The 119,124-nt window shown below is 39.3% G+C and overlaps 2 protein-coding genes, 1 long non-coding RNA gene and 2 pseudogenes across 6 annotated transcripts; 2 read left to right on the top strand and 3 right to left on the bottom strand.

The window, feature by feature from the left end:
• Positions 1 to 2,194: 2,194 nt before the first annotated feature.
• MOB4 (MOB family member 4, phocein) lies at positions 2,195 to 18,296 on the bottom strand. Its single transcript, XM_037522129.2, has 5 exons — positions 18,180 to 18,296; positions 14,728 to 14,790; positions 7,060 to 7,160; positions 2,459 to 2,501; positions 2,195 to 2,269 (listed from the first exon to the last, which is right to left on the bottom strand). Exons 1-5 carry the CDS (start codon positions 18,237 to 18,239, stop codon positions 2,195 to 2,197), a joined length of 342 nt encoding a protein of 113 aa, XP_037378026.1. The 5' UTR covers positions 18,240 to 18,296.
• An 11,855-nt stretch (positions 18,297 to 30,151) lies between these two features.
• Positions 30,152 to 40,952, top strand: LOC119256065 (60 kDa heat shock protein, mitochondrial-like; annotated as a pseudogene).
• Positions 40,953 to 45,781: 4,829 nt separating this feature from the next.
• LOC119256064 (coenzyme Q-binding protein COQ10 homolog B, mitochondrial-like) lies at positions 45,782 to 63,502 on the bottom strand (annotated as a pseudogene).
• A 264-nt stretch (positions 63,503 to 63,766) lies between these two features.
• SF3B1 (splicing factor 3b subunit 1) lies at positions 63,767 to 107,065 on the top strand. Of its 4 annotated transcripts, XM_037523760.2 has the most exons (26): positions 63,768 to 63,902; positions 72,766 to 72,941; positions 84,056 to 84,222; positions 85,512 to 85,616; positions 86,525 to 86,639; positions 88,459 to 88,538; positions 90,562 to 90,732; positions 92,539 to 92,776; positions 94,321 to 94,533; positions 94,749 to 94,870; positions 96,581 to 96,778; positions 96,869 to 96,970; positions 97,484 to 97,663; positions 98,621 to 98,707; positions 98,824 to 99,094; positions 99,379 to 99,524; positions 99,628 to 99,774; positions 99,905 to 100,030; positions 100,458 to 100,679; positions 100,954 to 101,136; positions 101,223 to 101,334; positions 102,736 to 102,856; positions 103,144 to 103,275; positions 104,643 to 104,915; positions 106,102 to 106,318; positions 106,580 to 107,065. In XM_037523760.2, the coding sequence occupies exons 2-26, from the start codon at positions 72,914 to 72,916 to the stop codon at positions 106,736 to 106,738; spliced, it is 3,915 nt and encodes a 1,304-aa protein (XP_037379657.1). In that variant the 5' UTR covers positions 63,768 to 63,902; positions 72,766 to 72,913; the 3' UTR covers positions 106,739 to 107,065. The 4 variants fall into 4 exon arrangements, with proteins under 4 accessions (XP_054555941.1, XP_054555942.1, XP_037379657.1 ...); XM_054699966.1 differs by lacking the exons at positions 103,144 to 103,275; positions 104,643 to 104,915; positions 106,102 to 106,318; positions 106,580 to 107,065 and adding an exon at positions 102,265 to 102,334 and having other exon boundaries at positions 63,767 to 63,902; positions 102,736 to 102,778; XM_037523761.2 differs by lacking the exons at positions 63,768 to 63,902; positions 72,766 to 72,941; positions 84,056 to 84,222; positions 85,512 to 85,616; positions 86,525 to 86,639 and adding an exon at positions 88,115 to 88,153.
• LOC129146650 (uncharacterized) lies at positions 66,267 to 68,289 on the bottom strand. The gene is made up of 3 exons (XR_008553626.1): positions 68,205 to 68,289; positions 67,507 to 67,555; positions 66,267 to 66,497 (listed from the first exon to the last, which is right to left on the bottom strand). It is a non-coding gene; the product is annotated as an uncharacterized LOC129146650 (long non-coding RNA).
• Positions 107,066 to 119,124: the final 12,059 nt, after the last annotated feature.

Here is a 119,124-nt window from a genome sequence, read left to right as displayed (position 1 = left end):
GAAAAGGAGAGGCTTGGAGAACAGCAAACAGCAGCCAGCACTACACTTGACTGAACTGACCTGTGTACTTTGGGAGCCAACTTCTGTTACTTTTAATCTAACTAACCTAATTTCAAAACCTGCGTAAGTTCTGAACAAGCCAAATATAAAACAGCTAAAAAAACAGAAAAGTTTAAAGAATATAAAGCATTAACCAGAATATTCTTACATTAAATCCTAAAAGTTTTAAGACCTGTTTAAGAGTTTTGTTTACCTGCTGGGAAAATATTTATTGCTATCAGAAACATGCAGCACCATCAAGTGTGGTCTAGTATAGTCTATAGCAGGACACTATAAAAGAAAGGATAAAAAAATGCATCAACAAAGAGCTCCTCTTAGATTAGCCTATTTAATATACAGGTACCTTCCACCCCCATCCAAAAAGCAGACTGTCCTTTGCATGATATCCTAGTTTTTTGGGTCTGACAAACTAACAAGTACTTAGAAGAAAACCTTTTGAAAAAGACGGGAAAAACCAAATACCTAAATCTAACCAATAAAATGAAGAACCAAAACTACAACAAAAAAAAAAGGAAGGAACTGAGGATAGTCAGTTTGCAGGAGTATGGCTTCTTCCCAGATCTTAAAATGCTGCAAAGATAAGAAAATTCTTCAAATACAAGCAGTCCAACTTAGGAATGTCTGCTCTTTTAGCCATGCTGTCTAAGAGGAGTCTGGTTCTATCACAGAGATTCAGGCAAGATGGTATAATTCAAGTGAAATAATGCAGCATCTTTACTATTTACCCAAATGAAACTAGCCTTCCTAATTCAGTTTCCTAGTTGCAGTTATCATTGTATTCACAATACCATAACAGCCAGTTTTAGCAAATTATGAAATTGCCACATGGATTTTTCCCCAGATATAAAACAATACACAATCTTAATATTACTTCTATTTATTAACACAAAAAGTAACACCCTGAATGAAGTCTTCCTTCCAAATAAGTACTAACTGAGAGTACTTTGGAGAATTACCCTTTTTAAACAAAAGAACAATATTGATTTTGTGGCCAGAGTCACTTGTCTTTAAGCCATAGTATCCCCAACTCAATATATACACAATATGAATGTCTCTTAATTCTATAGAACTGGCATAACCAATTATTTTCAACAAAGCAGTGGCAAGGGAAAGTAATTACTACAGATTAAAAAGAAAATGCAACACACAGTTTGAACAGTTATAAAGGAAACTTTTGAGATAACTAAAAAAAACTCAGTATGTACTGGTACCAGATAATATGAAGGAATTATTTTAAAAAAAAAAAAATTCTAAAACATTTGCCACTCTCTTTTTCTTTTCTTTTTTTTTTAAAGATTTATTTACAAACAGCTGGGGTGTAGACCAGAGGTCAAGGGTGTGAGAGATTCACCAGAGACAGAGTGGGGAGAACAGGTGGATTGACTGAAATGCACAGCTGAGGGGAGCAGCAGGTGGGACAGGAGAGGTCTGCTGTGCCATGTGGATTAGCCCTGACTGACGATCGAACTCATGCTGCAGTGCTACCAATAGCTTCATAGTGCTGAGACTTAATCCCACCAAAGAGGCCCAACATTTGCTACTTTCTATACATTTACTTATTCTGAACAAAAACTAAATACTAAATAATGAGAAAAATAAATAACTTTAAATTTGGACCAATTATGGAAAGGAAAATCGTTATGATGCATTTATAAGATAGTAATGAAATGTAAAGAAAAATATTCACCTATAAACTTTAAAAGCTCAAAAGTAAACATTTCTACTTAAGACCAAAACATCAGCTAGTAATCACCAACAGTTATTCCGATCAAAAGAAGTAAGGGAATCAAACTTAAACAGGTATAATCAAACTTAAACAGGTATAAACAAACTTAAACAGCTCATCAATCTACATTAAGTATCAGGACAATGGTGACATGTTATTTGTGATAGTCAGTGAACCGTAAAGCAAATTCTAGTCCATACAACCACCCAATAATGAAAAATGACTCTAATCTAAGGAATCCTAAATAATAGTACTATGAAAATAAACTTGCTGCAGTATCTATAAACCAAATAGCAAAAATAACAATGAACTAAAAACCCTAAAAATGTCTACTATTGTCTTGGAAAGATTTAGGTTATGATGATTTTATTAGTCATTCTATTTGTGAATTCTCACCTCTTTTGGAGTTTATGAGCTGCACAAAAGAAAAATCCATTGTTCAGTTGCTGTCATCTGAGTGCATGTATCTGGATGGCATTCACTCTGTTAAAAAGTAGTATTTTTAATAAGTAAGGTAATAATGAAAAAAGCTCATCATTTGGTTGGAACATTTCCATGCAACAAACACTAGCAGAAAATACACATTTTAGATAGTCTTTAAAAAACACATTAAGTTACAAAAAATGGGGGAAAAAAATCAGAAGTTTACACTGTAACTAAAGAAAACATTACCTGAAGTTTAACAGCAAGTCCATTTAGTTCAAGACAGAATTGCCTGAAAATAGATATATAAATGAAAAGTGTTATCGCAGTCTATTTTAGAATATTAACTATAAAGGGAATCTCACCACCACCACCACCCTTCCTTCCTCATTCACATTATCAACACCAAATTGTATTGATACAGCACTTCTTGCAAAGACCTATATGTCAAAACACAAAACCAAAAACTAACAATTCTAATAATATGCATTATCAGAATTATTAAGTTGATTACTCTTATATGCTGGAATTGGTACAATTTTTCTGGGAAGTAATTTGAAATATTCCCCAAGAAGCTTAGGAAATATAATATTTAAAATAAGTCATTTCCTGATGCGCAGCAGTTGAGCCCTGGGTTGCGAAGCTGCTCGCAGCCTCTGCAGTGCCAGTTCGATCCTCGCCACAGGGCAAGGGTCCCACATGGGCGCAGACCTCTCCTGCCCTGCTGCTCCCTCAACAGTGTACTTCGTTGTACCGCTCCTCTCAGCAGTGTATTTCTGGTAAATTCTTTCACCCTCCTGGAGGAGGTACTGACTGTACCCAGTACTTATATAAATAAATCTTTAAAAAAAAAAAAGTAATTGTCCTAAGAATATATTCTAACAAAATAATCAGAACTGCATGCAGACATGTAAAGATGGTCACAAAAAACAAGATATACATACAAGAAATTTTTGAAGCATTCTAAATGATTAATAATTTAGAGTAGTAAAATGTTGGTTAAACATAAAAAAATACAAGCATATGCCTATATTCACTGTAAGATTCTAGTTATGTAAAAAAAAAGTATATATTTATCTATATCCAAACAGTACACAGAAAAAAAGACTAGATGTTTATACATTTCCAGGTATTGTTCTGATTAAAACAATATGCTCCTCATAAAAATTTCAAAAAAACAAGTATAAAAATGTATAAGACAAAAATCCTCCATAATCCCACCACCTCCTTCTAAAAGGTAATTACCATTTACATGAAATTTTGATTTTCTATGGACAGCTTAAAATATATTGGGATCATATCATACATAATTTTCTGACTTGCTTTTGTCCCTTAACAGAGCTTGAGTATTTTAACTCAGTCCTCACCCTCTCCCTCCACACACACTGTTTATTTTTTGTTTATTTTTTTATTTATTTATGCATACAAGAACTGGGGTACAGGCAAGAGGTGTCGGGGTAAGAGATTCAGCCAAACAGACTTGGGAAATAGAGCGGCAGACTGAAACACACAGCTGAGGGGAACAGCGTGAGTCAGGAGAGGTCTGCTGAGCTATGTGGGTAGCTCCCTGCAAGGGATCGAACTTATGCGGCAGCGGCTGATTGCTTCATAGGTTGCATCTTACCCCTTGCACCACCAGGAGGCCCTATTTATTTATTTTTGTGAAGAACTGGGTGTAGGTCAGAGGTGTGGTGGTGAGAGGATTCCCCAGAGACAGAGTGGAGAGCAGAACAGGAAGATTTACTGAAATACACTGCTAAGGGGAACAGCAGGCGAGATAGGAGAGTTCTGCTGCACAATACGTCAGTTAGCTCCCTGGCCAGGGATCAAACTCAGGCCTGATCAGTGATAGTGCTGAGACGTAACCCCTAGGCCACGAGGGAGGCACCCTGTTGAGCATTTTTTTCATGATATACTTCCCTTCTAAAATTGCCAGACTGAGAATTATAAAACCTAGAACATGGGGCCTCCCCGTGGCGCAGCGGTTGAGCGCTGGGTTGCGAAGCTGCCCGCGGCCTCTGCGGCACAGGTTCGATCCCCGGCTGCTCCCCAGCCACCAGAGGAGGGTCCCACATGGCGCGCAGACCTCTCCTGCCGCCGGCTGCTCCCCTCAGCAGTGTGCTTCGGTCCTTCTGCCTGCTCTGCTCCCCGCTCTGGCTCTGGTGAATTCTCTCACCCTCCCGCGTTTCTGACTGTACCCAGTGCATGTATAAACAAAACAAATAAATAAATAAATATAATACGTGCCTCTTAAAAAAAAAAAAAAAAAAAAAAAAACCTAGAACAATGCCTGGAACATAGTAAAATTCAATAAATGTTCTTTAGGAAAAAAAAAAAGGAATGGATGAAATTACATGAAATTCTGATCATATTTAGACAGACCTGTTATTGACATGCAAAAGCAATTAATTCCCTATGTCACAAAGATATTTATTCTACAGCTGTCAAAATACTAAATGTGGTCTCTAAAAATCTTATCAAGTAGAAGATCACTACTATACTTATCCACTGAACAAATAAAAACACTTTAGCTCCCTAAAAATACAAAGGTAAAACCTACATAACAAAAGTAAGAGCCCAATGAGGGGGAGGGGGACCACATGTATACATTTGAAACAAAATAGGTATAAAAAAACTGTATTTACTTAAAGTTCATTATGATAGAGAAAGCAAATAAAAAGGGTTAATTTTCAGTTGTCTGTATTTCCTGTCCAGATGACTAATAATGGCTGTTCTTAGGTTACAAAACTAAGACTATTTCTAAATCACATCCCCCTCTACTGCTCCATATCACACTGTATGCTGTGTATTTTTGAGTTGTTTCCCAGGAAGTGATGATAAGCAAGTCTGTCCTCTAATCCAACTTGCTCTTGGCTAACAGCAAAATTAAGCTGATTTGGGAGTGTTATGGGTACAATCTATAATAGTGCTAATGCAACAGCTTTAAGTTAATTCAATATAGGGCTAACAACACAAGTGTGCAACTGAAGAGATTAGCCAGAGCTGAAACCCAGCCTATACCAAACCATGTATCCTGACATGGAATTGCATCCACTGAAGAGGGGCATCTTTTCCCAATCACAAATGTTCAGTATGGGCTAATAGGAGATTTGACTTTAATCAGGATCCAATTTGCATTAAAATCATAATATTATCAGTTATATTAACCTATAACAACAGCAATTATTTAGTAACATCATAAGAACAAAGGTAAATTTAGATGGAAAATACTCAGTACACTGAAAATACTACATGAATCAGTTACTTTTCTGTTTTAGTTAATTAATAAGATCTGTTATTGGAAAGCCAGCCTCTTCTTTATGGTCTGTTATCATACCAAGCCCCTCTCCCTTAAACAACACCCAAAGAGAGACTTCTTTTTGTTTTCTCACAAAATTCACAGAAGTAATTAGGGAAGAAATAAGGAAACATTTATTGACCATCTACTGTGGTCCAAAGTCTGTGCCAGGATCTTTACATCCACCAATTCACTGATATTATTAGAACCATATCTGATTTATGGAAGAGAAACAGAAGGATCAGAAAGATTGGTGATGAGCTCAATGACACACAGTAGAGTGTAGCACAGCTGGAGTGCAAACCCAGGGTTGATCTGACTCTAAAGGCATATATAGGGCTCCCTGGTGGTGCAAGGAGTTAGAACGCAGCTCTATGAAGCTACCCATATCCACTGCAGCATGAGTTTGATCCCCGACCAGAGAGGTGACACACATGACGCAGCAGATTTCTCCTGACTCGCCCGCTGCTCCCCTCAGCAGTGTATTTCAGTCAGTCTGCCTGTTCTGTTCCCCATTCTGTCTCTGGTGAATCCTCTAACCACCCACACCTCTGGCCTGTACCCCAGTTCTTGTATGCATAAATATTTTTTTTTAAAAAATGAATCTTTAAAAAGTTATAAAAAAATAAAAATGCAAGCGGAGAGGGGAAAAAAAATAAAATAAAAAGGGGAAAATATCCTCATACTTTCCATTATCATATATTAACATATATTTTTAAAAAATTCAAACAAGTGTTAAGTGACTTCAAAGAAACTCCTAGAATACAAAGAAGTCTTAGTATCCTGAAAGAGCTGAAATGTTATGACATTATGTCTTAGGAATATATAGACAGGCCCGCAGCACCAAAAAAAAAAAGTGCTTTGTTTAAAAGTTGAGGAAGTCATCACAGGAAATGTGATCTAATTTATTCAGGAAAAGCCATTATTCTACTCCACTTACTACTGAAAAAGCAACGTAAAAGCCAACAACATATATCTCATACTGCATTTGCTATTATGTAATCTATCAACTCATCAGTTCCCATTTACATTAAAAAATTTGTACCTTCAAGAAACATCTAGTAGCTTCAGGATATATTTGCTTCTAAAGTTAACTCTATGTACTAGTCATCAATTTCTCATTCAAAAGATACTATGAAGAGCTCCAAAATCCCTTATTTCAGGATTATAATCTCTATTTACCAAAGGGAAGAGTGGAAGCTCACGATAGTTAATGGGTAACTAACTCATCACCTACCAGGGCTACATTGGGACCTGGTGTTGATCCTCTCTAACAATATAGCTATTCATGAGTGGGTAAATGGAAATAATACATTAATGATTAAGGATTAAAGAAAACTCTTCTTTAAAAGTAACAAAGCCCAAATTCATAAAGGTAGAAAACAATCAATAAAGAACAAAATTGAAAATTTTTTTAAGTTAAAAAGACAAAAGCTTTAGATTTGGCTCTTTGGTCTGTGGTTACAAATTTTATTTATGATTCATAATTGTTTATTAACATATAGGCTATTTTTAACAGAAGTACTATTACAATTTTGATATAAGGACCTACCTCAAATGTTCATACTTCCATACACCTTCATCCTGGCCTTCAGGTGGTTCAAGAATTTTGTCAATATTGGAACAATCTGCTCTTATGTTCTGTTGAATATACTATAAACAAAGACAATATAATAACTCCTAAGGTTCAACTTCAAGGTTACACACAAAATAGGAAACGAAGTATAGAATCATAATCAGTAACTCAGAAGAAAGGGGGTAATCCTTAGCTATTCTTCTCCAATTCAACTTTTCTGGGATAGTCTACTACAATAATGCACATAAAGTATTTACCAGGATTAGACCTGAGAGAGATACTATAAATCATTAGTTTCATATCAACATAAAATAGTGTAAATAAAATGATTATGTAGAACATATGAACACATTAATATGAATCAGCTAGAGCAATCAGAATAAAACAATAACAATTCTTTAATAAAGCTATATAACATGCTTAACAAGTGAACTTATATAATTAATAATTTGTTACAAGTGGAGTGAGAAATTACCAATATTTAACTAATCTAGATTCTTTTCTAATGACAGTTAATAAAACACATAAAAAAAAAAAATGGCCTCCCTGGTGGCACAAGTGTTTAAGCACCACACTAGGAAGCAATCCGCAGCCTCTGTAGCACAAGTTCAATCCCTGGCAGGCCAGGGAGCAACCCACATGGCGAGGCAGACCTCTCCTGTCTCGCCTGCAGCTCCCCTCAGCAGTGTATTTCAGTCAGTCTGCCTGTTCTGTACCCCACTCTGTCTTTGCTGAATCCTTTCATGCCCTGCATCTCTGACCTGAACCCCAGCTCTTGTGTGCTTTTTTAAGATAAATAAATCTTAAAAAATAAAAAATTAAAAAAAAAACAGCAATCCTTAACTTAGAAGTAAATCAATGTCATTTTGGTTTCTGAACTGTGTCTACCATATAACATTTCAGGGTATCTATCTATCTATCTATCTATCTATCTATTTTTTTAAATTTTTTTTACATCATTGTTCATTTTATACAAGACCTGGTGTGTAGGCCAAAGATGTAGGGAGTGAGAGGATTCACCAGAGAGAGTGGGGAGCAGAACAGGCAGATCTAATGAAATACACTGCTGAGGGGAGCAGTGGGTAAGACAGGAGAGGTCTGCTGGGCCACGTGGGCCACCTCCCTGGCCGGGGATTGAACTTGTGCTGCAGTGGCTGCTGCTAGCTTGATAGTGCTGAGACTTAAGCCCTTGTGCCACCAGGGAGGCCGCCCATTTCAGGGTTTCTAGCAGTATATACTCACTTCCCAGACCTTTCAAATCTCCTTAACACAAGAATATATTATGCCAGATTTTAGATTATGTCAAAAGAAACCATGAAATTTTGTCTTTTTAAAAAAAAGATTTTATTTATTTATTTTTGCATAGAAGAACTGGGATGTAGGCCAGAGGTATAGTGGGTGAAAGGATTCACTAGAGACAGAGTGGGGAGCAGAGCAGGTTGATTTACTGAAACACACTGCTAAGGGGAGCAGCGGGCAAGACAGAAGTGGTCTGCTGCGCCATATGTGGGTTAGCTCCCTGGCCGAGGATCAAACTCAGGCTATGGCAGCGGGCTGGAGTAGTACTGGCACTGAGAATTAACTCTTAGGCCACCAGGGAGGCCCAAAATGTTGTCTTTTTTTCATGAAAAAGGCAGAAATATCTTTCTAGTAATTTATTCCTGTGTGCTATAATTATTAATAATTATGATGATCTAGTACAGAAAAAAATGACTTTTCCTAATGTCATTTTTAGAAAACATTTGAAATAACTACATAGCAATAGGTCATCATGCAAAAGCAATTTACTGTGTCCAATTTCATGCAGCAAATAAACATCAGTTTTTCTCTCCCAAACAAAACTATAAAACCTGGACAGGGGCCTCCCTGGTGGGGTGAGGGTTAAGCACAACAGCACTATGACGCTATCCACAGTCTCTGCATCACAAGTTCAATCCCCGGCCAGGGAGCTACCCACATGGTGCAGCAGACCTCCCCTGACTCGCCTGCTGCTCCCCTCAGCAGTGTATTTCAGTCAGTCTGTCTGTTCTGTTCCTCACTCTGTCCCTGGTGAAACCTCTCACCCCCCCACCTCTGGCCTGTACCCCAGTTCTTACATTCATAAATAAATAAATCTTTTAAAAAATAAATAAATAAAACCTGGACAGACTGCATTGTGCAGCTACTTCAGTATTTAAAAAGTAAATATCAGAAGGATGACCAGGAAAGATCACTGAGTTCAAAGTACGACTGAACTGACAATGAGTTTGCTGTATTTCTTTTCCTGTCTGGAATCCCTTGGCCTGAATTCAGTACAGGATGAAACCAAGAAATGAACACCACTGGTGTCAATATACATATCCAGGAGAAACAACTTAGTTTTAGTTCAAGGAGTGGAAAAGGAACTCCTCAAGCTCAAAGTAAACAGAGAAATTTCCTAGTTTTATTTTCTCTCCTCTCCTCCATTCTTTCACAACCTAAGTCTGAGACAATTCCACAGTGGCAGCAAAATCAGCTAGGAAGATAAAAATACAGGAGCAAAAATGCTAACGAATTCCTTCCTCTCTACTTGGTGGTGGACTCAAACCTTGTTTCTTTTTCTCTCATTGCCTTCCAAAAACTGTGGCACAATTCTTGTAAGTGGTTTCTGGCCAGAGGACCAAAGAGGTGGGTCCCAGGGAACCAGAAACCAGAGAGAGAGAACAAGAATTCAGGAAAGTGACCCATAAAGCTACTGATGAACTCTTGGGCTCAACCCTAATTTATGCATGCATGCATGGAATTGATCCTAATTAGGACACTGCTAGTTAGCACCCTACTTAGTACACTGTTAATTAGCACCCTAATTAGTGCTTTTGAGACAGGAGCTAATGGACATTACTCCCCCTTGGCTGACCACAGGTTGGTACATACACAACAGAGTCAAGTACTAGTGCAAAGGCTTTGAAAACTGAACCAACATTGCAATCACAAGTCAGTTGGGATGCACAGTCTGTCACCAACCAAGTGAAATGCCTGTTAAAACAAAGTATCAGGATCTCCCTGGTGGCACAGGGGTTAAAGTTTCAGCACTATCAAATATTGCCAGCCACTGCAGCATGAGTTCGATCCCCAGACAGGGAGCTAACCCACATGGCGCAGCAGACCTCTCCTGTGTTGTCTGCTGCTCCCCTCAGCAGTGTATTTCAGTAGATCCACCTGTTCTGCTCTCCACTCTGTCTCTGGTGAATCCTCTCACCCCCGGCATCTCTGACTTATACCCCAGTTCTTATATGTATAAAAATAATTTAAAAAAAAAAAAAAAAAAAACAACATTCACCATAGGTTTAAACAAGAACAGTTCTAACATCATCAAAACATCCAGGGTACAATTCCAAATCACCTGGTATACAAGTACATGAAAATCTCAATTCTCATGGGAAAACACAAACAAGACCCCAATAACAAAATGTCACAGATGTTGAAATTATCTGATGACATCAAAGCAGCTATTATAAAATTTTTTTAAAAACTTTTAAAATAGTAATAGTCTCAGAACCAATAATAAAGGTTTTAAAGTCATGTCACCAGAAAAACAGAAAGGAAAAAAAAAGAATGTGATACTAAAAAATATATCTGAATAAACAAATGACCAAAAAGCTGCCATGTTTGAGAAAAATCTAAATCTACAACTTCAAGAAGCTGAGTGAGTTGGGGTAGAGGGATAATAAAGAGTTATCATCGTTTAATGGATACAGAATTTCATTTGGGGAAGATGAAAAGATCCAAAGATAGAAGTAATGATGGCTGGGCCTCCACTGGTGGTGCAGTGGTTGAGCGCTGGGTTGCGAGGCTGCCCGCAGCCTCTGCAGCACCAGTGCGATCCCCACCACTGGTGAGGGTCCCACCAAAAAAAAAAAAAAAAAAAAGTAATGATGGTTGTACAACAATATGAATGTATTTAATGCTACAGAAGGTACATTCAAAAGTGGTAAAGTTGGGCCTCCCCGGTGGCGCAGCGGTTGAGCGCTGGGTTGCGAAGCTGCCCGCAGCCCCTGCAGCGCCGGTTCGATCCCTGGCTGCTCCCCAGCCACGGGAGGAGGGTCCCACATGGCGCGCAGACCTCTCCTGCCGCCCGCTGCTCCCCTCAGCAGTGTACTTCGTCCTTCTGCCTGCTCTGCTCCCCGCTCTGGCTAATTCTCTCACCCTCCCATGCTTCTGACTGTACCCCTTGCTTGTATAAATAAATAAATAAATGGATGAATAAACAAATAAATAAAAATCTTTAAAAAAAAAAAGTGGTAAAGTTTATGTTATGTAATATGCGGGGTAAATAATCAGGCTTTTCTGCCCTCCCGCCATTAGGATTGATGATGGAACCCTGTGTCCTGAATGCATGCCTGATGGCGGGCACCTGGAATAGGGTGTGGGCATACATACATAGGTGGGTTCACCTGGGCTGAGAGGGCAGCGTCAAGGGGACGCCAGCAGAGAGAAAGAGAAGCAGAGGCCACCAGAGAACGCTGGAGAGCCCAGAAAGAGTGAAGATTCACAGGGGGCTGGGAGACCTGCCAGTCTGCCGTGTACCTGGTAAATCCCAATAAAAGCTTGCAAAAGCCACAGAGGGCTCCAGGACTCACTCATCCTTTGCGCCATCTGCTCCAATCATAGACAACCTGCTCTGCCCATTCCTACCGCTACAGTATATTTCACCACAGTAAGAAAAACAAGGTAAGTGAACAAGTAGGAATATCAAATAAATCCATGTCCAGAAACATAGTCAAACTGCCAAAATTAAAGAAACAACCAGAAAAAAAAGACACATAGAATAAGGATTCAAATGACTTCTAATTTTTCAATAGAAAGCAGAGGAGGAGAAAATGGCACATTTACAAAGAGACGAACCTAGAATTTTTTATCTTAATAAAAAAGTTCATCAAGAATGAAGATAAAGGGCCTCCCTGGTGGCGCAGGCGGTTGAGCACTGCACTGTGAAGCTGTCTGCAGAGGTTTGATCCCGGCTGGCCGGGAGAATCCCACATGGTGTGGCAGACCTCTCCTGTCTCGCCCGCTGCTCCCCTCAGCAGTGTACTTCGTCAGTCTGCCTGTTCTGTTCCCCACTCTGTCTCTGGTGAATCCTCTCACCCTCCCACACATCTGGTCTGTACCCCGGATCTTGTATAAATAAATAAATCATTTAAAAAAAATGAAGATAAAGACATTTCTAGATAAAAGAAAACTAAACAGGATTCCTAGCCAAGTGGCACTTTCTGAAGAATCAAGGAAATGGCTGAAGAAAAGCAAGAAAAGAAGCAGATCTGCAAGTGACCTAAGGTCACCTGGAACCACTGCTAGACATGTACAAATAGCTGATGCTGCTGAAAAGTGCCTGCAAAATGGTGGTTGAACAGGGGTCTGTGGTGGAAGAACCATTCTCTGCTGAAGTGCCTGCACAAGATCAAGAAGGGGGTTCAGCCCACAGAGAAGCCAAAGGTGGTAGAGATGTACCTGCAGTATATGTTCATCCTGCCTAAGATGAGTAGCAGCATGGTAGACATCTACCACTGCAATCAGGTGGAAATCAAGTCTAAGGTGATTGGCCACTAATTGGGGCAAGTTCTCTATCACCTACAAACCAGTAAAACACAGCAGACACCGCATAGGGGACACCCTCTCCTCCTGCTCCATCACCCTTAAGTGGCCTGCACAGCAGTAAAGGCACAGACATTAAAAAATATAATAATAAAAAAATAAAAAGAAATGCTGAAGTTCTTTAAACAAAAGGAAAAAATAATGACTGAAGGAAACTTAAGAGCATCAGAAATGAGGAACATCTGGAGTTAACAGACCATTCTCATATTGAGTAACTGAAAATATTTGGCAGATAAAGGCAAAACATACAATACTGCATGATGGGATTTTCTTTAAGATTTATTTTATTTCTTTATGCATACAAGAACTGGAGTGTAGGCCAGAGGTGTGGGGAATGAGAGGATTCACCAAAGACAGAGTGGAGAGCAGAACAGGTGGATCTACTGAAATACACTGCTGTGGGGAGCAGTGGGCGAGACAAGAAAGGTCTGCCATGCCATGTGGGTAGCTCCCTCACTAGGACTCGAATGAATTCATGCTGCAGTGGCTGGTGATAGCTTAACAGTCAGTCTGCCTGTTCTGTTTCCCACTCTGTCTCTGGTGAATACTCTCATTCCCCCCCCCCCACCCCCACGCCAATCTCTGGCCTGTACTCCAGCTCTTGCATGCATAAATAAACAAATCTTTCAAAAAAAAAAAAAAGTATGAGTCAGGGCCTCCCTGGTGGCGCAGTGGGTTGAGTGCAGCGCCGTGAACCTGTCCGCCAGGCTCTGTAGCACCAGCTCAATTCCCAGCCGGCCAGGGAGAATCCCGCATGGCGAGGCAGATCTCTCCTGTCTTGCCCGCTGCTCCCCTCAGCAGTGCTTTCGGTCTGTCTGCCTGTTCTGCTCCCTGCTCTGACTCTGGCGAATCCTCTCACCCTCCCGCTATGCTGGCCTGTACCCCAGCTCTTGTATAAATAAAATAAATCTTTTTAAAAAGAAAGTATGAATGACCTAAGAATATGTAACAATCTTCTTAAAAGAATCTCCTGCCAGGGCCTCCCTGATGGCACAAGGGGTTAAGCTCCGCACTATGAAGCAATCCGCACCCCGGCTGGCTGGCGAGGGTCCCACATGGCGTGGCAGACCTCTCCTGTCATGCCCATTGCTCCCCTCAGCAGTGTATTTCGTCAGTCTGCCTGTTCTGTCCCCCGCTCTGTCTCTGGTGAGTCCTCTCACCCTCCCGCATGTCTGACCTGTACCCCGGTTCTTGTATAAATAAATAAATCAATCTTTTTTAAAAAATCTAAAAAAAAATTATGCACAGAAAACCTATATAGTTGTGTAAATTAATGTTACCTTAATAAAAAGGAAAAAAATCACTAACAGAAAGTCAAAAAATAAAGACAAAAAAAAAAAAAAACCCTAACTAAAGACACTAAACTTAGATACATCTTATCAAGTGTTCAGTCACTAAATGAGTACTCTGTTTATTTTTATTTAATTATCTGTTATTCTAATTTAGCATTCAACTTGTTTATTTATTTATGCATAGAATAACTAGGGTGTGGGGGGGTTGGGAAGTCCGGGTGAGAGAGAGAGAGAGAGAGAGAGAGAGAGAGAGAGAGAGAGAGAGAGAGAGAGAGACAGAGAGAGAGAGAGAGAGAGAGGATTCACCAGAGATAGAGTGGAGAGCAGAACGGGCAGATCCACTGAAATACACTGCTGAGGGGAGCAGCGGGTGAGACAGGAGAGGTCTGCCATGCCATGTGGGTTAGCTACCTGAATGGGGATATAACTTATCCCTAAGTGGCTGGTGATAGCTTGATAGTGCTAAGACTTTAACCGCTGTACCACCAGGAAGGCCCCCCCATTCAATTAAATTTTAATTAAAGTAACTGTAAAATAAAATTGGGCACTCTACTATGGCATATATTAATAGATGTTAAATCTGATTATAGTTTAATATCTCAAAAAGAGGGTTGAATTTTAATGGGAATTCCACTAATTCCATGGTTTCTGGTTTGTGCTAAAAGATACAGGAATCCTTCCTATTCAAGGGAGGTAAAATGCTTAGGTTATTGGGAGGTGCAAAAGAAACTACTGTTATTACCTGCTGCACAGCTAGCGTACTGTCCATTTCATCAAAGGATTCATCAGGCCAATTATAGAAATCCTATAAAAAAAACTCATTGTTAAAGCACGCATAAAGGAACTAAGAGATTCAAAGTTATTATGATTAACTTCAATTCTTAAAAAAGATCCAATGTTACACTAGAAGAAAAGGTATCATATTGTAAATGATGTGATTATCAATAAAATAACTTAAAGGCAATTTACTGTTTTTAAATGTCACTAAAAATTCATTTAACTGAATTATATTTTGGTTTTTTAACCACAAATCCCTCAAATGACTCCCATTAAGTCTTTCAAGCATCAATTGGGCAGATAAGTCAGTCATTTTTCTGTTCATAGTGGTTAAATCTTACTTAAAGAATTATACTTAAAAAATAAAAAAAAAAACAGGCACAAAAATTACTGAATATACTTACCCAAAGAGACCAGCTAGTATTAGTAATTAATTTACTCCTCAATTATTATTTTAGACAGGTTATAAATTATTATTCTAATGCCAAAAGGCGCTCTAAATTTTTAAAGCCAAATATAAATTTCATCAAAAAGAACAGAACCAAACAGAACAACCTTCTTTTAAAAAGAACATTTTTGTGGGTCTTCTTGAACTGATTTTGAATTCCTTTCTACAGTCCAGTTCACAGATATTCCCCTATGTGATTAAGAACCTTCCCAATTTGAATAATTTTTCAGCAAAGTTTATCTACATATCTTTAGTAGGCAGCACGTTGCCTGACAATGAATGTCTCCAGGGTAAAACTGTGAGGAAAAAGCATAAGTAAACTAATGTTCAATAAACCTGTATCAATCAATACAGGCACGTCTCCAAATACTTTGGGGGGAAAAAAAGTGAATTGGAGAATTCAGTTTATGAGTTCATTATATGATAGCATGTTATATGATAGATGTTAATGTGATAGCACATGAACAAATGTTTAAGTAAGTACAAAAGCATACTTAGAATATAATGAATATGTAGTAAAAGTATAAAGAAAATAAATAATAACCAAGCATTACTAAAGTAAGTAGAGGATAAAAGTGTGATATAGAGGGACTCAACTATGTTTGTAACATCTTAGCTCTGAAGGTAGGTAGACATTTCATATCTTTTTTTATAGTTACCCTATAGGAATGAGATAAACTAATTTTAGAGGTGACAAGACAATGGAAACAGAGACTGCAATGACACACTTGGAAATGGAGGAAATCTCCACAAGCCAACGAATAAAGGCAATCACTAAAAGTTCAAAGCCTCCAGAAGGGAGTAACTCTGCCAACTTTAGCTTTAACTGTAGCCCAGTGAAACTATTTTCTGATTTTGGACTCCTGACTTCCAGAACTGTAAGAAAATACGTTTGTGTTGTTTTAAGTCACTAAATTGGTAGTAATTTTACAGCAGTCACAGGAAACAAATGCAGGTGTATATACACTAAAAGAGATCATGATATATTATCAAGTGAAACAAAATTTTGCAGAGCGGAGAAACAAAGAAGGGATGTGGGGGGAGAAACAGACATCAAGAACTACTTTATTAAACATGAAAAAAAAAGAGAGGAAAAAACTTTCTGGAAATTGTTCCAGGATGCCTCTTCCTAAACATGAACTAAACATTATTAAAGAGTAGTTCAAAAATTCGTCCTATATGACTTATACTTAAAAATGTTTCTATCAATCTGTTTTACCTTTCTTTTTTTTTAAAAAAGGAAAATTTGCAGAATATTTTATTTTTAAAATACTAGAAAACAGATACTCTAGAAATACATAGAAAAGACAAAAAGTTCAATGGAAACTAAAATTTTGCCTCATCATAACTGGAATACATTTAAAACATTTATAAAAGGAACAAAAAAATCTGGCTTAATGAACACTCTCAGGTAATTCAGACAACACTAACTGAAAACAAACTATGTACCTATATCCCGATTTAACCAATTAAAGAACGTTAGGAAGATATGCCACCTAGTCTAATTCTAAATAAACCATTTTAGAATAGACCCATTTCACTGAGGAAATTAGACAAAGGTGAGAACAGACTACTGCATAACAATTTTTCAAATTATTTAAATTTGAAATATCATTTAACAAACTTTTCTGCTCATATTATTTAACAAATTCAAATCTACAACAATGTGGAAAAAAGCAAGGAACTTTCTTATGTGTGACTTACTCATAACAACACAGAGCACACAGTAGTGCTGCAATACTGACTTAAAGTATTTTTCAAACCTTTCAAAAACAGGAAATTTGGGGTCAATAAACACGGATAATTCTCAGACTGTGAATCTAAAGATCCATTTCTGAATGTATTTTTGGGTAAGATTACATTTTAACACCTCTTTTCTTTAGAGCACCTACTCATTAAGCCATTTCAGTTGGGCTATTAATCAGATCAAGTCTAAAAGCCTCTTCGATTATGTGAAAAATGTGAGTCCAGCCTGGTGGCGCAGCGGTTGAACGCTGGGTTGCAAAGCTGCCCGCAGCCTCTGCAGCGCCGGTTCAATCCCCGGCAGGGCGAGGGTCCCACATGGCGCTCAGACCTCTCCTCCCGCGCCCGCTGCTCCCCTCAGCAGTGTACTTCGTCAGTCTGCCTGTTCTGCTCCCCGCTCTGGCTCCAGTGAATTCTCTCACCCTCCCGCACTTCTGACTGTACCCAGTGCTTGTATAAATAAATAAATAGAGCTTAAAATAAAATAAAAAACTAAAAAAAAAAGACTGAGGCTTTGCAAATTCCAAGAACCAATGCCTACAAACATGCACCAACTCACTCTCAAATAGTGCCTAGCTAAAGTTAACAAAATTATAAACAGTCCGTTCCTTGCCTGTGCCTACACGGAAATTCACAAGAAATGACATGTAACAAGTCGCAACTTGATGATGAAAACTTGCTGGACCAGGGAACAGCTGCAGCGATCCGTGGGCAAAAGCAAACAGCAGGAAGAGGATAAAGTAAATTATCGCCACCGGATCCGGTTAGACAAGCTGGACGGCAGAAGCCGGGCGGGCACGGCCCAGTCAGGTAGGCACCGGAACCCCGGACGAGGCGGCCGGCACCTGCACCCCCTCACCCGGCAGTCCCGACCCTCGAGAAGCCCCTGGGGTCGCCGCCTGACAGGCCGCGGCCGCCGCCCGCCGGTCGGCTGGGACTCAGCGGCGGGCGAAGAACCAGCAGTCCCCGGTGACAGGCTGTCAGGCCTAGGCGTCTGCCGCCGCGGCCCCCACCGGTCTCCTCACGCCCACCCTCGGTCCGGGCTCCGTAGGCCTCGCGGGCCGCCGCCTCAACCAGGCTCAGGAGCGGCTCCGGAAGAACAGGCCGGACGTCAGTGTCGGCCGCCCAGGGCCGGCCCAACCGCCTCTCGGGGGCAACAAGCTTCCAGGCGCGGTGCGACGTGGCACCGAGAACCCCCCCCCCCACGTAAAGCGAAGAGACAGTACCTGTGCCTTGGTACCCGGCCTGTTCCGCCTCAACACTGCCGTCCCCTCCGCCATGACCATAGTGCCAGAGTCCGAACGGCTGGGGTCGGTACCCGGATGTAGGGGATGGCTGCCGGCGCGGGGCGGGCGGAGCTGCGCGCTTCGTGCGCGCGCCGGGGAGTGGCTTGTTTGACGAAACAGCAGGCGGCCGCGCAGAGCATGGCGGGAGAATAGGGGGGAGTCCGGAAGAGGAACCTAGGGAGGGAGGGAGGCGGGCGGGGAAACAGCGGGCGGCGCTGTGCAGGCTGTGGACGCCTAGACGTTTGGGAACCGGAGTGGCTTCGCTAGAGTCCGTAGCTGCAAAGGTGTGTAAGAGCTGCGTAACACGTTAGTGCATTTCCTTGGGTTTGTGTCGGTCACGCTGGAAGGACAGGTCTTTAACGATGGCAAGCGTTTCAATAAATCCTTGTGCAAGCACGTACCCAGAAAAGCATAATTCTGACCCTAAATACGCTTGCAAAGTAGAAAACATAATCAGCTCTCTGGGAAAATACCACGGACGTGGCGTGAAATCAACCCAACTTCAAATCAGAGTGGGGCTGTCCGTTATCGAGTTTTTAATAGGTGCAGGTGACTATTATCTCAGATGGAGAGATTTTTTGGTTTTGTGCCTTAGATCGTAATTTTTCCAAGTCAGAAGCAGGAGGACAAAATAAATGTCTCCTGGGAATTTTACGACATACGGAATTACAAGTTTTTGCAAGTTTTCAATATTCTTTTAAATTATGACTCATGGCCGTTTGAGCCAAGTTGTGTTTTTTATTTTTTTTTCCAGCTTAGACACCTTAAATCCTACCTGGAGGCACAAGGGGTTAAGCCCAAGCACTATGAAGCTACCCTCAAGGCTCTGCAGCACAAATTCCATCCCTGCTGGCCAGGGAGCTACCCACATGGTGCAGCAGACCTCTCCTGACTTGACCGCTTCTCCCCTCAGCAGTGTATTTCAGTCTGTATGCCTGTTCTGTTCCTCACTCTGATTTTGGTGAATCCAGTCTGCCCCCTCACCTCTGGCTTGTACCCCAGTTCTTATATGCATAAATAAATATTTTTTTTAAAAAAAGAAACCTTAAATCTGATTTACAATGAGAGAGACTTTAGGTTATCAGAAGGGAAGATAGTTCAAAGGGTAATGAGTGTATACAGTAGGATGATTTCCAAAAGAAGAAAACCTTCAGGTGTCCCTAAATGAAGATTGTATTGAGAATGCTGAGATTAGAGTCATGTTGAAAACAGCATCCAAGGAAGAGAGGCCTAAAGGAGAGGTTGGTGAGATTAAGTGGGTCTGAAGCTAAGTAATTGTCTAGGAACTTTGTTCAAGGGGGTTTGTCAGCTGAGTGTTGGTTTGCCTTTAAGTAAGAGTCCATATTTCTTTTTTTAAAAAATTAAAAATTATTTATTTATGCACACAAGAGCTGGGGTATAGGCCAGAGATGCGGGGAGGAAGGAGTGGGGGTAGTGAGGAGTGTGAGAAGATTCAACGGGGGCAGAGTGGGGAGTGGGAGCAGAACGGGCAGATTGACTGAAATACACTGCTGAGGGGAGCAATGGTCCAGACTGGAGAGGTCTGCTGTGCCATGTGGGTAGCTCACTGGCAGGGGATCCAATTCATACTGCAGTGACTATGGATAGCTTCATAGTACTGAGAATTAACCCCTTGCACCACCAGGGAGGCCCCATAAGAGTCCTTATTTCAAGAAAAGATATGGACTACTAATTTTTCAAGAGCGAAGTCTTAATTCTTTACCACTAACTCCTAGATGCCAAAAGAGTATTCATTCAACAAATGCATATTAAGCTCTGCTATGCATTAGACATTGAAGCACAGGTATGAAAAGGTCCAACCTTTAACCATAAAGCACTTAGCATCTAGCAAGCAGATGTGCAGACTAAATTCAGATGTGCGAGCTCAATGAACATGGTCATGTGGAGAACAGAGACCTACATTACCTCAAAGGATTAAATTAAAACTGAGGGCAATCGGGCACCCCGATGTTACGTCTTTAAGAGAATGAACATGGGTGGTCATGTGGAGAACAGAGACCTACATTGACCACCTCAAAGGATTAAATTAAAATTTTCCAGATTGTGTGGTAGTTTCCCTGTATTGTAAATAGCAGTTACGTATAGTTGAAGGGGTAACTTTAGTTAATTAAGTACGATTAGTATAATTACAAGGACATAATGTTCTCTTAATTTCAGATATACTGTTTTCAGTCCAGCTGAAAAGACCAAGAGAAAAAAATGAACAAATAGATATTAAATTTGGAAACAAAATACACATTCATCTCTTTGAAAGGTCTAATAAAATTGCATTGTGACGCCAACTCTAGCCTTGTTTGCAGGAAGAACCTTGTACTTTAGGGTTGAAATGTTTCTAGCTCATAACCTTCACATTTTATTTCCTATCAGTCTGCAGATTATGACTTCCAGACAAAAACAATTTTATAATGGGGTGGGGGGGAGAAGGAATCATGATCAGTAATAATATTTACATGTAAAAATGAGTTATTTGAATATTTTGGTTAACAAAGGAGTAGTTTTTTTTTAAGGCAATATGAACAAATGTAAATAGCTCTGGACTGGGATTCAGAAAAAATATATATTATCTTAACTGTTGACTGTTAGACTTCGATATTGCACAGCAATTCTTCCCCTCTAGCTCCTAGAATATCAAAGTAAGTATAAAATTAAGTGTTCATGGATTCTCTTAGTGTTTTAGAAGCAAATATTTTATAAATCCAAAGTATAAATAATTTCATAAACATTTATTTTGAAATTCTCTTTGGGGAATTTTAAAATCCAAGTTAAATAGTGAATGTCTATAAACATGCAAGATACTGGGCAAGTGCTGATAAGCTTGAAGATGTATAAGCTGTATAGGCTCATTTTTTCCAAGAACTTAAAAATGATGAGAAAAAGGGATTTATAGATTACTACAAAACAAAATGTCTAAGAGCTGAAGCAACTCCTTTTGTTTGCATATTTGCTTTCTATTCCCCTTCCAGTATGCTCTTTGCAAACAGAATCATCTTGCTCAGTATCCTATCTCTTCCCCTATGTGATCAAGAAAAAGTAAACCCACTTCTAGTTTGAAGGGTAAAACTCTTCTGACCTGGGCTACTGTTTAAATGATAAACATGTATGCCCATTTTAGTCTAAATTGGTGTAAAGGGTAGTCTCATTAGCTGTTTGGAAATATTTTCTTGTTCTTGAGGAGATTACCAAAAGAAATGGTCCCTTTTTTCTGCCACTGAACAATGTCTGTGACTGCATCAGCCATCTTGGCTTGAAGAAAGCCAGCCTAAGAGCAAAACTGACACACTGTGAATGGTGCATGAAGTAGTTGAAATGTGCCTTAAAGCATGAACTATCAGTTTATATGTGGTGATGCAGGATATTTCATTCCAGATTTTATTCAAGCAGTTAAAGTAGCAGGGAAGCATGGAAATGTATGTTTACAAATTAGTATCTGTATATGGTTTTATAGACTTTTAACATGTAAAATTATTTTGTTTTTAAAAAAGAAAATTATTTTCTCTTCATAAAAATTGTACACAACATTTTTGGGATTTATAGAGTTCAAACTTAGACAACTTTGCTTAACTCAGATCAGTACAATACTGAACTCCCATAGTGCTTTATTTTTCTCTCTGGAATTCTAGACAATTTGACCAAAGTGGTAGTTGTGGTAGTCAGCCACCAAGATAGTCCTGAATCATTATTATCTCCTGGTATTTACACCTTTGTGTGGTTATCTCTTACACTGAATAAGATTGACCTGTGTAAACTAGGTTATTATGAAAATGATGGTGAGTATCTTCTAATGTTAAGTTATAAAAGATAGCATGGCTTCTCCTTTGCTCTCTTAAGTTGTATCACTTACCCTGTGTGAGAAAGCTGCCATGTATGAGGACATTCAAGCAGCTTTAGAAGGATTCCACAGTGAGAAATAGGCTTCTGTCAAAAGCAAGCATCAAGTTGACATCATATGAGTGAACCATGTTGGACATATATCCTCTGGCCCCAGTGGAACGTTTGGATGATGGCAGCTTCTTGAGAGATCCCAAACTGGGACCACCAAATAAGCTGCTCCCCAAAATCTGACCTACAGATACTGTATGAGATATTTAAGCCACTAAACCCCGGTGTGGGGGGGTGTGTGTGATTTGTTAAACAACAATTAGATACACTTTTCCTGAACTTTCAGAAAGGGAAGAAAAGTAACAATAATATATTATTTCCTCTTTATGACGGGGCACTTAATAACTTATTAAGTTGTAGTATTTTCTATTTTCTTGATGACACTGATCTCTTCTAAAGTTACTCTGTTATCTACTCTTTTCCTCCCCCATCTATTCATTCTTGTATCTCCAGTGCCTAGAACAGTGCCAACACATGTTGAACAAATGAATGATTTTAAAAATACTCAAACAATAGCCTTTTGAACGGACAGTGAATACAGGTTAGTAACTAACCCATTGTTGTTTTTCTAAATCAAGTCACAAGGCTAAATGAGATTGAAAGAGAATTTTGCAAGTCTTGGGCTAAATTTTAACATGTCTTAAAGAACTGGGCAGGCTTAATCTGTAAGAGAGAAGGGGTATTACATTCATTCTTTATCTCTTATAACAGAAGAATCTCCAGATGAAGCCCAAATTGAATTTTTTTTTAAATTTATTTTTATTTATTTATGCATACAAGAATTGGGAGAACTGGGGTGTAGGCCAGAGGTGCAGGGGTAGGAGGTGAGAGGATTCACCAGAGACAGAGTGGGAAGCAGAACAGGCAGATCTACTGAAATACACTGCTGAGGGGAGCAGCAGGTGACAGGAGAGGTCTGCTGTGCCATTTGGGTTAGCTCCCTGACTGGGGATCGAACTCATGCTCGAGTGTGATAACTTGATAGTGCTGAGACTTAACCCCTTGCACCACCAGGGAGGCCCTGAAATATTTTTGTAAAAATACTGAAATACTTGAAGCAGCTATGGAAAAACTTTAAGTATTGGAGAAGACATTTCAGTTTGATGTAATGCCCTAGCGTTATAATGGAAAACATTATTCAACTACATCAAAATTCCTGCAAGGTCAAAGCATAAAAAGCAAAGTCAAAATGACAAAGTAAAGGAAAAAACTTCTCACAAAAAATTAGTTTCCCTAATAAATATATCACACAAATCATAAAAGTCCAGTCACCAGTAGAAAAATGGGCAGAAGATATTAAGTCAGTAGGGTACAGTAAAAGAAATAGAGATGGCTCTCAAACACAAGATGTTTACCCTCACATATATTAATAAATTAAAATGATCAAATTGGCATAGTAAAACCTTTATAACATCTTGTGTTATGGAGGATAGGAAGAAATCAGCACTCTCATACACTGCTAATAGGATTGATAACATTTCTACAGGGACAACTTGAAAATACATGTGTACATGTGTATGTATATGTGTGATTAAAGTCCACATGCCCATTGACATAATAATTATACATCTAGGAATTTATCTTACAGATATACTTGTTCACAAGTGCAAGATAATTTATGCAAAAATTTATTCATTGTAGAAGTGATTTAGGAGCATAAGATTGGAACTTCAGTATCTATCACTGGACATACTTAAATTATGAGTCATGCCTATAATGGAACATTATATTACTAGAGGATGAAAAAGATCTTTATGCACTTTGTAGATTAATTTGAGACAAATTGTTTAAAAAAGCAAGGGGTGAAATGGTGTTATGGGATGTTTTTCATAAGAAAAAATACGTATTATTTCCTATAATTGTGTACACACACACACAAATACATAAAAATATATAGAACACATCTGAAAAAGGAAGAATATAAACTCTTATGTTAGTTATAGGAATAGAACTGTGTGGCCAGGAGACAGAGATGGGAAGGATTCTTTTCAGTGTCTTTTATTTTTATTATTTTTTAAAGATTTATTTATTTATGCATACAAGAGCTGGGGTAGAGGCCAGAGATGGTGGGGGGAGGGGGGCCGCGGGGCAGGGCGAGGATTCACCAGAGACAGTGGGGAACAGAATAGATAGAGTGAGTGAAATACACTGCTGAGGGGTGCAGCGGGCAAGACAGGAGAGGTCTGCTGTGCCATGTGTGTTGCTCCCTGGCCGGCTAGGGATTGAACTCATACTGCAGAGGATTCGGATTGTTTCATAGTGCGGTGCTTAACCCCTTGCGCCATCAAGGAGGCCCTAACTTGTACTCTTAATAACATACGTAAGGGGCCTTCCCTGTGGCGCAGCTGTTGAGAGCCGCGCTGCGAAGCTGTCCGCGGCCTTTGCAGCGCTGGTTTGATTCCCCGCAGGCCAGGGAAAACCCCACATCGAGCAGCCGACCTCGCAAGCCTCGTCAGCTGCTCCCCTCAGCAGTGTCTTCGGTCCCTCTGCCTGCTCTGCTCCTCTGCTCCCGACTCTGGCTCTGGTGAATTCTCTCACCCTCCCTCACTTCTGACCTGTGCCCCAGTTCTTGCATAAAATAAATCTTTAAAAAAAAAAAATATGTAAAACCTTGTAATTTAGGGCCTCCCTGGTGGCTCAAGGGGTTAAGTCTCAGCACTATGAAGCTATCTGAAGCTATCTGCAGCCAGCCATGAGTTCAATCTCTGGCCAGGGAGCTGAACCACATGGTGCAGCAGACCTCTCCTGACTCAGGCGCTGCTCCCCTCAGCAGTGTATTTCAGTCAGTCTGCCTGTTCTGCTCCCCACTCTGTCTCTGGTGAATCCTCTCAACCCCCCTCCACCTCTGGCCTGTACTCCACTTCTTGTATCATGAATAAATCTTTAAAAAAAAAAAAAACTTTATAATTCATGTTGGCTGAGAATGAAAAAATAACATGCCCCTTAAGGACAAATGTATGGCAATTCCTGAAAAAAAAAAAAAAAAATTACAACTATCATAGTTCTATCCAGCAATCCCATTCTGGAAGACAGGTAAAATTCTAACTGGAATTTTCATGGCATTACCATTTTTGAGTGCCGCTTTGAGGAACTATTCTAAGCACTTTAACATATAATCTTATTTGTGTATGCTCATACCAATCTGTGAGACTAATTCTTTGCCTCATAAGTGAAAGATGCTAGAATAATTGTGTCAGGGTGACAAATTGAAGTCAGGTTTGGAAGTGAACTCAGATTTGTCCAACTTCAAAGTGTGCTTTCTACTACACACAAAACACAAGTAAAATTATCAGAGCAGTTTCTACTAAACAATTACCACCATTTTTAAGAGGCTTTCCCCACCTTATTTCCTAATGTAAATGGCCTTACTGTTCTGAAACAAGTGATTCCATACTCCACATGCCCTTGTCTTTGGTATGAATTTCTCATACCAAAATCTTTTCCTGTTTATGCAATATAGTATGAGCCTATTATTTCTTTATAAGTTCTGCTAGAAAAGCATTACAGGAGTCCTGTAATGCTATGGTATGAAAGTATTCTCTTGTCCTTCTCATTTAGTAACCCTGAAATCTTGAATACACCAAATAATTCTAAGGATGAACCAGGTTGGACAGTTTCCATTTTTGCTTGGTTCTTTAGGAAATTGCATCAGGGAATAATGGGAAAGCCATGTTTTTTTTTTTCCTTCTTTGAAGATTTATTTATGCATACAAGAACTGCGGTACAGGCCAGAGGTGTGGGGGATGAGAAGTTTCACCAGAACCAAGTGGGGAACGGAACAGGCAGACTGAAAATACACTAAGGGGGGAAGCAGGGCAAGACAGGTGAGGTATGCTGTGCCAGGTGGGTAGCTCCCTGGCAGGCTGGGAATGGAACTGGTGTTGCAGAGGCTGCAGGTAGCTTCACAGTGCAGTGCATTACCCCTTGAGGCCCCAGGGAGGCCCAGTGCTTTTGGATTGGATTCCTAACCAACTTACCAGCCACATGGCTTTGAATGTTTCATTTAGTCAGTTTTCTCATTGATAAAATAAAATCTGTACATAAAATTATCTAGCTGTGGCTAGAACACATAGGAAATTGAGAAAAGTACCACACATTCCCATACCACAGTAACTATTGCCAGCATTAATGGAGTTTTCTGACAAAGTAGCAGAGGCCATAAAAGTTTCAGACAGCAACATCCGGAGATGGACTACTTATGTACAATGAACACAACCAATATTAACTATTATACCTTGCCTTGGGTTTTTTTTGCCAATTATGTAACTGCATTGTTTCAAAAAATCAAATGTTTTTTCTAAATAGAAGACTTTAATGTGTAAAGCAAATACACATATATTTTTTAAATTAATTTTTGTGTAGAACTGGGTTTGTAGGTCAGAGGTTAGGGGGAGGGGTAAGAGGATTTACCAGAGTGGGGAGCAGAAAAGGTGAATCTGGGATTGATCTCAGGCCATCTTGGTACACCATAGTAGTGGAAGCGCTGACACTTAACCCCTATGCCACCAGAAAGGCCCTCAATAAATACATGTCAATATAAGCACTGTTATGTATGAAGTTAGAATGTTGCTACTCAACTTTCTTAAAATTAAGTAGAAATTCATTACTGTATCAGCATCAATTATTTATGTATTAAGGCTAATTTCAATGTGAAAATGGAAAGCTTTCTCAGAATCTGCTGCAGGTTATTTGTAAAAAAAAAAAAAAAAACAAAACTAGAGAACCCTAAAGCCACCTTCAATCACTAAATAAAGATTTACCATTCATTTATATGCTTTTATTTGGAAATGTTTATGTAAGTACAGTGAAACTAAATTTTAGAGACACTGGATGTCATCACAGTTTGGATAGCATTAGTTTATTATAAAAGAGACACAGAAATTATTTACATGATGAAAGATTTCAGAACTTGAGTGGAATGGGCTGCTTCACATGATGCCATTTCAATCTTGGTTTCAGTCTACATACTTTCCAAGAATATCACCATCTCTAAATAAGAAATAATCCTACAAACAGAAAAAAGCCTATTAGTTAAGAAAATTAATAGCAAGTACTTAACTTCTTTTTAAAATTATTATGCTTACACACCTTGTCATCTAGAACTACTTTGGTGCCTCCATATTCTGGGAGAAGAACTTTATCTCCAACTTTCACACTAACTGGTTGAATCTCTCCACCCTTAAGAAAATGAGAATGTTATTAGCAAAGATAACTAGTTCAACAGATATTTACATTTAATTTTCATTAATCAAATATTCTCACTCGAATCGAACATTAGACTTTGTTGCCAAGTGATATAATTCATGTTACAATTAAGAGTACTTGAAAAAATATCATTGTAGAATTACACTTTGAAATGTGCACAAGGTGGCCTAAAGTAAAACTTGATTTCAGAGTAAGTGTTCAAGTAATTATACTGGGAAAGCTGACTTTAACTATATCTAACTTTTTAATCATTAAATATTAACCTATGGGTTATTTGAAACAAACCTGTCTTGAAAACTATATACACGAAGGTCATGTTTGATTTCTTTCAACATACAAAAATTTAACAGAAGTTTCTCAAATCTGTAACATATACTTCAATTTTGGTTTCTCCAAAATACAGATTTGGGGAGAGGGGCTGAAGTACACTGTAAGCCGCCGTGTTTTGTGTGGTTTTTTTTTTAAAGATTTATTTTTTTATGCATACAAAGCTGGGGTGCAGGCCAGAGGTGCGGGGGTTGAGAGGATTCACCAGAGATAGAGTGGGGAGCAGAACAGGAGGATCTACTGAAATACACTGCTGAGGGGAGCAGGTGAGACAGGAGAGGTCTGCTGAGTCATATGCATCAGCTCCCTAGCAGGGGATCCAACTGCTGCTGATGGTGGCTGCAGATAGCTTCACAGTGCTGAGTCTTAATCCCTTGCCCCACCAGGGAGGCCCAGCCTTCCTTTTCTTAACTCACAGGTTAGTTTCAATGCTAGAACTAATTTTCCTAGAGACAACAGAGACAATCAACACATTCGATCCCAAGGGCATTTACCTGACTTTACTTAACTGGAGAAGTCAAGGAAGGATAGTTCAACCTGTTCCTTTCATAGATAGGCCAACTAAGGCTTCAAGAAGTTAAAAGATTAAGGCAACTGGGGGGCCTCCCTGGTGCACAAGAGGTTAAGCACCACACTATGGAGCAGTCCCACAGCCTCTGCAGCATGATTTTCGATCCCTGAGTTTAATCCCCTGCTGGACTGTGAGCAACACACATGGCGAAGCAGATCTCTCCTGTCTTGCCCGCTGCTCCCCTCAGCAGTGTATTTCAGTCTACCTGAGTTTCCCGCTGTCTCTGGTGAATCCTCTCACCCTCCGCATCTCTGGCCTGTACCCCAGCTCTTGTATGCATAAATAAATAAATCTTTTACAAAAAAAAAGATTAAGGCAATTTCAGTGTATTAGATGTGATACCAAGAGTCAAATTCCCCTCAATTCCCAAAAATTCCCACCTCCAGATTTTTAACCGTAATTTTTTGCTTTGTCAATAATTTAGAATTTGAAGAAAATGCTGGTTGTACTGTTACTGGTTTTTATACTCTGGAACTCTCCCTCATATAAAGTAATTTTATTTCGCAATCATTTCCCTTAGGGTGGCAGATAATTTAAAAGGTTACTTTTAATACAGGGATTCTTTTTTCCTCTACACTTAACATAAAACAGCTCATTTTAGACACCATTTACCTTTCCTTTAGAGCCTGATCCAACAGCTACTACTGTTGCTTGCAACACTTTTCCTTGAGATTTTTCTGGAAGCATAATGCCTCCTTTGGTTACAGTTTCAGCTGCACTCCTTTCGACTAATACTCGGTCGAAGAGGGGAAGAAACTTTCTAAATGCCTGTCCTGCCTGTTGGGAGATAAACGTTAGATATGAAACAAGAAACAAGTTGTAACTACATTATAACAAGCAAGACCATCGTGTTACATAGCAAGCACCCCCGTGAAGCTTCCCACGATAACACCAAATCTCAGCTTATTCCTTCTGAAAAAAGGTTAATGTTTTGCTCTAAATCACGCGTTAATTTCTTTCCCTGTGTGTTAGGGATCGCTGCTCCTCTGGTCAGCAGTGCAGTCAGCCGTAAGGGCAACCGTAATTTTTCCCAAGGTCAAGCATTTTCCTCCCTCAGGTCTCTCTGGGTTTGTTCAGCAAACGCTGAGGTCAATTCCTCTGCCTGGGGCTACGCTTCCAAGCCCCCACACACTCGCCGGCCGTCGCGCGCGCGCCCGCGTTCCCGCCTCCTGACCCCACACGCCGGCCGCACACGCGTGTGCAGAGTCCGGGCGAGAGAAAGGGTCGGGGAGGCCTCGCGTCTTGTGGCTTCGCGCACGCGCCGGGCACGGAATGACCCCTAACCTCCCGGCTAGGACTAAAAAGAACTGTCCCGCCGCCTTAGGCCCCCTGGTCCGCCGGCCTCCAACCCACGAGGACTCACCATGACTCCGGCCGCCGCAGTCGCCCTGTTCTCCCGCCGCCGCAAAAAAGACAGACCCGCAGCCCGGCCCTCCGGACACGTGAATGTGGGCCAAGGCCGCCCAACGCGCAGGCGCGCGGGCCCGCGAGCCCCGCCCCCCCCCCCGCGAGAGTGGGCGGCCGCACCAGCGCGCGCCCGGATTCGCCCCGCGCGCTCTGCGCAGGCCCCTGGCGCCGGGACCGGGAGGCGGAAGGAAAGAGCAGCTCTTTCTAGGCTTTTCTAGGCCGCCTGCCGAGGTGAAAGTACTAGCCCTTCGCCCCCTCCCGGATGTGACGTGCTTTGCCCCTTGACCTACAGAAAGCGCGGCGCCTCCCGGAAAGTTCTGGAAGCGAGCGCCGCCGGGAACTAGCCTAAGTCGGCCCGAGAGGCCTGAGCCCGCTGGCCCGGCCCAGCGTGGGGAGGGAGGGGCGGAGCTGGCGCGCCGCGCCTGCCGATTGCCGGGCCCGGGCCGACGGGAAGGGGGAGGGAGCCGCCGCGCACGCGGTGCCGCGGGGCGGGGGAAGCGCGGAGGGAGGGGACACGGGCTCATTGCCGTGTGCGCCCTGCACTCTGTCCCTCACTCGCCGCCGACGGTCCGAGTCGTCGCCCGCGCGCCCTGCCGCCGCCCCGCAGGTACACGGCCGCCCCGCGCCGCCTCCCCCCGCCGCCCGGGAGCCGGGGCCGACCTCGGCCCGCTGCGGGCCTGCCGGAGTGCGCCGGCGGGCGGGAGCCAGGGTTCCCCACGGCCGTGCAGGCCCGCGCCCGCCGGGCCAGGCCTCGCGGCTCCATGCGGGAGCCCGTCACGTGCGCCGGGGAGGGAGCGCTCGCCCGGGCCGGGCGCGGGAGCAGGAGGGCTCGCCGGGATGTTCGTGGAATTGGGGGAGGGGGCTCGTGTTCACTGGGGCGCCTCGATGCAGTTCACTTTCGGCCAACTGCTGAGCCCCGCGAAGGGTGGTCGCGGCCGAGTGGGACTGCCTGTGGCCTGGCGGGCAGCCGCGCTGCGGCGACTCCACCCTTGACCTTGCTCGGGGCGTCCTGATGGGAAGACACGTGGGGCCGCGCCGAGTGGGCCGGGCCGCCGCCCCCAGCGCCGCGGCCTTGCGGGCAGCTCTGATACAGTAGCCTGGAGTGGATACATGAGGACACTGATTACTAAGCGGATTTTTGCACCGTCAGTAATATTTCCGCTCTCCCGGTCACTGGGTTTTAGAGTCTTCCCCTTACCTTAAGACTTGCGTTTTCAGGACCTGTGTGCAGTGGGCTTACTCTCAAGGCCGTTTCTACGGTGAAAGATTAACTCGTTTGTTAGCGATAGCGGCTACATCTAGGCGTAGGTGGCGGTGGGGAGGAGATGGGTGTGCTTTGTGCTGGGGCCTGCGGCGTGAGGGAACTTCAAGTTTACGCCAGTAGCTGTTGCGAGACTCAACCCATCTCACATCTAAAATTTCTGACCTGTAACGCAGGTGTCACGTTTGTGCTGTAAGGCACCTCGGGTATTACTGTAACGGTCACTGCTAATACTAATATGACGATGATCTGCTTGTTTCCCTTTTCAGAAATGCTTCGATTACTCTCAGTCCTTCGCCAGATTAGGCCGGTGTCCAGGACCCTGGCTCCTCATCTCACTCGGGCTTATGCCAAAGATGTAAAATTTGGTGCAGATGCCCGAGCCTTAATGCTTCAAGGTGTAGACCTTTTAGCTGATGCTGTGGCGGTTACTATGGGGCCAAAGGTATCAGTGTTACTTTGTTCTAATTTATATATTGCTAAGTAAGGCATATTTTATTTATGTAAATAGTCGTGCTGAACTGGCGAGCGGTACTTTGGTATATTGGCATGTTTTTGAGAAAACCTAATTTACATGTAAGTTCCAGATTATGGGTCATTTTTTTTTCTTTTCCTTAGATATAATTGTCTTAAAATTTCAACTACTTTTGCCAAATTTGTGAAACTTTATTTCCTACAGTGTGTGATGTAATCTAGTGGTAACTCAGCTCCAGGTGAATTCTTGAAGTAGAATTAATCTTGCTTGCCTGCTTGAGTTAAATTTTGGATTCTTTCCCAGTAGTTAGTATCAAACCTAGAGGGAAGAACATAACAACCTTTCCTAATGTGTATTCTTGTAGGTGCTCTTTTTATCTAATGTTTTTTTCTGCTTCCGTTCTACTCCAAAGCACATTTAAAATTTTAAGTCTCTTTTCACTTGAAGAGATTGGTGAGTAAGGAGTAATAATTTGAGGAGACCTTTGAAGGTAGTGTCTCTTAAAAAAGATAGTCCAGATAATGCAAGTGATCCAAACTGCATAAAACAAGGTGTTTACTTGCCTGACAATAGCAGCATTTGGTTCAAATGCAAAAGCTGCTTATACTGTTTGATTCATGTTTGAGATTTCATAGTGACTCAACTTTGTAAGAGCAGTCTATTCCTGCTGTTAATATTTCAGTAACAAAAATTTAAAACAAGTTTAAAAGCAAGTCTTCATATTACTTTCAAAGATAGCAGGCACTGGATAAAACAAGTATAAAAAAAGATTTGCATAATATTGGAGAGTTACATCATAATTACCAAATTGGTATTGGTTTACAAGATAACATCTTTTAGTCCATAGGATGTGTGTCTTCTGTAATAACCTTATCCGAAGTTATGCACTTGGCAAGGTAACAGAGAGGTCATTATGTTTGTAAACTAAGAGCACTTGAGAACTTGTCCTTCATGTTGCACATCTGATAAAAATGACTGCTTGTGTTCAGGTTTTCAAGTAACTTCCCTATAGTAAAGAGTGCTCATTCTGTTTTAAGCTGAATATTGGAGTATGTGACTCTGTTGCCTTTTTCCCCCTCTGCTATTACAGGGAAGAACAGTGATTATTGAACAAAGTTGGGGAAGCCCCAAAGTAACAAAAGATGGTGTGACTGTTGCAAAGTCCATTGACTTAAAAGATAAATATAAAAATATTGGCGCCAAACTTGTTCAGGATGTTGCCAATAACACAAATGAAGAGGCTGGGGATGGTACTACTACTGCCACTGTACTGGCCCGCTCTATTGCCAAGGAAGGCTTCGAGAAGATTAGCAAAGGTGCTAATCCAGTGGAAATAAGGAGAGGTAAGAATATCTCTTCATTGGCCCCATAATGTTCTTAGCTATCTATCAAATTCATTATAAAAAGCTGATCCTCCTCTTGCCTAAAATATGTGAAGTTTCCCTGCAGCAAGCAGTAATCAAATGCCTGGGTGGGTACTGTGCTAGGTGTTGAGGGAAATGCAACTGAGTTAGTTCCTGTCACCTGGGTGTGCCTCAGCTGCCAGCCCCCCACAAACCATTAGTTTATTTGAAGATATAGGATGTATTATCTGGATTTTTTTCTTAAGTAAAATTTTCCAAAATAAAGAAGGGAAGAACTAGCACTTACCCAAATTGAGCAAAATGGGGTTACAAAAATTCATAATGTGGTGCCTCTGTTAAAGCAAAAATAGTTTGATTGTTCATAATTATACGTTAAATGACAACATTTCAAGTAACTAAAAGTTACCAGGTGCATAGCCACAAGAAATTCCTAACTCTTGTTGAAGGTAAGGGACTGCAGTCAATCTTGATTCTTTTTTGTGTCCTTCCATTGATGGGGGATGTGTTAAGTGGCCCTTTTTTTAAAGTTTCTGTTTTAGTACATGTGTTCCATCTCCATGTATTTAGGAAAAGAATTGGCAAAAAAAGCAGTTAATAGGCTTTTCAGGCATTGAAACATTTAACATGAATCAATATTTTTACTTGATTATAAATTCCTAATAAATTTTGCATTTTAATGGTATTTATTTATTTAAGATTTTATTTTTGTGTAGAAAAACTGGAGTGTAGGCCAGAGATGCAGCAGGTGAGAGGATTCACCAGGGACAAAATTGGGGAGCAGAACAGGCAGATCTACTGAAATAGACTGCTGCAGGGAGCAGTGGGCGAGACAGGAAAGGCCTCCTGTACCAAGTGGGTTAGCCCCCTGGTGGGGGATGAAACTCAGGCCTCAGGGGTGATAGCACTGAGAACCCCTACGCCACCAGAGAGGCCCCTAATCATATTTATTTATAACCAGGTGTGATGTTGGCTGTTGATGCTGTAATTGCTGAACTTAAGAAGCAGTCAAAACCAGTGACAACCCCTGAAGAAATTGCTCAGGTAAGGATTTTTCACATGATAAAATTTGAAAATTTATTAGCCTGATTTTTTTTCATAATCACACAAATGTCAGAGTAATACTGTCCAACCACCAATGTTGGGAGCACTTTCCTACTGCTAAAACATTTGAAAATAATGCAGTGACTGTTATTGGGGGTCTTCTTGAACTATCATTTATTTTAGTTCTACATTACTATGAGTAAAACTCATTTGTATGTATGAGAAATGTTCTTCAATCATTGTTAAAGTGTATAATTTTTTGTCACGTTGTAACATTGCCATGCTTGCCAAGGGGGAAAGAAAACATTGGGGTTATTTATATTGCTTTTTAAATGGACAATTTCATTTTTGCTGCTAATCTTTCAAAAAGAATGTTACCAAATGAAATAAGTTGGAAACAGAGCCAGTACTTTACTAGAACCACTATACTGTAAAGTTCGCTTTTCCCTATCACACAAAACTGCCATGGATGTATCAATTTGGATATTACTAGAGAATGGAAGTGGAATTGATTGAGGATGTTCAGCCTTATTTTTTAATTTGAAAAGGTAACTTGATTATTTTAGGTTGCTACGATTTCTGCAAATGGAGACAAAGAAATTGGAAACATCATTTCTGATGCAATGAAAAAGGTTGGAAGAAAGGGGGTCATCACAGTAAAGGCAAGTGTTAATGGTAGCTTAAAAATGGGGTGTGTTAATCAGAACTGAATTTTCTAAATACAAAAATTTGATCTACTTCTCTTTAATTTTTATATGTATAATATCAACACCTATGTATATAGTATACAATGCTTTCTGTATTTTATGTGGGTTTTTAGCCTTGCTAGTGGGATTGAATCCTTCCTAACTTGAATGACACTGTCTTGTAGCTATAAAAAATAATTGAAATGTCCTTTTTTGAAATTTTTGCCAAAGTTGACCTGAGATATTTGCATATTCCTGCCTGAATAGCTTATGATAAGTGGTGTGTCTTTTAATCTGCTCTAATTGTGAGTTTTGTGTTTATATAATAACATACAACTAATTCTTTAATTTTTCATAGGATGGAAAAACACTGAATGATGAATTAGAAATTATTGAAGGTATGAAGTTTGATCGAGGTTATATTTCTCCATACTTTATTAATACATCAAAAGGTAAGAGCAAAGCAATAATCAAAACTTTTTTTAATAGTTTTGTTTTGTGTCAAACATTGGCATTAATTGACATCAATTGTATATATTTCAAGAGCTCGTGTATAAGATTAAAGTGAAGCTTAAATTCAGTCATTTTAAAAGTGTACTAAAACTTTAGTTTGTAGCTTTTTTTAATGTTTATTGAAATACCGTTGATGAACAGCACAGCTTTTATTTTTTAATTGAAGTAACTGCTTTTTAACAGAGTGACCCAACAAATGTCAACATTGATAAATGTCATACATTAAATTCATCTTTAAAGTCTGGTCTTCATCCATTACCATGGATTTTAAATTGCAGACATTTTCAGGATATAAGTGGTCTAAAGTTCGTTTCAAATGTCCTTTAATTTTTCAGGTCAGAAATGTGAATTCCAAGATGCCTATGTTCTATTGAGTGAAAAGAAAATTTCTAGCGTCCAGTCCATTGTACCTGCTCTTGAAATTGCCAATGCTCACCGTAAGCCTTTGGTCATAATTGCAGAAGATGTCGATGGAGAAGCTCTGAGTACACTTGTTTTGAATAGGTAATAGACAGTGGCTTTTGGCTTACATATCTAAATGAAAGATAATTATTTGTATCGATGTTTGAAACCTTTATATTCCACGCCAAACCACTTTTGTTTGTATCTAGCGTTGTATATAAGTACAGTTTTGCATGAGAAGAGGTTAACAATGACTATTCTAGAAACTTCAGATCTAATTATATGTCAGCCAGTATTTACATTATCTATCAAAGGAAAATTTAATTAATGAGTGGTCTCAGAGAACTTGGCCCTCAACCTAAAATAAGTCAAGTCCAGTCAATTTTTGTAACCTATAGTTCAATGTATTATTTTAGACTTTAAAACAGGTAATATTAATGCTATGAAAAGATTTTAGGACATCACTAAACATATATATATATTTTCCCTAATCTTAGGATTAAAGTATATCAAAAGTAAGAGTTTTTTATATTATTGTAATGGGAGTGCACAAATTAAATTGCAGTCATTTGAGATTGCATACCTTAACCTTACCCACAAACTCTGAACTTATTCATCCTTGAATGTTGATTAGCTTGAATCTGCTTTCTGGGTTACGAAAACATTGACTATTGTGGGATTTGTGGTTTTTTTTTTTTTTTTTTTTTTTTTTTAAGTTATTTATGCGTACATCTGGGTGCAGGCCAGAGATCTGGGGGATAAGAGGATCCACCAGAGACAGTGGGGAGCAGAACAGGCAGATCTACTGAAATATACCGCTGAGGGGAGCAACAGGCAAGACAGGAGAGGTCTGCTGCAGCATGCGGGTCACCTCCCTGGCTGGGATGGAGACAGCGTCACAGTGCTGGGTCTTAACGCCTTGCGCCACCGGGGAAGCCCCAGATTTTGGGGTTTGAAGCCAAAATATGATTTCCTAAATAACTACATTAGTCAAAACTTGAAGAGAGGCATTTTTATGAAATTTAAATCTGATTAATAACTTCTTAACAGGCTAAAAGTTGGTCTTCAAGTTGTAGCAGTCAAAGCTCCAGGTTTCGGTGACAATAGAAAGAATCAGCTGAAAGATATGGCTATTGCTACTGGTGGTGCAGTGAGTATCATAAATGTGTTATTGGTTTACTAAAAGTTATATTTTCCCAGATCTGAAACTTCATTGTAGAATTGATTGTTGACAGTCATAATCACCATATAAACTATATGCTTAATTTTTCTTGAAAAATTTTATTTATGCATATAAGAACAGGGGTCTTGGCCAGAGGTACAGGGGGGTTGGGGGAGTGAGAGGATTCACTGGCGACAGAGTGGTGAGTAGAGCAGGTGGTCTTACTGGAATACACTGCTAAGGGGAGCAGTGGGTGAGACAGAAGCGATCTGCTACACAATATGTGGGTTAGCTCCCTGGCTGGGGGTTGAACTCTGGTAGTAATAGTGGGCCATTGAGGTGATAGCACTGAGACTTAACCCCAGGCCACCAGGGGAGGCCCTTCTTAATTTTGTTTTTACTGAATGTTTGAGAGCTAAGAGATTGGATTAAATAGTGGTAAGAGCCCTTTTCTATATTGCTGTGAGTTTGGCCCTAGAATAGTTGACTAATCTATTAACAATTTTGAAAGAAGAATCTAATAGAAAAGACATAGGACTTAGGAGTTTAGGCCTAGAGTCTAGTCCCAGATCGGAAACTTCAAAGAAATGAAGTTTTTATTACAAATCGTTCATCAAAATATTGGTGTGACTTTTTTTTTTAAAAAAAAAAGATTTATTTATTTATTTATTTATTTATTTATACAAGCACTGGGTACAGTCAGAAGCGCGGGAGGGTGAGAGAATTCACCAGAGCCAGAGCGGGGAGCAGAGCAGGCAATAGGACCGAAGTACACTGCTGAGGGGAGCAGCGGGCGGCAGGAGAGGTCTGCGCGCCATGTGGGACCCTCCTCTGGTGGCCTGGTTGCAGCTGGGGATTGGACTGGCGCTGCAGAGGCTGCCAGCAGCCTCGCAACCCAGTGCTCAACCGCTGCGCCACCGGGGAGGCCCTGGTGTGACTTTTTTTAAAAAATATATATTTTATTTATTTATGCATACAAGAGCTGTGGTATAGGTCAGGTGGGGCGGGGGGCAGTGAGAGGATTCACTGAGACAGGGGAACAGAACAGGGGGATCTACTGAAATACACTGCTGAGGGGAGCAACGGGTAAGACAGGAGAGGTCTGCTGGGCCATGTGGGTCACCTCCCTGGTCAGGGATCCAACTGTGCTGCAGTGGCTGCTGCTGGCTTGATAGTGCTGAGACTTAAGCTCTTCTTGCCACCAGGGAGGCCCTGTTTGGCATTATTTAATAAACTTACATAATGAAAAAATGATAACCGATTATTGGCTCATTTTAAAATATTTTTGTAGGTATTTGGAGAAGAGGGATTAACTTTAAATCTTGAAGATGTTCAACCTCATGACTTAGGAAAAGTTGGAGAGGTCATTGTGACCAAAGATGATGCCATGCTCTTGAAAGGAAAAGGTGACAAGGCTCAAATTGAAAAACGTATTCAAGAAATCATTGAGCAGTTAGATGTCACAACTAGTGAATATGAAAAGAAAAACTAAATGAACGTCTGGCAAAACTCTCAGATGGAGTAGCTGTGCTGAAGGTAAGAAAGATTCACTGTTGTGAATAAGCTGCTTGGGTTCTGAGCCCAAGAATAATAGTGTTTCTGTGGTATATCTCCTTCAGGTAATGCCTCATAACCAAGTTTGGGGAATTGCTGTCTTTTTTTTTTTTTTTTTTAAATAGAGGCATGTTTTTTATTTATTTTGTTTGTTTGTTTGTTTTGTTTATACATGCACTGGTACAGTCAGAAGCGCGGGAGGGTGAGAGAATTCACCAGAGCCAGAGCGGGGAGCAGAGCAGGCAGAGGGACCGAAGTACACTGCTGAGGGGAGCAGCGGGCGGCAGGAGAGGTCTGCACGCCATGTGGGACCCTCCTCCGGTGGTGGTAGGGGAGCAGCCGGGGATCGAACCGGCGCCGCAGAGGCCGCGGGCAGCTTCGCAACCCAGCGCTCAACCGCTGCGCCACCGGGGAGGCCCGGAATTGCTGTCTTTATGGAGATATTTATTACACAAAATTTCTTTACTGAAATACTGCATTAAACCAGAATTAAGGGCCTCCCGGTGGCGCAGCGGTTGAGCGCTGGGTTGCGAAACTGCCCGCGCCCGAGGCGCCGGTTCGATCCCCGGCTGCTCCCCGGCCACCAGAGGAGGGTCCCACATGGCGCGCAGACCTCTCCTGCCGCCCGCTGCTCCCCTCAGCAGTGTACTTCGGTCCTTCTGCCTGCTCTGCTCCCTGCTCTGGCTCTGGTGAATTCTCTCACCCTCCCGCGCTTCTGACTATACCCAGTGCATGTATAAACATAACAAACAAACAAAACAAATAAATAAATAAAAAAAAAAAAAAAAAAAAAACCAGAATTAAACTTGTGGTAAGGCAGTTGCTGTGGAAAAAGAGGTTTTGTTCATGACCAATCTACACTCTTGGTGTGGCATTGTACTTACCCTGTTAGCTTTTCAATCATATAATCACAACAAAGAGCAGCCTTTTTTACATTGATTTTTAAGCTTGATGCCTTTTAGTAGTTCTTGGCAATTATCAATTTCAAGGAGAGAAACCTTACTGACTAGAATTATTTTAATCTTTAGGTTGGTGGGACAAGTGATGTTGAAGTGAATGAAAAGAAAGACAGAGTAACCGATGCCCTCAATGCTACACGAGCTGCTGTTGAAGAAGGCATTGTTCTGGGAGGAGGTTGTGCTCTGCTTCGGTGCATTCCAGCCTTGGACTCATTATCTCCAGCTAATGAAGATCAGAAAATTGGTAAAGTTACCTTAGAAAAGTTTATTTGCTGTCTGATTTTGGTTTTCTATTGTTGAAGCAATACTGTTGCATGAAATTAATCAGAGTGAAGTTTCCAGAATATAACAATATAGATTAATAGTGCTGATGCAAGAGTCAGTTAATAATGTATCACATCATCTAAGTTTGGGGGATTTGACCTGTGGTATTTCCCAGTTGGAGTTTTCCTATGTTAATATTTTCACAAAAAGAATTGTTACAATGTTAGCAAAAGAACTAATATTTATTTTCTATTTCTTTATAGGTATAGAAATTATTAAAAGAACACTCAAAATTCCTGCAATGACTATTGCTAAGAATGCAGGTGTTGAAGGATCATTAATAGTTGAGAAAATTTTGCAGAGTTCCTCAGAAGTTGGCTATGATGCTATGGTGGGAGATTTTGTGAATATGGTGGAAAAAGGAATCATTGATCCAACCAAGGTAAGTAGTTGACCACTTTCTAAAAAAGTCTTTGAAAACCCCCTCTTTAATTCTTGCTCTATTTTTACAAAGGAAAAAGTGATATTTTACTAATAAACTTTTTTTTTCTAGGTCGTAAGAACAGCCTTATTGGATGCTGCTGGAGTAGCCTCTCTGTTAACTACAGCAGAAGTTGTAGTTACAGAAATTCCTAAAGAAGAGAAGGACCCTGCAATGGGTGGAATGGGTGGAATGGGAGGTGGTATGGGAGGTGGCATGTTCTAATTCCTAGAATAGTGATTTACCATTATTGATGAACTGTGAGAGGAAGCTCAAAGCAGGGTTCCTCATCTATAACTTCAGAGAAGTCAGTTGAAGGAAATGACTGAAGAAAAGGCTGGCTGATGTTTAAGAAAATCACTATAATCATCAGTTACTGGTTTCAGTTGACAACATATAATGGTTTACTGCTGTCATTGTCCATGCCTACAGATAATTTATTTTGTATTTTTGAATAAAAAGACATTTGTACATTCCTGATGACTGAGTGCAAGAGCCATGTACCAATGTACTGCTTTAAACTTAAATCACCGAGGCATTTTTACTACTATTCTGTTAAAATCAGGATTTTAGTGCTTGCCATCACCAGATGAGAAGTTAAGAAGCAGCCTTTCTGTGGAGAGAAAAATAATTGTGTATAAAGTAGAGAAATATCCAATTATGTGACAACCTTTGTGTAATAAAAATTTGTTTAAAGTTAATTGTGTTAGCCTTTCCATGATCTAGAAGAGAAATGAAAGCCAATTGAAGAAGGGTAAGCCAGAATTTGGTCCAAGTGTTTGTATTGACATGAGGTCTGGACATAAAAGGGCAACTAATGGTTTTTTGTGAGAATTACGGTTATTGCTCCAAAGCTACAGCATACTAGATAAGCCGAGGGTTCTTGTTAGGTACCCACAGGCAGGGCTTTGTAGTAAGAGTGTAGTTCAGTGGAGGGAAAAGGTGTGTTATTCAAGCAAGGTTGGTGGATAGTGGGGAAGCATTCCATAACTTAATAGGTACAGCTTAATGTCTTCATCTTTTGTTAAGGTAAATAGGTTTCTGGCTCAATGCTCTTGGTATTTTATGATCTAATGAAGAATGAGAGTGTGACTTTTAAAACAATACATGGCGGGGCCTCCCCGGTGGCGCAGTGGTTGAGCGCTGGGTTGCGAAGCTGCCCGTGGCCTCTGCGGTGCCGGTTCGATCCCCGGCTGCTCCCCGGCCACTGGAGGAGGGTCCCACATGGCGCGCAGACCTCTCCTGCCGCCCGCTGCTCCCCTCAGCAGTGTACTTCGGTCCTTCTGCCTGCTCTGGCTCTGGTGAATTCTCTCACCCTCCCGCGCTTCTGACTGTACCCAGTGCATGTATAAATAAATAAATAAATAAAATAAATCTTTAAAAAAAAAAATAAAATAATACATGGCTATTTGCATGGTAGTGGCAGATACTGATTTGTAAAATGTAACATTGTCTATATATTATAAATTGAAGGCTCAGCCTCTTAGGTAACATTTTACCTGTGGCAAGGACTATCTTGGAGTTCTAGGTTCTGGATCTGCTCTAGAAAGGTCTCCTGCTTGTTCCTAGGGCTGCTTCCTAGAATTGTGGTATGAGCTAGGCATTGCAAATGTTAAATGCTGCCCTTGTGTAATAACTGTGATTTATATTTTGTTTTCCCATTTCTGGTACAGAACTAAAATCCTTGGAATTTTCTAAGAAATGACAGCAGTAAAGATGTTATGTTAATGAGGTGACATGGACCATCACCCCAAAATACACCTAAAACTGGAGGCTGATTGCCAGAAGAACCAACAATGATGTTGGAACTTTAAATCCCACTCTAGACTTCAGGATGAGGAGAGGGCCTGAAGGTTGCATCAACCTCTAGGAACTAATTATTTAATCAATATGACTGTAATGAAACCTCAGTAACCCAAAAAGGACAGGGTTTGGAGAGCTTGCAGGTGGGCAAATGATTCTGGGAGCGTGGTGTCCCTGAAGAGGGCAAGAAAGGTCTTCCATCTTTCCCTGTGCTTTGCCCCATGCATCTCAAATCTGTTTGTTCCTGACTTACATTCTTACATAGCTGTCTTAACTATCCAGCAAGTAAATTGAACCCAAGGAGGAGGGAATGCGGAGGGCGGAGGTCATGACCATGCAGATGGTCAGAAGTGCAAAAGATAACCTGGCTTGTTTGCATCTGAAGCCTGCCAGTTGCAAGGAAAGAGGTAATGGGAATCCCCAATCTTGCTGGTTGGTCAGAAGCACAGTCAATAATGTGTTTGAAGTAGTGAGGTGTGGGCAGTTTAGTGGTACTGAACACTTAGCCTATTAAATTTGATGCTACCTTGGGGGTAATATCTGAGCTGCATTAAGTTGTAGGACACCCAACTGCTGTCTAGAGCAGCATTTCGTGGCATGTAGGAAACCCCATTGGAATTTGGTGATCAGGACTCAAAAGGATCTGTGTGCATAGCTTGGACCAAAATAGAAGGGGAAATAGTCTATCACAGATCAAAAGCTAGTGCCCGGGCCTCCCCAGTGGCGCAGCGGTTGAGCAATGGGTTGCGAAGCTGCCCACAGCCTCTGCAACACCGGTTCGATCCTCAGCTGCTCCCTGGCCATCAGAGGAGGGTCCCACATGGCGCACAGACCTCTCCTGTCGCCCGCTGCTCCCCTCAGCAGTGTACTTCGGTCCTTCTGCCTGCTCTGCTCCCTGCTCTGGCTCTGGTGAATTCTCTCACCCTCCCGCGATTCTGACTGTACCAGTGCTTGTATAAATAAAAATAAATCTTCAAAAAAAAAAAAGCTAGTGCCCTGAAATTCTGCACCTAGAATACCTTTGCTTTGTTAATAATGACTCGGGACTAAATAAGACATTACAAATAAAAGTTGACTAGAGGGCCTCCCCGGTGGCGCAGTGGTTGAGCGCTGGGTTGCGAAGCTGCCCGCGACCTCTGCGGTGCCAGTTCGATCCCCGGCTGCTCCCCGGCCACCTGAGGAGGGTCCCACATGGCGCGCAGACCTCTCCTGCCGCCCGCTGCTCCCCTCAGCAGTGTGCTTCGGTCCTTCTGCCTGCTCTGCTCCCCGCTCTGGCTCTGGTGAATTCTCTCACCCTCCCGCGCTTCTGACTGTACCCCCCCCCCTGCATGTATAAACAAACAAATAAATAAATAACATGCCTCTAAATAAAAAAAAAATTAAAAAAAAAAGTTGACTAGAATACTAGCACTAATTACAGGAGCTGGAGGAAAAAAAACCTTAAAGTGTTTAAATATTTGGCATTAATTTAGCTCTCAAAACAATCAAGTTAGGAACTAGTCTTACCAAACCCATGTTATAGTTACAAAGAGGCTGAAAGTTTAACATATGAAGTCTCAGAGTTACTGGGCTGTCTGGAAAAGTCATGATGCATTTTTGACTTTTCCAACAACCAAACATAGAGTGGTGAGAAGCAAAATTTGATTGAACCAAAGGGGGATCCTGGGATGAACCTCTGAGCCAGCATCTAGGCAATTACAAAGAACTCCAAAAGGCTGCAGTTAGAGATGCCAGTAGGCAGATTGTTAAACTGAAAATGGGAAACTTGTTTGCATGGTAGAATTTATTGGAATGGTACAGATTCGTGGAGGGCCTTTTTAACGCAGGATTTTTGGGAGTGTGTTGGGACAAATGTGTAAATAAGCCTGAAAGAAAAGGGCATGGGACACAAACATTGCTTTAGTAGTTCGCCATGACAATCAAGGTGAACCTACAAGCTGGATCTGCTTGAAAAAAATAGCCAAGGGGGGAAAAATATCACTCTAAAGTTAGAGCCTGTTATTTTTAGGAAGCATGAGAAAGGGGAATGCACTACAACCCAGGTAGTTTCAGCTCAACTCAGGCCTTCAGGGAATTAAAACTTGAAAAGCAGGTTTTGGGGCAAATGACTGGTCCTCACAAATGTGAGGGACCTTAGCTGGAATAAGTTGATGAGGCCAAATGTTCTAAGAAAAATGGGAGTGTTAGGTAGCTGTTAAATTGGAAATGATTTGAATTTAAAATTTTAAATTAACTCTACATTTGACTGTCATAAAAAGTGACCAGTCCCCCCAACAGCAATAGCAATAGTGCCCATTACCCATTCTCATGTGTGCTCCTAAGTATTACACTTTAGCCTCAAATACTAGCCTCCACTAAAAGGGAGCAGGATTCCTTGATTAGCAGTCAAGTCCATGCCTTGAGACAAAAATATCAGGATGGATCTGGAACACGTTGCTACCTGACAGCAAGAATATTTTAAAGATCATCCAGAGTAGTTTCTTTTTCCAGGGGCCAACCCAAGGAGTTATCTTTGTTCACGTTAAGATATTTTGAGTATCAATAATGATCGTTACTTAGAACAAAGCCAAGAGTCCATAAAAGTATGTCTGCTTATAAAGTACAGATTATGTTCTTGTTTCTATACATATAATTTATAGGAGTGAATAAAACTAGTGGTAGAGCAAACAAAGTAAACATTAAAGTCTCTAAAACAGAAAAGATACAGGAATCCCAAACTTTAAAGTATTTATAAAAATAAAAAAGGGACTAACCCAAAGAGCTAAAATCACATTTACCTATGAAGCCAGGTTGTAGATCACCACTGAGTCTCAGCTGGATTGTCTCTTCCTAATTACTATGTTTAATGTACAAAAAGATAAAAATTACCCAAAAATGCAACCTAAGAAGAAATAAATATAAACTATAGAATACATAAGCTGTAACTTTCAGTTACTCATTTTAGTAAAAATTACTACTGTAATTATTCTAATGTGGAGTTTTCGCTCTTAGAAATCATTCATGCCTTAGAAATCTTAGAAATTCTGCTATATTGGTTGCTTCATTCAACTTTCGATGATTAAGTTTTTTCTTTTTTAAAGATTTATTTATTTATATAAACACTGGGTACTGTCAGAAATACGGGAGGGTGAGAGAATTCACCAGAGCCAGAGCAGGGATCAGTTGGATGAAATAAACTGCTGAGGGGAGCAGCGGGCGGCAGGAAAGGTCTGCGCGCCATGTGGGACCCTCGCCGGCCGCTGGGGATCGAACTGGCACTGCAGAGGTTGCAGGCATTCTAAGATGGCTTCCCTAGAGTTATCTCAACTTATGAGATAACTCATAAGTTGTGAAAAGATGGCAGATGTGGTTGTAAACTTCCTATCTTCACACAATCAAAAAAAGCAAAACCAAGGGAGACGTTTCTCTTTCAACTTTCCAGAGAGACCACCATTCCCCTCAATTCCACTGACCAGATGCTACTTTTACGAGCAGTTTACGAAAGGTACTCCTGGATTCACGTACCAAAAATACCATCTAGATATTATCATAACACTAGCCCAACTACTAATTTATAGTCTAAACCTAAAAGTTATCTCTGGCATTTGTACAGGTTATCTCTATCAGGAAAAGTAGTACTCTACTTAAAGAGAAAAAAAAGTATCTGGGTCTTATCTGCTAAATATCTTATTTGCCATTAAAAAGAAACTGAAAGGTATTATAATCAAATTACTTATGCTCCGGACAAATACCTCATCTGTAAGTGGAAAGATAATGCTCCACCTGTGTAAGCACAACTAAACTCCATGTGATTACAGTGCATGAATCCTTTCCAACTGTATACTGAGTTTCTGGCAGAGAATTAGTACTCAAAACAGAGTCACTGAACAAACTGATACATACATGCTTTTATGTAGGGAACACATTTCTGAGGTCCCTCATTGATCTGAGAAAACAAAGTTAAAAGCACTATGATTGGAAGTGCAATGAAAATGGGTTGTTGGATATGCAAAAGGAAATCAATATTGAATTAAAGGAGAAATGAATTTTGCCCAGGTTTCTGTGAAAACATTTTTAAGTCACGAAATGCTATAATTAAAATTTACCATGTTCAGTAAATACACATTGACATAATACAGGAAGATTTCAATAACCAAAATAACTAAAAAATAAACAAATTAACTTTATTAAGTTATCACTTCAGTCTTACATTGATTTGTTTACAAAAATATCAGTTTGAAATACATTATTGAAAGTGAGTACACACAATAAATAGCAAATAGGGATGTAGGGTGCTTGAGACCTATCAACCAACTTATCTTCATTTGTTGCCCACAGTTGTAGGCAAAATTCAACACAATCAACATTATTGAGAGAGTGGAGTACCTGCAGAAGGTTGCTAACTACTAGAAATGTAACTGAAAGCTCTGGACCATTCACCAAAACAAAATTCAATGTTTATCTGGAAGCTAACTTCACTATAGCATTGGATTATCTACTACTACCCTTAAGAACAATTTAAAAATGAGAAAATATAAAGGAAACATCAGTAACAATGTCCTTTAAGTCAAAGTTTTTACTTTAAATATCTGATGATTACCAAATATACTAAGCCCTGAGGAAGGCCCTATGACAGTAAGTTATAAATAGTCTGAATTTAATAACTTAAACGCGATATGGTTAACGTAATACTGTTTAAGTATCTTGAGAGGTTCAAATTTATAGTTTCAATTTCTGCTCAGAAGAATGATGTTAGTATACTAGAAATAGTGATGACGTTCCATTATTGCAAATATGCCAACATATATATTACTCTGAATTGTACTTGATTGAATTCTGTGTACACATGGTTCTGTATTTCAAGTGCAAATTTTCAAAGGTGAAGGTTTATAATCAAAGCTGGTTTTAACAAGTACTTTCTGACTTACGAAAGCAAATGATGAAAAGCACTTCATAAAAGTGAGCAAACTAAAGTTACAAGTAGGTGACCAGTTCCTTCTTTATGTATGATGAACTTCATGAAGCATTAATTCCCGAGGTATATTTGTTTCTGGACCATAGAGTTTACAAGCTCTTCTTTCAAAGGCAGCTACCATCTGCTTTACAACTTCATCAAAAAACAATGTGGCAAGCTGAGAGTGTAGAAGTGAGCGAAATTCAAAAGAAATCTGTAGAAAAATGTTAATAATTATTTTAGGAAGATCTTTATTTTACTAATTGTCTACTTAGGGTAGACTATCTCATTTGCCATTAAAAACAAACTTATCTGACAGGTATTATAATCAAGTTACTTATGCTCTGGACAAATACCTCATCTGTAAGTGGAAAGATAATGCTATACCTGTGTAAGCACAACTGTGAAAGGGGCTAATTTCAGGCAGTCCGCTTTTATTAAGTTAAAAAAAACTGATGGTGCCTCCCTAGTGGCCTAAGGGTTAGGTCTCAGCACTGTCATCCACTACAGCCTGAGTTTGATCCCTGGCCAAGGAGCTGACCCACATATGGCACAGAAGACCTCTTCTGTCTCATCTGCTGCTCCCCTCAGCAGTGTATTTCAGTAAATCTGACTGTTCTGCACCCCACTCTGTTTCTGGTGAGTCCTCTCACTCCCCACACCATTGCCTATACATCCCATCCCAGTTCTTCTGGCAAAAATAAAAATAAAGTTAAAAAAAAACCTGTTGGATAAAAAGTTCTGTTGAATACATTTACTATTCTGGCTTCTAAAGTACCCAATAGGGGTACTTTATACATTCTAAATTCTAAAAGGAAACAAGGAAGGGAAGTGATCCTAATAGGTATGCCCATGAGAAGCAGCAACAGAAAGGTGAGATTGAACATTCATGCACATACATACCTGGAACCACTAAGCAGATAATGTAGATGGTACAATCTTATCGTAGACAATGATTTAGAACTTTATATTTCTTCACTGCTCAAGTTAGAATTTAAGGCAAGTGGTCTGAGAAGTATTTAAGGAACAAATATTCACAAGCGTAAAAATTTGATTTTTCATTTTTTTTTTTTAAATAGAGCCATGTTTTATTTATTTATTTATTTGTTTGTTTGTTTTTGTTTGTTATACATGCACTGGGTATAGTCAGAAGCGCAGGAGGGTGAGAGAATTCACCAGAGCCAGAGCGGGGAGCAGAGCAGGCAGAAGGACTGAAGTACACTGCTGAGGGGAGCAGTGGCCGGCAGGAGAGGTCTGCGCGCCATGCAGGACCCTCCTCCGGTGGCCGGGGAGCAGCCAGGGATCAAACCGGCGCCGCAGAGGCCGCAGGCAGCTTCATAACCCAGCGCTCAACCGCTGCGCCACCGGGGAGGCCCTGATTTTTCATTTTGAAACAATTTTAGATTCATAAAAAAGGTGCAAAAATAGCACAAAGGTACTATTGTACCCATTACCCAGGTTCTCCTATTTTAATGTATGTATATTCATAGTGCAATTATTAAAGTCAGGAAATTTTAAGTGGGAGTAAATAATACAAGATAACAATGTTATTGTCTAATCTATACCATCTTATCAAATTTCTCCAATTGTCCCATTAAAGTCCATGGATTTTTTAATGAAAGCAACTCAATGGGCTGAAAATAACAGAGTAATTTAATTATTACCATTTCTTAAGACATAATACCTGAGTACAAATACAAAGAACTCAAACAGTATCTATCTGTTGGCAAAGAAAAACCACGGGTGGTTTTAAGTTTTCTATATCTAAGGATATGAACAAGAACATTATCGAAGTCCCTAGATTCTAAAAACACATTTTCCCCTTTGTACTTTATTGCTGCATTGTAGATGTAAATCAATGTATCGATTTCATTTAGTGTTAACAAACTATTATTAAGCTGGTAGTAAAATCATAGCATGTCTTATAATCTGTAGACTGGTAAAAATTAGAAGAACATTCATGGTTTTGAGAAATAAAATAGAAAATGTGAAAACCTCCTTAGCATTCATTTTTATAAGGTCAGTGAATAAGGTATTCAAAACTTGAGTTTTTTTGAAGGTATCTTTCCGTAATCTCTATGCACATAGGAGAAGTAATTAGGGCATGTGAACTCTAATAAATAGATAAACACTTCTTTACAATTTCGCCAACATTTGGAATAAATTAAGGGCTGTATAAGACACTTACTGAAAAATCCAAGGTACAAGTTCTTGGGTAGCCAGGAAGACCTGGGCTAAAACGCCAAACAGTCTCTAAGTGATTGAAAAGCCTCCCATCAGTACAGGATGCCTACAAAAAAATGAAAAAAATAAAGCCACAATAAAACATCATTTATTATTGTCCAGAATCTGTAGTGGAGGCTCAGTTCTTTGTGAAGTAAACATTTTTATAAGTCAGATCACAAGTGATAAAAACAGTTCACTTTTAAGTTGGTACTAGCAAGTGACCTTCTGCCAAGTAAGTCATTTTCTCCTGGGATCCCCAAGATTGTCTGTTGTTTCACTATTATCTCTCTTCCACTACTATCATCCACTGTGCTTCCTAAAGTTCTCTTCTCCAGCAGAAAGAGACAATGATTTACTGGAAGTTTATTTCCAGCCTTGCTACTTAAAAGTCATCCTGAACAAATAAGTCCGGGGCCTCCCAGGTGGTATAAGGGATTAAGCATCAGCACTATGAAACTATCCGCAGCCATTGCAGCATGAGTTTGATCCCTGGTCAGAGAGCTGACCCACATGTTGCAGCAGACCTTTCCTGTCTTGCCTGCTGCTCCCCTCAGCAGTGTATTTCAGTGGATCTGCCTGTTCTGCTTCCCACTCTGTCTCTTGAGAACCCTCTCACCTCCTGCACCTCTGCCTACACCCCAGCTCTTGTATGCATAAATAAATCAATCTTTTTTTTTTAACACTTTTTTTTTTTTATAGAGGCATGTTTTTATTTATTTATTTATTTATTTGTTTGTTTGTTTTGTTTATACATGCACTGGGTACAGTCAGAAGCGCGGGAGGGCGAGAGAATTCACCAGAGCCAGAGCGGGGAGCAGAGCAGGCAGAAGGACCGAAGCACACTGTGGGACCCTCCTCCGGTGGCCAGGGAGCAGCTGGGGATCGAACCGCTGCGCCGCAGAGGTCGCCGGCAGCTTCGCAACCCAGCGCTCAACCGCTGCGCCACCGGGGAGGCCCAATAAATCAATCTTAAAAAAAAAAACAAATAAATTCCCTGAACCATACTTCATTAATCTCTTAAAATGAGAATAATGCCTATTTTATACCATCATTATGAGATGACAAAACATTTATAAGGAACATGGAACAGATCTCTAGCAAAAATGCATAATTCTTTTCTATACAACATTTTTTTTTCATCATTCAGTCTTTCCTTCAAATGTTGCTCTATACTTCTAGCGGTCTCTAAAGCCACTTCCCTGAAAGTCCCATTGCTTTGAGACCTTTAACCTTGTCAGGGCTCATGTTTTATCTTATGTGTGTATATACACATATACACACTGACACATAATACTTAGCAATGTCTTGTGCTGTGCATCTTGTGTTTTCCCATTCTGTATCATTAAAAACTACTTACTGAGATCTACTCAAGAGTTGCCTGGGGGTGCAGGGGGTAAAGTCTCAGTACTATCAAACTATCACCAGCCACTGCAGCATGAGTTCGATCCCCCGCCAGGGAGATAACCCACATATGGCACAGCAGACCTCTCCTGTCTTGCCCACTGCTCCCTTTAGCAGTATATTTCAGTAGATCAGCCTGTTCTGCTCCCCACTCTATCGCTTGTGAATCCTCTCCCCTCTCCACACCTCTGGCCTACACTGCAGTTCTTGTATGCATAAATAAAAAATAAATCTTAAGTGTTGTCTCTTTGTTTCTACAGTATAAAAAATGGTAACCAGAAAGAAGCACAGCTACTGGTCTATTGTCAAGACTGATTGTGACATTGAATGAAATTTAGCTTCTTTATTAACTATCCTAAGATGCTATCTGGATATTATTATGCTAGTACACCACTAATCTTAGGAATATATACCATCTTCCCTCAACAGCAGAACACTTAAAAAATTTCTGTCTCAAAATCTAAGCCCTCTCCCTGGTGGTGCAAGGGGTTAAGATATAACCTATGAAGATGTTCACAGCCACTGCGCAAGAGTTCGAGTTTGATCCCCCGGCTGCCAGAGAGCACCCACATGGCGCAGCAGACCTCTCCTGACTGTTCGCCACCCTGTCTCTGGTGAATCCTCTCACCATCCCCACACCTCTGGCCTGTACCCCAGTTCTTGTATGCATAAATAAATAAATCTTTTAAAAAAAAAAAAAGATCGAAACATTACAAAGAAGATCAAGTTCATCCATACTCAAATGAATTTACAAAGAAATGCTCTAATCATATATTTATAAAAAGAAAATTTTTAATTTTCTAAATGGAAACCAGTGTATGTTTCAAGGGCTTCTAGCTGTTATAGATTAATGTAGACTAAAATTACTGATACATTAAGTGGCAGGCACATTTGCGACAGCTAATAATTCACAGAAAATGTCAAACAATTTTGCAGCTCCTTGGTTATAATGACTTTTACTGTATGTCACATAAGTGTATTAGGAATTCAAACCCAGAACTTGAACCCAGAAACCAAAAGCTGAATATATAGTTGTATGCTACTCTCAAATATAACTTTAAATAATAAATTAGTATATTAATTTATGCATATTATAATAGATATTAATTTATACATATTATAATGGAAAAAAGCTTCTGAATCACACACACATGAAATTTGTATAAAGTTCTTAAATTCTCTAAGTCTCATAAACATGAGATAGATAGCAATGATGACCTCACACATCAATGTGAAGTTCTTTTTTCTAAAAAGTTTACTCCCTCCAAGGCAGTTTTGAAAGTCACTGAGATTAAAATGAAACTCTCTGGATCAGCAGTAACCCCAGAATACAGCAGTAAGACCTTTTTAAGCAAGGACCCTCATGATTCCCATCATTATAACTTTGGTGCTAAGGATACAGAGATGAAAAAGATAGGAAGGCTCCTCTATTCCCTCATGAAGATCAAGCTTATCAAGGAGAAATCCAGGTGAAAAAATATACTACAGAGTGATAAGAGAAAGAAAGCATATACACAGCCAGAGAAATCACTGAGGTAAGACTGATTATCTGTATCAAAGAAAGGAAGTAATCAACACATCAATACCAGAAAGCTGAAATTTGAAGGATCAATAACCAAGGAGTTAAGTTTATTACAGGTAAAGGAGTGAACAATTTGCAAAGGCACAGATAATGCTGTGGAATAATCACAGTATGGTGTATTCATGGAACTTTATGATGTATTGTATTGCCTGAATATTAAGTGTGGGGGCCTCCCCGGTGGCGCAGCGGTTGAGCGCTGGGTTGCGAAGCTGCCTGTGGCCTCTGCGGCGCCGGTTCGATCCCAGGCTGCTCCCTGGCTACCGCAGGAGGGTCCCACATGGCGAGCAGACCTCTCCTGCCGCCCGCTGCTCCCCTCAGCAGTGTACTTAGGTCCTTCTGCCTGTTCTGCTCCCTGCTCTGGCTCTGGTGAATTCTCTCACCTTCCCGTGCTTCTGACTGTACCCAGTGCATGTATAAACAAACAAACAAACAAACAAACAAATAAATAAATACATGCCTAAAAAAAAAATATTATGTGTGGGATTTAGAGAGAGAGACTATGTTTGTGTGTGAGTAGTGGGGTGGGATATGAGGTAGGTAGATGATTCCATGTACAACAATAAACAGACTGACTTTAACCTGTATGTGTTAAGAAGATGGAAGGGAAGAAAATGAGTTATTTTTATAGTTCTTCTAGTTAGATGCAGCACAGTATGTCAAGATTTAAATTGTAAGAGAAAAATATTTTTAAGATTATAGAAATAATCACTGGTGTCAGAGAAAATGAGCTAGATTCTTGGCTCTGTGACCCAGGGCAGGTTATTTAACTCTTCTAAGCCCAAGTTTGCTCAACTGTAACATACAGAATAATGACATTTGAATCTCAAAGGGCTATTGTGAAGAGTTAATGAGTAATTTAAGTGAAGCACTACAAAGGGTTCAGTGAAATGTTAGCTATTATAAGAGAGGCAGTAAAGTATGTTGGGTAAAATCCCCCAAACTATGAGGCAAATAGGTGAAAACCTATGTAGTAATGGAAAAGTCCCAGAGTGAGGCACAGTCTTTCAAATGGAGTTCAAATTTTGAGAGTGAAACCAGGAAAACTCTGAAGGATCAGCCTCACTAGAGAGTCTAATCTTTCTGGTATGAGAGTTGCACCCCCTTTAATGTGTATCAAAGAACTAATGAGGGCATCTAGCTCTGGCCAATTATCAAGAAATGATACCAAATTTCTTGATGGGCACAAAATGCAACTCAGCTTTTGTGCTGAGTTGAAGTCTATGAATTCAAAAGAAGTGAGTATTACTCTGCGGATTCTGCCTCTTTGTGTGTTTAAGTCTAGGCATCTTTTCTTTCTTTTTTTGTAAAGATTTATTTACTGCATAGAAAACCTGGGGTATAGGCCAGAGGTGGGGGGTAGTGGTGAGAGGATTCACCAGAGACAGAGTGGGGAGCAGAACAGGCAGATTGAGTGAAATACACTGCTGAGAGGAGCAGTGAGCCAGACAGGAGAGGTCTACTGCGCCATATGTGGGTTAGCTCCCTGGCCAGGGATGGAACTCAGGTAGTAGTGGTGGAAAGTCAAGGTGATAGCACTGACACTTAAACCCCAGGCTCCCAGGGAGGCCGTGGGCATCTTTTCTTTATGTCTATTCTCCTATAACAAGGGTAAGATGATTAATATAATGCATGTAATACTACCTGACATTTTACTACCCAGCACATGCAAGACAGCCACAACAATGCTTATGTTCTTCACAATTATGTTTTCTACCTTTCTTCATCCTCTAATTATTTTCCCCTCCTTGACTTAAAAGTACATATTTATTAAACAAATTCAATTTTCCCCTCAATGGTAAGCATTTTATAATGAAACAAACAAATAAACAAACAAAATAGGTAGTGCAAAGATTAAGTGGTTTGTTTCCTACTTTCCTTTTCCTATTAATTTAGGAACATCTTTTTCAGCTATCACACTATTTGATATAACCAGTATTTGGAGAATATTCAAAAACAGTAAAAAACAAAATTATTACCTTTACCAGATGTGGTTTCACCAAGGTTACTACTGATGTATAGCACTCCAACATGGGTGGAAACCCAATTTCTAATCGTGTTTTGCAGTATCCAGATCTCTTTGATAGTACATCTGATTTTTTACACCAAGGAACAAAATGCTTATAATCCTCCATTCCTGATACTACATCGTACATTTCCTGCATAGAATATCTTAAAAAAAAATAAAAAAAGATTTTGACTGAACCTAGTTATATGGCATATGCATAGTTTAAACTGTATATCAATAACACTTATTTATATGAGGCAATAAATCATTTGCACATATGGTGAAAAACACTTAGAACAAATTACTTCAAACTAATAAAAGGGAGCTAAATATACACATACAGCAGAAGTCACAAGGTGAATTGGCTTGCAGATGTATTTTTTTTAATTTAATTTTTATTTTTATATTCCCCATACAATTGCAACCCCGTTTTGACCCCAATATTTTTTAAAATTTTAGCTACTGACCAGCATCTAAAGCTTGAGACTCTGAGAGAAAACACTAAAAGCAACCTGAAAGTTTTTTAGCCAACAGTAATACTTAATAAATAATAACAAATGATTAATAAATTATGGGACATCCATACTGCAGAACTCTGTATCAGTTATTTAAAAGAATTAAGATCAAATACATACTTTAAAGAGGTTGATAGTATGATGCTATATAAAAAAAAGCATATTACAAACCAGACAGGATATATATATATATATAATTCTATTATCTGTTTTAAAAAATTAAATCTACTTCCTCAATTTTAAATGTTTGATATTTATTTTTTCCTAAAAATAATTATTAAAGTAATAGGATACTGATTAAACAATTAAAAGCTATTAACACAGGGGAAATAGGGGTAAAGACAGTCAGTATATATATACTTTTGTAGTTATGTTTACTGTATTACTTTTGTAATTTAAAAAAACCCTACACTAGGACATAAAGAAAGGAAACCATTTTTACTCTTTTTATGAGCCTACACAACGTCTTAACAACCCAAATCTGACTATGAACATAAGTAAAAAAAATCGATATGCCAATATCACCTCTGTGAGTTCTAAGACAAAATTTTTAAATAAAATATCTGCAAATATAATCCCAAAATACATTTTTTAAATACAATGATCAAATCAAACACAATTAACTTAAGGATGGGTGGCTTAATACTAAGAATTATACTAAGAATTATAACCATATTAGTTAGAAAAAGTACATGATCCCCTCCATGGATGGTTAAATACCGTATTTTGATTAGAGTTAAAAATAATACAAAGATATTGGCTACTATCATTGTTATGTAACACAGTTCTTAAAGTATCACAGTAATTAAATCAGAGCATGAATATGAGGCAAATGTGGGGAAGAGAAATAGGAAAAATTATCAATTGACATGTGATAAGATTATCATAAGAGAATCAACTCAGGATTTAGTAAGACAACTTATTATAAAATATATATAAAATTTATTTCCTGTACTGTAGAAAAATCAAGGGACAATACAATTAAATAAATCAGTTAGAAAACAGAACCACAGATATGCAAACTACCTAGAAATAAATCCGACAAAAATAACTTCAGAACTTAAATAAGCAAACAAACAATACTGTATATATACATGTAAAAGTCAATCTGACTAACAAGAGCCAGACACATATTATTCTTAGTTATAAGAACATTGTTAAAATATAACATGTCTAAACTGATATAGTTATTTAAGCAATTACAATCTAAACTGCAAAAAGGTATTTCTGGAATATGACAGAATGATATATATATATATATATATTTGAATTAATCTTTCTAATCATGAAATTAGGCCCACGGCAAAGAAAAACCTCCCCTACACTGGTTTTCCAGATACTTTGAAATAAATGTCAATACAAGTCCCATGAAAAATTATGAAACTTTATAGCCTGGAAACCAAGTGTCATAAAATAGTCTACAAAGACTAAGAAAGCAGTAGAGCATCATGGTCAAGGGAACAGACTCTAGTCAGAAAGAATGTGTACAAGTGTGGACTCAAACAGACTGTGAGTCTGTGACCCTAGGTAGGCTGCTTAACCTCTTAACTTCATTTTCGTCATCCATAATTGAAAAATATTGCTATAGGCTTCCCTTGAGGGTTAAACAAAACAGTTTCACCATAGTGCATGAAGCTAAATAAGCACTAAATAAGCAATAGTTATATTAGGTGACATAAGGGGGAAAAGATTAAGATCATTGGCTAAAACCCATTTGTAATAAAAACTTTCAGAATAAGAAAAGAATAAGGGCGCAAATAAGAATACATGTGGATGGGCCTCCCCGGTGGCGCAGCGGTTGAGCGCTGGTTGCGAAGCTGCCCGCGGCTCTGCAGCACCGGTTCAATCCCCGGCTGCTCCCCGGCCACCAGAGGAGGGTCCCACATGCCTGCAGACCTCTCCTGCCGCCCGCTGCTCCCTCAGCAGTGTACTTCGCTTCTGCCTGCTCTGCTCCTCGCTCTGGCTCTGGTGAATTCTCTCACCCTCCCGCGCTTCTGACTGTACCCAGTGCATGTATAAACAAGCAAACAAATAAATAAATAAATAAAAACATGCCTCTATAAAAAAAAAAAAAAAAAAATGTTTAAGAATACATGTGGTGAGGGCCTCCCCGGTGGCGCAGCGGTTGAGCGCTGGGTTGCGAAGCTGCCCGCAGCCTCTGCAGCGCCAGTTCGATCCCCGGCTGCTCCCGGTCACTGGAGGAGGGTCCCACATGGCGCGCAGACCTCTCCTGCCGCCCGCTGCTCCCCTCAGCAGTGTACATCGGTCCTTCTGCCTGCTCTGCTCCCCGCTCTGGCTCTGGTGAATTCTCTCACCCTCCCGCGCTTCTGACTGTACCCAGTACTTGTATAAATAAATAAATAAAAATCTTAAAAAAAAAAAAAAAAAAAAAAAAAAAAGAATACATGTGGTGAGAAAAATTAGCTTTAGAATCAAGACATTTAATGTATAAGAAACTCTGTGTGCTTCAGTTTTCTTACCTCTAAAATGGGAATAATAATACCTACTTCACCTGACTTTTGTGAAAACTAAATGAAGCAATTATAAAGCACCAGTAGTGCCTGTCAAATGGAAGGTATATAGCAGAAGGAAAATATTAGTGATTCAAATGTAAAAAAGACATTCTATTTAATTTCTTATCTTTCAATTGCCACTTTTCTTTTTAACAGACCCTTACTATGGCAAAGATGTTCCACATATCCAAAGATTTCTACTTACTCTAGGGAAGGGGGTGTTGTTGCCAAGTAGCTACTGATCAGGGGGCTACAGCTCCTAGCTCATTCCACTATTGCACTTAGACCTGCTCACATGACTTATTCTTACCAGTAATATCTGGGACAAAGCACTGTGTACCACTTCCAGAACAACATGTGGTTAAGAAGCTGGTGTATCGTAAGTCTTTGAAGACTAAGGAATTATATAAACCACAAGCTGGATGGAGCTGAGATTTTTGAATCACTCACTTGAAGCACTGCTGTCCAAGGACTATGAACACCCACTCAAACTTCACATGAGAAAAAATATATACTTTTGGGTTTCTATCTATTATCACTTCTACCACTACCTTACCTAATACAATAACTAGCCAGTAATGCAATAACTAGCAGTGATACTAGCCATGAGTCTGTCAAAAGTCTACCACAGAAATATATGGGAAAATGCAACTGAATAAAATTAATGAAATGTATTTTTACAAGAACTTGTGTAATACTTAAAGGCCTGCTGGGAATTAAGACCATCTTATAGAAGTCTCCTTAAGAATAATATTGCTCTGGGCCTCCCCGGTGGTGCAGCTGTTGAGCGCTGGGTTGCGAAGCTGCCCGCAGCCTCTGCGGCGCGGGTTCGATCCCCGGCTGCTCCCGGCCACCAGAGGAGGGTCCCACATGGCGCGCAGACCTCTTCCGCCGCCCGCTGCTCCCCTCAGCAGTGTACTTCGGTCCTTCTGCCTGCTCTGCTCCCCGCTCTGGCTCAGTGAATTCTCTCACCCTCCTGCGCTTCTGACTGTACCCAGTGCTGGTATAAATAAATAAATAAATAAATAAATAAATAAATCTTAAAAAAAAAAAGAATAATGTTGCTCTGTTTCTAACTTAGCAGAATCACAGTCTATCCGCTGGAATATATATCCCAACTCAGGGGCCAAACTTAATCCCTGCTTGTTTTTGTAAATAAAGTTTCACTAGAAAACAGTCACATCCATTTACTGCATATTATTTTTTTTCTTTATTTAAATATTTTATTTTATATAATTCTTACATCATTTTTCATTTTGCACAATGTATGCATTTTCATTTGGGTTATATTCCCCATACAAATGCACCTCCCCCCTTTTTGATTCTAGTCCTTCCTTTCCCTGCCGCTCAGCCCCCAATGTGTCTCTGGTTTATAGTTGCTTGTTGATTTTGATTTTTACTTTGTATCGATTAGTCTTTTTCCTGGTCTCTTATTTAGGTTTTCTAAATTCCTGCTATGATTGAGTCCATCCGGTATTTTCTTTTTCTTTCTGGCTTATTTCGCTGAGCATGATCCCTTCTAGCTCCATCCATGTTGCTGCAAACTGCATGTGTTTATCTTTTTTGATTGCTGAGTAATATTCCATGGTATATATGTACCACATCTTCTTGATCCAGTCATCTATTTTTGGGCATTTGGGTTGCTTCCATAGCTTAGATATTGTAAATAGTGCTGCTATAAACACAGGGGTGCAGGTGCCCTTAGGAATTACTGTTTCTGTGTCCTTTGGGTAAATACCTAGGAGTGGAATTGCTGGATCATATGGAAGCTCTATGTTTAGTAGGTCAAGAAATCTCCACACAGCTCTCCATAGTGGTTGGGCCAGTTTGCACTCCCACCAGCACATTTACTGCATATTGTTTATGGCTACTTTGGACCACAATGACAGAACTGAGCAGCTGCAACAGAAAACCTCAACATATTTAATATCTAGTCCTTCACAAAATAAGTTTGCCATTCTCAGCTCTAGATGGAATAAGCCACTTAGCATGTCTGTATAGCTATATGTGTCTGTGAGAAGGGAGCTGTATGTTGCCACTGTATTACTATGCGCAAATGTGCAGATCTCAGCAGTTAAATTATTTCCTTTATTTGTTAAGTATAAAATTCTATCTTATGAAGTCATCAATAATTATAGCCATTCAACAAATATTTATAAAACAACAAGGTCAACTTGGAAAAACAAGTATAGACTCAAGAAGAAAACCTAGGGGAAAAAAAAAGAGGCACAAAACTCAATAGAAAATTGTGAATGTGTTTTTTTAGCAGAACTATTATTATATTATATACAAACCCAATAATTCTCCTCTCTGAATATTCTTTCCTTTTGTTTTAACGGTGCAGCAATTTTGAAGAAAGTTCTTGCATATAATCCTTAGGCAAAACTGAGGCATGTAGTGGGAGAGTTCTGCTCATAGTATATCACAGGAAGCTAAATATCTAAAAAGACAAAGATTACCTGATTTAAATATTGAAAACTAAGAGGAAACACAAATTGTAGAGATTACAAAATAACTATCACACTTTTGGGCCTCCCTGGTGGCACAGGGTTAAAATCTGAGCACTATCAAGCGATCAGCAGCCACTGCAGCATGAGTTGATACCAAGCCTGGGAGTTGTCCCACACCGCGCAGCAGGCCTTTCCTAACTCGCCCACAGCTCCCCTCAGCAGCGTATTTCAGTAGATTCACCTGTTTTACTCTCCTCTCTGTCGCTGGTGAATCCTCTCACCTCTGGTTCCACCTCTGGCCTACACCCCCATTCTTGTACGCATAAATAAAAATAAATCTTTTTTTTTTTAAAGTGCATTCATTTTTTTTTAAAGATTTATTTATTTATTTATACAAGCACTGGGTACAGTCAGAAGCGCGGGAGGGTGAGAGAATTCACCAGAGCCAGAGCGGGGAGCAGAGCAGGCAGAAGGACCGAAGTACACTGCTGAGGGGAGCAGTGGGCGGCAGGAGAGTGCCACGTGGGACCCTCCTCCGGAGGCCGGGGATCGAACTGGTGCTGCAGAGGCTGCGGGCAGCTTCGCAATCCAGAGCTCAACTGCTGCGCCACCTGGGAGGCCCTAAAAATAAATCTTAAAAAAAAATAACTTTAGAACACTTTGCAACTTTAGATTATTACTACAAACAAAAACCAAAAAACAAAAAAAAACAGCATGGCAGCTCTTCCTGCCCACTTGAAAACACACATACAGATAGACACAGGAAAGCAAAAAAAAACTTCTTAAGCACCATAAAGAAAACAAAAAATAGGGCATCCCTGGTGGCACAAGGGGTTAAGCACCACACTATGAAGCAATCCACAGTCTCTGCAGCACAAGTTCAATCCCCCTGCCAGCCAGTGAGCAACCCACATGGCGCAGCAGACCTCTCCTGACTCGCCCACTGCTCCCCGCTCAGCAGTATATTTCATCAGTCTGCCTGTTCTGTTCCCCACTCTGGTGAATCCTCTCACCCCTGCACCTCTGGCCTGTACTCCAGCTCTTGTATACATAAATAAATAAATCTTTAAAAAAAAAAAGAAAATGAAAAATAACAGCTTACAGTTAGGGTTAGAAGCTTCAGGCAGAAAAGGTCTGTAGTCACACATTACAACACATTCTTGCCATGAGCCTGTTAGCCTGTTCATCATCTATTTTTCAATTCTTCCTATCTACCCAAGTTATTTTCTCAACTGAATCTATAGAAGTTCCCTAATTCTTGATCTCTAGTAAGACTTGAAACCAGGTCTCACCCTCTGGAGATCTGGTAGCTCTCTTATAACTTTTCTGTTCTTTCACCTTCCAATTTCCATCTCAATGTATATGTGTACAAAACATGTTCAGATAATCAGAATGGTAATGGTTTGAGGGTACTTCTAAATACTGATGCCTGGGGCCTCCCTGGTGGAGCAGGCGGTTGAGCACAGCGTGCTGTGAAGCTATCTACAGCCTCTGCAGTATTGGTTCCATCCCCTCTGTCGGCCGCAGATAGCACATAGCGTGGCAGACCTCTCCTGTCTCGCCCGCTGCTGCCCTCAGCAGTGTATTTCAGTCCATCTGCCTGTTCTATTCCCCGCTCTGTCTCTGGTGAATCCTCTCACCCTCCTGTACATCTGGCCTGTACCCGGTTCTTGTATGAATGAATAAATAAATCTTTAAAAATAAATAAATAAATACAGATGCCTAATATACTCTTGGTCACATAAAATATTTTTAAGTCTTGCCCTAACAGGATTATTGTGTAACTGTTTCACATTAGAATTTATTCATTAGTTCACATACTCATTGAGTTCACATGCTCATTCTGTGCTAAGCATTAAGGATATAATTGTCAATAAAATAAACATGAAGCTTATGAGGATTTTTTTAAGTACAAAAAATGACGGTAGGTGATTAAGACCTCCTTTTGAAAGGAGTTAAGGGCCTCCCCGGTGGCGCAGCGGTTGAGCGCTGGGTTGCAAAGCTGCCGGCGACCTCTGCGGCGCCGGTTCGATCCGGCGCCGGTTCGATCCCCGGCTGCTCCCCGGCCACAGGAGGAGGGTCCCACATGGCGCGCAGACCTCTCCTGCCGCCCGCTGCTCCCCTCAGCAGTGTACTTCGGTCCTTCTGCCTGCTCTGCTCCCCGCTCTGGCTCTGGTGAATTCTCTCACCCTCCCGCGCTTCTGACTGTACCCAGTGCGTGTATAAATAAACAAACAAATAAATAAATAAATAAATCTTTAAAAAAAAAAAAAAAGATAAGATCCTCTCATCTAAAGAGGTGAATTGGGTGTCTGGTTGTTTTTCATTGTACATTTGGAATTTTGTAGCAGATGTATGTATTGAAGTCTCCCCCAAAAGAAACCCTTTTACAATTTGATTACAGTCCTAAAAGGAATACCTGTGTTTAAAGAAGCCAAGAGTTCTCCTAATCAGTTTGCATACTAGGTTTACAAAGCCCTAAATGGACACCTTTTCTCATACATTATCAACTGCATATACACACACGTGTGTATATATGTATACATGCACACACATATATGTACACATGTACACACATGTAATACATGCATATATCTATGTACACACACATAAAGTGAGTACTGGGCCAGAAGGACAGCTTGTTGCTAATCATCCAATATTCTGTACTATCTGAAACCAATATTCTGTACTATCTGAAATACTGTTATAATGAAAGTCAGAAATCTATGTTAATGCTTCAGACTGTCAGTAAACTTATATAAACTCCCTGTCACTTCACTGTGACAGAGGGTATTTATCTTAAACTTAAACCTTAATTTGATGAAAAGCTACTTGTTTTGTTTCCTCAAATGCACAATTTTGTTCACTTGTGAACCAATATTTTATAAAAGTAATAGAAACAGATCTAAAGTATAATAGGGTATGTTCTGCTTGGAACCGCTTTTTCAAATTATTTCCTACAGTCGGAATAAATGATAGGAGATGGTTTTATTTCAATTTCATTCACTCTGTCAACAGGATTTGGTTAGTTCTTGGTATTTTTTAAATTCTTCACTGAATCAAAACATACTTAAACTCAAACCAGATTGGCGCTTTGACGTGCTATCCCGTATTGTTTACAACTGAATTAATTTTAAACACTAGCTGAAAATTTCGAACATAGTTTATTACACTGTCATTACGAAAAGGAAATTAAATATAGAATGTGGAATCCTTTATGTCTGCCTCCATCTCCACCCCCACCCACCAAAAGGGAACCCAAACAGGAAAATAGAAGGCAGACTCTAGTTCATGGTTACAGGACGTCTAAATTACAGTGGAGTGGGGAAAAAAAAAAAATCCAAGTTCCCTAAGTCTGCTCTTTCAGTTTGTTTTTTTTAAAGATTTATTTATTTATGCATACAAAGAGCTGGGGTACAGGCCAGAGGTGTAGGGGGGTGAGAGGACTCACCAGACACAGAGCGGGGAACAGAACAGGCAGATTGACTGAAATACACTGCTGAGGGGAGCAGCGGGAGAGTCAGGAGAAGTCGGCTACGCCATGTGGGTTGCTCCCTGGCCGGCAGGGGATCGAACTCGTGCTGCAGAGGCTGCGGACAGCCTCCTAGGTTGCGTCCAAACCCTTGTGCCACCAGGGAGGCCCTTCTCGTTTAGTTTTGCAAGCACCGAAGGGCAGGGGCAAAGACCTCTAGCAGAAAGTAGGAAAACCGTCCGGCAATCTGGCACCGAGGAAGAGGGGGGCTCGTCGCCAGGCCACAAGCTTCACACGCCAGCAGCCTGCGGCCCTGGGAACACAGGTGACAGGCCTTGGGGAGGAGACCGGAAGGGCCCGAGGGCACCGGCCCCCCGCAGCTTTATCGACTGCTTCCAAAATCGCTCGGCCGCCGGTTCCCGACTCTCGCGGGGCCGGGCCACGGACACAGACGGGGCGCGCCGACGGAGTCCCGCGAACGCCCAAGGCAGTGGACAGACCCCTCACTCCCAGGCCCGCGAAAACGTCCCCGGTCGGGCTCCGCGTCGCCCAAGCCCTCGGGACGGCCACGCCACCGGCCCGGCGAGAAAACACCGCCGTCGCGGCGTCCCCGCAGTTTATTACCTGACGTTCCGCAGAGATACCTGCGCCGGACACGGGGCTCCGGCCGCGGCAGCCGACTTCGGGCGGCATCCCCAGGCCACTTTTCTCAGGATCCTGTGACCGGCCCGAGCTGCCATTATCTTTTCACTGGAGCCGGCCACCGCCCAGTTCGGGACCCGCCGGTCCGGTTCCCCGCCGGCAGCCAATCGGCGGGCTCCCTGACTCTCCAGTCACGCCCCTTTTTCCCTAGTAGCTTGCGCAAAATTGACGTACTCTTCGCTTGCCGTAGGCCCGACTGTAAATGCTGTCGTCATCCTACCGGCCAATCAGAGGCGCTCAAGGCCGCCTGGGCACACCCTCTCCGCGGGCTCGCCTCGGGTGCCCGCCTCGCGCGCATGCGCCTTACGCAAGACACGCCGTGACTGCTCACCCCGCCTCCCGCGCCGGGACACTTCCGGAGATTAGCCAACGGTTGGTGGCGGTCCTGTTGGGGGCAGTTTCCGGTCGTGAGGCCCCGCACGTGAACTCTGCCCTGGAGGTGGAGGGAGCCCGAGGTTCTGGGTGTTAATTATGTAACTGTTCAAACCGGTGAGTGCTGGGCCGGACCCGCCGTCGCTCCTGGCGGTGAAGCCTGGCGATCAGAAGCTTGCGGTTGCTGACGGTCTAGGATACTGTCCCTGACGGGCGTCCCCCCTGGTGTGGTTGCGAGGGCAGCGTAAGGGCTTGTGCTTAAGGGAAGAGACTCGGTTCCTTTTGCTTCTCCCTACGTGGCCAACATTTTAATTGCCCTTCGTGTGTGGTTTGGATTTCTCTTATTCCATACAAACCAGACAATTTTGCTCAGATGCATCCATTTCGGGTATCAGTCATCGAGTCCAGACATTTTCCCCAAGGTCCTTGTTTAACCTTCGCACGTCATATAGTGGTTTTCTGTAAATCATGGTATTTGTCCAGCAATAGTACCAGATGCATAAAGTTTTGAAAGGTAACTGAGATCACTGCTTAAATGTAATCAACAAATATTCGACAGTCTTTGCTGTTTTAGGTTCTATGTATGTAAGGGCACAAGTCTGACATCACTGAGTTTATATTCTAGTGAGGGAAATCAATTAACTAGAATATAATACGTTAGATAATCTGCTCTAGAAAAACAGTGAAGCAGGGTAAGGACAGAGAGGGGTGCTGTTTTACATCGGGTGGTTAGTTGGGTTTCTAAGGAGGTAAATACTGCGCAAAGGCCTAAGTGAAGTGAGGAAGTGAAGTTTGACTATTTGTGAAGAAAGTAACCAGGTGGAGGGAACAAGTGCAGACCCCAGACAGGAACATTGTTGCCTGGTTTTATGAAGAGCAAGGGTTTCGGAGCACTGAATAAGGATGAGCATGGTAAGAAATAAGGTCAGAGAGGAAGTGAGGACTTTATTATAGTGTATGAGAGACCATGGTAACACATTTGCATTTTATTCTGTGTGAAATGACTCATTTTAAGAGGACAGAATAATGACTTGATCTGATTTACGTTTAAAAAGTATTCTAGCTGCTGTGTGTTTATATGACTCTTATTTTCTACCTTTGTTTTGTTTGCTGCCATCATCCTTTACCAGAGGCTTTGTGGAGTTGAAAGCACCATCGATAGTGTTTGTCAAACACCCTTCAGTTTAACACAGATGTGCTTATTGATTGATGTGGTTATGTAGCTGCATCCAAACAATTCTGTGTCACGTTATCTTCAAATACACATTGCTCTTCTTGTCTCAAATTTTAGACATTACAGTTATATTTTCCATTAAAATACCCATTCATTATATTATTGCTTTGTTCATAAACCACAGTGGTTACCAAGTGCCTATAAAATGTTGGCACTGCCACTTTCTACTAAGGTATTATTAACTAGAACATCTGTTAAACATATTTTTCAGTACAATAATGATGTACCTATGTACTTAATTTGAGGCCTATTTTTAATTATTAAATTTACCAAATACTTTCTCATTTCAGACACTTGAAAATACCGACTGAATTGGGTAACCCATTGAAATAGTTTCCCAATAAAATTTTTTTTAAGGCAAATAAAGGAATCTTTGCAATAGATGACAGTGTATGATACTCATTTGATTTCCCAGCAAAGGAAAGAAGGATATATTGTAAACTTAAAGGTGATACTAAGCTCTGGCTCAGTTGTAGTAGATCACAGTGCTTCCATAAATTGGGGATTAAAAGGTCTGTCTATACGATATGCAAAGGTTGATAGTAAATTAAAACAGCAGATTCATGTTGGAAGCAGTATTTTAGTGTCCAAACCAATTATGCCATCAAAAATATATTTGAGATATATATTTTTTTTTTTTTTTAAATATAGCAAATGTTTGCTTTTTTTTTTTTTTAAGATTTATTTATTTATTTATTTATTTATACAAGCACTGGGTACAGGCAGAAGCGCGGGAGGGTGAGAGAATTCACCAGAGCCAGAGCGGGGAGCAGAGCAGGCAGAAGGACCGAAGGACACTGCTGAGGGGAGCAGCGGGCGGCAGGAGAGGTCTGCGCGCCATGCGGGACCCTCCTCTGGTGGCCGGGGAGCAGCGGGGATCGAACTGGCGCTGCAGAGGCCGCGGGCAGCTTCGCAACCCAGCGCTCAACCGCTGTGCCACCGGGGAGGCCCTATTTGAGATATATTTTAAGTATTGTCAGAATAATTGAATCTGAATCTGGTCAAGCTTTTATATATGTCATTTTACACAGAGGTGAGAATAACATGCTAAATGACACCAAAGGAATACAATCTGCCAAATACAGACTATGGAAATAAGCCAATTTCTCCAACAAATAAATGTGAAGTAAAACATGTTTTACTTGAGGAGAAAGGGGGTGGGAGGTTGTTGCAGATTTTAAAGATTAAGAGGCATTATTTGGATTTATTTTTTATTTTATTTTTTAAAAGATTTATTTATTCATGCATACAAGAGCTGGGGTACAGGCCAGAGGTATGGCAGTTAGTGGATTCACCAGAGACAGAGTGGGGAACAGAACAGGCAAATTGAAGTACACTGCTGAGGGGAGCAGCGGGTGAGTCAGGAGAGGTCTGCTGCGCCATGTGGGTTGCTCCCTGGTCAGGGATGGAACTCGTGCTGCAGAGGCTGCGGACAGCTTCATAGGTTGCGTCTTAACCCCTTGTACCACCAGGGAGGCCTGGATTTAATTTTAAATATATATACATATATACATATACATATATTTATAAAAAACTGGGTAATTTGACAACTGGCTGTTAGATGTTTTTAAGGAATTAATGTTTTTTAGATGTACTTATGTTGTTTAAATGAATACCTCTTGGAGAGTCAAGTATATATGATATATGATATATGACATGATCTGCTTTAAAAATAATCCAGTGGATGTGGGAGAGTGGAGTAGATGAAACAATAGATCATTTGTTGATATTTGAACTGGATGATGAGTTCATGGAGTTCATAATAGTATTAAAATCAACTTTGTGGATGTTTGAAATCTTTTGATTGATTCATTTAGAATCACATTTTGTTTGATATTTTGTTCACTCTTCAGAACCCTGTGTATAAACTAAACAACCAGAAAGGATTCAGGTAAATAGAGATGACTATGATTTTTGTTATTAACGCTGTTCTTAATCAAATCTCAAGACAAAGCAAATATAGAATGAATTTTAACTACCAAACAAGACTTTGCCTAAACCTGTTACAATTTTTTTCTGAAATAGAGGACAATTTTAAAGTTAACATAATTTCATTACTGGCACTTTTTTTATCAATAGGATAATTATCCCAAATTAATGATTTCATGCAAGGATTGCCTTTATAAAGTATTTGGTCGAAAGAACACCTTCTTTGACTGAATCAGTAACTGAGTTATAAGAGATTAGTGCTATTACAGGTGTTAGTTTTGATAAAAATTAGTTCATCAAAGAGGATTAACTAGACAGTTTGCCTTTACCAACAGGCTACGTCAATTAGGAACCAGTCAGGAATTTATTGCTATTTTAAATATCTGTTATTCTGAACAGAAAATTTTAGAATAGTTTTTTTAAAAATTGGAGAACTAAGGTGACAAAAAGTGGATGGTGAGGTAAGAAAGCATTAGTAAGTACAGGAAGCAGTTACCATCCTGTATCCCCAAGACCCCTTAAGTTCTATGATTTGCCAAAAATACTCACAAGACTTACCATGCAATTGTATTCACTACTAGATTTACAGCTGTGAGAGGATGCAAAGCTACATCAGCAAAGGAAAAAGGAGCATGTAAGATGTCTGGGGGAAACCAGGTACAAACTTCCAAGGGTCTTGCCTAGTAAAGTTGTAGAATCACACAGGATGTGATTAATTCTTCTGCAACAAGTTCGGATGTGTGAAATAACTATTGACAACCACAGAAACTCACAAAAGACTCAGTGCCAAGGGTTTTTTACTGGGACTGATCATATAGGCACCCTGTACTGATCATATAGTACATACTCAATTCCAGACTTCTCAAGGAAAGCTGGTATTCAGTATAAACCATATTGCTTTCACAGTTTAGTCATCCTGAGACAGTTTTATCAGTTCTGGAAATATTGGGAAGCCTCTGAAATCCAGTTTCCAAGTGCCAGCCAAAGGGCCAACCTTACAAGCTTGTCTTTCAAGGGATAGCAAACAGGCCTGAGCCTTTTCTGCACAACCCTTAGAACTGGAGAAACAAGGAAGAAGTTGGGGTAATTAGAACTTAGAAACTTGATGGAGGGGTTCCGAAACCCAGGTGTCTAAGGGGAGGGCGCTGTTAGTTGTGCTAGTGTGCTAGAACTAAACAGCGTAGAGGAAACATACATTCTACTCCGAAACCCCATATAACTAGGAAGCACTTCTCTGGGGATAAAGCAACACCAACCTGTATTGGTACATCTGAGATGGTGCAATGAGGCCTTTGTGATGGAATCCTTCATCTCATTTTTACTGAGACCTTAGGATACAGGATTAGGGGTAGTTAGTAAGCAAAACAGCCAGCAAGTAAATGCATGTCTCCTGACTTTGAGTCAGAATGCTTTTATACTGTGTGACTTCTTGAAAGACATAGCAGCAACCTTATAATACTAAATATTAGAACTTTTTAAAGATTTATTTTATTTATGCATCCAAGAACGGGGGTGTAGGCCAGAGGGGTGTGTGTGGTGGGGGGAGAAGGGGACAGTTTTCATCAGAGACAGAGTGGGGAACAGAACAGGCAGATCTACTGAAATACACTGCTGTGGGGAGCAGTAGGCGAAACAGGAGAGGTCTGCTGCATCATGTGGGTTAGCTCCCTGGCCAGGGATAGAACTCTTCCTGCAGTGGCTGCCCACAGCTTCATTGTGCTGAAACTTAACCCCTTGCACCACCAGGGAGGCCCTAGAACTATTTTTAAGAAACAGTGCAGAGCAAGCCAAAACTAAAATATTGAGAATTGATTCAAAACTAAAACATTGAGAAGTGATTCAAATAGAAAAGAAACTAATCCACATCATAGGTGGGGCCACAAAGGATGACAACATAGATAAGGACTCTTCACAGCTTTCCAGATCCAGAAATTCTTATATTAGGTCATTCATTACTGCTCAAGAAAATGGATTCTTTCTTGGTTATATAACCAGCCTTTTATTTAATCCTTAAATTCCTCTCTTGCTACTGCCTGCCACATACTGTGGCACATAGACACCCAGAACCACATAATAAACAAACTTTTAAAATCAGTTAACTTTGGTGTCTAAATATAAAATGTTTATCAGTATTACCTATGTAGATGACTGTTGAGGGATGTGCAGTGTTTTCAGAATCCCTGTGAGTCATTTATATGCATGTTTGGTACACTGAGTTCTGTGGTAATCATCTGCCTTCATTTTGTTTTTTCAGACATAGAATTTATATCCTCTTGGTTTTTCAGACATCTTGAAAGGACAACACCTATAAAATAGGAATCTGATGTTTAAAGGGTGCTTCAGGAAAAAGATCTATTACTTCAATGCAGCCTTTACGATATATATATAGACAAGGCAGTTGTGCTCTAGTATCTTCCTGCTGCAATTCTTCAAAGGCATAGTTCACATTCTCCAGCATCTTTATTCAGTATATCCTTAGATTAGTTTGTTATAAAAGCATGTAATTTGGGACAGCCAAATGGAAGCGAGGCATAGGGCAAGATATGTGGGGAGGGGCTTGAGGCCCCCTGAGTGTGCCAAAAACTCCTGATTAATTTTTTTTTTAAAGATTTTCTTTATTTTCTTTATTTTTTAATTTTCTTTCTTTATTTTTATTTATTTTTTAAAGATTTTCTTTATTTATGCATGCAAGAAGTGGGGGATAGGCCAGAGGTGTGGGTGGGGGGTAAGGGGCGGTTGAGAGGATTCACCAGAGACAGAGTGGGGAACAGAACACGAGGATTGACTGAAATACACTGCCGAGGGGAGCAGCGGGTGAGTCAGGAGAGGTCTGCTGTGCCATCCTTGTGCCAGCCAGGGATCCGACTCGTGCTGCAGTGGCTACGGACTGCTTCATAGGTTGCGTCTTAACCCCTTGTACCACCAGGGAGGCCCCTGATTAATTTTTTTATGTAGGTTTCCTTTGGGAGGTTTCCTTTCTTTTCCCCTTTTATTAAAGTCTGATTTTACTAGGAAGCTTCTCATTTATTCATGTTAGTATCTTCATGCTTGAACTCTTTCCTTCCTTCTTGGAATAATTTCTAATTTTATACAGTATGTAGTTTTTCTATCACCTACCTTCTTAAACAGGCTTCCCTTTTAAACATCTCGGGTATAAAAATTAGTATATGTACTGAATGCTTGTATATACATAATATTATTTAATGAATATTCGAAACTCTTAATCTTTGGGGAATAAGACAGGTAAGGAAAAGCTTTCACTTTTCATTTATATCTTTTTATGATGCTACTTGAACAATTTGTATATGAATTATTTTAAAAATATTTTTTTATTTCTGCACAGAAGAACTGGGGTGTAGGCCAGAAGCACAGGGGGGTGGGTGGGTGAGAGGATTCACCAGAGACAGGAGTGGGGAGCAGAACAGGCGGATCTACTGAAATACACTGCTGAGGGGAGCAGCAGGCAAGACAGAAGAGGTCTGCTGTGCCATAGCTTCCTGGCTGGGAATTGAATTTAGGCCAAAGTGGTGATAGTACTGAGACTTAACCCCCAGGCCACCAGTAAGGCTCCTGTATATAAATTTTCCAGAATCAAAACTAAGTTACTGGGGCCTCCCTAGTGGCCTTGGGGTCAAGTCTCAGCTTTAGCACTGTGGAGGCCCACCCAAAGGCCTGAGATCAATACCTGAGTTCAACCCCTGACCAGGGAGCTAACCCACCTGGAGCCCTATGGGTGTAGACTGTGAGGCTCCTTTCAATTTAGGCAAGAGCAGGATGCTTGTTCGTCCTGGGGCAATAGGTATACATCCTGAGGTATGACTGGGAACGCCCTGAGGGCCAGTGACTGGTCAGTGGAATACCTTGTTAATAAGATTGGAGCCATGAGTGGGAATTGGGTATATATCACTGGACTCACTCTCCCTAAAACCAAAATCCAATGTTCAATTTGACCCACTGTTCTCTGTCAATAAAAAGGCCAGGATCTTGTTCTCAAGCAACATCCTGCATCCTATAGCCTGCTCCACGATTGAGTCCCGTTTCTTTATTACTGCGGTATTGCTGGTGCAGCCATGCCTCAGACCTCTCCTGTTTCCCCCGTTGCTCCCCTTTGCATTGTATTTCAGTGGTTCTGCCTGTTCTGCTCCCCACTCTGTCTCTGGTGAATCCTCACCCTCCCCTCCTCTGGCCTATACCCCAGTTCTTCTATGCAAAATAAATGAAATAAATAAGAATCTTAAAAAAAAAAAAAACCCCACTAAGTTATTCACAGCAAAGGATTTGGCAATGATTTCTTTGATTATGATGCCAAGTGTACAGGCAACAAGAGGAAAAAATAAACTGAACTTCACCAAAATTGAAAACTTGTACAGCAGAGGACATTGTCAACAGAGTGAAATGGCAACCCATAGTGAATTGGGAAAACTCAATTCTCCATCTGTGAATCTCACTTTCTTCTCACATAAGACACTTTACTTCTGGTCACTGACTATCTGGAAGTTTTTCTCTCACCAAGCTATCCTCTGCAAAACCAGCTGGGCTTTCTACAATTTACTTCAATTCTAACACTGTCTAACAGAGATAGCATCAAATCCCACACATAGGTAAGGGCTCAGTCATACAAGATTTCTCCCATTTATCTTCAGCTGTCATTCAGAAGTAGTGAGGTCTATAGGTTACCTACAATTTCTATTCAGTGTGCTGTACATTGGCAGTTTCAACAACCACCTCCTCAGGTTTGATTTTTTTACTAGAGCAGTACACCAGACTCAGGGAAATACTCAGTTTTCCAGTTTATTAAAGGATGTAATAGAGGATGCAGATGAACAGCCAGATGAAGAGGTACATTTGGGACAAGGCCTAGGAGGGTCCAAAGTGCAGGTGCTTCTCTGTCCCTGTGATTGTGTTATATCACACAGCCAGGTAAACTCTTTTCTTTGTGATGGCTCTAACCTTGATTCCTGCCTGTTTTCCTAGGCTACTTCCTGTGCCAATTTCTTTTTAAAAGTTCCTTTATTTTTTAACTAAAGTCTAAAGCCGGTGTGACAGTACAAGGTTATGCTAGTAAAATTGTTGCATAGGTAACAGACCACCATTTTCTGGCCTTTTGACTTGAGAAGCATTTCATCAGTGTTAAGGCTGCAGATCAATGGTTTTCTAAGAATCTAAGAAGGTAAAAGACTTTTTAAAAGGGTGCAAAATTCCTACTGTGTAACTTAATAACTGTGATCTTGCATACACTTTACACACACACACACACACACACACACACGCGCGCGCGCGCGCGTCTGTGTTTTTCTCATTTCTTCCCTAGTTTTTCTCATTTCTTTAATGGGATCAGCAAAGAACTTGCCCACCTTACTGCTTGTCCACCTTACTGGGGTGTTTATGAAGGTCAATATTGCTCGAGAATATATGTTGCAAACGAAAATCCTGCCTAAATGACAACTAATTATTAAAAAAGAAAATAACCTTGAGTTACAGCGGGAAGGATGGGACTGTTATGACTGTTTCCATAACTAAGCACTGCAACAGCTGAGGCAGAGTAAGGAAAGCTTTTCTCTGGCCCCAAGACGCCTTCAGGTGAATTTAGAGGAAGGAGACTGAAGGCTTGAGGTGTCCTCGGGTCCTGAAACCAAAGTGTTTCTTAGAGTGACTGTTTTAATTACCCTGGTGGAATCCACTTTCCTCCCGGACAAAGTTAATCCCTTTAAAGACACTAAGGCTCACCCAGTTCTTTAAAGGCTCATCAAGAATACCGCCTCCGGGTCCATTTCGGCTCCTCCCCCAACCCACAATGCACCTCTCTGTTCCCTCTAGGTGGCTGTTCTGTCACGTGTCACCCAACGGCGCGCGTTCCCGGTTGGCGCATGCTCAGAGAACAGCCCAGCTATTTTTCTCCGTGGCGGCGGCGACGAGCGGAAGTTCTTGGGAGCGCCAGTTCCGTCTGTGTGTTCGAGTGGACAAAATGGCGAAGATCGCCAAGACTCACGAAGGTAAGCGGGCTCTCGCTATTTCCGTGTCTTCTCCGCTGGCTTAGCTTGTTGAGAGTCTGTCTCTAGATTTCTGTCTCTTTCTGTGGCTTCCTTGGGGGGAGCCGAGCCCGCGCTTCGGGGCCTGGGTCGTCTCCGGCATCGGCGGCGCAGGCCACTGCCCCGCGTAATGGCGTCCTACCCATGCACCCCCGAAGGCGCTTTGTTCGGTGTTTAGGTGCTGCTGCTTCAGAGTTGCTGCCTTCTCTGACCAGAGGGCCTTGTTCAAACAACTTGCTAAGAAGGATTTTTGATCCGGGAAACGGGAGTGGGAGTAAAGCTTCGCTGGTTTTTCGGAACTGTCGTCGGCACAGTTTGTGTATAGGTCGGTCAAAAAAACCACTGAAATCGGCATCCGCTTTTCGGCAGTTCTAAATCTAGTTCATTTTTCGGCAGTTCTAAATCTAGTTCAGTGAAACGGAGAGGCCCATCATCCCTAGCCGTGGTGAATTAGTGTGTTTTCAGGTGTCTAGAATAGCTTTTTACTCCCCCAACGAAATGATTTAGGAATAAAAATTTGGTAATTTTTTACTCCCATGATTATTCCGTATAATATGGGTTTTTTTCTTGGGAAATAATTATTGATGAAAGAAGGAAAGAAACATTTGGTTTTTTAATAACCAAGGTAGTTGGTTGTTTTGTAGAATATACAAAATTAGGAAAACGTTTGGAATATAATAGCCTGGAATCCATTAAGGACGATCCCGAATTAACAGGAAATAGGGTCACTTTTCAGAAGAAATAAGGCATGGGACGTTGGAGGTGCATTTTTTTATTTCTGACTTGGAATCCGAAATTTTTACCAAACACGAGGAGGCTTCCAAGGAAAAGAGACTTATGTCACACGTCGTTTCTAGGTGCCTGGCTCGGTATAGTCTGAGAGGTAATAAAAAACTGGTCGTGAAAAATTTTACAATTTAATTGTGAAACATGGATACATCTTCATTCGTTTATGAGGCCAAATGAATGCTTCAATAGAAGTATGGGCAACATGTCTGGGAACCTGACTAACGGAGCGATTAATTTATGTTTAGGACTATTTGATAGAGGATGTGATGTGTCTATCCTTGGTCTAAAAGCATCAAGCATTTTTTTAAAATTAGGGGAGAAGACATTTGAGCCTGAGAGAATATCTTGTAACAAAGCAGTAGTGTGAAAGGCATGTTTGAGTCTGTGGCAGAGAGTGAGGGTGCGGGGAGGGGACAAAGTAGATGGATCTGAAAGCTTGGTTGGGTTAATTAAGTATGTCATTAGCATTGAATAATTGTGTGATCAGTAGGAACTGAAGTCCTCCTTTCTGAAACTTAGACATGCTAGTGAATTGGCAGTAATGACAATATTCTGGTTAGATATTTAGGATTTAGCTGTTTTAACTTAACCTAAGTTCTTAGGCATTTACTTACTCTTCTATCTCTAGACTAAAACATACCTTTTGCAAAATAATTAGAAAATGTAAATGTAACGATATTGCCATTAGCTATACTTCATTCAGAAGATTATTGACTTAGAGCATTTGTGGCTTTGATGACTTGCTTCAAACGGTACTTTTGGAAAATCACAGTTCTGATCAGTTTTTGTGCTTTTTATTTTTTATTTTTTAATAATAAATTTTATTTTTATATTCCCCATACAATTGCAACCCCCTTATTTTGACCCTAATCCCTCCCCTCCCGCCCTCTACCCCCCATAGAGTGTCTCTGGTTCATAGTTTTTTGTTGATTTTGATTTTCACTTTCTTACAGTTATTCATTTTCCTGGTCCCTTATTTAAGTTTTCTAGATTCCTGCTATGAGTGAGACCATCCGGTATTTTTCTTTTTCTTTCTGGCTTATTTCGCTGAGCATGATCCCTTCCAGCGCGCCATCCATGTTGCTGCAATTGCATGTGTTTATCTTTTTTGAATGCTGAGTAATATTCCATGGTATATATGTACCAAATCTTCTTGATCCAGTCATCTATTTTTGGGCATTTGGGTTGTTTCCAAAGCTTAGCTATTGTAAATAGTGCTGCTATAAACATAGGGGTGCAGGTGCTCTTTGGAATTGTTTTTGTGCTTTTTAAAAACCCGTTTAAAAGCTTGGTCTATAGAATATTGCAGTGTATTCACCGAAGTTGTTATTTTACTTGGGTTTATGCTCTATTAGTATGAATTTATGCTCTATTAGTATGAATTAACTGATGCCACAAAGAAGGTATTGGTACATTCCATTAAACAACTGAGTATTGTGTGCAAGGCACTGTTCCTTTACTGGAGTGTACTATAGAATGATGAATGTTTTGTAGAAACACATAGTATTTACATAGTTTCTTGCTTTCTTGTGTCTTTTTCCTGGAGAATTCTGTTCATTTATGGTTCATTTCTTTTTTCGCTTGTTGAGCTATCTAATAAGCTGGAGCAGAATTAGTTTTTATTGGTAGAGTGGGAGGCTGTAGCACTCTTTATTATATTACTTAGAATATATTCTATTGTTAAAAGATTTTACCTTCCACTTTGAGAGTTTACAGGAATTATACCTTGGAATCCCCCAGTACTTGGTGCATAATGGTGAATGGGTGCTGAATATTTAATATTTAAAGAGGTTATACTGGAAGTATTAAAAGAACTTTCACAGAAAGGGGCACTTAAATTGATCTTTGAATGTTGGGTAGGTTTTGATGCATTTATTTATTTGGCAGAGATAGGTGTGAAGTAGAACTAGTTATGAACTGGGAACCTCCTGAGCTAAGAGGAAGAAAGGTCAGGCTAATGTCAATTATGGAAGGCTGTGGATACTGAGCTAGGTTCGACTTTTCCTCTTTAGGGCCCAAGAATAAGTGCTCTCCTCCTCCAAGTAACAAATTTTTTCTGTATTTTAGGAAAGGCTCTGGTTTCAGTGTGAAGGTTGACTTAAAGAGAGTAATCATTCATTCTTAGGCCATTATAGCAGTTGAGAGGAGGACTTGCGTTTGACTCTCATTGGATCAATTTGATAAAATACGGAATACTTGCTTAATTTTTGCCTTAGAGTTGTCTCTCACTTTTAAATTTAAAAAGCCTATATAATCTCTTCATCCTAAATAATGTTGTTGGTAAAAACATTGCTTTGTTGTACCTTGTAATTTATTTTGAAAGTAATGGTAATAACAGTTTGTATTTGAGTTTTGTGTACTATATTGTGTTCAAGCTGAAATCATTTAATTTTGATGCCTTCCTATATATGGTTCTTTGCTAAGCCATTATTGCCATCATTGCCCCAAACCTGATACCTTTTTTTCTTGGGTCATATTCCTTTCAAATATTTCTATTAAGATCAGCCCTTACATTCTCTTGAAGCAACCTGATTACCTTTCTACCTTGGTCAGTGTGTCTTATGCTTTTTAGGATTGAAATATAAAAAAAGCTGGACTTGCTCAAATCAGATCAAATCTTTGGAATTGGATCTTTCTGCATGTTAAATTGTGACATGGCTTTACAATTGTTAATGTTCATAAACGTGCCATGAAGCAGTACTCCAGAAAATGCTGACTTTGGCAAATAGTAGAGCACTTTCTGTGTTTCTGAAGGGGAAAATGGATTATCCCACGCTATATATTGACTTGTTCTGCCACTTTTCCTTGACTGGGTTTTTTTTGGGGGGTATCACAAAACTGAAATAATTATTTTTCCTAAGTTTTTGCTTGAGGAATGGCTAGATGAGCCATTTTATTCTACATCTTCTGAGATTTTAATTTTCCTTTGTTCATAATAGTTTTGCTGGTTTTGTAGACTTCCAGCATGAATGTTGCTAGTAAAAATACAGGGAAGGTTGCTTTGAAGATTTTGAAAACATTTTTTATTTCTGTGGCACTATTTAGGATTTTGTTTAATTAGTGATTAATTGGGAGGTAATTATTCAACATTTGCTATTTCCAGTGTTTGGAAAATTAATTTGCCACAATAGTTGTCCTATTGGAGTTTTGTTTATAACAAATACCAGAGGATGTATACACACTCTTTTTCTAGCTGTCTTTTAGACATCCCATATTTGGGAAATCCTTGCTCACTAATTGCTTCTGACTAGTGGGAATAGTCTGTCACTTAAAGACCAGGCTGAAAAGTGTCAGTGCCTCTAACATGAAATGTGGTTATTAACACCGCAAATAGGGCCTCCCTGGTAGCCTAGGGGTTAACCACTCTCACCTCTGTGCTCTGGTTAACCCACAAATGGTGCAGCAGACCTCTCTTCTATCTTGCCTGCTGCTCCCCTTAGTAGTGTATTTCAGTAAATATGCCTGTTATGTTTTCCACTCTTATCTCTGGTGAATCCTCTCACCCCCAGCACCTCTGTCCTACACCCCAGTTCTTCTGTACAAAAATAATAAACACTGCAAATAATCCCAACTCAAAATGAGAGATAAAGACACTGAAGAAGTTCTACAAGTTGGGCTTAGTAATATTGGCATAGAAAAAGATTTGTGAGGGGCAATTAAATAGGTATATCAGATAAAACCTTCTGGTACCAGTGGTATAGGCAGTTTATTTCAGAATTTGATATTTAGGTTAGTTTTAAATGTAAAACAGTTTATATGTCCATCGTCTAAAAGGTCTCCTGTTCTGCAGTATTACCTTTTAACGTTAAGTTCAATTCCCAGATAAAATATTTGATGTATTTGTTTCAGAAAAATGTTTATGACCCCATTCTTCTGACTGTAAACATAATACAATAATTAAGTATATTAAATGGAAACATCTTTTGAATAGATTGGGATTTCAAATGGGCCTGTTCATAAATAAAACTATTCATTAATTCGTAATTGTTAATGTCTGTTTTCTAGGGAAAGTTTTGTTTTCTGATAGGTGAAAGTATGAGGAGGATCAGAATTTCCCTCCAAAAAGGGGGGGCTTCTTGGTTGAATAATGGCATTTCTTCCCCCCCCCTTCTATCTTTTTTTAGTGAGGAGGGGGGGCTGTAGACCAACATTTCTGTAAATCATTGGAGCAAATTTGGTTTTTAAAGTATTTATAGCTTAACATTTAGAAGACTTGGTATCAGTGTCAATTAGGAAGATCAATAAAACCACAAAAGAAAAAAAAGTCCAAAGACTTACAACACTGAACTTTTAAGGTTAAAACTATGATATAGAAGAGCTTGGGGTAAATTTCATTTCAGAGAAGAGAGAGGTTTTATTTTCAAATACCTGGGATTAGAGGCCTTCATTTAAGGGACTACAAGAGAGAAACAAGAATGAGAAAAAAAGTCATGGCTTAAACATTTTTTTAAAAATTTGTATTGAAAAACTGCAGATAAAACAAATAGAGTGAAATGAACCTCCGTGTTGTATATGTCACCTAGCTTCACCATTTTTGTTTAATCTCTGCACTGGTCCTTCCCATTATTTTGGAGCAAATCCCATCCTGTCATTCACAGTTTTTTCAGTAAATATGTGTAAAATGTAAAAATTTGAAAAAAAATACCATAATTGCATCTAAAATTAATGTTACAAAATATCCAATTAGTGTTCAGTTTTTGCCATTTGCCTTACATTTTTTTCAGATTGCTTGAAATTAAGTTCCAAATAAAGACCATATAATGTGATTAGTTTTTGATCTTTTTCAGTTCATATGTTTCTCCTCCATCTCTTGCCTTGTAATTCATTTGTTGTAGACTTTTATCCTGTATAGTTTACCACTGGAGGGAAAGGGAAAGGAATAAAAACACACAGGACTCCAGTTTGGGCTCCCCCACTGTATCTGCTGCATTTAAGAGGTCACGAGGCCCCCTAAGCAAACGAAACTTCAGGAAAATTACTGACTGTAGGAATAAGCCTAGTTCTGAAAGCATACAAAACACTTGCAAATTCAGGTGCCCCTCCTTGGCCCCCCACCTACTTTAGTGGTGATAAATTTATTCTCATAGTTTTCTGTGAAGCTTAAATGCTGCTTACTGAAACAGTTTTGCACATATCTTAAAATAGGAATGCCAATTTAAGAAAAACCTCATTTTTGATCATTTACCCGCAAAGCTTCAATTATAGTCAGGCTCTTGCATGCTTTTGATAAGTACAAACAATACATAACTAGTATTTTTTATTTCTTGTCTCAGACTATTTAAAAAAAAAAAAACAACTTTAAGACAAAATTGACTCTAGGAACTTTATGGGCCTACCATAAATTCAATTTTAGGATTCCAGATCTGTCAAGACCACTTCATTTTGTTCAGAATCAGTATCCAAGAATCCTAGTCTTTCCTTTATAGATTTACTGCAGATGGGAGGAAGTTTGAGGTGGAGAATGAATGAGGTTCTCATTTAATAAAGAAGACAATTTAGAAATCCACATTAATAAAATTGGCCTATCTCACTTATCCTAGCTTTACTTTACTTCCTTAATCTCTCACCTCTGCTTCATCTCAAGATTAATCTTCCTCTGCTGTGCATTCTTTTTTTTTTTTTTTTTTTTCTTTAAGATTTATTTATTTATTTATACAAGCACTGGGTACAGTCAGAAGCATGGGAGGGTGAGAGAACTCGCCAGAGCCAGAGCGGGGAGCAGAGCAGGCAGAAGGACCGAAGTACACTGCTGAGGGGAGCAGCGGGCGGCAGGAGAGGTCCGCGCGCCATGTGGGACCCTCCTCCGGTGGCCGGGGAGCAGCCGGGGATCGAACCGGCGCCGCAGAGACTGCGGGCAGCTCGCAACCCAGCGCTCAACCGCTGCGCCACAGGGGAGGCCCTGCTGTGCATTCTTAACGTTGTATTCAACTCTCCTCTGCCCTTAAACTTGCATAATTAAATTCACCAAAAGTACATTTTTATACAGTAAAATCAAGCATGTACCTACTATAAGAATTAGCAGTCCTACTCCTAGGTATTTACCCAAGTGATATTAAAGCTATAGTAACTGAAAAATCTGTACCTAAATGTTTACAGCATCCTTATTTGTAATTGCTACAAACCACAAATAGCTTGAATGCCACTCAAAGAAGGTATAAACACTACTGCATTGGAATACTGCATGGTAATAAAAAGGCACAAACACTGTTGACACAACATGAAAAATGTAGTTTTATGGGTTCAGATGAATTACAAGAGTATTATACATACATATAATTGCTTCACAAATGTGTATGTTGCCACTGGGAGATCTATTATTGTCCAGCCACTAGCAGAGAGGATCCGTTTTTCTTTGTCTTCACATCTGAATGTTTCAAATTTAGGAGTCAAAATTAGAAGGGAATTAGGCCAGAACAGAGTATTTTGTCATTTTGGTCATAACTGAACTAGGGAGAGATTGACATAAACATTTCTTTTATCTCCAAGTCTTTAGTATTTTGGACATCTGTTTATTTTGGATTTGCTCACAAATCTCTCTCACCACCCCTCCACCCCCCTTTTTTGAGGTAACATGGGTTTATCTCTCTTCCCACCTGGGCTCTTAAGTTGGCGGGTCTGACAGATTTTAGCCTATTTGAGGCATACCAGTCTGTCCTCCTAACATGTGCCCAAGGTACTTTCTTCAGACTACCACACTGAATTTGTAAATGGAAAATGAAGACTGCTTGGTTGGCCCAGTCCACCCATTTGTGTTTTGTGTCTGGATATGATGATGGTAGCATTTGTGGTCTTTAAAAGAACCTATTTACCTAAAAGTGATACCACTCCCTAGTGGTTTAAAATTTTTAAATGCCTTTATCCTGCAGAAATAGAAATGTTCAGAAAGAAAAAACTGAAAAGTAAATCTCCAATCAGTACCCTTTATTTAGCCAGTCTGTTAACTAACCATTGAGAGCCAGTCTGTTAAAATACCACTGTATTTCAGGAGACAAAGTATATGAGGGTGGATAGGAAAGGGAAGCAAATATGGAGCAAACTTTTTTTTTTTTTTTTAAGATTTATTTACTTATTTTTATACAAGAACTGGGGCACAGGCCAGATGCGCGGGAGGGTGAGAGGACTCACCAGAGACAGAGCGGGGAATAGAACAGGCAGACCGACAAAATACACTGCTGAGGGGAGCAGCGGGCGCAACAGAGAGGTCTGCCATGCCATGTGGGACCCCTGCCCGCTGGGATTGAACTGGTGCTGCAGAGGCTGCAGGCAGCCCCACAGCGCTGTGCTCAACCCACTGCGCCACCAGGGGAGGCCCAAAAATGAAACTTTAAAAAAAAATTACTTAAACAAAAGTGAAGAGAATAGTAAAATGAACCACCCAGTTAAATTGAAGATATTTCTCTTTGAGTAATCATGGGTGAGACCCCTGACCATTTAGGCTACTTGTAACAGTCTTGAGGTTAAGGATACAGGAAAAGTAACTGGAAATGGTGTGGTGACACACTGAAAATTTTGAGGTCTGGTCACAAACTGTGCTGCTCATTTTGGTAATAAAACCATCCCATTAGTTTGAGTTCCCTGAGACTTACACACTGCTGGGGAAATGTGGTCCCACTGTGCTATCGACGAGATAAATTTCTGCTTTAAACCACAGCTGTCTTGAGGAAATATAGGGGTTTTGCTCCCTTGCTGCATGTTGGGTATTTGTATTATGCCATTTAAGTCTTTTCCTTTTGCTCCATGCAACTAGTAAATGATCTTGTTTATAAAGTGCCTGGTCTCAAAGGGCTAGAATTTCAATTAGCAATGTAAACATTTGTTAGGCCACAGAAATCACTGGCAGTAGATACTTTTCTTAATACATTAGTGTATTATTCATATTATTGAAATAAATATTAGCTTGTAATTTAAAGTAACTTTGTCAGGAAACACTAAAAGTTGTTTGAAAGACTATTCTTTATTTATTTATTTATTTATTTATTTTATAGAGGCATGTTTTCTTTGTTTGTTTGTTTGTTTGTTTGTTTATACATGCACTGGGTACAGTCAGAAGCGCGGGAGGGTGAGAGAATTCACCAGAGCCAGAGCGGGGAGCAGAGCAGGCAGAAGGACCGAAGTACACTGCTGAGGGGAGCAGCGGGCGGCAGGAGAGGTCTGCACGCCATGTGGGACCCTCCTCCGGTGGCCCGGGAGCAGCCGGGGATCGAACCGGCGCCGCAGAGGCCGCGGGCAGCTTCGCAACCCAGCGCTCAACCGCTGCGCCACCGGGGAGGCCCAGACTATTCTTTATTTAAAAGAGACTAAGGAGACATGACAATTAAATACAGTGTCTGGTGCTGTATTGGACCATAGATTAAAGAACATCCATTAAGAGTGTTATTAGGGCCAGTGGGTACATTTGAAGCTGGATGATAATAATAGATGATATCACATCAAGGTTTAATTTCTTGAGCATGCTAATATCATGGTTATATACGAGGTTGTCCTCAATCTAGAAATAACATGGCTGAACTATCAGGGTTGTAAGTGGCTCAGAAAATTTTTATATACATGCATATAATTTTATCTCTAAGGTGTATAAAGTTGGTAAATACAGGTGAAAATATGTGGGTGGTAATTGTACTATTTATTGAGGGGAAGTTTGGGAGCCAGTTGATACTTTATTCACAGATGTTGGAGCTAATCACAATATAGTGCTTGTGGAGTGAGATATGGCTAGACTTCATTCATTGAGTGCTTATGGGTTTTTGTTCATTATTTCATTTAATTCTTTAAAAAGACTGTTGTAGAGAATTCAGACGCATAGATTAAATAACAGAAAGAGCCTTTCTGTGAAGGGAGATATTTTGGTTCCAGTACTCCCACTCTTAATCATAAAACTATTGTCATCTTGATTGAATGTATGCTAAAAAAATTTAGACTGTCCTTTATTGTTTTACTGTTTGGAGTGTGGCTCCAGATGTTTAGCATATCACCTGGGAGCTTGTTAGGAATGCAGAAACCTGGGTCTGAACCCTGTCTGCATTTTTTTTTTTTTTTAAACTTTGCAAGCCCTACTTTATTTTTTTATTAGATTTTATTAATTAATTAATTAATTTATATACAAGCACTGGGGTACAGTCAGAAGCGCTGGAGGGTGAGAGAATTCACCAGAGCCAGAGCGGGGAGCAGAATAGGCAGAAGGACCGAAGTACACTGCTGAGGGGAGCAGTGGGAAGCAGGAGAGGTCTGCGCGCCATGTGGGATGGGACTCTCCCCCGGAGGCCTGGGAGCAGCCAGGGATCTAACCGGTGCTGCAGAGGCTGCTGGCAGCTTCACAACCCAGCGCTCAACCATTGTGCCACCAGGGAGGCCCCCAGTATGCATTTTTAACTAGTGTGTAATTTGTTAGAATTTCACAATTGAAGATCAGTCTCAGTAGGTCTGGGTTTGTTTGTTTTTTTTTTTTCCCCATTCTGATAACATTGAGATTATTTAATCTTGAGTGTTGTCCTTGGTCCCTGATCAACGTGAACAGTATGAACAGTATTTTTTTTTTTTTAGTTGAGGAAAGATTTAGAATTCAACAATAATAAACTTGTGTAGCTAGGTAATTTATTTTTGTAATTTAAAATACATGAACCTTGATCATTGTTACATAATTTTACTTAAATGGAACTCTGTTACGATTACTTAAATTACAATTGTGTTGAAGTCACTGGCTCTGAATGACTAGCATTTCAAACTGATTAGAAGTCTCCTAACAGTTTTATTCCTTGGTGTTTTTTTTTTTTTTTTTTTAGATTAGTGTGATTTTTTCTTTTTATTGAGATATAATTGGCATAGCAATCTCAGGTATACAGTATAGTGATAACTGTAGTTGTATACATAGCTAAATGATCACAGGAAGTCACAACACAATTATAAAATTTTTTTCTTAGTGATCTCAACAACTCAAACACAAATACAGTATTATTAACTATAGTTACTATGCTGTACAACTCTTGTCAACCAATTCTTAAGGTAAAGGTAATTTGTGGCTGATAAAGTATGAAGAATCTCTTTCTGTACAAAAGTTTTGTCTGTTGAGGTAGAGGAAAGATACTAAATGTGTTACATTTAAATATCTTGGTACTATGTATAGTATCAAGTACTTGATATAGTTCTGCTATCTCCTTGTGTAATTATTTTACAGTTTCTGTATTTGTAAGAATAGTGTGATAATACTTAAAGAAATATATTATGTTGGGAGTGATTTGAAAAAATGAAATTAAAAGAATTTGTATCAATAAATGTGTTAACTTTATTTGTAGATATTGAAGCACAGATTCGAGAAATTCAAGGCAAAAAGGCAGCTCTTGATGAAGCTCAAGGAGTGGGCCTTGATTCTACAGGCTATTATGACCAGGAAATTTATGGTGGAAGTGACAGCAGATTTGCTGGATATGTGACATCAATTGCTGCAACTGAACTTGAAGATGTAAGTTACAAAGCATTAAGAGTCAAGTATGTTTTTGATGAGAGCAATAAATAAAAAGGAATTTTCTGTTTGATTCATCTGTTTAATCTGGGGTGACAGTTCTTTTGGATGGTGAAACTATTAAAGGTGTACTTGATTTCTAAGGTTCAGAATTCTCACTGGAGTTCAATTCTGAATCTTTATGTGAAAGACTAGCTTGTTTATCCAGCAGTACCACTTGCAAATCATTATAAAGTAAATCCCTATTGTTACTCACTGAGCTCTTGTCTACTGTAGTCCAGGTGAAAAGTGACTGGCTTGTACCAATCATCTGTCCTTGTAACTTTTGATTTGTGGCTTATACTTGATCCCGTTTTTTTCCCCTTGGCATTTCTTGTGAGTGGAATATTTCCTATTACTGATATTGTGGATTTTGTTTCAGTTACTCTGGAGTATGACCACTACTCATTTTAAAATACATTCTTCAATATATATTTCACCTAGCTTATGTTTTGTTGCACCATCCCAGATTACCCAATTTGATGAAATAACAATACATTTTTGTGTGATTCAGTAATAAATGTATATCGATGATCAAATTTGTTACTTTTATGAAATTCAAGCCTTGTTATTCCATGGTTGGTACCTTTTATTGGTGCCGTGGGGAGGGGGGCAGGGTGGAGAGAAATGGAAAAGTTCCAAAAGTAAAATTTCTAGAAGCTACTGAAGCTTCTAGTTTGCATTTTCATGCTTCAATGGAAAGAGACCACTGTGACCAGAAGCTGAGGGAGAAATTGTCATTTCATTTTTAAATAAAGGAAATGAGGTGTTAAGATCTTTTAGAGTTACCTTGTGTTGCACTTCTTTTACTAGCAGAGTAACAATATAATATTCTGTTAAATATACTAAGGAATTTACATTAAAATCCATTACTTTTTGCTTGTTTCTGTTAAACCATATTTAAAATTCATGAGTTAAAAAAAAACTCCGAGAATTCTAAGTAAGCTGTTTGTAATTTCTAAATATGAAAAACAGATTTCATCATGATTTTGGTGAGAAAATGAAATACTAAGGTTTTTCTAATCTGTACTTAAATTTTTCTAATTGACTTCAACACAGAGATCATTCCTTGTTTAAGAGTAAAGATAATTAAATTCAATTCCCTGAATTGGTTTTTGAGTTGAAAAAGAACCCTTGTTTACAAGTTTTATGAATTTAGGTTTTAGATTTCTTGTTGAATCTTTATATATTCCTTCTGATGTTTAAGTTCTAACATTTGTTTATGACTTTTTGGGGGCATTTCATTGCAGGATGACGATGACTACTCATCCTCTACAAGTTTGCTTGGTCAGAAGAAGCCAGGATATCATGCCCCGGTGGCATTGCTTAATGATATACCACAGTCTACAGAACAGGTAACTTTTTTTCCTCCAGACCCCAGTTTATTCAGCTAAAGTTGAATATGTTAGGGCTTCCCTGGTGGCCTAGGAGTTAAGTCTCAGTGCTACCTCCACGACGGCCTGAGTTTTATCTCTAGCCAGGGAGCTGGCACAGCAGACCTCTGCTATCTCGCCTGCTGCTTGCCTTAGTGTATTTCAGTAGATCCACCTGTTCTGCTTCTCACTCTGTCTCTTGTGAATCCTCTGACACCCCCCACCCCACCCTGCACCTCTGGCCTACACCCCAGTTCTACTATACAAAAATAAATAGAATCTTTTAAAAAAAAAATTGAATATGTCAGTTTCCATAGAAACTCACAGATTTGTGAACCAAGTTATTAGTTTTTTTTTAAAGATTTATTTATTTATATTTTATTTATTTATTTATTTATACATGCACTGGGTACAGTCAGAAGTGCAGGAGGGTGAGAGAATTCACCAGAGCCAGAGCGGGGAGCAGAGCAGGCAGAAGGACCGAAGTACACTGCTGAGGGGAGCAGCGGGCGGCAGGAGAGGTCTGCGCGCCATGCGGGACCCTCCTCCGGTGGCCGGGGAGCAGCCGGGGATCGAACCAGCGCTGCAGAGGCTGCGGGCAGCTTCGCAACCCAGCGCTCAACCGCTGCGCCACCAGGGAGGCCCCCAAGTTATTAGTTTTAAGGAGAATTGGTTGAGAGAATGATTTGGGGAGAATTAGAGATAATAATTTATTTTATAAAGGTAATCATTTCATGAAGTAATGAACTATGGAAAGGCAGACATGCATATTGTATTTTTACGTGCCTTTTCATGTTAACATCTGGTAAAATGATAGCCTTATTGGTAGGCATTTATTATCATGTTCTAATTTATTTATGATATTCTTTTTGATTTTTCTCTCTTTTCAGTATGATCCGTTTGCTGAGCACCGACCTCCGAAGATTGCAGATCGGGAAGATGAATACAAAAAACACAGGCGGACCATGATAATTTCCCCAGAGCGTCTTGATCCTTTTGCAGATGGTAATTCTTTCCCACCTTTCTATAAGTATTTAATATTTGTATTAAGTTGTCTTTAGCCCTTTGATTTTTTTTGGCATGCTTATGAATTTGCTTTTCTTTTTAAAAATCCCCCTTATAGATTTGTATAGATTTGGTTGAAGTCACAGATACCATATTCTTCATCTTTATAATGCAAGTTTTCTTTCCAGGTAGAAGGACAAGAAAATAATGAGCCAATGCCATAGAAACGCAAAGGGTTAAAGGTTTTTCTTTTACTTTTGTTTTGGGTACGCTTTCTATACTTTGAACAAATGTGTTTTTCTGCTCAAAATACTTTGAAATTATTGAAAGTTTCATTCCAAATCCTAGATTTTTAGGATTATTACTTTTGAGAAACTGTTTCTCACATTAGAGCTTCCCCCCATATTGCTCTAAATATAGTTTAGTAAATGCACCTACCTTGCTCTAAGCATACTGAAAGTTAAAAGTATGTATACAAAAAAGACTTTGATATTTTTAATAGTTGGAGTCTGTTTTGCTAATTTTAGTGTGCAGGTCAGCACAAGGGGCATAATGAGCCTGATGGAAGCTTTCCTCAGGTGAGTGAGTTTCAAAATCACAATAAGGTGCCTGTTTCTTAAAATTAGATTCTGCTGCAGGTTTACAAATTAGACTTTCAGCCTGCATGAATTAGTAGGGATATTCTTTTTTTACTTGCATAATTGTAATTGATTTAAACATGTGTGTCAGAATTCACAGGCCCATACTAACTGTCCTTAATTTCTTTCCTACAGCAGTACTGCTATATGCCAGTCCTGTCTGCATTCTTAAGGGTGCAGTTCAACACATCCTCTCTAGATTATGGTGAAAAAGTATTCCAAAGGAAGTCATATCAGAGCTAGTGTCAGAAAGAATGACACTACCAATTGGGCATGATCTTCAGCATAGGAAATGTCTAGAATTTATTATTTTTTCCTAAATTGTGATGCTATACTACTTGTATAGCTAATTATCACATTTCTGAAAACATGAGTGTGCCTCTTTGAATCTTACTATGTATTGTTTGGGCTTCTTTAAGATGTTTTGAAGTTTGAAAAGCAAATACTGAAACTAACCAAGAGACCAACACATCTCTTTGTACACCACTTTTCTGTGTGCATCATAACTGTGATAGAAGTAATATATTTCAAATAATATGTTTCCAGTTGTAATTTATACTTCTAGGAAGATAAAAATATGTTTCTGGGTCAACAAAACTTAGAACATGAAGCCCTTTTTAGTAACATAACATCAGATTTAAGATTATAGGTTATTTTAAAAAATCAGATATTCTAAACTATAACTGTTGTAGAACATGTATGAAGAACTTGTATAGTCATAGTTATTTGTAGTCAGGATTTTAACAGCTTGCAACAGGTAATGTTTTGAATATAAATATCTTTCCAAAGTGTTACTAATGGTAAAGAGATAATTTTCTAGGCTTCTATTCTGCTGCTTGAAGTCAGAACTGCTGATGGAGACAAAGGCACGAAAGTGTACGTATTCCGGATTAGCAACCCAGGAACCCATCACTTCTGAAGACTAAACTGTGCTGTCATTTTGTTTTTATATGCATTAAAATATTTGTTTTAAACTGCTGTAGATGTGTTTGTGTTCAAACAGGTTAAATTGATCAGCAAACTCAATAAAAAGTAAGATGTATAATTATTAAAGTTTTACATCAAAAAGTAAATTAAATGATTATGGAATAACTTAATATTAGAGCAGGGCAGATAAATCATTTGTACCTAATTATCCTTTATTTATTGTACTCTTGTCCTGTTGCTGTTCTTTTCTGCAGGAGGGAAGACACCTGATCCCAAAATGAATGCTAGAACTTACATGGATGTAATGCGAGAACAACATTTAACTAAAGAAGAGGTATGTGAATCTGCTCTTTAATGATTGAGAGAATATAAAGAAAGTTGCTATTAAGGGACTTTTTCCTTGTTATTTGCTATAATATTTTAATGCTATTAGTAAACATTGAGAAAGAACCTTACATAAAATTCTACCATCTCCAAATTAGAATTCCTATTTTTTGGGAAGATTTTATTTATTTCTTTTAAAGATTTATTTTTTTATTTATACAATAGCTGGGGTAGAGGCCAGAGGCATGGGAGGGTGAGAGGATTCACCACAGACAGAGTGGGGAGCAGAACAGGCAGCTCAACTGAAATACACTGCTTGAGGGGAGCAGCGGGTGAATCAGGAGAGGTCTGCTGCGCCATGTAGGTAGCTCTGTGGCTGGGGATGGAACTCGTGCTGCAATGGCTGAGGATAGCTTTATAGGTTGCATCTTAACCTCTTGCACCACCAGGGAGTTCCCTAAACTTCATTTTTTTTTTTTTTTTTAAGATTTATTTATTCATGCATGAAAGAACCAGGGTACAGGCCAGATGTGCAGGAGGGTGAGAGGATTCACCAGAGACAGAGCGGAGAACAGATCAGGCAGGCAGACTGAAGCACTGCTGAGGGGCACAGCATGCGAGGCAGGAGAGTTGTGCCGCGCATGTGGGATTCTCGCTGGCCGGCCAGGATCGAACCCACACTGCAGAGGCTGCGGACAGCCCCACAGTGTGGCACTCAACTGCCTGCGCCACCAGGGGAGGCCCTAAACTTCACATTTTTATATCCCTTACTAGCCCCTGACCCCTGAACATATAGACAGATGTGCATGTGTGTGCGTACACACACCCACCACAACCCCCATTTGTGGGGTAGGGGATGGATTTGAATCTAGTGTGTAAGGAAAAAGCCATATAGTTAAATTACTCCTTGAAAAATCCCTAGTTTGGGGACCTCCCTGGTGGCATAGGGGTTAAATCTCGGCGCTATCACTCTGTCACTGCTGTGACCTGAGATTGATCCCCCAGCAGGGAGCTAGCCGACATACGGTGCAGTAGACCTCTCCTGCCTCACCTGCTGCACCCCTGGCAGTGTAGTTCAGTAGATCCACCACTGTTCTGCTCCCTACTCTGTCTCTGGTGAATCTTCCTCCCCACCTCTGAACTATAGCCCAGTTCTTTTTTAAAAAGATTTATTTATGCATACAAGTTTCTGTTACCCTACAGAGATCACCGTATTTTAATAGTTAATCTCCATAATTTTATTATGGACATATAGATTTGGTTATGAGGGTTAAATGGAATATTGGAAGCTCATTTTGAAATCTCAGGATGCATATAATGTGCATTTATGACGACATTATAAATATTTTCATAAATAAAGTAATAAAGTCAACAAATTTTAACTTTTTTACTTTTTACCACTTTTCTTTATGTTGTATAGTCTTTATTTCTATTTTTTTTTTAAAGATTTATTTTTATTTATTTATTTATATAAGCACTGGGTACAGTCAGAAGCGCGGGAGGGTGAAGATGTGTATTCACCAGAGCCAGAGCGGGGAGCAGAGCAGGCAGAAGGACTGAAGTACACTGCTGAGGGGAGCAGTGGGCGGCAGGAGAGGTCTGCGCGCCATATGGGACCCTCCTCCGGTGGCCGGGGAGCAGCCGGGGATCGAACCGGCGCAGCAGAGGCTGCGGGCAGCTTCGCAACCCGGTGCTCAACTGCTGCGCCACCGGGGAGGCCCAGTCTTTATTTCTATTTTATGAGTTATAAATTAAACCCTACTTTTCAGTGAAAGCATTTGGTTTTATACCATTGACTGAAAATTTTACTGTCACTGTGTTGTAAATTTTGTACTTTCTCTTCCTTTGTGCAGAAAGACAGTGTGTAAAACTTGAAATACAGAAAAGAGAGGGGGAAATAAGTAATGGAGCCACTAGTAGCATGGAAAAGAATGAAGAATAAAAGAAGATATTAAATAGGAGTTATTGTACAAATGATGAGTATATTCAAAACACCTTAAAGGCTTTCCCTGAGTTATGTATATATTTTTCAGAGAGAAATTAGGCAGCAACTAGCAGAGAAAGCTAAAGCTGGAGAACTAAAAGTCGTCAATGGAGCAGCAGCTTCCCAGCCTCCCTCAAAACGAAAACGGCGTTGGGATCAAACAGCAGATCAGACTCCTGGTGCCACTCCCAAAAAACTGTCAAGTTGGGATCAAGCAGAGGTAATTTCTTTTTATTACTGATTTAAATTTTTTTCCCCCTTGGAGTGTTTCCGTCTGATTATATTACTTTAACTAAACATCACAGTCCAGGCAGCTCAAACACATTTATTTTTTCACATTCTGGGAGTTCACAGTCCCAAGACCAAGGTGCCGAACAGGGTTGATATCTGGTGAGAGCTCTCTCTCTCTGGTTTTCAGATGATTGCATTTTAATGTGTCCTCACATGGCCCCCTTTGTGCAGAGTAAGCTCGGGCGTCTGCTTATAGGGACACCATTCCTATCAGAACAGGGCCCCACCCATATCACCTCATTTAACCTAAATTACTTCACTGAAGGTTCAGTCTCCAAACACAGTCACAGGAGAGTGAGTAAAATAGTCATTTTCCTCATGGATAATCTAAGCCTCTGACTACAGCTGTCAAATGGACAATGCTGCTGCACTTTCTTGGTTAGTTTACTTTCCTAGAGAGTAATCTTTTCATTAAAATTGGGACAAAATGGAATATGAAATCTGTCATTTAAGCCATTTTTTGAGTGCAGTTCAGTGGCATTATTGTATAAACATCACCATTTTCATCACCCAAACTCTGTAATCATTACGCAGTAACTTGTTATTTTTCCTTCCAGTGGACTTTGTGGTATGTTAGACCTACAATGATGCTGTTTTTACTTGATGACTTTCACTTGTGATTTTCTCCCCAATTGAAAACAATTGAAAAAAAAAAGACTTGTACATTTTCTCACTGTAATATCTATCAGTATGTCTGTGTCTCTTCTCATCTACTCTGCTTTCCCTTCTGTTATAATATGAACTCTTAGTTCAAGTTGACTATCTGAAGATAATCCTTCCACTTCTGTGCCATCTTCCGTACCTTTTCATTACTCAAGGACTCTCATGTAATGTTAGCTTTTTTTCCTCTGAACTGTGTTATTAACACTAGCAAACACATTTTTACTCTTCATCTTAAAGGCACCCCATAATTTTTTAACAGTAATAATATAGAATCTTTTTAAAGAAAAAAACTCTTACATTTGTTATAGTATTTATACAAATTTGGAAATACAAAGCTAGATAGAATCCTTTGTCTGCAAGTGCATCCTACTTTAAAACATAACAAGTACACTATAAAACTTACAGAAGGCTTATGAGTCATTAAATACAAATTTGGTTTTACGCTAAATCACCTCCTGCTTGACATTGTCTGCACTGTCCAGTTCTTTTGCTGTATGTGTGTCAAATTACTGGACCTTTGGTTTCTTAAATCTACTTCTAATCTTTCAGATGTTAATTTTGCTAGTATCAATAAGGGTAATGATACGTACATGGTTGTAAAAGTAAGCTCATCTCAAGGATAGAATTGTGGCTGTGTCTGGTTATAAGATCATCCAGTTAATATTAAACGTGGTTAAATACGCACTTGAACGAAAATAAGAGAGTAGTATTTTTTAGTGAGAAATTATGGGTATGTGTTGCTAACCCTCAATTTGAGAAGTACTGATACAGTTATACTGAAATTTCTCTCATTGCATATCTGGACAGAGAAAACACTAGTGATTTCCCAAAAGTCTTGGACCCAAAACACATTGTTTTTGAAGCTAGGACTTTTTTCACTTGCTCTAAATTAAGACTTTAAGTTGTTTTTAGTCATAAACATTTTCTAGAAAGTAGGTGTCTTTTATGCAGGATAGTCTCTTAATTATAGAGGACGGAACTAAAACATTTAGTTGTTTAACAGTTTGTTGTTTAGAATTTTTTAAATTATGTGAATATGTATGTGTGTGAAATAAATCTTTGCTCTCCTAAGACTCCTGGACATACTCCTTCCTTAAGATGGGATGAAACACCTGGTCGTGCAAAGGGAAGTGAAACTCCTGGAGCAACCCCAGGATCTAAAATTTGGGATCCTACTCCTAGTCACACACCAGCGGGAGCTGCTACTCCTGGAAGAGGGGATACGCCAGGCCATGCAACACCAGGCCATGGAGGCGCAACCTCAAGTGCCCGTAAAAACAGATGGGATGAGACTCCCAAGACAGAAAGAGGTATTTCCAGTGGAGTCTGTACATGTGTTTGGATGAAATGTTGACTTCAGTTGTTTACTGAAAGCTGTAATTGTTTCTCCATAGTCTTGAGTGGATAAGTAAGCAGCTTTCTGGGGGCAGTTGAAGAACTGAGCAGCTTATGTGCCTAATTCTTTTCTCTTTTTGAGGAGATTTAAGGTTTATTTTGGGAAGGATATTAGAAGAAAGTAAAGTTTATAAATCATACTCTATTTTATTATGGGAAAATATACATAACAGAAGTATGCCATCTTAATATATATACACATATATATATATTTTTAATACAAGAGCTGGGGTACAGGCCAGAGATGGAGGGGATTGAGGGAAGATTTACCAGAGACAGAGTAGGGAACAGAACAGGCAGAATGACTGAAGTACACTGCTGAGGGGAGCAGTGGGCGAGTCAGGAGAGGTCTGCTGCGCCATGTGGGTTGTTCCCTGGCCAGCAGGGGATCGAACTTGTGCTGCAGAGGCTGCGGATTGCTTCATAGTGTGGTGCTTAACCCCTTGTGCCACCAGAGAGGCCCCATCTTAATAATTTTTTAATGTACAATTCAGTGGCATTAAGTACATTCACAATGTTATAGAAGCCACTGTCTAATCCATTTCTAGAACTTTTTCATCATCTTTCCATTTTTGTGCCTATTAAATAGCTGCTCATTTTCTCCCATTGTCCAGTAACTTCTCTTTTACTTTTTGTGTAAACCTCTTGATTTTTTTTTATGTAAATGATATTAAACTGCGTTTGACTAACTGAGATTAGCTTTGGGAAGTTACGATTTAATGTGTCTGCAGGGCGGTGACAGGGTCAGGGGAAAATCATCTGCTATACTGAAATTTAAAAAAATGCAGTGGTGGGTCTCCCCGGTGGCGCAGCTGTTGAGCGCTGGGTTGCGAAGCTGCCCGCGGCCTCTGCGGCGCCGGTTCGATCCCCGGCTGCTCCCCGGCCACCAGAGGAGGGTCCCACATGGCACGCAGACCTCTCCTGCCGCCCGCTGCTCCCCTCAGCAGTGTACTTCGGTCCTTCTGCCTGCTCTGCTCCCCGCTCTGGCTCTGGTGAAATCTCTCACCCTCCCGTGCTTCTGACTGTACCCAGTGCTTGTATAAATAAATAAATAAATCTTTAAAAAAAAAAAATGCAGTGGTAAGGGAACTGTGTGCTTAACATGTAGCGGATGAAAGGAGTAGCATAGACCATGCAGAGTGATCTCAGCTGTATGAAGATATAAAAGGAGCGCTCAAGAAACAGTGGCTGTCTGATTTGTGATACCGTGCAAGGTTAAAACTGTTGCTGTTTTAGGTTCTCAATGGTTACTACTTAGTATTATTATAATTGGTAGAAAAGAAACAAGAATAGCAAAGGACAATAAATAGGAAATGGAACATTAAAACACTAAATGTGTCTACATTTTAGTAATACCCTTTTTTTTAACTCAATTCATTTTTGGTTTGTCAGCTATATGAGAATAAATAGTAATTTCTGAACAGTGGTTAAAATTTTAATCTTACTTTTTTCTTTAAAGATACTCCTGGACATGGAAGTGGATGGGCTGAGACTCCTCGAACTGATCGAGGTGGAGACTCAATTGGTGAAACACCAACTCCTGGAGCCAGTAAAAGAAAGTCACGTTGGGATGAAACACCAGCTAGTCAGATGGGTGGAAGCACTCCTGTTCTGACTCCTGGAAAAACACCAATTGGCACACCAGCCATGAACATGGCTACCCCTACTCCAGGTAGAAATGCTTTCATTGGAAATACATAAATATTCTGAATTCCTTGTGGATTTCTGTATGTTATTTTAGCAAGACTAGCAGGATATGAAGTCTTAGTTTGAGTTTATAATATAAAAACAAATATTAGAATTGATTTGAATTATCTTATATCCCAAGAACCTATGTAATGAAAGTCTTGCATTATAGATTATTACAGAAATTTGCTTTTTTGGTAGGTCACATAATGAGTATGACTCCTGAACAGCTTCAGGCTTGGCGGTGGGAGAGAGAAATTGATGAGAGAAATCGCCCTCTTTCTGATGAAGAATTAGATGCAATGTTCCCAGAAGGATATAAGGTAATAACAGTTGAATGGCATTTAGGATGTGAATTTTTAGTGTTCTTTGAAAAAAGTAACTGGTTTTCATTGACCTTAGCCAAATTTACTGCCATTCCATTCCTTTAGACAATTCCAAGTATATTTCATTTTCAAAAAGTAATAGTGATAGAAAGAAATGAATGACATGGAGCTTTATTACTTTTGGAGGATGAGAAATCTCAGACTTTAAGACCCCACTTTGAAACCTCCTGCCTTAGGAAGTATGGGGATAGCTTCATAGAACCAGGATTAAGCTTACATTACATTAGATCATGGTTATTTTGCTTGGCACGTCACAAGGTTGTCTGTATTTAAGTTCATGTGTTGCCAATGAATTTAATTTTCTCTTTACCACAGCAATTTAAATGTAAAATTTTCTAGGGACTTGGACTCTCTTCTGGCTAAAGATCATCTTTGGTCATCTATGGCCTTCAAAGAGCTTTTTCTGGCGTTGCCTACTGCTTGTTGGTAGTTTGTATGAGTAGTTTTTTTTTTTTCAACCCTTATTGGGTTTAGTGTTAGAGTATTTGTTTTAAATATGCATAAATTTCTGCTTTAAAACTTCTGGCTTCAACATAATGCTGTGGGTATAGACTCTACAACTTACTGTTGACTGCTTGAGTGTTCTAGTTTTAGTCATTGGTTTTCTTAGTGTCATTGGAAGGGGAAAATTCTTAGTGCATCCTATTAATTCTAAATGAAATCCTTATTAGTGAATATAAAAAGCAGTAGACTGCAGGCCCTTATGAGTGATGGCAGTGGACTTGATACTGACTTTATAAGAGGTACCTCATATATAGAATAAAATTCCACTTTTGCCAAAATGATTGGTTGTCCATTCTGGTACATATATTAACTTGTGACAAAACATGATGGGATAACAAAGTACATGTAGCATTGATGTTTAAAATAATTTTATCCGTGTTAATGGATATTTTTAGATACTATAGCTTAGGAGCATTGGGGAAGACTGGTATGTGTTTACTGGCCTGCCCTCAAAGTTAGTTTGTTTTAGAAGTATGCTACTAGCTTTTTTTGAAAAAAAATTTTCTTTGTGTTAAAAACCTGCATTAAAAAGTTTTGGGATTTTTTTTTTTTCCAGTTTAGTAAAAGGTTTAAGCAAATGGTGTGTTTTGTAGAGCTTTGGCAAATATTTTGGTTTCAGTTTTAATGCATTTACCTTACCTTTATAGGGTGCAGATACTAAGATTTGCTTTTATAGTGCTGAATTGACATGATTGACTTTTCATTTTATTATTAAAATACCTTTTACATATGTGCAGTAAGCAAACTTATTTCCATTTATATGACATGTTGACTTCAACATGTTTAAATAAGTTAGTGTTTGAAATACAAATTCAGTATATAAATATATAAATTCTGATTCTGGAAAATCAGAATTTTCTAGCTCTGTTTTATAGTATTTCATTTCCTCACGTTCGTAGTATACTTAAGTTTTAGTTAGCACCTAAGAAATACAATTTTTTTTTTTTTTAAGAAATACAAGTGTTTTCATAAATATTTTAAACATCTAATTAGGATAGAAGAAAGGTATTGGTGTTAATTTTTGCCTCCACGCAGAAAACATCCTACCTATAAACTTTAAAATGTTTGAAGTACAAATCTTAACTTTATTACGTACTTTCTAAAGTATTACGTACTTTCTAAACTGTTTCTTAAATGCATTAGGTACTTCCCCCTCCAGCTGGTTATGTTCCCATTCGAACTCCGGCTCGAAAGCTAACAGCAACTCCAACACCTTTGGGTGGTATGACTGGTTTCCACATGCAAACCGAAGATAGAACTATGAAAAGTGTTAATGACCAACCATCTGGAAATCTTCCATTTTTAAAACCTGATGATATTCAGTACTTTGATAAACTTTTGGTAAGTGATGATAGCAGAAAATATAACTTTTTATTTGGGATTTATAAATACCTAAACTTAGCTTAGGATTTTTTTCTTTTTTAATTTTAGGTTGATGTTGATGAATCAACACTTAGTCCAGAAGAACAAAAAGAGAGAAAAATAATGAAGTTGCTTTTAAAAATCAAGAATGGAACCCCTCCAATGAGAAAGGTAAATAACCAGTTTATTACATTAAGTTTATTACAATTCTGTGTTTTAAAAATTCATAATTAAATGTTTTATCTTTACCAAGGGCACAGTATGAGGAAAGGGAATAAGTTGTGTGAAGATTTAGCTTTAAATCTAATGAGGATGTTGAAAGTGAGATTCTTCTTTTTGTTATCATGGCCTTTAAAATACACTGAAGATTCAGAGAATTTGTATTAGCATCAAATGTGGCTTGAGCAAGGGAGATTCTTTGGGGAACACTTAGGAATTTTATATATTCCCCTGTGGCTCCATTGTTTTACTAAATTTACTTTTTTTGAATTAACCGAGAAGAATGAATTTCTGCAATAGGAATTAACGGTTCAGATTAATTTTGATGGGCATGAGCTTGTGCTACTCTAAAATGTGTGTGACATTTACACTAAAATACTAGGTTACTGTAAATCATGAATAATTTTATTTTTACTCAAAGGGCTTAATTATAATCAGTACATACCTTTCATTTTCCTTCTTCAGGCTGCGTTGCGTCAGATTACTGACAAAGCTCGTGAATTTGGAGCTGGGCCTTTGTTTAATCAGATTCTTCCTCTACTGATGTCTCCTACACTTGAGGATCAAGAGCGTCATTTACTTGTGAAAGTTATTGACAGAATATTATACAAACTTGATGACTTAGTTCGACCATATGTGCACAAGGTTTGTCTTTCTCCTGAAGTTGTGTTTCTAATGGTTTCATCTTTTTTTTTTTTTAAGATTGATTTTATTTACGCATACAAGAGCTGGGGTGCAGCCTAGAGGTGTGGGGAGGTGAAAGGATTCACCAGAGACAGAGTGGGGAGCAGAACAGGTGGATTGACTGAAATACACTGGAGTAGCAAGTGAGACAGGGGAGGTCTGCTACACCATGTGGGTTAGTTCCCTGGCTGGGGATTGAACTTGTGCTTCAGTGGCTTGCTTCAGTGGATCGCTTCATAGTGCTGAGACTTAACCCCTTACGCCACCAGGGAGGCCTTGGTTTCATCATTTTTAATATAAAAGGAATTGAGGTTTTTTGGGGGTTTTTTTTGCCAACTTAATTATGTGTATTTGTGAAATTTTAGAATTTTTAAAAGTAGTAACTGATGTTATATAATCACAGTAAAAAGTGAAATTTCATTCCCTTGCAGGACATTTGAGTTAAATTTACATATCGTTACAGAACTTTTTCTTTGTATAAACATATATCACATCTCTACAAATAAAATATGTGTATTATAGATGTGAGTTTTGCCATTTTACCATAATGGGTTTATATTGGACATATTTTTTCATTTGCTTTTATTGATAGTGGATTAGGGTGAGAAAATGTGTATTTCTAGACTGCAATTTAGTGTTAAGAACCATCTTTTTGCAGATAGAAATTATGGATTAGAATTGCAAAATACAGATGTAATTTTTTTAATGTTGAATATTAGACTGTGTTTGACTGGGTTCGCCCAAATTTTCATCTATATGTGGTTGAAATTGGTAATCAAAATTCTTAATTTGTCCCTTGATTATCAAGAGTTCTGGTAGTTACAAACTGTGTACTTAATTCTATTACATAATCATGTAATCGGTTTGAATTGTTAATCATGTAATTGGTATGAAAATGTGGCCTCTTTTCTTTTTCAGATCCTTGTGGTCATTGAACCATTGCTGATTGATGAAGATTACTATGCTCGAGTGGAAGGCCGAGAGATTATTTCTAATTTGGCGAAGGTATTTACATTATATTTGTAGAGAAGAAAAATGTATCTGTTCAAGGGATTACTTGATTGGAAAACGGTTCAGGGTTAATGCTACCAGCTCATGATTTTGTTTTCACATCCTTTTAGGCTGCTGGTTTGGCTACTATGATCTCCACCATGAGACCGGACATAGATAACATGGATGAATATGTCCGTAACACAACGGCTAGAGCTTTTGCTGTCGTGGCGTCTGCCCTGGGCATTCCTTCATTATTGCCCTTCTTAAAAGCTGTGTGCAAAAGCAAGAAGTCCTGGCAAGCAAGACACACTGGCATTAAGATTGTACAGCAGATAGCTATTCTTATGGGCTGTGCTATTTTGCCACATCTCAGAAGTTTAGTTGAAATCATTGAGCATGGTAAGTTGTATTGTTACTTTGTCTATCTTTTTTAAGATAGGTGCCCTGAAATTCGGACTGCTGATTTGAAGTGTTAAAGTAGAGGGCTTTAAAAACATAAACACCATATAGTTTATGATGGAATGTATAACATTACTCCTAATAAGCTGTGGTTCATATTGACTAGCCTAATTTTATCTAAAGTGAACAGATTGTGTAATTCAAATGTTTAAATATATTGCCAGAATCTGGATGATATTGTGGAAATTAGTTTGCTTAGTTAAAACCTGTGCTTGGTTTTATAGGTCTTGTGGATGAGCAGCAGAAAGTTAGGACCATTAGTGCTTTGGCCATTGCTGCCTTAGCTGAAGCAGCAACTCCTTATGGGATTGAATCTTTTGATTCTGTGTTAAAGCCTCTATGGAAGGGTATCCGCCAACACAGAGGAAAGGTAGATACACTAATTAGATCTTATTTTTCTTTTTTGATCTCATTGAAGTTAAGTCAACTTAAATCTAATTTGCTAAGTATATGTATTTTTCATTTTAAAATAGGGTCTGGCCGCTTTCTTAAAGGCCATTGGGTATCTCATTCCTCTCATGGATGCAGAATATGCCAACTATTACACTAGAGAAGTGATGTTAATCCTTATTCGAGAATTCCAATCTCCTGATGAAGAAATGAAGAAAATTGTGTTGAAGGTAATTGTTTCAAATTAAACAGTCTAAATTGGGCTTGTTTTTTTGCGGTTCAAAGAGAATTTTAAAGTGTTATAGAAAATACATGTATATGTTAAACCATTACTGTAATTTTTTTAATTTTAACTTTTAGGTGGTAAAGCAGTGTTGTGGAACAGATGGTGTAGAAGCAAACTACATTAAAACAGAAATTCTTCCTCCTTTTTTTAAACACTTCTGGCAACATAGAATGGCTTTGGATAGACGAAATTACCGACAGGTAGGCTTTTATTGTAAAAAATATATATTTCTAAGATCCTTTGAAGTATATATTTAGTCAATTTGAATCCATGTTACGTTATTTTCTCACAGTTCATAGGTGTTTGATTTGTGAAAGAAAATGGGTTTCAGTTAGCCAGCTAACTTCCATTTTGATTTTGCATCCTAAGATAAATACCCAGCTTTGAATAGATGTCTTTTGTAGAGCAGAATAAATACTTTAGCCGAGTGAAACAGGATAATAATTTTACTTTAAATAACCTTGACTAAGACTCCCATGTAAATTGTTTGTCATCTTTTCTCTTAAAAGTTTTAAGATTTCAGTATATGTTCTTAGTATGCTTATTAGCTACAGTAATTGGTTTTCATGATGTCTTTTTATTTACTTGGAAGAGCAATAATTTCAAAAATTTTTTCCTCCTCTTTAGTTAGTTGATACCACTGTGGAGTTGGCAAATAAAGTAGGTGCAGCAGAAATTATATCCAGGATTGTGGATGATCTGAAAGATGAAGCTGAACAGTACAGAAAAATGGTGATGGAGACAATTGAGAAAATTATGGGCAACTTAGGAGCAGCGGATATTGATCATAAACTTGAAGAACAACTGATTGATGGTATTCTTTATGCTTTCCAAGAACAGACTACAGAGGTAATATACTAATTATGGCAAGTTGCCAGTGACTTTCATATTTGTAGAAAAGTAATTACTTCTCTAGTAAATATCAGTAAAAAGTAATGGAATTTAAAGTAGTCTTTGAATGTTCATGTTTTCGATTGATAACCAAGAAATACTCCTTCAAAATTGTAGATACGATTTTTTTTTTTAAACTCAAACTGCAAAGGATTAAATATTAGTATATTTCATCTATTCTAAGTTCCCAGTGGATGTAATTTTTAAATTTAACTTGGCTTTTCTTTTTTAGGACTCAGTAATGTTAAATGGCTTTGGGACAGTGGTCAATGCTCTTGGCAAACGAGTCAAACCTTACTTGCCTCAGATCTGTGGTACAGTTTTGTGGCGTTTAAATAACAAATCAGCAAAAGTTAGGCAACAGGCAGCTGACTTGATCTCTAGAACTGCAGTTGTTATGAAGACTTGTCAAGAGGTAATCTTTTGTATCCGATTTTTATTTCTTTATCAGATAGAATCATGTGCACAGTAGCATTTTTAACATTATTTCTTTTATTATAGGAAAAATTGATGGGTCACTTGGGTGTTGTCTTGTACGAGTATTTGGGTGAGGAGTACCCTGAAGTATTGGGCAGCATTCTTGGAGCACTGAAGGCCATTGTAAATGTAATAGGTATGAAATTTGTTGGTCACAAAAAATTTTCTTTTAACTTGCTTTGGTTTTTTGAAAGTAAAATATAGACTCATTTAGGAGTTGAGTAATGATTTCTGATTACTTTTTTTTCTTTTAAAACACTTTAGAATTGTAGTTAAGTCGGGGTGTCACAAAATCTTGTCTCCCAAAAACCCATTTATATTTTACTTTTAAAAAAAGAGAGGTCAAGTTTAGAATCTTACAGGAGAGGTGGGAGAAGTCACAGCTCAAGAAACTGAAGTCACAGAGTAGAGGATCCTAATAAGAATAGTGTTGCTCTCATAATTATATTCTATAGCGGGGGGAACAACAACTCTGGAGTTTAGTTACTTTTAGGACAAATATATATTCAGCCTTGAATTAATAAATGATTTTGGCAAGTTTTCTGCTTGCTGTTAAGTTCAAGGAACATAACCATAGAGAAAACCAATTCAATCAAGTTATCATGTTTATATCTAATTCTTTAAAACTGTCTGTTCCATTTTCTAATCTAAAGTAAAAACAAAACAGATCATCTTATGTATGGAAGCCAAAGCCTTTATTCTTTAAGAACATTATGCTAAGGCCAGTGGTCTTATATTTAATCTTTATTGTAATTGGACATGACTGTTGCCAAAAGTAACTTCTGTAGGGTTTCAGAGGGGCCAAATTAACACAGCAGAAAGTCAGTAGCTGGTGATGATAGCCAGCCACTCTTACTTCTGTAAGGGATTTTAATGCATAAATATAACCCCAAATTCAGTACACTCCTCTCTCTTTGACCACTAGTGGGACTCTGGTTTGTAGGGAGTTATAAACCATGTTGTTTATCAGGGAAACATGGGAAGAGCATGGAGAGAGAATCAGAGCAAGCAACTCTAGTTAGAGCAAGAGCCCCTGCCAGCTGCCTCCTTTTTTCTCTCTTCATAGGTGTAAATACCATCCAAGTATGCCCTGCATTGCAGGGAGACTGGAGATCTGTTTGTTTTGCAGTTAAAGGGTAAGGGGGCCCTTTCTGGAAAATTTTGCTTTAATTTACATGTTTACCTCTGGCTTATATTGTGGTGTATGGCCGGAACATGAGCTTTCCCCATATTTAAATGTTAGTGTACAAATACATTTCAGAACCAAATAAGATTTTTTTGTTGTTGTTGAGTATCCATCATTCTTTAAATCACTTCACTAATTTCTTTCATTTCTATGCATAATCAGAAGTTGTTAATTAAAAAGTTATAAACAATTCTGAGTCTGGTCAGAAATCTGGGGTTTTCTCTTTCCATAGGCAGCTGTAAGTTTATATTTATTCCTAATGATGTGTATTACATCATTAAGTAAAAGGAAAAGTGAACAAAGGTTATTCTTCAGATGTGAATTGATAGCATGTTGACTTCTGTTACATAGGTATGCATAAGATGACCCCACCAATTAAAGATCTGCTGCCTAGACTTACCCCCATCTTAAAGAACAGGCATGAAAAAGTGCAAGAAAATTGTATTGATCTTGTTGGACGTATTGCTGACAGGTAGGCAAATTACTTAAATATTTTTTGTAAGCAGTATTGGCTAACATTTAACCCTTCTAATTTATTTTGTAAAATTTGCTTAATGTTGCCAAAGTAAGTATATCCAGTTTTAATATTTTTGGTAAAATTGCAATTTGCTGGCAATGCAATTCTAAGACTGAACTTGTCCTTTTTTGAAGAGTAGTGATATTTAATGCTTAAAATGAGTTGGAAATCATGCATTGAGAAATGAATTTGCCAATGTACCTTTAAAACTCACCAAAAAAATAACTTTTTTTTTAAATTAGGGGAGCTGAATATGTGTCTGCAAGAGAATGGATGAGGATTTGCTTTGAGCTTTTAGAGCTATTAAAGGCTCATAAAAAAGCTATTCGTAGAGCTACAGTCAACACATTTGGTTATATTGCAAAGGCTATTGGGTGAGTTATTTTCTATGTATCTTTATATATACAGACATAGATACGCATATGTACATACACTCAGACTTTGTAGTGAATCCATTATGCTGAAAATACTTTTATGTAGAAATCTCTTAAGGCATGGTATGAATAATGCAGTTGAGAAAACAACCTTCAATTTTTAAAATGTTTTCTTATACTTTAAATTGAATTAAAATAGTTGGGAGGTTTTTGGATTACATGCACCTCAAATATTTTCAGAGTGGAAATTATCATCTTCAGAATATTTTCAGTTTTCATCGATCTTTTTGGGGACATTGCTTTAAAATTTAAAGCCAATTCTTAATAAAACAATCAGCATCTCATTAATGCTTTGTGTTTAAAAAATACTTTTATATGATTAATCCACAGAAACTAATTTTCAGCAATATTACTAGGTAATTTGGTAGTTTGCTTCCATCCCATTAGAACCAAAGTAGAAACAGTTATAAAAAATGGCACACTACATGTCCAGGTGACTTAATAACAAGGAAAATGTTTTCTAGCAAGAAAAGAGTTTACCTACCCCCTGCCTCTTTTGGTAGTAGTAGTAATTATGTTAGCAGTGATATAGTCAAAAAATTTGCAATGAATAGCAGTTGTGTTTTTAGCTTTTATCTAAGTTTGTGGTAAAATAAATGCAGTAAAGTTATGTGGGAGTGAAAAAAGAAAATAGATTTTGATTGGTGGCACTGGAGACCATGGTTTGGATACCATATAAGGGATGGTTGGCTAGCCCTGGTGCCATGTTTGACCACTCAAAGAATTATTTATTTTTAAGATTTAATTTTTAATTTATACAAGAGCTGGGGTACAGTCCAGAGTCACGAGAGGGTGAGAGAATTCACCAGAGACGGAGTGGGGAGCAGAACAGACAGACCGAAAGCACTGCTGAGGGGAGCAGTGGGCATAGCAGGAGAGGTCTGCCGCGCCATATGGGTGTCTCCCTGGCTGGCCCAGAATTGAACCAGTGCTACAGAGGCTGCGGATAGCTTCACAACGCTGCGCTCAACCCACTGCGTCACCGGGGAGGCCCCTGACCACTCAAAGAATTACTAATGCTAAACATTTAAATTTCTTTCATATTTCAGGAAATTTACTTAAGACTAAAGAATTATTTTTGAATTTTTTCTTTAAAACTGAATTTAATTTAAATGAAATTCTTAATAGTGCCAATGTCAGTGACTTGAAAATACTACATTTTATTACAATTAGTTTCCCACTGAAGTTCATTTCCTTACTAGTATCTTTACTTGCTAGTAATAAAATTTCATTCGTGTCTTTCTTTTCCTTTTGAAAAAATTTGACTTGTAATCTAATAGTTTCCTCACATTGATTCTTTTTTCCAGCCCTCATGATGTATTGGCTACACTTCTAAACAATCTCAAAGTTCAGGAAAGGCAGAACAGAGTTTGTACCACTGTAGCAATAGCCATTGTTGCTGAAACATGTTCACCCTTCACAGTACTACCTGCCTTAATGAATGAATACAGAGTTCCTGAACTGAATGTTCAAAATGGAGTGTTAAAATCTCTTTCATTCTTGTTTGAATATATTGGTGAAATGGGGAAGGACTACATTTATGCTGTAACACCATTACTTGAAGATGCTTTAATGGATAGGTAAGTGATTTGAACTAAATACAACAAAAAAGTTATATTCTATTTAGAAAGATAATAATGCCATTGAAAATTGCTAATTAAATAAAAACTTTAGTTGGAAAATTTATTAATGAGGAATACTGCTTCACTATGTCTAATTAGCATTATTACAGTAAATAAGAAAAATAAGAAAGCTAGTAAATTCAAGTATTTTTTTCTTACACTTTTTTTTCAAAGGTTTATTTTTATGTATCTATACATAGAAGAACTGGGGTGTAGGCCAGAGTTGGGTGGTGGTGGGGTATGTGTGTATGTGTGAGAGAGAGAGAGAGAGAGAGAGAGAGAGAGAGAGAGAGGATTCATCAGAGACAAGAATGGGGAGCAGAACAGGCAGCTTGACTGAAATACACTGCTGACTGAATACACAGCTTGACTGAAATACACTCGCATTGGGCGAGACAGGAGAGGTCTGCTGCGCCATGTGGGTTATCTCCCTGGTCAGGGATCGAACTCATGCCAGTGACTGGCAATAGCTTGATGGTGTTGAGACTTAATCCCTTGCACCACCAAGGAGGCCCCCACATCTTTTATTTCTTACATTCTTTATTACCTTGTGGGGCAAAGAGTGTGAATTAATTTTTATACCCATCACAGACCCATTTTCTGATATTCCTATTCATTTGAGTAATTTGCAATTTAACCCCATAATTTGTCATAAACACAAATTCAGTTAACCTGAGAAATGATAATGTTCTTATTTCTATAAGTAGGAGAAAATTATTGGTTCTTTTCCCCAAATTGAGTTTTTGAATGACACTTAACAAGGGAATGGTTTGAATTTGGATTTATTTATTGTATGCAAACATTGAATTACTTCCAAAGACTTTATAGTTTAAAATGAGATTTTACTGTCATTCATATGTGAAATTGACGTATTCCCTCTTTAATAGCATGCTAAAAATGTACACTGCACAAGACTGTGTTGCTCACTTTCCTTTAATTAGAACATTTAGTTTATTTTAAAGCAAAAGTTCTCAAGAAAAATCATTAGTCATTCTATTTCAGTATTTAAGGTTAGTTAAGGTTCACTTGCATCTGTTCCTGCACTGAATTAGTAGTTTCCTTTCTAATGGGCAGTTGAATATTTCCTGTAAAATCTAAGGCTCCATCTTAATTAATAAGGTTTCCTCCCCTCCTCCCATCACAGGGACCTCGTACACAGACAGACGGCTAGTGCAGTGGTACAACACATGTCACTTGGGGTTTATGGATTTGGTTGTGAAGATTCTCTAAATCACTTGTTGAACTATGTATGGCCCAATGTGTTTGAAACATCTCCCCATGTAATTCAAGCAGTTATGGGAGCCCTGGAGGGCCTAAGAGTTGCTATTGGACCATGTAGAATGCTACAGTATTGTTTACAGGTAGGTTAAAGATTTTTAAAAGATTACTCAATAAAAGTAGTTATTTAGTTGAATAAAGTCACTGTTCCTTGTTAACAATATAGTAAATTTTGGGGAAACAGTTGTGAGGGGAGGGATATTATTGATAAATTTTGACCTAGCCCATTGTCAGGTTTTTTTTCTCTGTTAAAGTGAAATGTTTTGAATCTTTATGGTTTGTTGATTATGTTAAGATTATGTGTTTTTGAAAATTGAAATAATGAAACCTTTCAATTATTCTAGGGTCTATTTCATCCAGCCCGGAAAGTCAGAGATGTGTATTGGAAAATTTACAATTCCATCTACATTGGTTCACAGGATGCTCTCATAGCACATTACCCAAGAATCTACAATGATGATAAGAACACCTATATTCGTTATGAACTTGACTATATCTTATAATTTTGTTTATTTTGTGTTTAATGCACAGCTGTTTCACACTTTAAACTTGCTTCAATTTGGTGATGTAAACTTTTAAACATTGCAGATCAGCATAGAACTGGTCATAGAGGAAGAGCTAGAAATGCAGTAGCATGATTTTTAAATAACCCGTATTTGTTTTTGATGTTAAACAGTAAATTGCCAGTAGTGACCAAGAACACAGTGATTACACACACTTTACTGGAGGGATTTCATTTTTAATTCATCTTTATGAAGATTTAGAATTCATTCCTTGTGTTTAAAGGGAATGTTTAATTAAGAAATAAACATTTGTGTACAAAATGCTAACTTGTGTGTGTTTTTTGAACATGACTTGTAAAATGCGGAACTTTGATAAAAGTATTGGTTTGTGTAGAGTAAGTGGTTTAATTTCATTTTTTGTCACCTGATTTATAGACAATAGTTAGAATACAAGCTATATAAAGTGATGGCATCTTTGTCAAAATTCCATTGTTTTGTTGATAATGAAAACAAAGAGTAGATTTGGGGCTGTTCACCTCAAACTAGCACAATCGTTCCATCACCATAGAGAATGTAGCACCTTTGCTGAACTGTTTTGAATATTATTTTGCACTTAACATAGCGCCTTTCATCTCTTGATTTCTCAAAATGCTTTGTGAACATGTTTACAGGAGGTGATTAAAGTCATGTCCAACTCTTGACAAGTCTTTAGAAAGTGGGGAAGGTACCTACTTCAAATCTGCTTTCTGTTGAGAGTGAGGCTACCTATGTAAAGCTTACAGACTTAAGACAATCTTCAGACTCTTCCCCATGTCATAAGCCTACTCAACAATGTATTCTATAAATACTTGTTGAGCACCTACTGTGTATCGGCCCCAGCCAGTGTGCTAAGTGCAGGGGATACAAAGGTGCTTTTGACCTGCCCTTTTTTACCCTTAAGAAATTCAAGTCATTGGGAAAGGGGGAGTACATTTGGCATAATGCTTTGGGCTACGATACTACATAGTGGCAGCAGCTGAAATAACCTGGTTTGCTTAGTTTTTGCATTTAGTAATTAAGATAAATTGATCTATAGTTGTCAAACAAATGAAATGCCATTTAATTCTAGAGGATTCATGCATTAAGGCAGTACTTAGGTTTTGGCAAATATTTTAAGCTTTTCCTAATTTTCTGGCCAAAGATTTCTTGAGTTGATTTCTTCTAACTACCCACAGCCATTTTGTTTTGTCTTCCAATATTAGTACTTCTGTGAATTCTGATGGGAAGTGAGATTCTGCAACAAATAAGCATGGACTGACTCTGCCACTATAAGGTAAACATAGGCTAACACTAAGATTTGTGTCTAGTTACTGTTAACATCTACAGAGCTCCTTGGAGGCTTTGATGAGAAATAGCTTGTAAAGTTGGCTGACCATTACCACATTGACAGTGAACATGAGCTGACTTGGATAACATGTCAATGTGTAGTAAAACACAATTCCCAAAATCATTCTAAAATGTTTGTAACAAAAAGCCCCCATGAAACTAAAACTTGCTGTTCTCATAGTTGATGTCAAATAACCTTGAGGAATTCTAATCATGAAAACAAAGACAACAATTAGATTTCAAAGCCCAAAATTTAAGTCTTGAGAAAATGTATACTTCAAGTATTTATACAACTTCAGTTTACTTGGACCCTTATTTATGGAAAATCTCTGCTTTGTAGTGGCAGTGTGCAGTAAGGAGACTACCACACCTTTAGTGACTTTTAACTGATGTAGAAAGTGACTTGAAGATAGAGAGGTGAGGGGGATACTAAAGGTTATGAGTTGGGACCAAATAGGGACTCACAGGTCTTTGGATTATTTTATATGCTTATTGTCGAATAAGGAAGCATTTTGTGATATACTTACATGAAAGACGCTATGTGAAGTTTTAACAATCTCTTTTTCTTTCGCACTTTCTTTTGGTGTCTCTTAAAGCCAAACTTAAGCAGGAAGAAATTGTTTTAAGGGAACCGTGGGTGGGTTTTTCTGTGGGCTTTTGTTGGTTTTTCTGTGGGCCCTCTAATGGAATTGATCTCTTTGGCTGTTCAATTTTTTTCATATTGTATTTTTTAAATTTGTTGTACGGTGCCCTGTGAGCATCAAGTACTACCAGATGAATAAAACTTATTATATCTAAAGTCTTAGACCAGTTTTTAATCTTAGTTGACTCTTGTTATCACACTACAGTCAATATTTTAACAATATTGAGCTATTTGGGGTGAAGTTAATGTAAAATGAGAGGACATTTTTCTTTATTAAATAAGAAACCAAAAACGAATTCAGTTGTTTAGTTCAGTTTGGTTTCTAGTACCTCATAAATGCCAATAAGCACTTATGTGTGCCTCAAAAGCAGAAATTGTGACTATCCCAGGGTTTTTCAGTTTTGACGTTATATAATTTGGGGCTATTTGAGTCTTCATGGGGGAATTCTACTGGGCATTGTAGGATATTGAACAGTGTTGCTGACCTCTACCCACTGGATGCCAGTAGTACCAAAAATGCCTCTAGACTGTCTCACATCCCTTGTGAGGGCAAAATCCTCCTGGGCTGGGAACTATCAAAACCTTTGTTTAAAATAAGCAGGACTCAGTTCTGTGAGTTAAAACACAGTGTATAAAGAATTTGAAGAAGCAGTTTTCTAGGAAGTAGTTAGAAATACTATTTCACAAATTTAGTCACCCGTTGGGTAAAACTCAATTTGGGGAAGGTAAGCTGAAAATGCTAAAAATGTCCCCTTTCTGGTCCTTAACAGCATTTCCCAACACCATGGAGTGAGGTGTACAGTGCAGGAACAGACTTCTACATGCAAGTGGGGTATGTAGAAAAGGCCCGCAGAGCAAGGGACTCTCCCTTTTAAGAAATGTGGATAGGAAACTGGTCATTTGATTTGACTAGATAGTTCAGGCAGGAGAGTAAAAACTTCATGCTAGAAAAATGGCCTTAAAATCTACTTAATTGTTTCGTGTATTGTAAAAAGAGAAAAAGACATGCATATAATGTTTGACAAATAGACTTTTTATGGCCTAGTTAATAGATATTTGGAATGAAATTTTTTGAAGATTGATTTATTTGTGCATGCAAGAACAGGATTCACCAGAGACAGGGTGGAGAGCAGAACATGCAGATGTACCAAAATACACTGCTGAGGGGAGCAGTGGGTGAGACAGGAGAGGTCTGCTGTGCCATGTGGGTTAGATCTGAGGCTGGGATCAAACTATTGCAGTGGCTGGCAACAGCTTGATAGGGCTGAGACTTTAACCCCCTGCGCCAGGAATCCCTGGAATGAAGTATTTAACAAATTAGTGAGCTGACAGCTTCTGAAGGGGATTTAATCTGCAGTGTTATCCTGGATTATTTTTGTGCTAGGATGAAAATGTAACATTTTTAACCCATGTTAGTCTAGAGAAATTTGAGACTGGATAAAGTAGAGAAGGCAGATAAGCAAAAGAAACCAGGTAACTGAATGAGTTTCTGATGAGTGAAAAAAAGGAGGATGTCAAAGCACAGATCGGTTTTTCTTCAGAGAAATATCTTTCTGTAGTTCAAAAGGAATAATAATTGTGGGATACAGGCATGAAAAGTTTCCCCATGGCAAGCCATTATCAAAATACAAAAACTTATTTTAGAAACAAGTTTGGATTGTAAGGAAAATCAGACTTGAACAAAAATTTAAAACCAAAATTTAAAACCTTGTGAAGTTACCTATCTATAGTGTGTAATACGTGTAATACAAAATAGGCTCTGCACAGTTTTGACTATAAAAGCAGAATATAATTTACATATTTGGAAAGATCACTTAGTACCAATGTGAGCACCAAGGATGAACTGTTCAAGTGCCAGTGCTACTCTGTGGTTTGGAAATCAGCAAATCAATATCATTTGAAGATTTTTAGAAGATTTTTAGAAGATTATAAACTTAGGCTCTACCTGAAACCTGAAAGAAGATCTACATTTAATAAAGATCCTCAGGTGATTTATATATACATTAAAGTTGAAAAACAGTAGCCTAGGGCACCACTCTATTTCTAATTAATGTTAAAGTAATAAAAAAGGATGAAACTAGGTGTGAAAGAAGTGGACTTAACAAACACGCAAAGGTAGAACATTTCCAAGATGGTAGTTGCTGAAAACGGTGAAATAAAAGGGGCAGGAATAGCAACAAATTTCTGTTTTCGTATAAAACTCAATTGCTTTCTTCCAAGACTGTGTGATAGACTGTGTTACCCCAGATTCATATGTTGAAACTAATCTCCATGGTATTAGGAAGTGGGGCCTTTGGGAGGTAATTAGGTCTTGAGACTGGAGCCATCTTGCATGTGATTCTGAGAGCTGATGATTTCTACTGTCTGCCTTGTAAGGATATAACAAGGACATGGCCATCTGGTAAGTAGGATGCAGGCCCTCACTACTGGCTGGATCTTACTTAATCTTAGACTTCCCAGCCTCCAGACCGGTGAGGAACTCATTTAAGCCATGACAGGCATTCTGTTGCAGCACCCCAAACTGAGACAGGCTGACTAGGCCAATATAGTTAATACCGCATGTGTGTATCCACATTGCTTTTGCTACTTACTAGTTGACATTGGTTGTTGGAAAACCTTACACTGAAGAGGTAGAGGCTCATTCTCTTAAGGCCAATATGAGCTGGGACTATAATCGGACACCCTGATGAAAATCCTCTCTCTGCCCCAACGGAAGAGTAGGACAGGGAGGGAGTCAGCATTGTTCAAGCTTACCAACTAACTCGAGTTTTTCATGTTAGATTATAAAAACCTGAATTTATCTCCTAGAAGTGACAGCTACTGGTTCTGTGACCTCAGGCAAATTAATTGACTTTATGCTTTAGTTTCCTAATTTGAAGAATGGGGATAATGGTATGTACCTACCTTAATCATGGTATCCTTGTGAAGATTAATTGAGGTAGTGCCTAAAAGGTAAAATGCTTAGACATAGTGCTTAATAAGTGTAAAAGCTGTTGCTGTGTACATGATTTATTATTTTTATTACAAGGGAGGCTACCTCTGTTATTGCTGAAATTAGATGGGAAGGAGATTGGTGGGTAGCTGCCGCGGACCAGCGCAGCGGTAGACTTGCAGGACTGTCTCAGGATTGAGAAACTGTGAGGATGCTCAAGGAATCGGCGCATAAATGACAGACAGACACACAAATGACAAACAGACACACTTCAAGAGTGAAGATCTGAATGTAATTTGCTCAAAATCATCATACAATTTTATACCTTTTTTAACAATGGATGATTTCATACAAGTTAATTCTTTCTCAGCATAAAATACTTTGTAAGGCATAAGACATTTACTTTGTTATTCATGTGCATGTGATTGCTGTTCCATGACACAGTAAACAATCTCCAGGTACTGAATCTACACAATTATTTTTGCTTACACCGAACAGCATTCTTTAAGCTAGCTTTTCTTGATTCGTATCCCAAAACCACAATGATCAAAAACATTGATATTTACCTACTGGCACCTTTTACTTTTAGTGATCACGAGCAATATATTCTCTACATAAGCATTTTGATTTTTATGGTGTTGTCTCATGTGAGAAGTATTATGATTATTATAAAACTACTATTGCCAACACTATTTTCTTTATCATGCATTTCCTGAAACTGATTGTACACATATAAAGAAAAAGCAAAGTAAGTGAAAAAGTAGTATGATTATAGACAGGTTGCTAAGTTGTTACTATTTCTGAAACAATGACTATCTGGTTAATGGTTAAACTGCTTTGTAGGTAATTCCAACAGGCTTGTTTGCAGGTAATGTTCTTAGCAGCCTTGTTTCCATCAAAGGAGGGGTTAATTACTGCGGGCTTGGTGCCTAAATTAGGCTTATAGGCATGTAGACCTTGTTTGATCTGAACGCCAAAGTTTATCATGATGAAGCCCCTCGGAGACTGCGCCTGTCTTAGGTCGTCAGGAGTCACAGACATGAGGCTGGCCAGTGCCTTCTTTAGTCTGCCCCCGATCTTACCTGTCATTGACTGTCCAGTCCAGCACACAGGGGAAGGGGGTCTTACTCACTCGGATGTGTCTGAGTGAAAGCCTCCCTCTTTCCAGTAAGTTCACTGGTGTTCAGCGGCAGAGGCTGCCGCAGGTAGCTTGAGGAGAAGCATTTTGAAAACAATTCTTGAGGGTTTAAGTGAAGGAACTCTTCAGGGGCATATATAGAATTGCCTGTTACTGTCAAAGCACTGCAGAGTGTAATATTACTGAACAGATAGTGTGGATGGAGAAGGTTTTCTTTGGACTGACTTGAAGGTACAGCATAAAAAGCTAGAGAATTAGGATATGTATGAGTGCAATTGAAGACAATAGATTCGAGCATAGATTAGCTGTTCAAATCTTGGACTCATTTTAGAAGAACCAGTTTTAAAGGCTAGACTCACACTCCCTCAATTTTCTCTAGAGATAGTCACATGATTCTGTCTTGAATAACTAGGATAAAGTTGCTCTAACACATCTGCGGATGGACATTTTAGTATTTTCATTGCATTGAATAATCTGAAACAAATGATCCTTTTGACTTTTGAATTTATGAAATCATAGTTGTAAGGGGAATTGAGAAATGTATTCTCAAGTTTGTGAACCTTGTAAACCTATCCACAGTCTAAGTCATGAACACTTCATTCATTCGATAATTATTTACTAAGTGCCAGCTATTACAAGTTGGCTAACTGCTGTAAGTATAGTTGTAAGTATATCTGAAAGTATATCTTTCCTTGAAAGATAATGGAGAAAATATTAAAGTAACAGTGATAGAAGAGAGAAGGTCAAAACAAAGGTTTAGGGCCTCCCTGGTGGCGCAAAGGGTTAAGACGCAATCTATGAGGCTGTCCGCACCCTCTGCAGCACGAGTTCGATCCCCAGCCAGGGAGCTACCCATATGGCGCAGCAGACTCTTCTGACTAGCCTGATGCTCCCCTCAACAGTTTATTTCAGTCAATCTACCTGTTCTGTTCCCCACTCTGTCTCTGGTGAATCCTCTCACCCCCCACACCTCTGGCCTGTACCCCAGTTCTTGTATGCATAAATAAAGAAATTTAAAAAAAATAACATAGGTTTAGGTCAAGTCTCAGCAAGTTCAGAAGACAGCTTCCTTCATGTGAGAGGAGAGAAAGTGTGATTAGGACACCGACTTGAGCTTAACGTTGGGGGAAAACTTAGAACTGTATTCATGGGGCTAGAAGAGAAGAGTCTCAACAAAGTAATGCAAGTTTGGTTTGTGCTTAAGGAAATGTGAATTGATGGGCAGCCCTAGTGAGAAGAAAAAGTGGAAGATCAGCTATAACCTGCAGAAGGCAGGACTGATATTTGTTAAGTCTTTTTTCAAGTCTGAACCTCCAGCATCAAGTACATTTCCTTACTAGGTGTCCAGTTCACAGCTATTGAATAAATGAGTGAATGCAATATACTTGACCTCAGATTATGGAAAGCCTCCAAGGCCATTCTTTAAACTTTACAGGTAATGAGTAGCTACTGACTATTCAATATTCATTTAATCAACAAATATCTGAGATTTTAAAGTAGGGAAATGGCACGTATTGAACTGTGTTTCTGGAAGATCTATCCCTAGTTCATTTTCTTGATTCAAAGTATAGATTTATACGATGAGTTTGTCCCGCAAATGCTCTCAGATCAGAATTAGTTCAGAGAAGACACTCAGACTGACTAGATCTTTTTTTTTTTAATAATAAATTTTATTTTTATATTCCCCATACAGTTGCAACCCCCTTTTCTGATCCCAATCCCTCCCCTCCCGCCCCCCCCCCAAGTGTCTCTGTTTCATAGTTTTTTGTTGATTCTGATTTTCACTTTCTTATAGTTATTCATTTTCCTGGTCCCTTATTTAAGTTTTCTAGATTCCTGCTATGAGTGAGACCATCCGGTATTTTTCTTTTTCTTTTTGGCTTATTTCGCTGAGCATGATCCCTTCCAGCGCCATCCATGTTGCTGCAAATTGCATGTGCTTATCTTTTTTGAATGCTGAGTAATATTCCATGGTGTATATGTTCCACATCTTCTTGATCCAGTCATCTATTTTTGGGCATTTGGGTTGTTTCCAAAGCTTAGCTATTGTAAATAGTGCTGCTATAAACATAGGGGTGCAGGTGTTCTTTGGAATTGATGTTTCTGTGTCCTTTGGGTAGATACCTAGGAGTGGAATTGCTGGATCATATGGAAGCTCTATGTTTAGTAGGTCCAGAAATCTCCACACAGCTCTCCATAGTGGTTGGACCAGTTTGCACTCCCACCAACAGTGCAGAAGAGTTCCTTTTTCTCCACACCCTCGCCAACATTTGTTGTTGCTAGTTTTTTTCATATGTGCCATTCTTACTGGTGTAAGATGGTATCTCATGGTAGTTTTGATTTGCATTTCCCTGATTGCAAGTGATGTTGAACATTTTTTCATATGCCTGTTGGCCATTTGCATTTCCTCTTCAGAGAAGTTTCTTTTTAGCTCTTCTGCCCATTTTTTAACTGGATTATTTTCTTTGTTGTTGTTGTTGAGTCTCATCAGCTCTTTGCAGATTTTTGTGATCAGTCCTTTATCATTAGTGTTGGGTGCAAAAATGTTCTCCCAGTTGGTGGGGTTTCTCTTTGTTTTTGTTATTGTCTCTTTTGCTGTGCAGAAGCTCTTTAATTTGATAGTCCCAGCTGTTTATCTTTGCCTTCACTAGATCTTGGCCCTCACCCAGCACCTTCTTCCCACCTTAACGGTGATGCTGTGATCCTGCTGGTTGCTGCCCTGATGTTAGCCATTTCCTGCAGAAGAACATGGGACAGTTGTGGAAGGCAATAATATCAAGCTGGGTTTTTGTTTTTGTTTGTTTGTTTGTTTTTTGGTGTTCAAATTACTTGCTTGTTTGCTTCATTACCTAAAAATCTAAACTTTAAGGGCCTGGAGTGTGTGAGAAAAAAAAGATTTTTTTTTTATACCACAAAAGGACCTTGTACATTCTATATGTTTTCAGGGGGAAATGGTTAATAGTGAAACATCCAAAAGATCACAACTAATTTGACTAGCAGACGAGGGACTTCCTAGACATTTTCCACATGAAGATCTGGGATGGATGAGCTGTCAGTATCATTCATGGAGTGTGACCTGCAGCCCTTCAGCCAGGTTCCCCAAGAGATCATGTCTGCCAGTTACATCATGACTGGATAAAGAAACTGAGCAGTTAGTGCTCCACAGATTTTAATGATATTTCTGTCTCCATCAGAGACAGGTGGATTCAACATTTTAATATTTCTCCTAGAGGAAAAACGTTTCTTCTTCTAATAAGGAAATTTGGGGCCTCCCTGGTGGCGCAAGGGGTTAAGACACAGCACTATGAAGCTGTCCGCAGCCACTACAGTACAAGTTCAATCCCCAGCCAGGGAGGTGACCCACATGGCGCATCAGACCTCCCCTGTCTCGCCCGCTGCTCCCCTCAACAGTGTACTTTGGTCCATCTGCCTGTTCTGTTCCCTACTCTGTCTCTGGCGAATCCTCTCACCACCCACACCTCTGGCCTGTACCTCAGGTCTTGTATATATAAATAAATAAATTTTTAGGGAAAAATTGTAATTAGATGTTAGTGTTATCAATAATCTCTTTAATGTTATTGAAGGGGATCAAGCCACCCAGTTCCTGTAATGCAGTCTCTAAGTAGAGTTCATGATGGTTTACTGCGGCCTCCTTGAGCTGTTTGTCCTCAAGTGTCCCAAACATCTCAGAACTTTGGGGGGTGAAGAGAAGGTGAGGAAGAATGGCCTGACATAAATGGGTGATAATTGATGATTTCTTAATATTTATCTTGGATAGAAAACAAAGAACATGAAGGAAAATCCTTTTTGAATGCAATGCTGTTTTATTGTGTGCTGAAATTTTTATCTTGCTAGTTTTAACAAAAATCACTGGATTAACTGGAACATTTTGGTGAAAAGAAGCAAAAGGAAGAAAGTTTTTGCAAGATCCTAGAACAGTATAATGTGGGCAAATAAAGGAGTTTGTCATGATTAGAACCTCTGTGTTCAACAGAAAAAGTTCTGAAACCTACATTTGCTCAATAAGCAATTTACATCTGATTGATGCTTTATTAATTTTCAGAGTGGTTTGGTATCTATTCGATTATTTGTTCCTCATTATAGCCTTTTTTTTAAAAGAAAATATTTTATTTATTTATTTTTGCATAGAACTGGGATGTAGGCCAGAGGTGTGGGGGGTGAGAGGATTCACCAGGAACAGAGTGGGGAGCAAAACAGGTGGATCTACTGAAATACACCGCTGAGGGGAGCTGCGGGCGAGATAGGGAAGATCTGCTGTGCCATATGTGGGTAGCATCTTGTGCCACATGTGGGTTAGCTCCCTGGCGGAGGATCTAACTCAGGCTATCTCAGTGGGACTGGCAGTTGCACTGATAGCACTGAGACTTGACCCCTGGGCTGCCAGGGATGCCCTAACTATAGCCTTTTGAATTAACATTCATTATGTCTATTGTAGGGAGTAGAAAATTAAAACTCAGAGAGGTTCATGGGAGTGCCATGCTTTGAAACATGGCTGGTCTGACTCTAAATCTTTGCTTTTTCCAATGAAGCATTTACTCATTGTTATTTTTAGCTATTTTAACTATCAAAGTTCATTTTTGGCTCTGTTATTCTAGGTTAATAAGAAATGTATCTTTTTTTTTATTTTTGGAGCGGAGTTATTTTCTTACTAAAATCCTTTAGAACTGATTAAGTCAAAGAAATCATCAGGAGATCAGGCAAATATAATACACCTATTATAGAGTGTAGAAATAAATGCATATTTAATGTTTGATAGTGAATTGAAGGGAAAGAAGATAAATGGAAAAATTTTGCCAAAGGGCTGTTCAAAGGGAAAATATATGACTCATCGAAAGATGATGCACTAAATGGAAATGGGATAAATAATAGAAAACTGTAAATGATTAACGTCTTAGTGCATGTATACTCTGACAAAGACAAAACTGCCAGCACTGAGGGGAAATAGAAATGAGCATTAAATTTTATTTATTTATTTATATTTAAAGCAAGCCACAGAATTTATTAGAGAGAAAGATAAGATGCTGCTTAAGGCAGCAGGCAGTCTCAGAAGGCAGGTCTGCCTCTCAAAGGTTGTTCTTAAACCCCTTTGGTGATCACTGTTTCCTTCTCCTGTCTTGTCAATATACTTATGTGCAAACCTTTATCAGCTATTTGATGGTTCCCTTCTCCATTCAGGTCTTGACATAATGTCCTTAGTTAGCTACCAAAAGATTTCTCCTCTTGTGGGTATAAATGGAATGCTTGCAGAGCACAGGCAAGTGCTTGCCCTTTGTGGGATTTTCCATTCATTGGCCACTTCAGGAATTCCTTTCTGCTCACCTGTCTTGACCTCTGACCCCACCATACTCTGAGGCAAGAGAAGTGGCCCCGGACCAGCAGTCCTCAGGCAAAGTGGCAGTTGGGCCGCTCGAGTTCTTTCTTGTTATGACTTGAACTTGCTACACTCTTCCAGGCTTCCCTGCCCTGGCATGCAGTGGCTGTTATTTGGAAAAATCTTTTGCTGCCTTCCTTAGTGGCTCCTGCCCTTAAAAAAAAAAAAAAAAGATTTATTTATTTATGCATACAAGAGCTGGGGTACAGGCCAGAAGTGCTGGGGGAGGGGGGTGTGACAGGATTCACCAGAGACAGAGTGGGGATCAGAACAGGCAGGCTGACTGAAACACACTGCTGAGGGGGGCAGTGGGCAAGACACTGCTGTGCCATGTGGGTAGCTCCGTGGTTGGCTGGGGATCGAACTCATGCTGCAGAGGCTGCGGATAGCTTCATAGTGCTGTGCTGCTTAACCCCCTGCACCCCCAGGGAAGCCCATGCTTCTTCTTTTTTTTTTTTTTTTAAAGAATGGGCTCATTTTGCTTCATTGAGGATCCACTCTGCATCAGTGTGCTCCCCCAGCACCTGCTACTGGCATACACCTTATCACTCCTTGTTAAAACTGTTCACTCACTTTTGTGTTTGTGTTTTCCCCAGTGGTCTATGAAAGGCATAAACCCATGGACTGGGGCCCAGTACTTGTCTGCTGCTCAGTGCCCATGTGCTGAGGGACTCCGTGAGTGACAGCAGCCATATTATTTCAGACAGGCTACCACTACTGAGATTTGTATTTCTATTGTGTAAGAATTTCTAGGTAGCAAAGCAAGCAGGTACATTTTTAAGAAATAAATTTGCGTTGAGGTAACATTGGCTTATAACATAACAAGTTTCAGGTGTACAACATTGTAATTTGACGTCTGCATACACTACATTGAGATTACCACCGAAAGTCTAATTTCCACTCATCATTATACTAT

The sequence above is a fragment of the Talpa occidentalis genome, unplaced genomic scaffold (assembly GCF_014898055.3).
Source record: "Talpa occidentalis isolate TD23 unplaced genomic scaffold, MPIMG_talOcc4v2.1 talOcc4.3, whole genome shotgun sequence".
Taxonomy (NCBI): Eukaryota; Metazoa; Chordata; class Mammalia; order Eulipotyphla; family Talpidae; genus Talpa; species Talpa occidentalis.
The sequence above is the reverse complement of the archived record's forward strand: the minus strand, read 5'-3'. Positions and strand labels throughout refer to the sequence as shown.

Coding starts and splice junctions, on each gene's coding strand:
- MOB4 (XM_037522129.2), bottom strand. CDS start 18,239: ATGGTCATGGCGGAGGGGACGGCAGTGTTGAGGCGGAACAGGCCGGGT. Junction 14,791..18,179: donor GGCCGGGTACCAAGGCACAG/GTACTGTCTCTT, acceptor TTTTTTTTATAG/GATTTCTATAATTGGCCTGA. Junction 2,502..7,059: donor TGGAAGTATGAACATTTGAG/GTAGGTCCTTAT, acceptor ATCTATTTTCAG/GCAATTCTGTCTTGAACTAA.
- SF3B1 (XM_037523760.2), top strand. CDS start 72,914: ATGGCGAAGATCGCCAAGACTCACGAAG. Junction 101,137..101,222: donor TTATGAAGACTTGTCAAGAG/GTAATCTTTTGT, acceptor CTTTTATTATAG/GAAAAATTGATGGGTCACTT. Junction 106,319..106,579: donor TGCTACAGTATTGTTTACAG/GTAGGTTAAAGA, acceptor CAATTATTCTAG/GGTCTATTTCATCCAGCCCG.